Source organism: Mobula birostris, chromosome 2 (assembly GCF_030028105.1).
Source record: "Mobula birostris isolate sMobBir1 chromosome 2, sMobBir1.hap1, whole genome shotgun sequence".
NCBI lineage: Eukaryota > Metazoa > Chordata > Chondrichthyes > Myliobatiformes > Myliobatidae > Mobula > Mobula birostris.
Genome location: NC_092371.1, coordinates 16,325,649 through 16,432,664, shown reverse-complemented (window position 1 = coordinate 16,432,664; position 107,016 = coordinate 16,325,649). Strand labels below are relative to the sequence as shown.

Sequence of the window (107,016 nt, the reverse complement as noted above, 5' to 3'; positions counted from 1 at the left end):
ACTTCCCCTGCCCCTCCCTCCTCCCCTCCCTCCTCCCCTCCCTCCTCCCCTCCCTCCTCCCCTCCTCCATTCCTTCCTTCCTCCTCCTCCCTCCCCCTCTCCTACCCTACCCCTCCAACCTGTTCCTCCACTGCCAACACCCTCTCTCCACCCCCCTCCTCCATTTCTTCCCCTCTCCCTGCTCCCTCTTCCTCCATGCTTCCCTCCCCTTTCCTCCACTTCCCCTGCCTCTCCCTCCCACTCTCCCCTCTCCCCTCCTCTCCTTCCCCATGACCACCTACCCTCTCCTCCCTTGAAGTAGAACGTCTGTGGGGATGCTGTTCCTCACATTTCCAACCTGATGACTCTCATGAACATTTACCACCAGACCTGCCCCTCCGTGGCCCCCGGTTTGAGTGTGGGCCCTCAGGGCAGGGCACGGTGGGAGGAGAGGGACACGGGTCAGACAGTCGAGTGGCCAGATCACTTTCACTGTCTTGCACCCTTGCTCACCTCAATGTCTCATATCCTGGTCAATCAGCTTCCTCAGTCACTGTTCGCTCAGTAAAACCTCTCCTCTGCTTCCCTTGTTCTTCTGCCATAAAATACAAATCAGCGGCTTCTGTTACCCGTTGCTGGGAACTATTTCAAAGGAATTGCAGCATGGAAATCATTAATTTGTAAACTTTCCCTTCAGTTAAACACCTCAGGGTCTCTGCTTAGTGCATCGCCATCCCGAGCAGGCTAGACCCACCCTTGGGTGGTGATCAGATGCAGGAAGCTCCCCACCTGCAACCCACTCGTGGTGTGGTACGGAGGTCCCTTCAGTCATTCCAAAATAGTTTTGCTTTCAGGAGGTTGTTCTCACCGTTAATAACTCCTTCTCGGTAAGTGGCTGTCGTTGGTAAGATTGCCTTTTTGAGGTTGTTTCTGAGGGCAGGTGAGTCTCAGTTGGGGCCAGCTGCATATTTAACTACTGAAACTCTCCGGTCGCTGAGAGTGTCAGGTAGTGAGACTACCTCTGCCCCTCAGGAGTGTGTGAAGGCACAGTGCAGGCCAGGGGGTTCCCAGCCTTTTGTTTTAATACCATCGACTCCAGGTCGGGAACCCCTGCTATGCAGGGAGACTCGCTCCGTGTCTGATCCTGGGACCTTGTGATGGGACGGCGTGGAGGGAGCTTCGCCCTGACCTGTGCTGTACCTTCCCTGGGTCTGTGTGTGCGTGTGTGTGTGTGTGTGAGTGTGTGTGTGAGAGAGACAGCCTTTTCCTACCACTGGACACGTTAAACTGGTGCTCTGTGTTGACGGCCTTGCCTACTGATGATACTACACGGAATGGGGTTTGTCATTGAAGATACTGGTACTGGTATGGCAGCTGGTTCCCGGGGGTGTGGTGGAGATGAGGGTGGGGATGGCCCTTACCCCTGTGCCCTTTCCAAACGCTGAGCTCAAGTGGAAGGTGGGGGCTCTGGAGGTCTTAAACAAAGGAATATTTGAAGAGGAGGTTGTGTCAACACCACAAAATAATGAATGTTCCTGTCTCTGTGTGAACTGGTATAAGCAAGCGGTGTATGTAATCAGCTCTGGGCGTCTTTCACCTGTGGGTCTTGTTTATGTGAACGTATTTCAAACTTGTGAGTGGGACCTTCACTGCAGAAACGTTCCCCCCATAAGGCCCAAAGTTGACTGCCGGCCTGCACACATTATTAACCCTGTATTATTACTATTTCCCTCTGGTATAATTTATTTTTTACAAGAAGGAAAGCTGGCAAGCAATTTAAAAGATATATATTTTACACACAAGTCTCGTTTTACGAAAAATAAATTTGGTTGAAGTTACCCTGGCGTCTTTGTAGTGATCTTCCTGTGTAAAATGCCTGAGGGGAGCCGGGGGTGGTGGTGTGGGGAGCTGCAAATCTCCAGGTTGGACACACATTAAAAAGTAGGTTAGGTTTTTGGAAATTCTTTATTGAATACAATTAAAAGAGCAAAAAACAAAATTGCCTTTGTCGATTTTAAATAAAAGAGAATAAATTAACAATAAATTAAGACCTTAAAATCAGAACCCGATTCCAGATTTATTAAACCCTGAAATTTTTCTAAACCTGTTCCATTTGAAAAGGCATTGCACTTAGAGAGGTCTGGACACAACGCCTGAGTGACACACTCTGCTAACATAACAGAAGGTGTATACATCGTGGATACTGTGGGGTTTTGATTTGCCACCCCCATGTAAATACAAGCCTCTCGCTCATACATTCTTGGCGCCACCATCTGGCAACATGGAATTAGTTAGATTCAGGCTGGAATTAATTTAATCCATTTGATTATGTACAATAAATATTAAATAGGTTCCAGAAGAGGGTGAAGAGCAGACTGTTTTTTCCAGCAGATGCCGACGCCCCGTCGGTGAATGTGAAGCCGGGTTGTTGTATACTTGCCCAGTCTCCCTCCCACAACCTCTCCTTTACACCCACCCTGTCTGGTGGAAGGTGCGTGTCTGAGCGTGCAGGCGGTCCGCTCCCTGGGGTGGAAAGGGGAAACGCTCCGGCCTTGTATTCCCGACAGGGTCTCGATATCCCGTGACAGTGGTGATGAACTCCCCGGTCAGGTCCTGGGGAACCGGATCGGGGCAGTCGCTGTAGCCTCTCCCCGTCCACTTTGCTCTAGGAGGGAGAGGGAGTGTCTCCCCTCACCCCCAGCCCCCCCACCATCTCACAGACTGTTGATGTCTGAAGCAGTAGCAGGGTGGGGGGAGTGGGCAGCTGTTCCCCCACACACACGCACCGCACAAAGGGGCTACAGTGGGGAGGGAGGGAGCGAGATGCTAAGACCCCTTGGAGAGAGGGAGATTGTTGACCACGTCCTTAAGGTTAGAACCCTTTGCTGTGTCTGTCTGTCTGTCTCTCTCTCTCTCTCTCTCTCTCTCACTCTCTCTCACTCTCTCTCACTCTCTCTCACTCTCTCTCACTCTCTCTCACTCTCTCTCACTCTCTCTCTCTCACTCTCTCTCTCACTCTCCCTCTCTCACTCTCACTCTCACTCTCACTCTCTCTCCTGTGTGTGACCTCTCTGTCCCAGGCAGTGCATCGGACCCCAGGTCACAGGTACCACCCCCATGTGATAATGCCTGGGTGAGGGGGGTGGGGGGGGAGATGGTGGCTCATCTGCTCCGTTCTGGCACTGGGCGCTCGCCCATGGAATCCACTGGGCTCTCCAGCGAGGAGTCTCCGTTGATCTGTCATCATGCCAGGAACCGGTTCGGAGGGTGGGGGTGGCAGAACCTGCTATGGAAGGTGGGGTGGGGACAAAGTTGGCTTCTTCAGTCTGCAGTGAGGTCAGCCCTGGAGCGAAGGCGGGGAGAGAAAGGGAAGACGGAAGGAAGAGAGCCGGTGGGAGGGGGGGGGGGGTGGATGGACAAAGGGGTGAAGAGAGCAGTGGGGAGATGGAGAAAGAAGGGAGCAGTGAGTACGGATGGACAGCCAGACGCTCCCCATTCAGCTACAGGTAAAACATGCTGCCATCAGCTGCACCGCAATGGATTATGGGTAAGGCGCCCCTCCAACAACTGGCTGCAGATCCAATTCTGGGCGATATCCTGCTGGGAGCTTGGGAACAGTAAAGGAATGACCCCCCCCCCCCCCCACCCGTATCCTCTCCCCACAGATGGTAGAAGGTTTACAGCCTGCTCAGGATGGCGTGAAACCTGTGGCCAAGGTCTGGGTCACAGGGCAATTACCCATGGTCCATTGCTGTGCCGTCACCTAGCACGGCGCTCATGGCTGCTGCAAGCACTGGGCACACACACACAACACACTGCAAATACAGGCCATACGTGTGCAGAATACAGATGTGGATACCAATATATCAACTTAAAACACACAGGCACAAATAAAACACACTGGTTACTGGAAATGCCCTGTGAGCTTCGTCATTACCACACCCTCCCCATCCCACCACCTTTGGCTACTGAGCAGTGACCAAGGTGGATTTCCCAGCTCACAGAAGGACGAGGCTGGTGAGTGGGACAGAGTTCTCCGTCCTGGGCTTTACTGACCTTGCTGTTGGTGGAGGAATGGAGCAGTTGCACATGGGGGTTTATTCCCGGCTGGGGAACCTTGCCACATTCGCCCAATGAAAGGGGTAATTAATTGGCTCCAACCTCTCGCTCTGATGGTCCCACCTTGTTGTGAATCCTCAGCCCAACTTGGTGCCCCCCAGCCAACTCCCGGCCACGGATGTTGGGCTCTGCACCGAGCCCCGGCAGCCCACAGGAAGATGAGTTACTCTCACCTCTTCACCCTCCCTCGTGATTAGATCTCCATCAATACTGGGACATCACCCCTAGTCTGTCTGTTGTGATCTTGTTGACCAACCTCCCAGGTTCTGGAGCTCCATCTACTGGTCAACACCCCCACATATCCATAAGGTACAAGATCAGAATGAGGCCATTCAGCCCATCAAGTACACCCCACCATTCAATTATACTTTTCAAACCCATTCTCCGGCTTTCGCCCTATAAACCTCAACCCCCTTATCAATCAATCTCTGCCTTAAACCCACCCAGTGACCTAATCTCCAGGCAACAAATTCCACATATTCACCACAAAGAAATTCCCCCTTAGTTCTGAGACTGTGGCCTCAGATCCTACAGCCAGAGACAAGCCCTTCAGTAGAGTCAGAGGCATACAGCACGAGGCAAGACCCTTCACTGCATCTTGTCCATGGTGATTGTGTTGCCCAGTGAGTGAGTCCTCACTGCCCGTGGTTGGTCCATAGACCTCGATCCTTGTACTTATCTAGATGGTTGTTAATGCGCCCACTTCAATCTCTCGCCTGTAATCTTAAACCTGTGCCCTCTTGTGTTTTAGAACTTCCTCCTCAGGGGAAAAAAGGCTGTGTGCTTTTACCCTATCAATGCCCCTCATGATCTTGTATACCTCTATCAGGTCTCCCCTCAATCTCCTAAATTCCACTCTACACAGCCTCTCCTTGTAACTCAGGCCCATGAGTCTAGGCAACATCCCGGTAAATCTCTTCTGCACTCTTTCGAGTTTTATGACATTTTTCCTAATACAGGCTGACCAAGACTGTACCCTACAGGCTCACCTGCAACACCCCAACTCCTGTACTCAGTGCCCCGACTGCCGAAGGCAAGACTCAGCTACTAATGGAGACATCCCCTCCGCATCCACTCTATTCAGCTCTTTTCAGTATTCGGTGGGTCTCAATGAGTTCTCCCTGAATCAAACAGGAGTTGCTTTTGATAAATCCTCGCCGACTCTGCTCAGTGCTGTTCATCTCTTGGCTGCTCTGGAGAAGGAATTGGACCAGGTCACCACCCGGGCAATGCCTTGACCTGATGCCCAGTGTCTCGTTGCCCAGCTCTGACGTTAGAGCTGCTTGGAGTCAGTGGGCACTAGGTGAGTGGGCGGAGTAGAAATGGGGAGCAGATTGGGCACCACATAACATGACACTATTACAGAGTTCGGAGTTCAATTCCGGTGTCCTCTGTAAGGAGTCTGTACGCCCTCCACGTGGGGCGTGAGGGTTTTCCCCGGGTCTTCTGTTTCCCTCACACACTCCAAAGACCTACTGGGTAGGTTAAATGATATTGTAAATTAGGTGAGGGCTAAATTGGGGTTGTCAGAGGTTGCTGGTCTGTGCGGCTTGGTAGGCCAGAAGGCCCACTCTGTGCTGTACCTCTCAGAGTGGCAGACAGAGAGAGAGCAGGTCAAAGTTCAGTTACCACTGGCACTGAGGCAAGTAGGACGTGAACTACACTGTAACGAGAGAATTCGATTCTCCGAAAGGCAGCAGAAGGAGATGATTGAAAATAAAACCAACCAGAACATAAAATCCAATGAAACAACATCTATGCAACTGGAACCACGGTCAAAGAAAGAAAATACACGGCACAATTGCAATAAAATACTGGGCACACGTCATGCAATGCAGCGAGACTGTGACGTGACAGCTTTCAGATATCTTTACTGTTTGCGAAAAAAACACCACAGTTCCAGCAATGCAACTTACAAGGCGGGACCTACGAGCCTCCAGCGACACCCACGGGCCTGCTGGGCACCGGCCGAGAGGGGTGTTGAGTGCGCGTCCACTCTTGTCCCCAATACGCTTTTGTGTTTAAAGGAACAGATTGGTTTGTGTGGAGAGTGACTTTCCTCCCACCCCCCTCTCGGGCACCACCCTCGGGTTTGGGGGCTTTACCGGTGGGGTTACGTTTGTTTTTGTCCAAATGAAATTTAAACAAAGGAGGCCAGGGGCAGGAAGGAGGAAAAGAGGGAGAGAGGGAAGAAAGAAGGAGGGGCGGGGAGGAAGAGAGGGAGGGAAGGAGGAAGGGAAAGAAGGTGGGCAGGAAGAAAGGAGGGAGGGTAGGGAGGGATGGAGTGAGTAGGGGAGGGGAGAGGTGTTGGTGAAGAAGGGATAGATTCAAATAATAAAAAACAGAAAAAAGGAAAAGAAAAGTCAGCATCAGATTTTGTTTATAACACAATAGTTTTGTTTTCTAATAAAAGGGTCTATAAAGGAGAAAGTGAAAGGGGCGGGGTCCACACACAGGGTACGACACAAAGACGGAACAAGGGTAGGAGGGTGAAATCAGCTCAGCTGAAAGGTCAGGCACACAAACAACAACACAGATCCACACCAATCCCACACCGTTTGACCTCCTGGTTTCCTCACCGCCCAAAGGCTTAGCCCGCTCTACGCCAGGTGGCAAGGTCCTCTCTGTTCCACCCCGGCACGGTGTAAACCCTCCAGTGGTGAGGGTCTTCTCTGGGTGGCGGGGGGGGTGTGTGGGGTCAGAGTCCACCTTCCCCGCAGTTTGAACGTACCCTCCTCTGGGTGAGGGGCGCTGGTTTCTGATGCGAGTCACACCGGATGGATGGGAGAGCATGTGTGTGACTCTGCTCCTACTCTCACCGGGCCAGGCCTCAGCCGACAGGGGAGGTGCTGGGATGGAAGCGTTGGGCCTGAGTGGAAGGTATTGGAAGTGTAGCGGACAGTGAGGACAACCATCAGAGCTTACAGCAGGATCTGGGCCAACTTGAAAAATGGCAGATGGAATTTAATGTATAAAAGTGTGAAGTGTTGCACTTTGGAGGGATAGATGGTGATATGATTTCTTATAGTCACGTGTACCAATATACAGTGAGAAGCTTGTCTTGCGGTTTATTGCAGTAGGACACTGAGGACTGCGGTAGAACAGAGTGATCTGGGAATACAGATCCATAATTCCTTGAAAGTGGCACCACAGGTAGATAGGATCACAAAGAATTCACCCTGTAGTACGAGAAGGAGAAGATAAAATGGAGTGTATCGGTAATACAGTGGAGTAAAGGGAAATACAGGTGTGTGGAATGCACTGCCAGCCATGGTGGTAGAGGTGGATATAATAAGGTCTTTTAAGAGATCTTAAGTACATGGAGCTCAGAAAAATAGAGGGCTATGCGGTAAGGTAATTCCAGGCAGTTTCTAGAGTAGGTTACATGGTCAGCACAACGTTATGGGCCGAAGGGTCTGTAATGTGCTGTAGATTTTTAAAAAATGAGAGAAGAGATGGCAAAGTTAATTGGAAGGGAATACTGGTGGGGATGACGGCAGACAGCAATGGCTGGTAGTTATGGGGAGGTATTAATGGGGGATTAAAGAAACGGAGTATTTTGCATCAGTCTTCACTGTGGAAGACACTTTGCAGAATGCTGGAAATTCGAGAGGGTCAGGGGCAGAAGTGAGCATTCTGGCTGTTACTTGAGAGAAGGTGATTGGGAAGCTGAAAAGTGTGAATGTAGGTAAATCACCTGGATCAGATGGACCACACCCCAGGGTTCTGTAAGAGGTGGCTGAAGAAATTGTGGAGGCATCAGTAATGTTCTTTCAAAAATCATTAGATTCTCGAATAGTTCCTGAGGACTGTAAATGGCACTCCACTCTTTAAGAATGGAGGAAGGCAGAAGAAAGGAAATTATAGGCCAGTCAGCCTGTCCTTAGTAGTTGGAGAGTTGTTGGAGTCCATTATGAAGGATGAGGTTTCGAGATTCTTGGAGTACATGATAAAATAGGCCAAAGTCAGCATTGTTTTTTAAAGGGGAAATCTTGCCCCTTCTTATCAGGAAATTTTGAGGAAATAACAGGCAGAATAGACAAAGGAGAGTCGGTGGATGCTACTTACTTGGATTTTCAAAGTGCTGCACATGAGGCTGCTTAACAAAGAGCCCAAACTATTACAGGAAAGATGCTAGCATGAATAGACAATTGGCTGATGGCAGGATGCTAAGACTCAGAATATTCAGGTTGACTGACATTGACAAATGGTGTTCCACAGGGTCTGGCATTGGGACCGCTTCTTTTCACATTATGTGTCAATGACTTGGTTTTGTGGCCAAGTTTGCAGATGATCTAAAGATAGGTTGAGGGGCAGGCAATGTTGAGGAAACGGGTAGTCTGCAGAAGGATTTGGACAGGTTGGAAGATTGGGCAAAGAAGTGGCAAATGGCATATAGTGTAAGGACCTGTATGGTCATGCACTTTAGTAGAAGAAATAAATGTTTAGACTATTTTCTAAACCGGGAGAAAATTCAAAAATCTCAAGCGCTAAGGGATTCCCTAAAGGTTAATTTGCAGGTTGAGCTGGTGATAAGGAAGGCAAATGTCTTGGTTTGTCTTGTGTTTCTGTGATATCATATTGGAGGAACATTGTATCATTTCTTAATGCATGCATACTAAATGACAATAAAAGAGGACTGTGTGTCCTCATAATCTAATCTAAAATGCAATATTAGCATTCATTCTGAGGCGACTTATATATATAAGTGCAAGGACGTAATGCTGAGGCTTTATAAGGCAGTGATCAGACCGCACTTGGAGTATTGTGAGCAGTTTGGGGCTCCTTATCCACGAAAGTTTGTGCTAGCATTGGAGAAGGTCCAGAGGAGGTTTGTGAGAATGATATTGAGAATGAAAGAGTTAACATATGAGGAACATTTGATGGCTCTGGGATTTAGAAGAACGAGAGGGGAACTGATTGAAAGCTATGGAATAGTGAAAGGCCTAGACAAAGTGGATGTGGAGAGGGTGTTTCTTATAGTGGGGGAGTCTAGGACTAGAGGAAACAGCCTCAGAATAGAAGGATGTCCATTTAAAACAGAGATGAGAAGGAGTTTCCTTAGCCAGAGGGTGGTGAATCTGTGGAATTCATTACCATGGACGACCAAGTCACGGAATATATTTTAAAGCAGAGATTGGTTAGCCAGGGCATCAAAGGTTACTGGGAGGAGGTAGGAGAATGGGGTAGAGACGCATAGTAAATCAGCCATGATGGAATATAGGAGTAGACTCAATGGGCTGAGTGGCCTAATTCTGCTCCGATGTCTTATCAACTTTATTGTGTACAGTTCTGGTCACCTACCTAGGAAAGATGTAAATAAGACTGAAAGAATGCAAAGATAATCTATAAGGATGTTGCTGGAACTAGAGGATCTCAGTTATAGGGAAAGGCTGAAACTGTTAGGACTTTATTGCCTGGAGCATAGAAGAATGAGGGGAGACTTGGTAGAGATATACAGAATTATGAAGCATAGCTAGATAGAATGGAAGCAGACTTCTTCCACTGAGGTTGGGTGAGACTATAACCAGAGATCATGGGTTAAGGGTGAAAGGTGAAATGTTTAAGGGAACACGAGGGGTAACTTCTTCACCCGGAGGGTGGTGTGTGTGTGGAATGAACTGCCAGGGTGAAGGGTAGATGTGGGTTTGATTGCAACATTTAACCAAGTTTGGCTATTGTATGGACAGGAGGGGTATGGAGGGCTATGGTCCAGGTAAGGGTCAATGGGGTCTGGCAGAGAATCAGGTTGGCATGGACTGGACAGGCCAAAGGACATGTTTTTGTGTCGTAGTGCTCTGTGACTGTGTATCAAAAGAAGATTTCACAACTTGGCTTCCAAGTGAAATAGGAAAGCAGTATGGGCGGCCGGGGGGAGGGGAGGGGGGGAACGTTGGTGGAAGGAGGTGTAGACGTCACCATTGCTACTTTGGATGGTGGAAAGTGGGATTAAAATCCCGGCTTCTTTCGGGAATTCAGAACTACCTTGTGCTGGGAACTGAGCGAATGAGAGAGAAGCAGGAAATTGAAGGGTGGCAGTGTTTGGTATTTGTGCTCTGATTGTTTGAGGTAGACAAGTGATCATAGACCTGCAAAGTTGTTAAGCAGCTTTGTTGTACATTACTGAAGAAACTTGTATAAGTCTACAAATTGAACAAAGTACTTGTATACTCCTGATGAAACTGGAGTTCACTTAGAACTTGATTGTTCTACTACCAAAACAAAAAGCTTCGTGTGTCAGGTCGTTAATGGAATCTGTACCCCAATGTTAAACAATGTTTGGATAAGAGAAATAGAGGAACCCGGTCTCCATGGCAACAGCCATCACAGAGAGATTTGTTAAACCCTTTTTCATGGCGAGACTGAATGTTAATAACATTCTAATCACACCAAGCGGTTCTGAAAATATTATCTCAGAAGCTGGTGATGCCACTGAGACACAAAGAAGGCTGGGGAACTCGTCACTGGAGTGTTTGGTGAAGTTATTTCACATATTTCAAAAAAAAAAGCCTGAAGACTTTTCTTCTTCTTTGATTCGATCACAGGGCGGAAAGGGTTCTGTTACGTTAACCAGCTGGGACGAAGACCATTCTCCACCCACACCTCCTCCTTCACCACAACTTCCCACATCCTAGACCCCCTCTCCCTCACCCCCACACCCCCTATCGTCTTCCCAGTCCCACACATTTTAACATCCCACACTAGTACCCTTCAATATCCCACCCTCCTTCAAAGTCCCATCCAGTCTGACTCCACCGTTTAACATTGCTCTTTCTCTGGCTCAGCACCGGAACAAAAGGCAGAATGCCCAGTAAACTCAGTGGGTCAGGCAGCATTTGCAGAGGCTGAAGGCGCAAGTCAACATCTCAGGTCCAGACTGAGAGGGAATATTGCTGTTATATGTGGCAGAGGCAGAGAGGCTGGTAGGTGATGGGTGGAACGAGGTTGGGAGAGGTGAACAAAGAGCAAGGTAACCACGTGAACAGGTGAGTGTGGGGGCTCACCTGACACTGGAAAGTTCAATGGCAATACCATTGGGTTGCAAACCCCAAGTGAGAGATCAGGTTCCAATTTACTCTTGTCCTCACCCCGGCCATGGAGCAAGCCAAGGACAGAGAGCCCAGTGTCCCTGATCAACCAGAAGCTCAAGACGATCGCTGCAGGCAGCGGCGGGCAGAAGCTCCACAAAGCAGTTGCACATTCTGTGCCAGGTCTCGCCGAAGTAGAGGAGGCCACATCGTGAGCACTGAATGCAGTTGGCCAGGTTGGAAGAGCTGCCTCACGTGGAAGGGTTCTTTAGGTCCTTGGCTGGTGGCGAGGGAAGAGGTAGCGAGACAGGGAATACAACTCCTATGGTTGCAGGGCAAGGTGCCAAAGGTGGCGAGGGCAGGGCGAGGATGGATGAGATGAATGGGGAGGCACAAAGAGAGTGGTCCCTGCACAGAGCAGAAGGGAGGTGGCAGGGAGGAGGGGAAGATACGACTGTTGTTGTTCCACTTGCGGAAAGGGGCTGTTGGGGCCGGTGGGGATGGATAAGATGACCAAGGAATTGTGAAGACAGTGGTCCACAAAGCAGAAGTAGGGGGGGTGGGGAAGAGAGGTGTGACTGGTGGTGGGATCACATCAGAACTGGGAGGAGGGTGGAGGCAGAGGCCGTTGGGGTGAGGGGTTGAGAGGTGAGAAACAAGAGGCTCTGTTGCTGTCTCGTCTGGGGAGAAGGCTTGTTGGGGATGGTGGGAGCAGGTGTGTGGGAAATGGAGAGGAGCGTGAGTGTTCTGTCAGCGACGACAGGGGGATGCAAAGGGCAGTCATGTTTCCGGGACATTTTGGAAGCTCTGGAGCAGCAGGCTTCATCTTGAGAACAGATGTGAGTGAGCTGGAGAAATGGAGGAAAAGGGACAGTGTTCCTTTAGGAGGCGGAGGAGGGGGAGTGGGAGGAGGTGCAGTCGAGGTAGCTGTGGGAGTCAGTGGGTTTACAGGAGATACAGTTAATCCTGTAAACCCAAGTGCTGGCCAAGTGGTTAAGGCGTCAGTCTAGTGATGCGATGGTCGCTAGTTTGAGCCTCAGCTGAGGCAGCGTGTTGTGTCCTTGAGCAAGGCATTTAACCACACATTGCTCTGCGACGACACCAGTGCCAAGCTGTATGGGTCCTAATGCCCTTCCCTTGGACAATATTGGTGTCGTGGAGAAGGGAGACTTGAAGCATGGGCAACTGCTGGTCTTCCATATAACCTTGCCCAGGCCTGCGCCCTGGAAACCTTCCAAGGCGCAAATGCATGATCTCACGGGACTAACAGATGCCTAAATACATATATCCTGTCTTCTATGATGGAGAACGAGAGATCCAGAAAAGGAAGGGGCACATTCGAAGCTGTGCAGGAGAGCTGGAGCGAAGGGGTGTCTGGTGGCAAAGGTGATGAAAACAACGTGTTCCATACAGCTGCAGCAGCTGACGTACTGGCGTGGCGGGATGCCGGAATACGCTGGGAAGAAGAACTGTTCCATGTAGCTGGGGGCCAGAGATACCCCTTTCATCGGAAAGTGGGAAGAATAGGAAGGAGACGCTTGAGGGCCTGGACAAATTCTGCCCAGCCAATGGGTGTGCTGATGGAGGGGTTCCCACTGGATATTTGTTCAGGATGGAGAGAGGGCTTCCTGACTGGTGATGGACGAGTGTGGACACTGAACGTCCGTGTTACAGATGAGCCTGTCAGGGCCATGACGTTGGTATCAGGAGTTATTGAAATGGTGGAGATCCTGGATGTAGCTGGGAAGGGACTGGACCAAGGGATTCAGGGTGGCGTCTCGGTATGAAGGACCCAGCCCGCCAGGGATGAGCATGCAGAAGCATGGGTTAGTCCTGTTTACGGATCTTGGGTAAGAGACAGAGGTGGGCAGCACAGGACTGGGGCACTACCGGGCTGGGGCTGGGGATGGGAGATAGGCTGATGTGATGAGATGTGGAAGATGGTGGCCTGGTTTTGGACAGTGGGCACCAGAAAGTTGGTGTTGACCTCTGCCAGACAACAACAGCAGGCTTGACGACGAGGACAGGATCGGGGTGAGCCTACAGAGGGGGTGAGGTTGGACTGGGTGAGTGGAGTCAAGGCGGCCAAAGTCATCTCAGTCACCATTGCTCAAGAGATGCAACAGGGCCTGAGGGGAGGGGGGTGGAGACACAAGAATGGGGTTAATCAGTGGGGTTGAGGATTCTCAGCTAACGTCCTATGTGGTGTTGGGCCCTGTAACGCACTGCAGTGCGGGCGGGCGGTACATGGCTGAACGAGAATGCTCAGAGTAGGTGGCAGGGTTCCCGAGGATGTGGGGCTGACTGACAGTCAAACTGTTCGGAGGAGGACGGAGCAGGGGGTGTGATTTGGGATCAGCAGAGGGGGAGGGAAGGGAGGGGCCCATGAGGAAAGTGACAGCTGAACAATGGCTTTCATTTCAGCCCTGGTTTTAGACAACACGTGGCTTGGCCTTTAGTTGATTTGGGGAGTATTTAAAGCCTTCCTTCTCTCACACACAAGCTCAGTGCTGATCTGGTTATAACGGAGTGCAGAAACCTCACACCCCAGGTCACTCTTTAACCCTGCAGTCCTCTGGTCCGTTCCTGGAGATGCTCAGCCCTAAACTGAGTGAGCACCCGCGAACCCCTGCTGCCCGTTCCCCAACTTCAGAGTGACCTCAAAATCAACCCCCCTCCCCACCAGTGGCTTCACTGCGTCAACAGCCAATTCACTTGCAGCTCCCAGAAACAGGGCAGCACCCATGGGAAGGTATGAGTATAACACATCGCTGCCCTCAGGGACGCGGGGGTGGGGGGCGGAAATGTGTGGGGTGAGCAGATGTTCTGATCCAGTCCAGGGAACAGTCAACGCCAGAAGTTTTTTTTTCTTCACTAGAGGACGGTGAATCTGTGGAATTCATTGTTCAGTGTTCGTGTGGAGTACTGAAAGGTCTCGACAGAGTGGATGTGGATAGGGGTGGATTCTCGGACCAGAGGGCACAGCCTCATGTTAGAAGGACGAGGAGGGACCTCTTTATCCAGAGGATGGTGAATCTGTGGAATTCATCGCCACAGATGGCTGTTGAGGCCAAGTTGTTGGGTCTATTTAAAGCAGAGTTTGATCGTCAGTGTGTCAAAGGTTACGGGGAAAAGGCAGGAAAATAGGGTTGAGAGGGATAATAAATCAGCCACAATGGGCCAAGCAGACTCGATGGGCCAAATGGCCTAATTCTGCCCCTTTGTCCAGTGGAGCCTGAACACTCTGGCAGTTGGGGATGTTAATCTCAGGTCAGTGGAGGGTGGGTTTATTCTGTGCCTGGACACATGGAGCACGAAGCCACATACCTGCTGCTCTAGTACGGCCTGTTGGCGTCCTTCGGCCTCTTCAGCTGCACTTTTAACCTTTTCATGCCGATCTGGAAGCCGTTCATGGCCTGGATGGAGGTCTGAGCACTGGCTGGGTGGTCGAAGCTGACGAACCCTGCCCGGGGGTTGCAGGAGTAAACAGGGTAAAGAGACGTGGACTTACCCCACACCCCTCCCAGCCCAAACACTTCGCCGTCTGACTCCCCCCTCCCAGGCTCTCAGTGCTCTGTGAATAGCCAGCAACAGCTGGCCATTCAGTGTGCTGAATGGTTGGGGGTTGTGGTGGTCAGTTTATGCACAGTAAGATCCCATTACTGTAGCAATAACCACTTCCAGTGAAGTGTATTGATGGACGAAGAGAGGCTTCAGACTGGAGCTCCCTCACCATCCTTTCCTGCAGTGCAGAGCTCCCTCACTGCCCCTCCCCACAGTGTGGTGCTCCCTCACAGCCCCTCCCCACAGTGTGGTGCTCCCTCATAGCCCCCCCCACAGTGTGGTGCTCCCTCACAGTCCCTTCACAGTGCGGTGCTCCCTCACTGCCTCCCCACAGTGTGGCGATCCCTCACTGCCCCTCCCCACAGTGTGGTGCTCCCTCACTGCCTCCCCACAGTGTGGTGTTCCCTCACAGCCCCTCCTCACAGTGTGGTGCTCCCTCACAGTCCCTTCACAGTGCGGTGCTCCCTCACTGCCTCCCCACAGTGTGGTGCTCCCTCACTGCCCCTCCCCACAGTGTGGTGCTCCCTCACTGCCTCTCCACAGTGTGGTGTTCCCTCACAGCCCCTCCTCACAGTGTGGTGCTCCCTCACAGTCCCTTCACAGTGCGGTGCTCCCTCACTGCCTCCCCACAGTGTGGTGCTCCCTCACTGCCCCTCCCCACAGTGTGGTGCTCCCTCACTGCCTCCCCACAGTGTGGTGTTCCCTCACAGCCCCTTCACAGTGTGGTGCTCCCTCACAGCCCCTCGGTAATACAGAGTTTCTCTGTGACCCCAGTGCACACTATGCCAGTACTGTGTTGTGCTGAGGGACACCCTGATATACAGGTGTGTCCTTATATTCCACAATTTCACCGTCACTATGCACTGAGGGTCCGGTAACAACACGGGTTAAACCACAAGCTGTGGTACGACCCCCCCCCCCCCACTACCCCGGGCACCACTCACCGAAACATTTACTCTGATTGGTGGCGCGGTCGACAAACACCTTGGCGGAAATGACATTGCCGAACGGCAGGAACATCTGCAGCAACTCGAAGTCGGTGAATTCCTGGGGCAGATGGTAGATGAAGATGTTGCAGCCCTCTGGGCCTGGCGTCGGACAGGGACAGAGAGCAGATCACAAAGGGCAGTGGTGGGACCAACGCCCCCTCCCCGATTCCACACCGACCCAAATAAGACATCCCACCCAAATAAGACATTGTTTTATCGGTGCCACACTGTCACAGTGCAGGTCAGGACAGCAACACCTCTCATTCTGTCTGGGTAGCCTCCAACCTGATGGTACAAACATCGATTTCTCCAACTTCCAGTCATTTTTCCCCACTCCTTCCTTCCTTTCCCACTGTGGCCTCTTACTTTTCCTCACCTACCTATCTATCATCTCTCCCTCATTCTCCTCCTCCTCCCCTTTCTCTCATGGTCCACTCTCCTCTCCGATCAGATTCCCTCTTTTCCAGCCCTTTAGTTTTTCCACCTCTCACCTCCCAGCTTCTCACTTCATCCATCCCCCAACCATCTGGCTTCACCTATCACCTTTTAGCTTGTGTTCCTTCCCCACTCCCCCCATCCTCTTATTCTGTCTTCCACCCCCTCCATTTACAGTCCTAATGAAGGGTCTCGGCCCAAAACGTCAACTATTTACTCATTTCCGTAGATGCTGCCTGATCTCCTGAGTTCCTCCAGCATTTTGTGTGCACCAAGGAGCTTCATGAGGGTGTTACTGAGTCTCGAGGGTCTGAGTTATGGGGAGGGGTTTGGACTTCACCCATGGAGTGAAGGAGGGTGCGACGGTAGTGTAGCATGACTCTACTACGGCTCGGGGCACTGGAGTTCAGAGTTGAGTTCTGACATTATCCGTAAGGAGTCTGTATGTGGGGCTTTTCTCCGGGTGCCCCTGTTTCCTCCCACAGTCCAAAGACGTACCAGTTAGGAGGCTAATCGGTCGTTGTAAATTGTCCCGTGATTAGGTTGGGGTTAAATCGGGGGTTGCTGGGCAGCACGGTTTGCGAGTCAGAATGTCCTGCTCCACACTGTATCTCACTAGGTAAATAAGTAAATAAAAGAGGGTTGATTTTATAGTATACAATCAGGAGGGGCGGAGAAAGGGTGAGAACGCTCACTACGTTTCCCAGGGTTGGACAATGAGGAACTGGGGCACAGGTTTCACACAGGAGAGGAGAGAGATCTTTCTCACCCAGAGGCTGGCCGGTTTAAGAAATGAGCTGATGGAGAAAGTGGTTGGAACAGGTACAATAACAACATTTTACAAGGTACTTGGATAAGCAGGCTTGAGAGGGATATGGACCAAAAGTGCAAATGTGACGAGCTTGTACGGACGTCTTGGTCTGTTTAGACCAGATGAGTCCAAGGTCCTGCTTCCGTACTATATGACGCTGCACCAAGATACAGTGAAAAGCTTTTGTTTGCATGTTATGTTGAAGTTGTATAAGATGTTCCCATACCGTAAAAGGACTAGATAGGATTGAGTTTGTCAAGTGTGTTCAGGAAGGTTTCCTTCATCAGTACATCAAAGTCCCAAAGAGAAAGCATGCGATACTGAATTACCGGATTAAGGAAAAGGGCAGAACAGGTGACAGAAGTTTGCATCACTTTGCATCTAATGACCACAATGCCGTTAGTTACAAAGTAAATATGCAAAGAGATAGGTCTGGTTCTCGGGCTGAGATTCTAAATTGGAGGAAGGCCAATTTTGATGGTATCAGAAATGATCTGGCAAGTGCGGATTGTGACAGGCGGTTTTCTAGCAAAGGTGTACTTGTAAAGTGGGAAGCCTACAAAAACAAAATTTTGAGAGTACAAAGCTTGTATGTGCCTGTAGGAATAAAAGCTAGAGATATCAAGTGTAGGAAACCTTGGTTTTCAAGAGATATTGAGGCCCTGGTTAAGAGAAAAAAGGAGGTGCGTAATAGGTATAGGCACATACTTGAGGAGTACAAGAAATGCAAGAGAACGCTTAGGAAAGAAATCAGGAGGGCTAAATGAAGGCATGAAGTTGCTCTACCAGACAAGGTGAAGGAGAATCCTAAGGGATTCTACAGATATGTTAAGAGCAAAAGGATTGCAAGGGACAAAATTGGTCCTCTGGAAGACCAGAATGGTAACCCATGCATGAAGCCAAAAGAGATGGGTGAGATCGTAAATGATTTCTTTGCATCTGTATCTGCTCAGGAGACAAATATAGTGTCTATAGAGGTGAGGCAAAGTGGCATCATGGAACCTGTACAGACTACAGAGGAGGAGGTGTTTGCTACCCTAAGGCAAATCAGGGTGGATAAATCCACAGGACCTGACAAGCTGTTCCCTCAGACCCTACGGGAGGCAACTGTAGAAATTGCTGGGGCCCTAACAGAGATATTTAGAACATCTTTAGTGACAGGAGAGGTACCAGAGGATTGAAGGATAGCCAGCATTGTTCTGCTGTTTAAAACAGGCTCTAAACAGAAACCAGGAAATTATAAGCCGGTGAGTCTGACATCAGTTGTGAGAAAGTTATTGGAATGTATTCTAAAGAACCAGATATAACTATTTGGATAGACATGGACTGATTAAGAATAGTCAGCATGGCTTTGCGTGTGGGAGGTCTTACAGAGTTTTTCGAGGATGTTTCTAGGAAAGTTGATGAAGGTGAGGCAGTGGATGTTATCTACATGGACTTCAGTAGGCATTTGACAAGGTCCCACATGGCAGGTTGATCAAGAAGGTTCAGACGCTCAGCATTCAGGATGAGATAGTAATTTGGATTAGACATTGGCTTTGTGGAAGAAGCCAAAGACTCATAGTAAAAGGTTACCTCGCTGACTGGAGACCTGAGGAGTTCGGCAGAATACAGGGATCTGGGAATATCGATCCATAATCCCTTGAAAGTGGTGTCACAGGTCGATAGGACCGTGAAGAAAACCTTTGGCACATTGACCTTCATAAATCATGGGAGTGTAGTGGACAGTGAGGAAGGCTATCATGGCTTACAGAGGGATCTGCATTGGCTGGAAAATTGGGCTGAAAATAGCAGATGGAATTTAATGCAGACAAGGACAAGGTTTTGCACGTAGGTAGGACCAACCCGGGTAGCTCTTACGCAGTGAATGACAGGGCAATAAGGAGGGTGGTGGAACAAGGGGATCTGGGAATACAGGTACGTAATTTGTTGAAAGTGGCGTTACAGGTAGATAGGATCCTAAAGAAAGATTTATGAAAGGCCTTCATAAATCAATGTATTGAGTGCAGAAGAACGGATGTTATGTTGAAGTTGTATAAAACATTGGTGAGGCCAGGTCTGGTCACCCACCTACAGGAAAGATGTAAACGAGGGTTGAAAGGGAGCAGAGAAAATTTACAAGGATGTTGCCAGGTCTGGAAGACCTGAGTTATAAGGAAAGATTGAATAGATTTGGACTGTATTCTTTGGAACATAGAAGACTGAGAGAAGATTTGATAGAGGTTTTCAAAATTATGAGGGGTACAGATAGGGGAAATGCAAGCAAGCTTTTCCCACTGAGGTTGTTTGAGACTAGATCTACGGGTCATTGGTTAAGGGTAAGGGCTGAAATAGGGGGCACACGAGGGAGAACTTTTTTACTCAGTGTGTGGTGAGAGTGTGAACAAGTAGTGGATGTGGGTTCAATTTCAACATATAGAGAAATTCGGATAGGTATATGGATGTGAGGGGTCTGGAGGGCCATGGTCCAGGTGCAACTCAATGGGACTAGGCAGATTAATAGTTTGGCATGGATTAGATGGGCCGAAGAACGTGTTTTTGTGCTGTAGTGTTCCAGGACTCTACGCCATCCAGACAGCTTATTCTATACACCAGTCCATTGAGGCCACACAAAGGAAAATAATCAAAGCACAGCAGACTGTGTATCACCTACAGAGGAAGTTCAGTGCAATAGACAAAGCAAAAGGCCAAAGTAAACTCAGAGATCAAGGGTTCATCTGAATTGTATGAAGGTTTGTTTAATTCTGTCGTAACAGTGGCATGGAAGCTTTTTTGGGGCCTGGTAGCATGCACTTTCTGCCTGATTAGGGGTGGAGGGAGCACCGAGGATTGTCCAGGGTTGGTCGGCCCTACACTTCCAGAGGCAGCGGAAAGTGTAGACGGAGTCAATGGAGGTGAGGCTGGTTTTCCATCCCCAGGCCAAACCTTTCCCCGATTCCACCACCCCTCCTCTGTTCCTTTACTGTCTGTCTGTATGTGTGAGAGACTGTGTGACTGTGTCAGTGTGTCTGTATGGGTGTCTGCATGTGTGTGTGCATGTATGTGTGTGTGTGTGTGTGTGTGTGTGTGTGTCTGTGTCTATGTGTGATGTCTGTGCGTGTGAGACAGACTAGTGTTTAAGTTAGAATCACTGGGTCAGCACTGTATAACCAAAGGTGGCTGCTTAGTGCAGTGTTACTACCCGTGGATCTGAATCCCTGGGGACTCATCCCGAATCACTGCCACACAGCTGGGACGTTACCACTTACCCTCCCGCTGCTGCTGAGATACAAGAGCCGGCTGCGGAAACGATTGACTGACAACACCGTAGGTGGCTGGGTAGGCTGGGTAGGCTGCTGTAAATAGTTGGAGATGAACAAAGGGTTAAACAGTCTCTGATCCTCTCCCATGGAGGGGGCCTTCAGTCATTCAGGCAGGGACAGAACAGGTCAGACACAAAAGGGGAGTGAAGTTCCCTTTTAACGGTCCCATCGCACGCTCCCAGGGTCAGGCACAAGGTGAAGCTCTCTCCACACCGTCCCCATCCCATCACACACTCCCAGGGTCAGGCATAGGGTGAAGCTCTCTCCACACCGTTCTCATCCCATCACACACTCCCAGGGTTAGACACAGGGTGAAGCTCCCTCCACACCGTCCCATCACACACTCCCAGGGTTAGACACAGGGTGAAGCTCCCTCCACACCGTCCCATCACACACTCTCAGGGTCAGGCACAGGGTGAAGCTCTCTCCACACTGTTCCCATCCCATTACACACTCCCAGGGTTAGACACAGAGTGAAGTTCCATTTTAACCATTCTATCTCACACTCCTGGGATTAGACAAAGAGTGAAGTTCCCTCCACACCATCCCATTACACACTCCCGGGGTCATAATACCAAAAGGCACAGGAGCAGAGTTAGACCATTTGGCCTGTTGAGGCTACTCTGCCATCTCATCAAAACTGATCCATTTCCCTCTTAACCCCATTCTCTTGTCTCCTCCCTTTCACACCCTGATTTATCACCAGTGACCTGGCTTCCACGGACTCAGCATTACATCTTTGCTTTTATATTCTAGACCTCTCAAAATGAATGCTAACATCGCATTCACCTTCCTCACCACTGACTCAACCTGCAAACTAACCTTTAGAGAACCCTGCACAAAGACTTCCAAATCCCTTTACACCTCGGAGTTTTGAATTTTCTTCCTGTTTAGGAAATAGTCCATGCTTTCATGCCTCCTACCAAAGTACTTTGCGACATTGTATTCCGTCTGCCACTTATTTACCCATTCTCTTCATCTGCTTGCATCGTTCTGGAGGCTTTCTGCTTCCTCAACACTACCTGTCCCTTCACCTATCTTAGGATCATCCGCAAACCGGGCTACAGAACTATCAATTCTGTCATCCAAATCAGTGACCTATCATGTTAAAGGAATCGGTCCCAATACAGACCCCTGTGGAACACCACTAGTCACTGGCAGCCAACCAGAAAAGGCTCCCTTTATTCCCACTCTTTGTCTCCTGCCAATCAGCCACTGCTTTATCCATGCTAGGATCGGTCCTGCAATAGCCGAGGCTCTTTTCTTGTTTAGTGGCCTCACGTGCAGCACATTGTCAAAGGCCTTCTGAAAATCCAAATACACAACATCAGCTGATTCTCCTTTCTCTGTAATGAGTGTTTTTTTTTCAAAGAATTCCCTTCAGACAGCCATGCAGACTTTGGCCTCTTTATCATGTGCCTCCAAGTACACTGAAACTACATCGTTAACGGTCAACTCCAACATCTTTCCAACCAATGAGATCGGGCTAACTGACTGATAATTTCCTTCTTTCTGCCTCCCTCTGTTCTTAAGAATGACATTTGCAATTTCCCAGTCCTCCGGAACCATGCAGAAAAGATCATAACTAATGCTTCCAAGATCTCTTCAGCCACCTCCTTCAGAAACCACCTTGTCCAGGTGACTTCTCTACCTTCAGACCTTTCAGCTTCCCAAGCACCTTCTCCCTAGTAAAAGTAACTGCACTCGTTTCTACCTCTAGACTCTCTGAACTTCTGGTCTCCCCTTACAGTCTCTCCAGCATCATTTTCTAGCAGTCCAATATCTACTCTCATCTCTCTTTTACACTTTATATATCTGAAAAAGCTTTTGGATTCACTTTTATATTATTGGCTAGCTTACCTTCATATTTCATCTTCTTTTCCCCTTACGTTTTATTTTAGTTACCTTCTGTTTGTTTTTAAACGTTTCCCAATCCTTCATCTTCCCACTCATTTTGATCTATTATTTGCCCTCTCGTTTGCTTTGATGTTGGCTTTGACTTCTCTTGTCAACCACAGTTGTCTCAACCTGCTTTTAAAATACTTTCTCTTCTTTGGGATGTGTCTATCCTGCGCCTTCTGAATTGCCCAGACACAGAGTGAAGTTCCCTCTACACTGTCCCATCACACACTCCCAGGTCAGATACAGAGTGATACTCCCTCTACACTGTCCCATCAGACTCTCCTGGGTCAGACACAGAGTGAAGCTCCCACTACATTGTCCCATCAGATATTCTCAGGTTAGACACAGACTGAAGCTCTCATTACACCGTCCCATCACACACACCTGGGTCAGACACAGAATGAAGCTCCCTCTACATTGTCCCATCAGATATTCTTGGGTCAGACACAGAGTGAAGCTCCCTCTACCGTCCCATCACACACTCCTGGGTCAGACACAGAGTGAAGCTGTGTACCTCTGTACTGTTCCAGCTATCCAGGCAGTCTCCCACTCTGTTAGAATATAATCCAGCATGCTATTCCCACTGGGATCCCCCAGTTAGGATCCTTCATTACCTGTGTTTGTAGTCCAGTTAAGCAGAGCTGCCAAGTTTACCTCTGTCCCTGGAGAAGGCTCCAGGACGTATGACTTCTGTGATCCCTGCCTCAGGCAGTGGGTCCCGGGGGCCCAGGAAGCCACAAGGCTGACAGTTCCCACCCCCTGAATGGTCTCGAGCAGTGGCTCTGTTGGGCTGGGGAGCGCACAGTTACCTGTGTAGTGCTGCATGCCCGCGTACGCCTGTTGTAGGGGATCCATGGCAGTCGGGCCAGACGCTTGGCTTTGTGCTGTGGGAGGAAGTGCCCGCATGTAGTCAGTGCCACAGGGAACCACGGCGCCCACCTTCCCCAAACGACCCTCTGATAGCGTTACCGGCCTCGAGGGAGGCTGGAGAGGTGGCCCCTGTCTACAGTGAGAGCCCACAACTGGCGCGGAAGTGAAAAAAACACCGGATGGTCAGCAGCGAATGAATCGGAAAATCTCGGGGTCTCCCAGCAGTGTGCAGGGCTAATGGACGTCTCATTGCAATGACAATTTGTGCACTCCGCTTGGCACTGCCCTTCCTGTAGCATGACGCCCTTTCCCCACCAACCCTCCCACAGTGTGGCGCTCCCTCATCACCGCCCTTCCCATGGCATGGCGCTCCCTCATCACCACCCTTCCCATGGTATGGTGCATCCTCCTCACCGCCCCTCCCATGGTATGGTGCTCCCTCCTCACCGCCCCTCCCATGGTATGATGCTCCCTCCTCACCGCCCCCACCTGCTGCATGCCTGTCCCTTCGGTGCTCGTCATCGCCACCCCTGTTATTTGTAGAAAGGCTGAGTGAGCCAGGGCTTTTCTCTTGGGAGTGAAGGAGGATGTGAGGTGACTTGGTCGGGCTGTAAAAGATGTTAAGAAGCCTAGACAGAGACCTTTTCCCTGCGTGAAAATGACTGAAATGAGAGGGCACAATGTTAAGATGACTGGAGGAAAGTATGCGGGTGGGGGAAGATGTCAGATGTGGGTTTTTTTTTACGCAGAGAGTGGTGAGTGCATTGAATGTACTGCCGGGGTGGGGGTAGAAGCAGATACAAGAGGGACACTTTGGAGAATTTTAGATAGGCGCGTGGATAAAAGAAAAAATGCAGGACTATGTGGGAGGGAAGGGTGGGATTGATCTTAGGGTAGGTCAGCACAACATTGTGGGTCGAACAGCTTGTACTGTACAGCAATGTCCTGTGTTATGTGAAATCTCCCGGGCCTGACCCCAGGTTTATTCAGGATAAGAGGCGAGAGAAGAAATGACAGGAGCTATGGCTAAGATATTTGTATCATTATTAGCCACAGGAAAGGTGCTGGTAGACTGGAGGCTGGGGAATTTCATGCCTTTATTTCAGAAGGGAAGCTAAGAAAACATGGGAACTATAGTCTGGTAAGTATAACATCTGACGTAGGTCAGTTACGGCAGAGAATTCCAAGAGATATATGTATATATGTAAAGATGGGGGTTAATTGGGGTAGTCAGCACGGCTTTGTGAATGGGACATCATGTCTTATAAACTTGACTGAGTTTTTTTTTTGATAATGTAACCAAGTGTGTTGATGAGGGAAGGGCTGTTGGAGTGGCATAAGATATCCCATGGACAGCATTCTGACTGGTTGCATCACTGTCCGGCATGGAGGGACAACGGAACAGCACTGGGAAAAACGGCAGCAAGTTGTAAACTCAGCCAGCTCCTTCATGGGCGCTAACCTACCCAACATCCAGAACATCTTTAAAAGATGATGCCACGAGAAGGTGGCATCCGGCACTGAGGACCCCCATCACCCAGGACATGCCCTCTTCTCATTGCTACCATTAAAGAGGAGGTACAGGAGCCTGAAGATACACGCTCAACACAGCTCTTCCTCTCCACCATCAGATTTCTGAATGGACAATGAACCCATGAACACTATCTTGCTATTTTTTGCTCTCTTTTGGTACAATTTACTCAATTTCATTTTCTATATATATAAGACCATAAGACACAGGAATAGAATTAGACTCTTCTCCCCATCGACTCTACTCCACCATCTGATCATGTTAATCCATTACTCTCTCAACCCCATTCTCCTGCCTTCTCCCCGTAACTTGCAACACTGACTAATCAAGAACCTGTCAACCTCTGCTTTAATTAAACCCAGTGACCTGACCTCCACAGCTGCCTGTGGCAATGAATTCCACAGATTTACCACCCTCTGACTAAAGAAATTCCTCCTCATCTCCATTATAAATGAATGTCCTTCTGTTCTGAAACTGTTGCCTCTGGTCCTAGACTCCCCCACCATAGGAAACATCCTCTCCTCGTTCACTCTATCTCAGCCCTTTCGCCACTTGATAGGTTTCAATGAGATCACTGCTCTTTCTCTTAATTTCCTGTCAGTACAGGCCTAAAGCTATCAAATGATCCTTATTTCCAGAATCATACACATGAACCTCCTTTGAACCCTCCCCAATGTCAGTACATTCTTTCTTAAGGGGCCCAAAACTTCACACAATACTCCTTATGCAGTCTGCCAATGTTTTATAAAGCCTGAGCATTACATCCCTGCTTTTATATTCTAGTCTTTTCAAATGAATGCTAACATTGTATTTGCCTTCCTCACTATCAACTCAAACTAAAAATTAATAGACAATAGACAATAGGTGCAGGAGTTGGCCATTCGGCCCTTCTAGCCAGCACTGCCATTCACTGTGATCATGGCTGGTCATCCACAATCAGTACCCTGTTCCTGCCTTATCTCCATATCCCTTGACTCCGCTTTACAAAACCTTTACAAAATCTGGCACGAGGACTTCAATTCCCTCTGCAACTCAGATCTTTGTATTTTCTCCCTGTTTAGAAAATAGTCTACGCTTTTATTCCTTCTACCAAGGTGCATGGCCGTACTCTTCCCAGCAGTGTATTCCAGTGGCTGCTTCTTTGCCCATTCTTCTAACCTGCAGCCTCTCTGCTTCCTTAAAACTACCTGCCCCTCCATCTATCTTCATATCATCTGCAAAGTTCGTCACAAAGCCCTCAATTCTGCCATCCAAATGACTTACAAAGTCAAAAGAAATGGTTCAAACACAGACTCCTGTGGAATACTACTAGTCACAGGCAGTCAATCAGAAAAGGCTCCCTTTATTCTCGCTCTTTGCTTCCTGCCAATCAGCCAACGCTCCATCCATGCTAGTATCTCTCCTGTAATACCCTGGGCTTTAATCTTGTTAAGCAGCCTCATGTGAGGCACCTTATCAATGGCCTTCTGAAAATCCAAGTACCGTACACAACATCAATTGATTCTCCTTCGTTTATCCTAGTTGTTATTTCCTCAAAGAATTCCAACATAGTTGTCAGGCAGGATTTTCCCTTAAGGAAACAATGCTGACTTAGGCCCTATTTTAATATGTGCTTCCAAGTATCCTGAAATCACATCCTTAATAATTGACTCCACCATCTTCTCAACCACTGAGGTCAGGCTAAGTGACCTATAATTTCCTTTCTTCTGCCTCCCTCCCTTTTTGAATAGTAGAGTGACATTTACAATTTTCCAGTCCTCTGGAACTATGCTAGAGTCTATGGATTCTTGAAAGATCATTAATAATGCCTCTACAATATCTTTAGCCACCTCTTTCAGAACCCTGGGGTGTAGTCCATTGGTCCAGGTGACTTATCTACCTCCAAACCTTTCAGTTTCCCAAACACCTTCTCCCTAGGAGCTGCACTCACTCCAGCGCCCGGCACTCCCGAACTTCCAGCACATTTCTAGTGTCTTCCACGGTGAAGACTGATGAAAAATACTTGCAACACACATCAAAGTTGCTGGTGAACGCAGCAGGCCAGGCAGCATCTCTAGGAAGAGGTACAGTCGATGTTTCGGGCTGAGACCCTTCGTCAGGACTAACTGAAGGAAGAGCTAGTAAGAGATTTGAAAGGGGGAGGGGGAGTTCCAAAATGAGAGGAGAAGACAGGAGGGGGAGGGAGCCAAGAGCTGGACAGGTGATTGGCAAAAGGGATATGAGAGGATCATGGGACAGGAGGCCCAGGGAGAAAGAAAAGGGGGAGGGGGGAAAACCCAGAGGATGGACAAGGGGTATAGTGAGAGGGACAGAGGGAGAAAAAGGAGAGAGAGAGAAAGAATGTGTGTATATAAATAAATAACGGATGGGGTACGAGGGAGAGGTGGGGTATTAGCGAAAGTTTGATACGAGGGGGAGGTGGCAACTTTGATGTGTGTTGCTTGAATTTCCAGCATCTGCAGATTTCCTTGTGTCTGCATTGAAAAATACTTATTCAGTTGGTCCGCCATTTCCTTGCCCCCCCATTTCTTCACCCCCCCATTTCTTCCTCTCCAGCGTCATTTTTTTCAGCAGTCCAATATCTACTCTGGCCTCTCTTTATATACCTGAACAATATTTCTTGTTGTAATTTATATAGTTTTTATGATTATGTATTGTAATGTGCTGCTACTGCAGAACAACAAAGTTCATGGCATATGGTAGTGATACTAAACCTGATCCTGATCTGGAGTCTGTGGACTTTAGGAAAGCCTCTGATAAAGTTGTCCATGGAGGGCCGCTGTGGAAGTTGAGATCACACGGAATCTGGGAAGAGCTGTCTAATTGGACGTGCAGTTGTCTCAAGTAAGCAGAGGTGATGCTAGAAGGTTGTCTTAGGCCTGTGGCTAGTGGTGTGCCTCAGGGTCATCTAGTTCAACAATTTACATAAGGTTTAGTTTGACACTAAAATACGTTGTATAGTGGACAATGATGAAGGTTATCAGAAATTACAGGGGGGTTTTGATCAGCTGAGTCAGTGGGCCAAGGAATGGCAGAGGTTGGTTCAGATAAGCGTGAGGTGTTGCATTTTGGAAAGTCAAGCCCAGGTAGGACTTTCACAGTGAATGGCAGAGCCTTGCAGAGTGCTGTTGAACAGGGGGACTTAGGAGGACGAGTACATGGTTCCCTGAAAGTGGAGTGAGTGAAAAAGGCTTTTGGCAAGAAGGCCTTTTAAAGTCAGGGTATTGAGTATAAAAGTAGGGAGGTCACGTTGTGGCTGTGCAGGATACTGGCCTAAGCACTTGGAGTGTCATGTTCGGTTCTGATCGCCCTGGTAAGGGAAGCATGTTGTGAAACTGCAAAGAGTGCAGAAAACGTTTTACAAGGATTCTGCCAGGATTTGACGGTCCGAGTTTCAGGGAAGGCTTGACAGGCTAGGACTTGAGAGGTGACCTTAGGGAGGTGTGTAAAATTAACAGTGTGAATTCAGTCTTTTACGCAGAGTTGGCTTTCGGGAATTTGAGAGCAGAGGTTTAAGCTGAGAGGAAAAGTCTTAAGAGGAACTTTAGGGGCAACTTTTCTTTTTACACAGATGATGGTACCCCTGTGAAATCAGCTGTCCGAGGAAGTGGTTGCAGTAGGTACAGTAACAGCCTTGAAAGACAGTTGGACAGGTACGTGGATAGGAAAGGTTTAAGGGGATGTGGGTCAAACACTGGCAAACGAGACTATGCTTAAACGGGCATCTTGGTCAGCATCGGTGAGTAGGGCTGAAGGGCCTGTCCCCATGCCTTTGGCTCTTTGACTCTATGCTGGCTGGCGCTAGTACCTGTGGTTACCTGGATAAGAATGAACACCGTTGGTGTAGATGGCTTCGGAGGGTGTCTGACCATTAGTCTGCGCGGTGATCTGGCTGTAACCGTTGATGGCGAGGGGGGCGGCAATGGCAGGGACCTGGGCTGCTGGAATTCCTGGGGGAGTGCTGCTTCCTGGGGGGGCAGAAAGGCCACAACACGATGAATGCTGGTGCAGCTTCACCTCAGAGGTGAGGCTCCTGCCACATGAGAGATCTCCTTCCCTCTCAGACCCTCTTTACACCCTTCTCCAAAAGAGTGAGGCAGAGAGGTAGAGGGCAGGAGGAATGGGGGGATGGAGGGAGCGAGAAACGGTGGGGGGACGGTGGGAGAGGACAGGAGGAACAGGGAAATGGAGAGAGAGGGCAGGAGAATGGGGAGATGGACAGAGAGGCAAAGGAGAGAGGAAAGGTGGGGGAGAGGGCAGGTTACGGAGACGGGAGGGAGAGAGGAATAGTGGGGGATGGAAAAGGTGCAAGAGGAACAGAGGAGGAGGGAGGGAGGTGGGAGAGAGAGAGGCGGGGAGAGGGAGAGGAAGAAAGAAAGGCGAAGGGAGGAGGGGGAACAGAGTGGGAGGGTGAGAGAGGGGCACGGAGGTAGAAAGGCTACATATCAAACCAGCCGATGGCTTTCTGACAGATAGCTGACATGAAAACAGCTCAAAGGAACTTTAAAATATTAAGAATACTGGAAGAATACAATTTACTTAAAGCAGATTTAAATAATTCAATTAATAAAAAACAATAAAATAGAAAAATTGTGCCTTTACCTTTTGAATATATACTACGTGAGTGGTGGGGGAAAGGGGGAGATGGAGGGAGGGATGAGGAATGAGTGGTGGGGGAAAGGGGGAGATGGAGGGAGGGATGAGGAATGAGTGGTGGGGAAAGGGGGAGACGGAGGGAGGGAAGGAGCTGGGAGGGATGAGGACTGAGTGGGGGAGTTATGCTGGGGTCAGCCCTGAGCCCAGAATATCAGCCACTGGGAGAAGGAGTACGTTGTGAGCTGGTCCACCCTCTCTTACCCGAGGCTGGCGTCAGCGAGCTGGCGATCAGGCTGCTGGCGTTGATGGCTGCTACCTGCTGCATCTGGACGGCAGTGGCCATGGGGTTAAGGTAGGTGGACTGCGTGGCAGCCATCAGTGCTGCCTGCTGCTGCATCAGCTGCTGGCGGAGAGCAAGAGTTAGAGGGACTGACACACCCAGAGGTCCTCGGGCATCAAAGCGCATCACACCCCACCAGAAATCCACGCTTTCCACCAGAAATCCACGCCCCCCCCCCCCACCAGAAATCCACGCTCCCCACCGCCACACACTGGAGAGCAACTCCCTCCAACCCACCCACTCCCGGAATCCCACCCTCTCCAACCCCACACCTGCCTCCCCAGTGATAAAATGTCCCCAGCCGAAGGGGTGACTCATCCAGAAGACATGGGGTTGTTTTCTCTGGACTAGCAGACGTTGAGGGGAGCTCTGATAAAACCATAAGACCATAAGACATAGGAGCATATAGGCCATTTGGCCCATCGAGACAGATCTGCCATTCTATCACGGCTGATTCCTTATCCCTCTCAAACCTATTCCCCCGCCTTCTCTCTGTAACCTTTGACGTGCTGACTAATCAAGAGTTTATCAACCTCAGTCCGATTTCTAAATGGACATTGAACCCGTCAACACTACCTCAATATTTTTTCCATTTCTGTTTTTTTTGGCACTACTTATTTTTAACTTAACCATTTAATAGACATACATTATTGTTTCTCTAAATTTATTTATCACGTTTGGCTTTGTACTGCTGCCCTCAAGTTAAAGAATTTCACGACATCTGCTGGTGATATTAAACCTGATTCTGGAATGTAGTCAGCATAGCCTCCAAGCCGTCTGTGACAATGACTTCCATATATTCACCACCACGAATTCTAAACGGACATCCTCTATAGTGAGACAGTGCCCTGTGGCCCTAGACCCATACACTATACGAAACATTGTCTCCACATCCACTCTGTTTAGGCCTTTCTATATTTGACAGGTTTCAAAGAGATCCCCCTCCCATCCTTCTAACATCCAGCGAGTCCATCCTGAGACAGTGATATGGAAGGGAGATGCACCCAGAGTCCCTCACACAGACATCAGAATGTAACCCGCCCTACCATGAATCCACCCTCCCCAAAACCCTCCACCGTGACTGAATAATTCAGTGGGTTAGGGGGTCCATTCCCAGGGGTGGGCACCACACCGCTTCGCCCACTGACCGCTTGCGTGTAAGCTCCATATGCACCGAATTGTATGGCCATGGGGGCGAAGACCCCCAGCTGCCCGGCCAGCTGCTGCATCCGCCGGAGGCCGCGCTCCTTGTCCGTGTCCGCAAACTTGACCACTAGGCTCGATGACGCTCCCTGCCCATGAAACAAACACACACAGTCAAGAGGGAGGGCTGAAAGCTGGGCTGAAAGCTGGCCTGAAGATGCTGGCCAAGTTCACCACATCCTCCACCATCTCCCTATGCCGTGACCCAGGCAGGTCCAACCTCCTCAGTGATCCAAATGAAGGTTAGAGTTAGTGACACCAATCCCAATGGAACCACCCCTCCCCATTCACAATCCCAATGGAACCACGCCTCCCCATTCACAATCCCAATGGAACCACCCCTCCCCATTCACAATCCCAACGGAACCACGCCTCCCCATTCACAATCCCAACGGAACCACGCCTCCCCATTCACAATCCCAACGGAAACACGCCTCCCCATTCACAATCCCAATGGAACCACGCCTCCTCATTCACAATCCCAACGGAAACACGCCTCCCCATTCACAATCCCAACGGAAACACGCCTCCCCATTCACAATCCCAACGGAAACACCCCTCCCCATTCACAATCCCAACGGAACCACCCCTCCCCATTCACAATCCCAACGGAACCACGCCTCCCCATTCACAATCCCAACGGAACCACGCCTCCCCATTCACAATCCCAATGGACCCACCCCTCCCCATTCACAATCCCAATGGATCCACCCCTCCCCATTCACAATCCCAACGGAACCACGCCTCCCCATTCACAATTCCAACGGAACCACGCCTCCCCATTCGCAATCCCAATGGATCCACCCCTCCCCATTCGCAATCCCAATGGACCCACCCGTCCCCATTCACAATCCCAATGGATCCACCCCTCCCCATTCACAATCCCAACGGATCAACCCCTCCCCATTCACAATCCCAACAGATCCACCCCTCCCCATTCACAATCCCAATGGAACCACCCCTCCCCATTCACAATCCCAATGGAACCACCCCTCCCCATTCACAATCCCAATGGAACCACGCCTCCCCATTCACAAACCCAATGGAACCACGCCTCCCCATTCATAATCCCAATGGATCCACCCCCCCATTCACAATCCCAACAGATCCACCCCTCCCCATTCACAATCCCAATGGACCCACCCCCCCATTCACGATCTCAATGGAACCACCCCTCCCCAGTCACAAACCCAATGGATCCACCCTCCCCATTCACAATCCCTATGGACCCACCCTCCCCATTCACAATCCCTATGGACCCACCCTCCCCATTCACAATCCCAATAGACCCACCCTCCCCATTCACATTCCCAGTGGACCCACCCCTCCCCATTCACAACCTGAATGGATCCACTCCTCCGCATTCTCAAACCCAATGGATCCACCCCCTCCCCATTCACAATCCCTATGGACCCACCCTCCCCATTCACAATCCCAATAGACCCACCCTCCCCATTCACATTCCCAATGGACCCACGCCTCCCCATTCATAATCCCAATGGATCCACCCCTCCCCATTCATAATCCCAATGGATCCACCCCTCCCCATTCACAATCCCAATGGAACCACCCCTCCCCATTCACAATCCCAATGGATCCACCCCTCCCCATTCACAATCCCAACAGATCAACCCCTCCCCATTCACAATCCCAATGGATCCACCCCTCCCCATTCACAATCCCAATGGAACCACCCCTCCCCATTCACAATCCCAATGGAACCACGCCTCCCCATTTACAAAACCAATGGAACCACGCCTCCCCATTCATAATCCCAATGGATCCACCCCCCCATTCACAATCCCAACAGATCCACCCCTCCCCATTCACAATCCCTATGGACCCACCCTCCCCATTCACAACCTGAATGGATCCACTCCTCCGCATTCACAAACCCAATGGATCCAGCCCTCCCCATTCACAATCCAGGCAACATCCTGGTAAACCTCTTTTGCACCTCCTCCAAAGCCTCCACATCCTTCTTATAACAGAGTGACCAGAAGTGTATACAATTCTCCAGATGCTGCATAACCAGAGTTTTATAAAGCTGCGTAATTTCCTGACTATTGAACTCAGTGCCTTGACCAATAAGATTGAGCTAGCCACCATCATCATTATGTGCCATGTCAAATGACGTGGGTGATAATGGTCCTAGACCATGATTGTTCTTGGCAAATTTTTCTACAGAACTGGTTTGCCATTGCCTTCATCTGTGCGGTGTCTTTACAAGATGGGTGATCCCAGTCATTATCAATACTCTTCAAAGATTGTCTGCCTGGCGTCAGTGGTCGCATAGCCAGGACTTGTGATGTGCACTGGCTGCTCATACGACCATCCACCACCTGCTCCCATGGCTTCATGTGACCCTGATCGGGGGGGGGGGGGGCTAAGCAGGTGCTACACCTCCCCCAAGGGTGACCTACAGGCTAGCAGAGGGAAGGAGCACCTTGCACCTCCTTTTGTAGAGACGTATTTCCACTGAGTGACCCCGAAGCAAGCTATACACCTTCTTTACCACTCTGACAACCTGTGTAGCATGGACCTTGCCACAATGGCTAGTTGTGGTTAGTTGCCACAATTCCTTCAACAGCAATGCTGAACTGCCAGTTGCTAGGAAGGGTTTCACATGTCTTGAGACCAAGAAAAAGCAGCAAGTGTATCGGCACCTTCCCTCGAGGTCCAGCTTGCTTGACTAGGGCCTGTGGCACGTGAGACAGTGTGGCTGCCTTACCTGCAACATTCGGCTCCCATGCAGAGCAACGATTGCCGCCTGCGCTTCTGCATGTGTCTGGAACTTTACAAAGGCACAACCTGCAGCAACGGGAAGAGGATAATTCAATGATCCGAGGACAAAAATGGTGTTCCTATCAAAATAAGGCACAACTCTTCCCACTGCACACACTCAAGCTCCCATCACATGTCCAGGGTAGGGTCAGGAAAGGTCATGTATACAGCAAAGCTCCTTCCACTGTCCCATCACACACTGCCGGGGTCAGACACAGAGTGAAACTCCCTCCACATCATCCTATCACACACTCCTGGGGTCAGACACAGAGTGAAACTCCATCCACTCCGTCCCATCACACACTCCCAGGGTCAGACAGAGAGTGAAACTCCTTTACACTGTCCCATCACACACTGCCAGGGTCAGACACAGAGTGAAGCTCCCACTACACCGTCCCATCACACACTGCCAGGGTCAGACACAGAGTGAAACTCCCTCCACACCGTCCCATCACACACTCCCGGGGTCAGACACAGGGTGAATCTCCCTCCACTCCATCTGATCACACTCTTCACTGTCCTGTTATACTTCAGGGTCAGACACAGATAGAAGCTCTCTCTACTCTGTCCCATCACACACTCCTGGTACAGAAACAATTCTAAGCCGCAACATTATTTGCCTTGTACATATCAGCACTACTATAGAACAATGAATGTTTTTCAGAGGTCATCAAAATAAGAAATGAGTTATTCCGAACCAGTGACAGGCCTGAAATCCAAGAGTTGTAGACATCGGGTAGACAGCACTGAAACAGGCTGTTTGTCCACGGTGAACACACCCACCATTAGCAACCATTTACACTCACCTAGTTCTGCCACCTAACTGCATGGATACCAGTTATCCTACCAGCTGCATGCCTTTGGAATGTGGGAGGAAACCAGAGCCCACAGTGGAAACGTAATCACAGCTGAACGTGCGAACTCCACGCCGACAGCAAGGGAGACCGGCTTTGAACCTGGCCTCCGGTATCACTGTGCCACCTTAAAGCTGGCCAAAGAGATCGGCCCTGAGGGCGATCCTTCGAGAGGACAGAGCCGAGGGGAATCAAGGGGAGAACCGGCGTTCACACTGAGGCAGGTGCTGCAGATGGATGGGAAGTGAAGACCCTGGAGATTTGGATGAGATCTGGTAGGGAGTGAAGAGGCCAAAACTGGGGTGAAATACGGCTTCAGATAGTTGGTAAACACAAGAGATTCTGCAGATGTTGGAATCCTAGAGCAATACACACAAAATGCTGGAGGAACTCAGCAGGTCAGGTAGCGTCTGTGGAGGAAAATTAAGGTTTCAGGCTAAGAACCTTCCTCGGGACTCTCGATAAAGGGTCTTGGCCTGAAACATCAACTGCTTATTCATTTCCATAGATGCTGCCTGACCTGCCGAGTTCCTCCAGCATTTTGGTGCGTCTTGGTTCAGACTCTTGATCTAGGTTGGGCAGCCACTTACAAGAAAGTGAAGACTGATAGTGAGGGGGGCTTGGTTCACGGTGGGATTCGGTGGCTAAGAGAGTGGACTGATGTTCAGACAGATTGGGTGACGCAGCGAGCAGGTTGAACTCAACCAGTCTCATAACTTGTCTCCTCTGTACACACACACACACACACACACACACACAAACAAATCCTTTTCTACTTCCTAATCTGTAAGGGAGCCTCGGGCTTTTGTGTCCTTCCTGCAGAGAGTGGAATGGGATGAGATGTGCTGGGATGATGCGAGGGTGAGACAGCACAGAAAAGGTAAAGGAGATGCTGAAAGTCATGAGGAAGTTTGCAGAGAGTTGTGGACACACCTTATTCCATCATGAAGACTAAATGCTCCTCCACTCACTCAATCTACACTTCCTGCTCCCTGACATAATCAAAGACCCCAAATCTATCCCCTTCTTCCCCCTTCCGTCAGGCAGAAGGTATCACCAGGCTCGAGGAAAGTTCCTACCCCGCTATAAAACGACCCATATAATGGAGCCTCTGATACGGTAAAGTTGAGCTCTTGCCATCAACCTGCCGTGCCGTGGCCCTTATGCATTTCTGTCAACCTGCACTGCTCTTCCTCTGTAACTGCAAGCTGCGATTACCTTCTGCAGACCGACTGCCTTCGCCTTTGTACTGCCTCACAGTTTTGAAAAGTACTTTATGTATGGCATGCAAAACAATGATTTTCATCGTAGCTCAGTACGTGGTTTATTTATTGAGAGATTCAGTGTGGAATAGGCCCTGCTAGTCATGTCACCCAGCAACCCCCAATTTAGCCCCAACCATTTTACAACGACCTTTAACCCACTACCTTTGGACTGTGGAAGGGCCTGGAGAAAACCCACACGTTCCACAGGGGAGAAGTACAGAGGACGCTGAACTTGAACTCCACACTCCGATGCCCCGAGCTGTAATCGCGTCACACTAACCGCCGGCCGACCACGGCGCTCTTTGAGCTTTGCCGTGTAATCCCACCTCCCAGCACTGAGTCCTCTGCTGTTCTGGTATACATCAGGCACACACCTCATAAATCCCCTCTGCACCTCCCTGCCCAGAACAATCTGCACAGCCCTTCAGCCCGTCACTTCCAAACTGACCATTTACACTAATCTCATTTTATCCACCCCAGCGTTTCAACTCATTCCCCTCCAACAGATGCTGTTCGACCCACTGATTTCCTCCAGCTGATTGTGTTGCTCCAGATTCAAAGTTCAAAGAAACTTCATTATCAACGTATGTACATACTACCTTGAGATTCACTTTCTTGCAGGCATTTGCAGGAAAAATAAAGAAATACAATAGCAGTTATGAAAAACTATACATAAACAAAGTCAATCAATGTACAAAAGCCAAATTGTGCAAATAAAGCTAATACGAAGAACATGAGCGGAGAATCCTCGAATGTGAGTGGGTGGTTGTTGAATTAGTTTAGGGTTGCAAATTCCAGCACCTGCAGTCTCCTGTGTCTGCATAGCTAAGACTACTTCCTCCACAAGCCTCTCCAATACCATTCTAATCCAATACAATATCACTGATAGCATTGTGTACACACCATGACATCGTCAGTGATTCCCCAACACCCCTTCCATCCTACAATCACTTTGACCCCCTTTGACCCCCGTCAGGCAGGAGGTAACGTAGCATTAGGACAAGGACTGCTCGGATGGGAAACAGCTTTCTCCCCCAGGCCGTGAGACTGCTGAACTCTCTGCCACCATTCTGGTCTCATCACTTTCGAAGAGCCAGACGTGTTACACTGCTTAATCTTTAACTTAGTGTTGTGAATGCACCCCCCTACTAGTAGTAATATTACTTTATGTGTGTGAGTTATCTGGTCCAGAGGAATGGTGGTAAATATTTGTACGGCTGAAAATGGCAATACACTGAACTCGAACTTGATTCCTCTCACTAATCTTCCCCGAAACCCATTCTTTCCTTATTCTTGTCCCACCTGCACACTGCTAACAACCTACAGTGGTCAGTTACCTACTAACCCACGTGCCCTTGAGACCCGGGAAGAAACCGGAGTGCCTGAGGAAACACACACAGTCCCAGACTCCACACAGACAGCGCCGGAGGCCGAGATTGAACCTGTGTCGCTGGAGCTGGGAAGGAGCGGCTGTACTAGCTCACATGGCCATGGTCAGAAAGGCAAACAGAGGTCAACTAGTCACAGCCCCAATGAGCCTTGCTGGAAAATACACCATCTCCATCAAAACTGGTGCTTCTCAACGACCATATTCAGCAAAAGACCACAAGATATAGGAGCAGAGTGAGGTAATTCAACCCATCTGCGCCCCCATTCAATCAAGGATGCTTTTGTTTTCCTCCTCCCCATTCTCTTACTTCCTCGCCACTACCCTTAACCCCTCGTACCTATCAAGAACCAGTCAACCTCTGCCTTAAATGCACCTGATGACCTATCTTCCCCAGCCCGCTTGGCAACAACGGAACTTTGTCTCTTGTCTTCTTCTCATTGATACCATCAGGCAGCAGATACACACACTCAGAAACATGCCATCAGATTTCTCAACGGTCCATGAACCTTGTTTATTCTGTTTATTTAGAGAAACAGCATGGCAACTGGCTCTTTGGGCCCAATGAGTCCACGCCGCCCAGTTGTACCATGTGACCAACTACCTACTAACCTAAACACGAGGAATTCTGCAGATGCTGGAAATTCAAGCAACACACATCAAAGTTGCTGGTGAACGCAGCAGGCCAGGCAGCATCTCTAGGAAGAGTTCCAGACCCTTCAGGATGAAGGGTCTCGGCCCGAAACGTCGACTGTACCTCTTCCTAGAGATGCTGCCTGGCCTGCTGCGTTCACCAGCAACTTTGATGTGTGTCACCTACCAACCTGTGTGTTTGGAAGGCGCGAGGAAAGCAGAGCTCCTAAAGGAAATTTACGCAGTCACGGGGAGAACGAACAAACTCGTTACATACAGCAGCAGGATTTGAACCCGTGTCCCTGACGCTGTAATGGCATTACGCTACAGAGCCATTGTTACTCCTATTTCCGCACTTTAATTTGGTGCCACCGTAGCGTAGCAGTTCGGGTGACGCTAGTTCAGCTTGGGGCTTCGGAGTTTGGAGTTCAATTCTGATATCATCTGTAAGGAGTCTGAATGCCCTCTCTGTGGAATAAGTGGGTTTTCTCCAGGTGCTCCGGTTTCTTCCCATAGTCCAAAGGGGATAAATTGTCTCCTGATTAGGCTAGGGTTAAATTGTCTCCTGATTAGGCTAGGGTTTGCTGGGCAAGCTGTCTTGAAGTTTACAGTAATTTTAATGTCTGTGCTCTGTACTGCCGCTGCAAAAGAACACATTTCCCATCATTTAAGTCAGAGGTAAAAGATCTGATTCTGACCTGCTGAATACAATTTCACTCAGAGAATGAAGATTGCAACTTGGGAAGCACCCCCAATCTTCCATTGAGTTTAAAACACACAGTGGGGTTTTGTGCAGTGCGAGGGGATCAAGGGTTAATCTTGGTGCAGTGAGGGCAGAGGTTTGTGTCAAGAGGCCAATTACCCATCTGCCCCTTTTTCCAGGGTAGAACACAGAACTCAGACCAGTACATTGCAGGAACACGCCCTTCGGCACAACTAATTCGCCCAATGCAGCCCGTTACCTTTACTGACGCCGTCTGGTCCTCGCAGGATCGTGCACTCCTCAATGGTCCCAAAACCCTCAAACATTTTCCGGACGTCCTCGTCGGTCTGTTGCCTCCCCAGCATTCCCACAAAGAGCTTCCGGTCCTCTGGGGAACACAGACGAGAAGTTTGAGATCTGGGAAACGGGTTTGGGGTGGAGGGCACCTCCACAAGGCGAAGCCTCAAGAAGGTGGCACCCGTGGTTAAAGACCCTCACCCCCAGGACATGCTGTCTTCTCATTACTACCATTAGGGAGCAAGTATAGCAGCAGAGTAATTTTTTTGTCTTGTACCATACTGCTGACACAAAACAACAAATTTCACAACATATGTCAGTAATTACAAGCAACACACATAAAAGTTGCTGGTGAACGCAGCAGGCCAGGCAGCATCTCTAGGAATAGGTGCAGTCGACGTTTCAGGCTGAGACCCTTCGTCAAGACTAACTGAAGCAACATTATAAACCTGAATCTGAGTGGGCTATTCGGCCCCTCAAGCCTGCTCCTCCGTTCAATTCAATGAGTATCAGGCCTGCACAAGCAGGCACCTCCCACCCTCCACACAGCTAATGGGACTCAGCTGCCCCTTGTTTCCAAATCATCGCCGGCAGCCTATTTAAACCCACAGTCCTTGTTCACCCACTGAACCAGCCAGCCTCAACCGTTCCCTCCTAGCCTTCAGTTACCATGTTGCTTGTGGTGTTTAGTATCTGCTCTTTTTCATTTTGTGGCCCCTTGTGACTTGCTAGTTTTGCAGCCTGTTATTAAAATTATTGTTCATTGCTCAGTTGTCTCCTCAGCTCTGTGGTTTGAGTCAGGCCTCCTCTACATTCCCTAATATTTAGAGATGTCCTGCCTCAGACTTCGGCTCCTCCCCTGCACCAGGCCTTTCCACAGTCCTCAATCCCCCGATCTCTCCAAACAGTGTCTAACTCCACTTTAAATAGTAATGACGCAACCTCCGCAGTATTCTGTGGCAGAGAATTTCAGATTCACTGACTTTCCTCAGTTATGTGATTTGCAGGTGTTTATTTAAAACCTTGTCCCCTTGTCTGACTCTCCCACTAGTGAGAAAATCTCTCCTATCATGTCCCTTTAGAAGCTTATGTTTAAGCATATGGCAAAGACATGATTCCTGTCAGGCCACCTCGTCTGTGCTAACAATGACGCCCTGTCTAATGCCAGTCCCATTCTAGATAGTCAGCCCTCCAGCTCCCTCTATGTGTAATGCCAGTCACTGCACTGTAATGCACCTTAACTCACTTTTAATAATTTTGTTTACGTTGTAAATATATGCTGCTATTTATGTATTTGTGCATGTTTTATTTCACATTCGTAATTTACCTTTATATTTTATAAAGACATAAGACATAGGAACAGAATTAGGCCATTCAGCCCATCGAGTCACTGCTGCCATTCCATCGTGGCTGATTTACTATTCCTCTCAACCCCATTCTCCTGTCTTCTCCCTGTCACCTTTGGTAGCCCAACTAATCACAAACCTATCAACCTCCACTTTCAATATACTCAATAACTTGGCCTCCACTGCTGTCTGTGGCAAAGAAATCCACACATTCACTAAAGAAATTCCTCCTCATCTTTGTTCTAAATGGATAAAAAAATGGAACTTATTCCTTATAATTATTGAATGTCGTGCCAACACGCCACAACAAATTCCTAATACATGAATAAAGCTGATCCTTGATTTGCAATCATTGTGCTCATATCCCTCCACGCCTCCCACATCCAAGTAGCTGCCTCCACTACCTCCTTTGGCAGCTCCCTCCAGACATTCAACATTCTCTCAGCGAAAACGTCACCTCTTTGATCCCTTTTATATTTCTCTCCTCACACTTGAAGCCTGTGCCGGCCAGTTCCAGCAGTTTCACTCCGTCAGTGAGATCTGCTGGTGGCCAGCCGGTTGAATTCACTTCCCACTCCCACACTGAGCTGTCTGTCCACAGCCGCATCCAGGACAAGGCTGGACACAGATTAGAGAAACACCATCCCATATTTCACCTTGATAGTCTCCGACCTGGTGGCCTGAGCAGTGAATTTTCTAACTTCTGGTAACTGCTCCTCCTCTATCCCTTCCCCATTATTCCCATTCTGATCCTACTGGCCCCCTGTTGCCCTATTATCCCCCATCGGCCTATTGCCTACTTATTCCTCCTACTGTTCCCTTCCCGAACTCCTTCCGTTTATTCCACAGTCCACTGTCCTATCAGATTCAGGCCTTTGTTATTTCCACCTATCGCCTCACAGCTTCTGACATCATTCCCATTTTCCCTCCTCCCTCACCTCCTCTCCGGGATCTACCCACCATTCACCTAGCTCACTCACCCTTTTATATTGCTTATCGCCCCTCTTCCCTTCCTGTCCAGATGGCCTGTCTATTTCTCCTCCACAGATGCAGCCTGACCTGCTGAGTTCCTCCAGCTTCTCTGTGTAGGTTCAGCATCTGCAGTCTCTTATGTCTCCACTCTGGCCATCCTCTATACCAGATCACCCCTCAACCCAATCTCTCCTTATAACCACAGCCCTCCATTCCAGGCAACATCCTGCTGAATCTCTTCTGCACCCTCTCTACTGCTACCATACCCAGCCTTGTAGGTTGTTCTGCAGAAACGTGGTTCCAGAACGATATCCATGTACCATCCATCTACAGCCTTTGACGCTCAGGAACCTGGGCTATATTATTATTTGTTTTAATAATTGTTTTTGTGTTTTTCTCTACTATCATAATTCTACGTGCCATATGTGCTTTTACACCTTGCCCCAGGAGAACGCCGTTTTCTTTGGCTGTACTCAGGTGTCTGGTTGAATGACAATTAAACTTGAACTTCAACTAGATGTGATCCATTCAGAGCTTCGACGAGTCCACTCCAGGGAATGTAGACCCAACCTATTCCGTGGTCCTGGCACTGACTGCTGCTTCCTGCTGAAGTCAGTTGAATGAGTGGGCAGTCCAGTCCTGGGAATGGGAGTGGCACCTCCTCACTGATGTACTGCACCTCACCCAGAGGGTGGGTGGGTGAGGTTCCAGCACGCTGATGATTCACCAAGATGGAGCTGTCTGAGATAAAAGAAAACAATGATGGCTCTTACCTCCTCGACTTTCGCTGTCCGCTGGCTTCACCTGGATGGGCCGATTCATCTGCAAGAAGCCAAGGAGAGTTTGCAGTGACCACACTGTAAAACAGGGAGACCCAGGGCTACAGATACATAAACAAGAGGAAATCTGCGGATGCTGGAGAGCCGAACAACACACACAAGACACTGGAGGAACTCAGCAGGCCAGGCAGCATCTATGGAATAAAGTACAGTCGATGTCTCGGGCTGAAACCCTTCGACAGTCAACTGTACTTTTTTCCATAGATGCTGCCTGGCCTGCTGAGTTCCTCCAGCATTCTGTGTGTGTTTCTGCAGCTATATAGCTCCCTGTAGGTGGTAACGCAGGTAGGCAGGGTGGTAGAGAAGGCTGGCCTTCATTGGTCAGGACACTGATTACGAGAGTTGAGAAGCCATGTTACAGCTGTATAAGACACTGGTAAATACACATACAACAATACAGCACAATGCAGGCCCTTTGGATAACTTACTCCAAAGTCAGTCTAATGCTTCCCTCACGTAGAGCCCTCCTGTTTTTTTTTATCCGTGTGCCACTCTAAGAGTCCCTTCTCAAATGTCCCTAATGTATCTGTCTCTACCACCACCCTGACAGCACGTGTGGAAGCCACCACTCTCTGTGTAAAAAACTTATTTCTAATATCCCCTTACTTTCCTCCAATTACCTTAAGATTATTCCTCTTGTAATAGTCATTTCCTGCCTGGGAAAAATCTCCGGCTGTCCTCTCAATCTATGCCTCTTATAATCTTATACACCTCAAAAAGGCAGCGTCCATTATTAAAGGCCTCCAGCACCCAGGGCTTGCCCTTTCCTCACTGTTACCATCAGGTAGGAGATACAGAAGCCTGAAGACACACACTCAGCGATTCAGGAACAGCTTCTTCCCCTCTGCCATCCGATTCCGAAATGAACATTGAATCTTTGGACACTACCTCACTTTTTTTAATGTACAGTATTTTTGTTTTTGCATGTTTTTAAAAATCTATTTAATATATGCAATTGATTTACTTGTTTATTTATTATTATGTTTTATTTTATTTATTTATTTTTTCTCTCTCCCTGTTAGATTATGTATGGCATTGAACCGCTGCTGCTAAGTTAACAAATTTCACGTCACATGCTGGTGATAATAAACCTGATTCTGATTCTCTATCAAGTTACTTCTCACCTTCCTCTCTAAAGAAAAAAAGCCAGCGAACGATCTGCCCTCCACTCCCTCCGCACCAATCCTAACCTTACTATAAAACCCGCTGATGGGGGGGGGCACTGTTTTAGTCTGGCGTATTGACCTCTACCTTGCTGAAGCACAGCGACAACTCGCTGATACCTCCTCTTATTTACCCCTCGATCATGACCCCACTAAGGAGCACCAGGCCATTGTCTCCCACACCATCACCAGCTCTGAGGATCTCCCATCCACTGCCACCAACTTCATAGTTCCCACACCCCGTACTTCCCGTTTCTACCTCCTACCCAAGATCCACAAACCTGCCTGTCCAGGTAGACCCATTGTCTCAGCTTGCTCCATCCCCCACTGAACTCATTTCTGCATACCTCGACACTGTTTCATCACCCCTTGTTCAATCCCTTCTCACGCTTTGAATTTTTTCAATGATTTTAAGTTCCCCGGCCCCCACCGCTTCATTTTCACCATGGATGTCCGGTCCCTATATACTTCCATCTCCCACCAGGAAGGTCTCAAAGCTCTCTGCTTCTTTTTGGATTCCAGACCTAACCAGTTCCCCTCTACCACCACTCTGCTCCGCCTAGCGGAATTAGTCTTTACTCTTAATAATTTCTCCTTTGGTTCCTCCCACTTCCTCCAAACTAAAGGTGTAGCCATGGGCAACCGTATGGGTCCCAGCTATGCCTGCCTTTTTGTTGGCTTTGTGGAACAATCCATGTTCCAAACTTATAGTGGTATTCGTCCCCCACCTTTCCTTTGCTACATCGACGACTGCATTGGTACTGCTTTCTGCACGCATGCTGAACTCGTTGACTTTATTCACTTTGCCTCCAACTTTCACCCTGCTCTCAAATTTACCTGGTCCATTTCTGACACCTCCCTCCCCTTTCTTGATCTTTCTGTCTCTGTCTCTGGAGACAACTTATCTACTGATGTCTACTATAAGCCTACGGACTCACACAGCTACCTGGACTATTCCTCTTCCTACCTTGTCTCTTGCAAAAATGCCATCCCCTTCTCGCAATTCCTCCATCTCCGCCGCATCTGCTCTCAGGATGAGGCTTTTCATTCCAGGATGAAGGAAATGTCTTCCTTTTTTAAAGAAAGGGGCTTCCCTTCCTTCACCATCTACTCTGCTCTCAAACGCATCTCTTCCATTTCACACACATCTGCTCTCACCCCATCCTCCCGCCACCTCGCTAGGGATAGGGTTCCCCTTGTCCTCACCTACCACCCCACCAGCCTCCGGGTCCAACATATTATTCTCCGTAACTTCCGCCACCTCCAACGGGATCCCACCACTAAGCACATCTTTCCCTCCCCCTCCTGCTTTCCGCAGGGATCACTCCCTACGCGACTCCCTTGTCCATTCATCCCCCCCATCCCTCCCCACTGATCTCCCTCCTGGCACTTATCCTTTTAAGCGGAACAAGTGTTACAAATGCCCTTACACTTCCTCCCTCACTACCATGCAGGGCCCCAGACAGTCCTTCCAGGTGAGGTGACACTTCACCTGTGAGTCGGCTGGGGTGATGTACTGCGTCCCGTGCTCCCGGTGCGGCCTTCTATATATTGGCGAGACCCGACGCAGACTGGGAGACCATTTCGTTGAACACCTACGCTCTGTCTGCCAGAGAAAGCAGGATCTCCCAGTGGCCACACATTTTAATTCCATGTCCCACTCCCATTCTGATATGTGAATCCATGGCCTCCTCTACTGTCAAGATGAAGCCACACTCAGGTTGGAGGAACAACACCTTATATTCTGTCTAGGTAGCCTCTAACCTGATAGCATGAACATTGACTTCTCTAACTTCCGCTAATGCCCCACCTCCCCCTCGTACCCCATCCGTTATTTATTTATCAATTTATTTATTTATCTCTCTCTCTCTCCCCTCCCCCCTCTTTTTTCTCTCTCTGTCCCTCTGACAATAACTCCTTGTCTGCTCTCCATTTTCCTCTGGTGCTCCCCCCCGCCTTTCTTTCTCCCTAGGCCTCCTGTCCCATGATCTTCTCTCATCTCCAGCCTTGTATCCCTTTTGCCTATCACCTGTCCAGCTCTTGGCTCCATCCCTCCCCCTCCTGTCTTCTCCTATCATTTTGGATCTCCCCCTCCCCCTCCAACTTTCAAATCTCTTATTCGCTCTTCTTTCAGTTAGTCCTGACGAAGGGTCTCGGCCCGAAACGTCGACTGTACCTCTTCCTATAGATGCTGCCTGGCCTGCTGCGTTCCACCAGCATTTTGTGTGTGTTGTTTGAATTTCCAGCATCTTCAGATGTCCTCGTGTGTCCAAGCTCACTTTATCTATTCTCATAAGAGATGACCTCTAGTCCATGCAGCATCCTGGTAAATCTCCTCTGCAACCTCGCTAAAGCTTCCACATCCTTCCTATAATGAGGCGACCAGAACTGAACACCAGGGTATCTAACCAGCGCTTTATAGAGCTGCAATCTTACCTTGCAATTTTTGAACTCAGTCCCCCGACTAATGAAGGTCAATTTTTTCGGACTTCTGTGTGCAGTGTGGCCACCTAGCTATGAAGAGCAAGTGACTAAGCTGGGGAAGGTGCAGAAGATAAAATATGTTACTGGCACTGGAGGGCTTGAGTTTTAAGGACAGACTGGGGCACTTTTCTCTGGAGTGTACAAGGCTGAGGCATGACCTTATAGTGGTTTATAAAATCATGAGGGGTGTAGATACAGTCACAGTCTTTTTACCAAACTATGGGAATTGTTGGATTAGACTGTATCATTGTTATTTTCTGTGCAGTTTAACCAATTAGACCTCTTCGTATAATTACCCTTACACATGTAAGTGCTTAGTATGTTTTCAAGTGATCGCAGTAAGTATATGTAGTTGTTCAGCATGCCCCTAGTGCTTACAGTTCTTGGTATGATTCTGGAAGCTTCTTAGTTTCACATTATTCGAATAGGGGCTATCTGATTGGTTAACTCTTATCTACAAATTTTGAATTGAACGTTTTGTCTCTATGGTATAAAAACCAGCTGAACACATCAGCCCACCGGCTTTGATTCTTTTTTCCTTCCCCTGCTAGACTTCTGTCACTGTCTTTTTCCAATCCTCTTTGTTCTATTAACACTTAATAAAACAACTGTGAAGCAACACTTCTTGTGCCTCTTTCTTGTCTTCCGAAAGAACCCTGGATCAAAAACATCAGAATCTAGAAAACCTAGGTTTAGGGTAAGAGGGAATGATTTAAAAAGGGATCTGATGGGCAACTTTTACCACTCTAAGATTGGTAATAGAAGTGGTTATAACTACAACATTTGAAAGGCTCTTGGGCAGGTAACATGGACAGGAAAGGTTCAGAGCCAGGGTCCCCAACCTTTTTAATACTGGGGACCAATACCATTAAACCAGGGGTCCATGTACCCCAGGTTGGGAATCCCTAGTTTAGAGGGACATGGGCTATAACTCAGGCAGGTAACTTAGTCAGCATGAACAGCCCGAAGGTCAATGAGTCTAGGGGTTAAGGGCCAAAGGTTGAAGCCCCTGGGTTAGCATGTCCTGAGGTCGGAGGTCTGCAAGTCCAGGCCAGGAACTGGTGGTTGGAGGTCTGGAGATGGTGCATCCTGGGATTGGAGGCCTGTCTGTGTAGGTGGGACGGTGGGATGGGGGCTTGATTTGTTTTGTAGGTTGAATGCTACCCCGTTATAGGAAGAATGTGGAGGGTTTGGAGAGGGTCCTGGAATAGAGAGCACGTGCTCCCAGGAGAGGATGGACAACCTTTGCTTGTTTCCACAGGAGCCACAGAGTTATACAGCAAAGAAACAGGCCATTCGGCCCAACTGATCCATGCTGACCAAAATCCTATGTGCTAGTTTCATTTGCCAGCGTTCGGCCCGTAACCTTCTAACCATTTAGAACACAGTACAGGCCCCTTGGCCCACAAAGTTGTGCCGATGATTAATCTAACCCTTCCCTCCCACACGTCCGTTAACCCTCCATTTTTCTTACTTCCTCGTGCCCATCTTAGAATCTCTTATTAGAAAATAGAAGAGTACAGCACAGGTTCTAATCATGTACCTGTGACATTATTAAATGTCGTTATTGTACTTGACTCAAATACTCCTTCTATATATGGACTGCTCTTTGTGTAAAAAAAACTGCCCCTCAAGTTCCTATTAAATCACTTCCCTCTCACCTCAAACCCACACCTCTAGATTTGATTCCCCAACCCTGGGAAAAAGACTGTGCACACTCACCCTACCATTACCCCTCGTGATTTTATGCACATTTCAATGAATTCCCAGCCCATCCAACCTCTCCATATAACACAACCCCTCGAGACCAGGCAACATCCTTGTAAACATTTTCTGAACCCTCTCCAGTTTTTTTCTGGAGGTCCTGGCCAGTCCACGCCAGAACAACCAAACACAAAAATGTTACTTTTCCCAAGCAGTAAGGCTGAGCAACACCTCCACCCACTAATTCCACCACTACTTTATTATTTCCTATCAGTCACCATATGTACAGCCTAGGGTCACCTTATGGACATACAGTCAATCTATATACATTTGTTATCTTATATATTTATATTTATTGTGTTTTTATTATTATTGTGCCTTATCTTATTGTTTTTATTGTTTTATTATTATTTATCTAATTGTGCTTTTTTGAGCTGCATCAGATCCGGAGTAACAATTACTTAATTCTCCTTTACAGTTGTTTACAGGAAATGACATGAAGCAATCTTGAATCTTTAATGTAATTTTTCCTGTAGCGGGGTTGCCATTTCATCTACCAGCACATCTCGGCAATGTAGGAAGTTAGTGGGGAGCGAAATGCAGACAGGTAGAGGGCTGGGCATGAGCCGCGGCTGGATGTGAACTCAGAGTGTTTGGAGCTGTGAAACAGCAGCACCAAAGATCTCCTGGAAGTCTGACCCTTTCACAGCCAATTAGTGTGGAATTAGTGTCGGCCTAACCCTTGCAATTCCTTTTAAGCTGATCACAGGGCTGCAGAGGGAGATTAAAGAAGAAACGCACAAGAGTTTGTTCAAAGCCTTAAACTGGGAGATGAGTGAGTGAGCTTGGATTTTCTCCGGTCTCTGCACCTCTTGGCAGATTCTTCCTGAGCAGCAATGCATCCTACAAATAGGGATAGCAGCTGAGAAATGCCAGGAGACAATTCGGCCCGTTTTGCCGGTGCTGTTGCAAATAGTGGATCTGTAGCCCTGCAGGTCTCAGCTCTTCGCGTGTGGGGAGAGTGTCTGCCTTCCCATCCTCATCACCCTCTGACTGGAAATGTTTCCCTCTCATCACTGCCACCCGTTACTTTAATTCAGATGATAGCATGTACAGCTCTGGACAGGCCATTCGGCCCACAATACTGTACTGATCTTGATGCCAATTTATACAAAATGCCCTCCCTCTGTGTATCATATTCATGTGTCTCTAAAACCTTCTCAAACTCTGCCAGACTCTGATCTCACCTGTTCCAGTGTCTCAGTGAAAAGATTTGCCCCTCACATCAACTTTAAACATCCTCCCTCTAGCCTTAAAAGCAGGTCCTCCTTGGGTGTATCATCCATCTCCATTCCCTTCATGTTCACCTTCGACGTTTCTACCCTAAGGAAAAGATTCCGACCTCCTACCCTATCTCTGCCTCTCATAGTTTTAAACACATCCATCAATCACTCCCCAGACTCCAGTGGCCAAGGTGGAACAACCCAAAGCTTGTCTGGCCTCATACCCTCTAATCCAGGCAGCATCGAGGTGAAGCCTGTCTACACTCTCTCCTAAACCTCCACATCAATCTCTTCCTGTAATAATCTGTCATCATTTTAAGTGATGTTAGGGATATGTATTGGCCCCAGGACAGGAAGGAGTGTTCTCTGTTTCTCCTGGTCATCATGGCATGGGGAAGTTGCTGGGGCCTCATATTTTCTTATATAAGAGACCATTCAGCCCATCGATTCTACATGACTTCAAAGCAATCTAATTAGTCCCATCTGTGTATATTTCCCTGAAACCCATTCTCTCTCACAGGGTAATTAATAAGCTGCCACCCTCAACTCCCCTGCCACCCACCTCCACTCAGGGGTGGTGTGTTACAGCCAGTCAAGCTATGTGCCCTTCCAGCGGGACATGGGAGAACAGCAGAACATTTGGGGTGAGAGAGAATGTGTGCAATTGAGTAAGAGTTCGGCACGGACTCATCCATGCTGTTTCCGTGCTGTAATTGTTATATGGTTATATGGACCCAGACATGCTCACACATAAACACAGGAACACACACACACAGACACACTCATACACACACAGTCAGACACACTCATACACACACTGACACATACATACTCGCACCACACACTCTCTCACACACACACCACACACAGAACATCTGTGTGGTCATAAATGAGGCCCACTGCAGGTACTCAGTTATACAGAATGGAACCAGGCCCTTCGGCCCAACTTCTCCACGCTGCCCAATCGCCCACCTGAACTAGTCCGGTATGCCTGCATCTGGCCTGTATCAGCGTAAGATATAGGAGCAGAATTAACTATTCAGCCTATCAAGTCTGCTCCACCATTCAATTAAAGCTCCTTTTCTATATATCCATTGTCCCAGCTTCACCCCATAACCTTTAACCCCCTCTCCCAATGAAAAACCTGCCTTAATGACGGCCTACACAGCCGTCTGTGCTTACGAATTCTACAGATTCACCGGCCTCTGGCTACCGAAATTCCTCCTCACCTCCGGTCTAAAGGGATGTGCCTCTGAGACTGTGCCCTCTGGCCCTAGACTTCCCCACTACAGGAAACACTTTCGATATGTCCATCCATCCAGGGCTTTTAGTATTCAGTGGATTGCCACCCCCACAACTCCCCCCACTTCAGCGAGTTCAGGCTCGGAGACATCAAACTCGTCTCATACGTTAACCCTTTCATTCCAGGGATCGTTCCCCTGGAGGCCTCTCCAGGGTCAGCACATGCCTCTGACCCATGTACCATTGTGGAGGAGGCGATGTATCGGGGGGAATGAGAGCTGCTGCCACCATCCTCGGCAGTGACGTTTCGAGCACAGACACAGACTCTGAACCTGGGTTTAGTTGGGGAGTACCGACACGGCTCGAACGGGCGGCTGGCTTTCTGAGTCACCAATCCTCTTGCGGCTTCGCATCTCACTAAGCTGCTGTAGCTGGAAGCCCATTACACTTTACTGCAAATTCATCCACACTTAACCCGGCTGTACGCCAGAGACTTAATCCCTCCTGCCCCCGTGTGTGACAACGAAACGGGAGAGCTAAATCAGATGACTTCTCCCTTAATAGCAGCTGGCAGCAGCGCAGGAGGGGCAGAGCGGGTGCGAGGGGCACACAGACAGGCAAAGGGGAGGGGGGAGGGAGAGGAAGAGAAGGAGGGAGAGGGTCACAGAGAGAGTAAGAGGGCAAGAGAGAGAAACAGATCCATACACAGAGAGTGAAAAAGAGAGAGGGGTCACACTGAGAGAGAGATGCAAAGGAGTAAGATAAAGAGAGAGAGAGACATTTCGAGACACAGAGACAAAGCGAGACAGAGAGAGTATGGAGGTAAAGAGAAAGAGGGAGAGAAATACAGAGAGACAGAGACAGAGAGAGGGAGTATGGAGAGAGACAGAGAGAGAGTGAAGGAGAGGTTGAGAGGGTCACAGACAAAAAGGGAGTGAACGAGATACAGAGACATTTATGGCGAGAGTAAGAGAGAGAGAACGAATGGGGGAGAGGGACAGACAAAGAAACACATTCAGAGGAGGGAGTGGACTGAGAGATGAGACAACATGCTACAAAATAAAGTGGAGGCTCATGACCCCCAAGGTCCTGACAGCGACTGACCTCCTTTAAATGTAGTCACTTTGGTTAAAAGAAGAAATGTGAGGGGGAACGTGACAGGACGATAGCACAGTGGTCAGGCACAGACCATGCAAACATTTCTGTAATACCAGGAGAGTGACAAACGCGGGGAGTACTGGAAAGAGATGAGGTCGTTACTGGAGCGTCCCACAGCAGTTACAGCCAAAGAATGAGTTCAGACTTGTAAACATGCCTTTAATGTTGGACATCTAATCCCCAATGACCCTGTGGTGAGGACAGCTGTGTCTCACTGCTCCCTTTTAGTTAAGGAAAATATTTATTTAAATATTGACAATATTTTTATTCTTTTCAATCCAATATGTCAAGATTAAAACACTACCACCCCTCTCCTGGACACAGCCAACCCCTATGATACCCGCTAGCCTCAGAGAGACTCTGGCGAGCCAGTTGACACCACATGCTCCTGCTTCCGTGAGGCCTGAGCACTGACGTATCCAGGGTAGAGAGGTAGGCACTCAGCCCAGACAGCCTACTCATTTTACTAAGCTTATCACCCCTGCTGGGGAATAGGCCGCTGACAGCGGCTAGCCAGAGACCTCGGTCTTGGGCCGAATGAAGGTTGATTGTCCCCGTGGCCTCTGCTTTCATCACATGACTTGGTCCAGCTTCCAGGCGAAGATCTTTCTGCTCACAGGGATGAGGATTTCGGTGCTTCTGTGGCTGTGGGTTTTCACACGATGGGGTTGTTAGCTCCGTACCCAACCCTCCTGCTTTTGCAGTTGGACTGGAGGCATTCCATAGCAGAGATGGATGGCCTATTCCCCGGACGGGAATGCAGACTGATAGGGGTGGTCTCCCAGCAGGCTCTCTCCAAGTCCACACCAGGTGGCTGGAGATCAGGAGGGTGGGGTGGGTGGGTTCTGAAGGGCAGCCCCTACAAATACTCCAACAGGGGCTATAACGCCTCACACGGGGTCTCCTCCTGGCCACAGGAAGTCCAGATGGTGGGAAGTCTGCCAACCAGCTTAAACAACTGTGGCACAGCACCCTCCAGCCCGGTTCCTGATGTACAGGGGGACAACTCCCAAGCAGAGAGACCTGCCGTTTACTTATGGCAGAATGAGCCACCATGGCAAATGCAGAGCACAAGGGTGAGGAAGTGGTAAATGCACAGGGAATGCCTCCACTGTCTGTGCTTTTGTGGAAGGTCACGGGGGGCATTACTGTGAGATGGTGCTGCCCTTGAGGACGAGAAGATTATTTTGGCCAGACGGGGGTGCCCAGATGGGATCGCCCTGCACTCAGGAACCTGTAGCTGGGGGGCTTTGGTCACCCACCCCAGAGGCATGCAGCTCACTGCCCCACTGAATGGTCTACCCTCTGCATTAATTCTCCACACCCAGCTCATCGAGGGATCGGCAGCGGATAGGGCAAGCAGTTTCAAGTTGTTGGGTGTCAACATCTCTGAAGATCTATCGTGGTTCCAACATATTGATGCAATTACAAAGAAGGCACAACAGTGAGTATATTTCATTAGGAATTTGAGGGGACTTGGTATGTCACCAAAGACACTGCAAATTTCTACAGATGTACTATGGAGAGAAAGAGGTGACATGGATCAGAAGATGTAGAATCTATGTGGCTAGAGTTAAGAAACAGCAAAGGTTAAAAGACCCTGATGGGAGCTATGCACAAACCTCCAAATAGTACCCAGGACGTGGGATACAAATTATAATTGGAGATAGAAAAGGCATGTCAAAAGGGCAATGTTATGATAGTTTCAATATGAAGGTAGATTGGGAAAATCAGGCTGAATTTCAAGAAAGGGAATTTGAAGAATGCCAACAAGATAGCTTTTTAGAGCAGCCTGTGGTTGAGCCCACTAGGGGAAAGGCAATTCTGGTTTGGGTGTGTGTAATAAACTGGATTTGACTTAGGAGGAGGCAGTAATCATAATATGATAGAATTCACCCTGCAATTTGAGAGGGAGGAGCTAAAGTCAGATGGATCAGTATTACGGTGGAGTAAAGGGAATTACAGAGGCATAAGAGGGGGAGTTGGTCAAAGTTGATTGGAAGGGAACACTAGCAGGGATGATGGCAAGAGAGCAACGGCTGGAGTTTCTGGGAGCAATCTGGAAGGTGTAGAACAGATACATCCCAAAGGATATTTTACCTTTATTTTTCTAAAGGCAAAATAATGCAATCTTGACACCGAGGAAAGTCAAAGCCAACATAAATGTAAAATTGAGGGCATAGAATAAAGCAAAAATTTGTGGGAAATTCGGGGATTGAGAAGTTTTTAAAAACCAACAGAAGGCAACTAAAAAAACCATAAGGAGGGAAAAGATGAAATATGTAGCTAAGCTAGCCAGTAATATCAAAGAGGATACCAAAAGTTTATATATAGAGAGGCGAGAGTAGATAATGGAACACTGGAAAATGTCACTGGAGAGGTAGTAATGGGGGACAACAAAGTAAATAAGTATTTTGCATCAGTCTTCACTGTAGAAGACACTAGCAGTATGCTGGAAGTTCAAGACTGCCAGGGGCAGAAATGAATGCAGTTGCTATTACTAGGGAGAAGGCGCTTGGGAAGATGAAAGGTCTGAAGGTTGATACGTAAGTCAGTTGGACCAGATGGACTACATCCCAAGGTTGTGAAAGAGGTAGCTGAAGATATTATAAAGGCATTAGTAATGATCTTACATGAATCACTAGATTCCGGCTTGGTTCTGGAGGACTGGAAAATTGTAAATGTCACTCCACTCTTTAAGAAGGTAGGGAGGCAGAAGAAAGGAAATTTTAGTTGGTCTGACTTCAGCGGTTGGGAAACTGATGGAGTTGATCATTAAGGTTGTGGTTTTGGAGTACTGGGAGACACATAATAAAAAAGGCCAAAGTCAGCATGGTTTCCTTAAGAGAAAATCTTGACCGTCAAATCTGTTGGAATTCTTTGAGGAAATAGCAAGCAGGATAGACAAAGGAGAGTTGGTAGATATTGTGCACTTGGATTTTCAGAAGGTCTTTGAGAAGGTGTCATACATGAGGACGCTTAACAAGATAAGACCCCATGATATTACAGGAAAGATACCAGCATGAACAGAGCATTGGCAAATTGGCAAGAGAAAATAGTGGGAATAAAGGAAGCCTTTTCTGGTTGGCTGCCGGTGAATAATGGTGTTTCGTAAGGATCAGTGTTGGGACCGCTTTATTTTACGTAATACTTCAGTGATTTGGAAGACAGAGTTGATGGTTTTGTGGCCAAGTTTGCTGACAATACAAAGATAGGAGGAGAGCCAGGTAGGGTTGAGAAAGCAGGGAGGCTGCAGAAGGACTTAGGCAGATGAGGAGAATGGGTAAAGAAGTGGCAGATAGAATACAGTGTCGGGAAGCGTATTGTCATGCACTTTGGTAGAAGGAATAGAGGCGTAGACTAGATTCTAAACAGGGAGAAAATTGAGCGACCCAAGGCACAAAGGGTCTTGGGAGTCCTCCTGCAGGATTTGCCTCAGGTTAACCTGCAGGTTGAGTTGGTGGTGAGGAAGGCAAATGGAATGTTAGCATTCATTTCAAGAAGAGTAGAATATAAAAGCAAGGACTTAATGCTGGGGCTTTCTAAGTTTCAGAGGATGTCCATGAGAATGATTCTGGGAATGAAAGTGTTAACGTATGAGGAGTGTTTATACTCTGGAATTTATAAGGTTGGGAGGGGATCTCATTGAAACCTATCAAATATTGAAAGGTCCAGATAGAGCGGATGTGGAGAGGATGTTTCCTCTGTCAGGGAAGTCTAGGACCTGAGGGCACAGCCTCAGAATTGAGGGACATTAAATTAGGATGGAGATGAGGGAGAAGTTCTTTAGACAGAGGGTGGTGAATCTGTGGAACTGATTGCCACAGATGGTTGTGGAGACCAGATCATTTGATGTACTTAAGGTGTAGGTTGTCGGGTTATTGATTAGTCAGGGTGTGAAAGGTTACAGGGAAAAGGCGGGAGAATGGGGTTGATGGATCAGTCTTGATGAAATGGCAGAGTAGACTCAATGGGCTGAATGGCCCCATTCTGCTCCTATGTCTTTTGGTCTTATGTTTTATGAAAAAAGAGCAGGATTCATCCAGCGTCCTGGCGTATCAACTTTACTAAACCTGGTCATATTTACACAGCTGCCCTGAATGGGAGTTTTTCCTGTGAGAATTTCCTTTAGTGTTCCATATTGTTAGGTTAGTGTTTGAATGATCATTTTTCTTGCAGTTTAACTTGCTTTTTGTTTGCTTATGTATTCACCTGTTTGTCTGTAAATGTTCAGTATTTGGAGTATAGCTGGTTTGTGATTTTTTTGTAGTTTGTCAATGCCATAAATTGAACCGTCTCATCTGCTGTTGTTATCAAGGAATTTCTTTATCTATCTAGTTTGAGCTAGTTTTCAGTACAAGGTGATCACAAATTCTTTCCCTTTTCTTTGTCTCCTTCCTTCAGCTCACACTTACAGTTCAGGAAGTTGGTTACTGTTATTTCTTTGTAATGAACACTGTAACCACAAGATTTATGCCTCATCATTGACTTCTGAAGAACCTACTAGACTGTGCAGGCTCCCGTTCAGAGCAGATGTGTAAACATGACCAGATTTAGTCAGACATGGCAGCTGCATTGATCACTGTGTTTGTCTTGAGAGTTTCAGGAAGCGAGCTCTTACCAGCCAAAGAAGGGGCAGCTTTAAAGATACTGCTCTGATCACTTATCTTACGTGACCTGGGGACATTTGCTTTGCCTCCTGGTGAAAATCGTTATGTTTTATGACATTAAGGGTTGTGATGATTAATTTAATTTTAATCCCTTGAACTGGCCTTGGATCACAGACAGAAGTGAAACCAGCAGTCGATCTGCACTAATACTACGCTGTCTTTGAGGCAGGACAGATACCAATCTCAAGGCTCAATGAACTAGATACTCAAGATTCAAGATAGTTAAATGTTGTTTCCTGTACACAAGTGTAAACGAGAACATAATAATTGGTACTTTGGATCTGACGCAGAACAAAAAAACCCACAAAAGATAAATAAATAATAGAATAATAATAATAATAAACACAATAAACACAAAATACATAGCAACACACACAAAATGCTAGAGGAACTCAGCATGTCAGGCAGCATCTGTGGAAATGAACATTTGATGTCTTAGGCTGAGACCCTTCTTCAGGATTGAGAAGGAGGGGGGAAAAAGTTGAGGGGAGGGGAAGGAGGCGATTGGCAAAGCCAGGAGGGTGGAGAAGGTCAATGGCAGGAGAAGAAGGTACCTGATAGGAGAGGAGAGTGGACCATAGGAGAAAGAGTGGCTTCATCTTGGCACAAGAGGAGGCCATGGACTGACATGTCTGAATTGGAATGGGATTGGGAATTAAAATATTTGGCCATTGGGAAGTTTCGCTTGTGGTGGATGGAAGTGGAGGTGCTTGATGAAGCAGCCCCCTAATTTACGATGGCAGATGAATGCGTGCCTCTGGATGGAGGGGCAACACTTTATATTCCATCTGGGTCACCTTCAACCTGATGGCATGAATATCGATTTCTCCTTCCGGTAAAAAAAATTTCCTCCCCCTTCCCCTCTTCCCCTATTCTCCACTCTGACCTTTTACATCTTCTCAGTTGCCTATCACTTCTCCTGGCCCCTTCCTCCTTCCCCCAGTCCTGAATAAGGGTCTCGGCCTGAAATGTAGACTGCTTATTCATTTCCATAGATGCTGCCTGACCAGCTGAGTTCCTCCAGCATTTTCTATGCATTTCTTTGGATTTCAGCATTTGCAAACTTCCTTGTGTATATAAATACGTTAGATAGCTTATATATGTACATATGTAACCTTCTCACTGGAACTTGTATACCAAATTGGCTCATTAGCTAACTCTGCTAACAGCTACGTGACTCTGCGATGAGAAGGCCACATTTCATAAACAACATATGTCTAGGATCAGTATGATTTGGGGTTCAACCAAACAGGAAAGTTAAGATGTTCCAATTAAACAACATAGGACTGAGATTAGGAAAAACTTCTTCACACAGAGAGTGGTGAATCTGTGGAATTCTCTGCCACAGGAAACAGTTGAGGCCAGTTCATTGGCTATATTTAAGAGGGAGTTAGATATGGCCCTTGTGGCTACGGGGTCAGGGGGTATGGAGGGAAGGCTGGGGCGGTGTTCTGAGTTGGATGATCAGCCATGATCATAATAAATGGCGGTGCAGGCTCGAAGGGCCGAATGGCCTACTCCTGCACCTATTTTCTATGTTTCTATGTAAGGAATGCTGTATAAGTATTGCAGTATTGCTCATATGCAGTTATCAGTAGCCCAGAAATGACAGATCGTACGCCAATATAAAATTATAGAGAAAGTGTATTTAACAAACTTACAGCTTTAACAAACAGTTACAGAAAAAGAAAAGGAAAATAAATGGGCCCATTACAGTTAAACCAGTCCAAGATGCACATAAACGTTGGAGCTCATTCTGGAGTAGTCGGGGGTGTATCTCTTCACTCACGTGCAAGACCCACGGACTGTGTGAAAGCACCTGCCACATTCCAAACTTCCCTTAAAGACCATCTCAAATGAACTGGCTCTCTCTTTTGGGAGTATGGCCCTTCCTCCCTGGAGCCATTTGTCAGCACAAAGCACTTCTTGCAACGGGGACTCTCCTTCCAGCGGCATTCTGCAGCCAATTCCTTTGTCCTGCGCTCCGCAGCTCCCCCCAAAAGACCCGAAACGAGACCACTGTCCTTCAGAAAACTCTTCCCCACAGCTCTCTCGCACATCCCATAATCCTCATTCGCTGACGCACATTCCTAAGCTGGACAAGATGGCTGCTTTTCTTTAGCCAAAGTCAAAACACTCCTTCCAGCAGGTCACACTGCCTTTACAGAAACCTGCTAATGTAGATGACATCATAGCGTAGCAGTAGAAGTCTTAACTGGGGCATTACACATAGATAGATTGTATGTCTGTATGTCTATGTAATGGCATAGCGCTTTTACACCTCGGGGTCTTCTGGAGTGTGGGGTTCAATTCCGGCGCTGTCTGTACATCCTCCCTGTGGAATGTGTGGGCTTTCTCTGGCTGCTCCTGTATCCTTCCACAGTCCAAAGATGTACCGGGTAGGTTAACTGGTTATTGTAAACTGTCCCAAGATTAGGCACAATTAATCAGGTTTGCCAGGTCATCGTGGCTCGAAGGGCCGGAAGAACATAGAACATACATAGAACATAGAATAGAACAGCACGGTACAGGCCCTTCGGCCCACAATGTTGTGCCGACCCTCCAACCCTGCCTCCCATATAAGCCCCCACCTTAAATTCCTCCATATACCTGTCTAGTAGTCTCTTAAACTTCACTAGTGTATCTGCCTCCACCACTGACTCAGGCAGTGCATTCCACGCACCAACCACTCTCATGTCCTCTTGTACTGAGCAGTGGTGCCCTGGGGAAGAGGCGCTGGCTATCCACTCTGTCTATTCCTCTTATTATCTTGTACACCTCTATCATGTCTCCTCTCATCCTCCTTCTCTCCAAAGAGTAAAGCCCTAGCTCCCTTAATCTCTGATCACAATGCATACTCTCTAAACCAGGCAGTATCCCGGTAAATCTCCTCTGTACCCTTTCCAATGCTTCGACATCCTTCCTATAGTGAGGCGACCAGAACTGGACACAGTACTCCAAGTGTGGCCTAACCAGAGTTTTATAGAGCTGCATCATTACATCGCGACTCTTAAACTCTATCCCTCGACTTATGAAAACTAACATTCCGTAAGCTTTCTTAACTACCCTATCCACCTGTGGAAGGGTCTATTCTGTGCTGTATCGCTATATAAATAAAAATTAAGTGACAGTAAGCATAGTTGCTGAGGTGACTGACAGGAACTGAGAGTGATGGGGAGTGTGGTGGGGTGGGTTAGTGGCTGGAGATGTTCATCAGCTTTACTGCCTTACTGTTCTGAGCCTGCTGGTCTGGCATGGATGCTACATAGCCTCTTCTCCAATGGGAGTGAGACAAGCAGTGCGTGAGATACCCATCTCAAGGGTCAACAAACCAGATATGGAGTCTTTGTAATCTGACCCCTGTTCACACTTGAATTAAAGCTCATTTCTTTTTACCAGCGAGCTACACTGATTCCTGCTTCCGAGTGCAGCTGACAACCTTTGCAGCCGCTCCCACACAACTTGTTTGTTTGCTCTTCCGACCCTGCCATCTGTCTCCGAGAGGGAGTGAGAAACCAGTTACCATGCAAACTGGGGTTACTTAGAAACCAGAGCCAACATCATCATCATTCCCCATAGAAACAAGCAAACAATAGCAAGCAGCACAGGGCAAAGGTGGGGGAGGAAAACAGGGGAGGGGGGAAGGGAAGGTGGCGGAGTGGGAGAGGACAGAGCTGGGAGTGGGGAAAGGAGAAGGGGGGTTATAAAGGAGAGAGGCAAGATATAGCAGAGGTTTAGAGGGAGATAGTCCTGAGGTTTGTAAGCAGAATTGGTAAATTGTTTTTTTATTGTCACGTGAATCAAGTACAGTGAAAAACTGCTTTGCATGCCACCTTATTCTTGATTCCACCTTTTCCCATCCTGTCTCCTGTAAACATGCCATTCCCTTTTCTCAGTTGCTTTGTCTCCACTGCATCTGTTCAGAGGATGAAGCTTTCCTTTCCGGGACATCAGAGATGGTCTTCTTCCTCCATTAGTGATGCCCTCACCCGCATCTCCTCCATTTTCCGCACATCCATCCTCACCCCGTCTTACCGCCACCTTACAGGGATAGAATGCCTCTTGTCCCTATGCACCAGCCCATGACCCTCTGCATCTTGTACATTATATTTTATACTTTATTGTCGCCAAACAATTGATACTAGAACGTACAATCATCACAGCGATATCTGATTCTGCGCTTCGCCAGTCTCCACCATTTTCAATGGGACCCTATCATCAAACACATCCTTACCTCCCTCCCACTCTCCGCTTTCCGCAGGGATCGTTCCCTGTGTGATTCCTTTGTCCACATCTCTCCCCACTAATCTCCCTCCTCGCACTTACCCCTGCAGCAGAAATGCCGCACCTGCCAATTCACTTCCTCCCTCGCCTCCATTCAGGGCCCCAAACAGACGGTCCTGGTGAGGCGACACTGTTGATATTGTCTACTGTATCCGCTGCTCCCAATGTGGCCTCCTTTACATTGATCAGACCCAACGTTGTCTGGGGGACTGCATTGATGAGCATCTTTGATCCATCCACAAAATGTGGCCAACCATTTTAATTCCTATCCCCACTGCCATTCCGACATGACTGTCCACGACATCCTTTATTGCCACAATGAGTCTGCTCTCGGAGTGGAGAAGCAACACCTCATATTCTGTTAGTGTAGCCTCCACCCAGGTGACGCGAACATTGATTTCTCCAACGTCCAATAATTTTTCCCTCTCCTTCTTCCCTCTTCTCAGTTCCCTACTCTAGCCCCCCTCTTATTTTTTTAAAATCTTTTTTATTAATTATTATTGAAGATAAACAAAAAATACATTAAGGTAATCAAGTCAACATGTCAATATGTACAATGAAGAATTAAATTAGCAAATAACTGATTAACAAAGCTAAGCAATATATCAATAATAACAAGAAAAAATAGTGTTAAGAATATTTTTTTGAAAGAGAAAAAGAAAGGAAAAAAAAGAACCCCTACTAACTAAGAGAAAAAAGTCCTACTAACTAAAAAAAACAGGAAAAAAACCCCATTGGGAGCACGACCCTGGAGCTATACGTCATACAAGCTTCCACAAAAGAAAAACATCAATCCGCCAACTCAAATCCATTTAAACAAAAATCGGAAGGAAACCATATTAAGTAACTCAAATCAGATGATAGTAGCGGGCAAATGAACCCCACCTTATTCTCGAAATCAAATTGAGGATCAAAAGTTCGACTTCTGATTTTCTCCAAACTAAGACATAGCATCACCTGAGAGAACCATTGTATCAAAGTGGGAGCAGAAACATCTTTCCATTTCAACAAAATAGCCCTTCTGGCCAATAATGTAACGAATGCAATTACATGTTGGTCTGATCGAGAAATACCATGAATATATTGAGGGATTATACCAAACAGAACTGTCAATTTATTTCTTGTCTTCTCTTCACTTCCCCCTGGTGTCCCTCCTCCTTCCTTTTCTCCCATGGTCCACTCTCCTCTCCTATCAGATTCCTTCTTCTTCAGCTTTTGCCTTCCCACCTAACACCTTCCAGTTTCTTACTTCATCCCCATCCCTCACTGACCTGACCACCTCAGGTCTCAAGACTTGCATCATCAGGTACAAGAAAAGTTACTACCCTTCAGACATCAGGCTCCTGAACAAAAGAGGATAACTACACCCATCTATCGAGAGTTCCCACAACCAATGATCTCACTTTAAGGTCTCTTTATCTGGTTATTTCATGCTCTCGTTGTTTATTTATATTTGCATTTGCATAGTATGTTGTCCTCTATGCTCTTACTCTTTGATTGATCCTGTTTACAGTTACCACTCTATAGGTTTTCTAAGTATATCCCGCAGGAAAAAGCATCTCAGGGTAGTATGTGGTGACATGTATGTACTTTGATAATTAAATTTACTTTGAACTTTGAACCTATCACCTTCTAGCTTATTCTCCTCCCCCCACCCCCCACATCTTCTAATCCTGGCTTCTTTCCCCTTCCTTTCCAGCCCCGATGAAGGATCTTGGCCCGAAGTGTCAATTGTTCATTCATTTCTATAGATGCTGCCTGACCTGCTGAGTTCCTTCAGCATTTTGTGTGCATTACTCTGGATTTCCAGCATATAGGATATTGTATTTATGATTTGCATGTCACCTGCACATAATAGGCATCCGTTAGTCCCTTGAGACCACGGATTTGTGCCTTGGAAGGTTTCCAGGGTGCAGGCCTGGGCAAGGTTGTATGGAAGACCAGCAGTTGCCCATGCTGCAAGTCTCCCCCCTCCACGCCACTGATGTTGTCCAAGGGAAGGGCATTCGGACCCATACAGCTTGGCACCAAGGTCGTCACAGAGCAATGTGTGGTTAAGTGCCTTGCTCAAGGACACAACATGCTACTTCAGCCAAAGCTCGAACTAGAGACCTTCAAATCACTAGATGAACACCTTAACCACTTGGCCACGCGCCGACACTGTCACCTGTACAGATTATTTATTCACATTGATGCATTCAGGTATTACAAAGGGAAAAAGAATAATAAAAAACAATAAAGTGTTAGAGTTACAGAGAGAATAGAGTGCATGCAGACAGTAAGGTGCAAGGGTCATGACAAGGTCAATTTAATAGAATGATAACCATAAGACTATAAGACATAGGAGCAGAATTAGGCCATTCAGCCCATCAAGTTGGCTCTGCCATTGCATCATGGCTGACTTATTAACTCTCTAAATCCCACTCTCTTATTTTCTCCTTATAACCTTTGATACATTTACTAATCAGGAAACTATCAACCTCTGGATGAAATATACAGTGCCCAATGACTTGGCCTCTGCAGGCATCTGTGGTAATGAATTCCATACTTTCACAACCCTCTGGTTAAAGAAGTTCCTCCTCATCTCTGTTCTAAATGGACATCCTTCTATTCTGAGGCTGTGCCCTCTGGTCTTACTGTAGACTGTAATTATATAATTTATCCTTGATATTCCCCGGTATGAGATAACAGCAGGGTAGAAGCTGTCCTTCAGCCTGCTGGTATGTGCTCTCAGGCTTTGTATGGAGACTCGTTAAGGACCTGACAAGAGTTTACTTTTCCCCTAAAGGTGCCTTCACAGCTAAAGTCCCAATAAATCAAAGAAGTAATTTAGTGAATGAGAATCCTGCCCACTCAGGTGAGTCCATTTCCTGAAGCTCATCATTCTCCCAGCAGCCGTTCCTCCTCCCTAGGCCCTACACCTCTGAACTGCTCCACGCTATCCCTGATGGGCCCTGATGAAGCGCATAGGCCCAAACATCGACGTGTGATAAATAAATCTGAACTGACTCTGTTTATTCCCTCCATAGATGCTGCCTGACCTGCTGAGTTCCTCCAGCACTTTGTGTGTATTGTTCTGGATTTCCGTCATCTGCAGAACCTCTTGTTTGCCTGTACTACTTGTCTTTGGGACCCACAGGGCACAGTTGCTGCAGTACGACGAAGCCTCTTCAACAAGTATCTCCCACCTGTTGAGCCATGTGGACGCAGTGGAGGCTCTGTGCTCTACCACTGCTGGTGGCTCAGCTAGATCAGGAGAGATAAGATCACTGTAGCTTGTATACACTTCTTTGTCCAACCCTCCTCCCTCCTCCCTCCTCCCTGACACTGCCCTTCTTCAATCTCTCAAAAACCACAGCTATCACACCAGCCTGCACTGTCCAGTAGGAACGAGTTGCTGGAGTGTATATAGTGTCTGGGGGAGGGTTAGCACCTCTGGCGAAGGGACTTGTCGTGTTCCATTCCGGGGCCTCTCACTTACTTTTGGTCCCCCTGGACACTCAGCTATCACCTGTGTCTGCAGCTAGCTGTTTGCATGTGACACCAGTACACTGTTTCAAGAGGCGGACTAGAGCAGGCGAGGGTAGCTGGTGAGCCTCATACCCTGTTGAGATATGGACATGCCTGTCCTGGCAAGTCACGTCAACTCAAGCAGACTGGGCGGATGAGATCAACAGCCAGGAGGAATGTTCTGCATCACTACGAGAAGGGTGAAGAGTCAGAAGAAGTCATGATCAAGGAGAAAGGAGGACCCCAACAGTAACGACTACTCATACTACTGGACCTGGACCGAGGCTGAGAGAGTGAAACTACCCAAGTGCAGCAGCTTTTCCTCTTCAAAACAGGTTTTCTCAGTCATTGTGGGATGTGGCGGATAACCAATCTATCAATGACTTGCTAGCTAACTCCACCAACTCATCTCATCAGTTCATCTGCAACAAGGATGTACTTGTGGTCCACAGTCTTCCCCTCTTTCTGAGCAAGTTAGAATTTGTTCCCTCTATATCTCCAATTATCCATACTCCAAACCTTGTTATCTTAAGGAAAACCACACTTTTCACAGTCTGGAGGCTAACTCTGAACACGACCCTATTCTGGTCAGCAGTGACTTCTAATCTACGTCCACTGATATACCTTCTCTCCTCTCCCAATGTACTTGAGCAATACTGAGTAATGGAATTCACAGAATGATACGGCACAGCATTTGGCTCATCTGCCTGTTCTAGCTCTTACTGGTCTCAGGCCTCTCTCCTCTCTCTCCATAATTTTGCTAATTTTCTTTCACTTCAAGTATCTATCCATTCTTATGAAAACACCCTTGAGTATGCTCCAGTAGCCCTCTGGGCAGCGTGTCACAAGTCAGAACATCCAAGTTGAAAAGCAAAAAACTGGATCTGCTGAAAACCTGGAAACACTCAATGGGTCAGGTAACATCTGCAGAGAAACAGTTTGCATTACAGATCAACATCGTCAGTTTGAAACACAAACTCTGCTCCTTTCCCCTCAGTTGCTGCCTGGACAGGTGAGGATTGCCAGCATTTACTGATGTCATCCCATACAGATTTTCTCAAGGTTAACAACAGGGTTCCATTCTTGTGAGTCGTTCATAATCTGAGTAGAACATAAGAGTTGGAGCAGGAGATGGCCTCTGTCCCGTCAACCCTGCTCTGGCTTTCAATAAGATCATGACTGATTTCTCCATAGACTCAGCTCCACCTACCTCCTTCAATTCCCCTGCTATGAAAAATTGACCTAACTGCAGCTTTAAATATATTTATAAAGTAGTCTCTACTGCTTTCCTGGGCAGTATCTATCCCTAAATTCCTTTAACTCTTCTGAATTCTAGTGAGTACAGTCTCAGGTGACTCGATCTCTCCTCATAGGCTAACTCCCTGTATCAGACCTCAAAGTTCAAAGTAAATTTATTATTAAAGTACATATATGTCACCACGTACAGCTCTGAGATTCATTTCCTTGTGGGCATATTCAATAAATCTATAGAAAAATAACCATAACATAAGCATTGAAAGACCTCACCAACTTGTACAAAAGTCAACACATTGAGCAAATACAAAAAGAAAGAAAAAATAATAATAAATAAATGAACAATAGATATTGAGAACATGAGGTGAAAGAGTCCTCGAAAGTGGTCCATAGGTTGTGGGGCTAGTGAAGCTAAGTGAAGTTATGTCCTTTGGTTCAAGAACCTGATGGTCGAGGGGTAGTAATTGTTCCTGAACTTGGTGGTGTGAGTCCTAAGGCTCCTGTACCTTTGAAAAGAGATCGTGGCAGGGGTGGTGGGGGCCCCGATGATGAATGTTGCTCTCCTGCAGAAGCATTTCATGTAGAAATGCTCAATAGTGGGGAGGGCTTTACCCATCATGGACTGGACTGTATCTACCAATTTTTGTAGGATTTTTCATGCAAAAGGCATTGGTGTTTCCATTCCAGGATCAACATGGCTAGTATGTCTTTTATTTTCAGAAATGTGGCCATGAGATAAATTCCAAAACAGCATTGAATGCCTACAGCCCTGCACCAGCCAATAAATCCCACATCCCTTCCCCACCCATTAGTCTCACATTTAGTGGCCACTTTATTAGGTACCGCTGTACACCAGCTCGTTAAAGCAAACATCTAATCAACCAAACATGTGGCAGCAACTCAATTCATAAAAGCATGCAGAGGTGTTCAAAAAGTTCAATTTTTGTTCGAACCACACATCAGAATGGCGGAGCAATATACTCTCTGTGACTTTGTCTGTGGAATGATTGCTGGTGCCAGGCAGGGTGGTTTAACTCAGAATATGCTGTTCTCCTGGGATTTTCACGTACAACAATCTCAGAGTTTACAGAGAATGGAGCGATGAACAAAAAACATCCAGTGAGCGGCAGTTCTGTGGGCGGAGGTGTCTTGCTAATGAGAGAGGTCGGAGGAGGATGGCCGGACTGGTTCAAGCTGACAGAGGGGCGACGGTAACACAAGTAACAACTTGTTACAACAGCGTTGTGCAGAAGAGCGTCTCCGAACACGCATGTTGAACCTCGAAATCGATGGGCTACAGCAACAGAAGACCAGGGACATACAGGAGGTACTTAATAAAGTGTTTACTGAGCGTACATGGAATGGACTGCCAGAGGAAGAGGCAAGTACAATAACATTTAACAGTTACTTGGACAGATACATGGATAGGAAAGGTATATAGGCAATGGGAATCTTGGTCAGCAAGGATTAGTCAGTCCAAAGGTCCTGCTTCTGTACTGTGTGACTCTGACCTGTATGAAGGTCTTTCTCATTTCACCCTTTGGTTCTTGTCCTGATTAATTTAAGTGTATTTCCTCTGATCACTCCTGAAAGGAAATCTCTTGATTTGTGCTCCTCAATCCCTTGTGATTTCAAGCAACACTTTTAAGTCTCTACTTCACCTTTTCTGTTCTTCTTCAGCTGCTCCTTGTGAACCATGGGACTATTCCAAACCTCATCTACTTGCTCCCAAAGGCCATGATCTCTTCCCTGAAATGTGGGTCCCAAAACTTGTTATTATATTCTTGTCTACGCTTGTCCATTGGTAATATCTACAGGAGGCGCTGTCTCTAAACAGCATCATCAAAGATCCCCACCATCCAGGCAACACCATCATCTCAAAGCTCCCATCAGGCAGGAGGTACAGAAGCCTTAAGTCCCACACGACCAGGTTCAGGAACAGTTACTTCCCTTCAACCATTTGGTTCCTGAAACAACTGGCACAATGGTGGCAGAGACAGATGCATTAGGGACATTTAAGAGACTTTTAGATAGACACATGGATAATAGGGAAACAGAGGGAAGGATTAGATTGATCTTAGAGTAGGTTAACAGGTCGGCATAACATCGAGGGTCGAAGGGCCTTCACTGTGCTGTACTGTTCTATGTAATGCTAATTACTATAGTTTAGCAATACTATGACCACTTCGATCATTTTGCACTAAAACAGAATTTTCTATATTCTATATTCTATATGTATTTTTCATGTAAAATTGTATATAAATTATGCTTAAATTATGTTTTCCTTGTGAATACTGCTTATATGTTTTGTGCCTGTGATGGCTGTTGCAATTAAGATTTTCATTGTAACTGTGCATATTACAATGAACTCAACTTTGTCATAGCTGAACTTGGAGACAGGGTCCTTTATACATTGCTCACTGTAAGACTAGCATTAGACTCCCTACTCTGGGAAGAGCAATCCCAAATTTTCTGTTCTTTCCACACTGACAGTCCCGTTTATTTGATTAAGCATCTTTGTAAAGGCAACTCTCACTTACCCCAGGCAGTGTCTTCTGTTCATGTAGCGCCGTCTGTGCCTTCAACGCAGACTCCCTTGCACAATACGTCAGGAAGGCGCAACCTTTGTGGAGTAGAAATCACAACGTCACCATGGTAATCTCAGAACAGTCACTGGTGGGCATGGCAGGTAACCCCAGGGCTCAAGTTTAGCCTGCAGGACTTCCCTGGAGTTGTCAGGAACTTAAGATCAATTTGACACTGTTGCAGTACATCTACATTTTCTACAGGAGGCACTGCTTCATGTAGACAACATCCATTATAAGAGATCCCCAACTTCTCACAGCTGTCATCGGCAGGAGGTACAGAAACCTGAAGTCCCACAGCACCAGGTTCAGGAACAGCTACTTCCCTTCACCATTCAAGTCAAGTCAAGTCGCTTTTTATCGTCATTTCGACCATAAGCTGCTGGTACAATACACAGTAAAAATGAAACAACGTTCCTCCAGGACCATGGTGCTACATGAAACAACACAAAACTACACTAGACTAAGTGAGACCACACAAGGCTACACTAGACTACAAAAAACAACACAAAAACTACACTGGACTACAGACCTACACAGGACTACATAAAATGCACAAAACAGTGCAGGGCAGTACAATAAACCAAACAATAGGCACAGTAGAGGACAAATTACAATATAATAATAAATGATTTAGATGTCAGTCTAGTCTCTGGATATTAAGGAGTCTGATGGCTTGGGGGAAGAAACTGTTGCCCAGTCTGGTCATGAGATCCCGAATGCTTTGGTACCTTTTGCCAGGTGGCAGGAGGGAGAAGAGTTTGTGTGAGGGGTGCGTGGGGTCCTTCATAATGCTGTTTGCCTTGCGGATGCAGCGTGTAAATGTCTGTAATGGCCGGAAGCGAGACCCCGATGATCTTCTCAGCTGACCTCACTATCGGCTGCAGAGTCTTGCGATCCGAGATGGTGCAATTCCTGAACCAGGCAGTGATGCAGCTGCTCAGGATACTCTCGACATATCCTCTGTAGAATGTGGTGAGGATGGGGGGGGGTGGTGGGAGATGGACTTTTCTCAGCCTTTGCAGAAAGTAGAGACAGCGCTGGGCTTTCTTGGCTATGGAGCTGGTGTTGAGGGACCAGGTGAGATTCTCCACCAGGTGAACACCAAGAAATTTGGTGCTCTTAACGATCTCAAAGGAGGAGCCGTCAATGTTCAGCGGAGAGTGGTCGCTCCGTGTCCTCCTGAAGTCAACGACCATCTCTTTTGTTTTGTTCACATTCAGAGACAGGTTGTTGGCTCTGCACCAGTCTGTTAGCCCCTGCACCTCCTCTCTGTATGCTGACTCATTGTTCTTGTTGATGAGACCCACCACGGTCGTGTCATCGGTGAACTTGATGATGCGGTTCGAGCTGTGAGTTGCAGCACAGTCGTGGGTCAGCAGAGTGAACAGCAGTGGACCGAGCACACAGCCCTGGGGGGCCCCTGTGCTCAATGTGATGGTGTTGGAGATGCAGCTCCCGGTCTGAGCTGACTGAGGTCTCCCAGTCAGGAAGACTAGGATCCAGTTGCAGAGGGAGGTGTTCAGGCCTAGCAGTTTCAGCTTTCCAATCAGGTTCTGAGGAATGATTGTGTTGAATGCTGAACTGAAGTCTATGAACAGCATTCGAACATACGAGTCTCTTTTGTCCAGGTGGATGAGGGCCAGGTGGAGGGTGGTGGCGATGGCGTCGTCTGTTGAGCGGTTGGGACGATACGTGAACTGCAGGGGGTCCAGTGAAGGGGACAACAGGGTTTTGATGTGCCTCATGACGAGCCTCTCAAAACACTTCATGATGTTCTTGAATCTTGAATCAATCAATGCAACCTCAATCATTACAGTTTAGCACCACTATGACCACTTTGATCACTAAAACGGACACAATTTTGTTCTAATCGTGTTCTCTGTAAAAATCTGTTTAAATTGATCTTTTTCTTTTGGACGTTGCTTACATTTCGGGCAGATGGGGCTTGTCAGCTTGTGGTTAGCAGCTCATTTAGGAGAAGGAAATCTCTGATATCAAACCTCTGCTGCCTTGTGGCTACACCTACTAATGGGGGAGGCTTCGGGAGTAAACTCTGAGGAAAAATCCGGAATGGAGCTGGAGTCCCAAAGGCAGTCCTTCATTGAGTTCAACCCTGACTGGCAACTCCTGGTGCCAAACTCTATCAGTCTCTGCCATTGATTTGGATTCATCAGCTGCACGGACAACAGCTTGCTCTCTATTTCCTACCATCTTGGCTTGCGTACTGGCTGTGCATCACGTAGTCAGTTGGGGCGCGACATCTATAGTTGACTTCGACCAATGGAGGGGCTCGCTGCTTCTGTGATGCCACGTGCCGGTGGTACTGCCGCACCTGCGCACGGTCGTGTATACGTGACAATGAACTCGACTTCACCAGATTTACAGAGTATTGACGGGCGCAAGGTCAAGGAAGGAGCAGAGGGATATGGGCCTGATGCAGGTCAGTGGGACTAGCATAGATTGGCATCGCAGTCATATGGAGAAGTTGTGTGAGAGGCCCATTTCTCAGCTGTACAGCTCTATGACTCTATATTCACTATCAGGTTTATTATCAGAAATATTGATCGCTTATTAGTTTTCCAAAATAGATTTATCATCATTGAATCATATATCATGAAATGTGTTATTTTGTGGCAGCAGTACAGTGTAAAGACATAAAGTTACCGTAAAGAAAGAAAAAGAATTTCAGGATGTATATTGTATACGTTTCTTTGACAATAAATGTACCTATTGAAACTACAAAATGAATACGTAGTGCAAAAATATAATTAGTGTTCATGGGTTCATAACACAAAGAAGATAGTTCAAACCATAAGACATATACTGTATGTCTGAGCAATTTTGTTAATTATAAAAAACCAAGGGGAGAAAGGCGACCTCTCAAAGATCAGTGGGAACATTTATGAAACAATAAACTTTACACCATATGGGTCCCAGTAACTCTGGAAAATGATACAAACCAAGACTGAGGTATATAGAGCTGTTGGTTCCTTCTTTGTGATCGAATGAGGTACATTTTGATAAAAAGCACGAGAAGCCACAATATAAACCAATGGGCACAAAACCATGCAATGGAAAGGTCTGTGGCAGAAGTAGAAAACAGGGTGCAGAAGTTGTTGTGCTGGCAAGTGTACAGGATTTTCTGAATATTTATTAATGGACTTGGGTGAATAGGATACCCTTCCAAGTTGCAGACAAAAGCAGACTTAGAGGTTAAGGGAATTGTGAGGAGGGCGGCAACAGATTACAAGAAGATGTTGACACCTTTATCCTCTGGACCCCCACCCTGCTATTAATCCTTCTGGCAATGGAAACAGTTCTCTCTCTATAACCTATAAATACTGAATCAGATTTCCTTCATGACCATTTATTTTCCAAGAGAATAAACCCAACCCCTCTAGTCTTCCTTCACAATTCCTTCCAGTAAATCTGATCAAGACTTAAATCTGCGCAAAGTTGAATAGTTAGGGCAGCAACCTGAAGTCCAAGAGTGCAGGAAGATCAAGTAACAGGGAAGGCTGGGGTAACCTCTGGCTTGCAAGAGAAAACTGAATGACCCAGAGGAAACCCGCATGGGTCACAGAGAGCATACAAACACCACACAGAGAGCACCAAGGCCAGGACTGGAACATAGGACTCTAGTACTGTGAAGCAGCTTTTCCAGTGTGCTGAGCTAATCCTTTGAACCGGGAGGTAACATAGAGTGGTCATGGTGCCTCCTGCAACATTTGCTACCCCTTTAATCTACCCTTTCTGGGTTCTCCTGCCCTGAGTGAGCATAGTCCTGGCTAATTAGCCACATAACCTCTTCCATGATGCCTCGTTACAGTCTGGCACATTTTCATTTACCTGCATTGCACATTTAGAAACATAGAAACGTAGAAAGCCTACAGCACAATACAGGCCCTTCGGCCCACAAAATTGTGCTGAACACGTCCCTACCTTAGAAATTACTAGGGTTACCCATAGCCCTCTATTTTCCTAAGCTCCATGTACCTATCCAAAGGTCTCTTCCCCAGTCTCTTTCAGTTCGGTTCCCACCCCCCAACAATTCTAGTTTAAACTCTCCCCAGTAGCCTTAGCAAACCTCCCCGCCGGGATATTGGTCCCCCTGGGATTCAAGTGCAACCTGTCCTTTTTGTACAGGTCACACCTGCCCCAAAAGAGGTCCCAATGATCCAGAAAATTGAATCCCTACCCCCTGCTCCAATCCCTCAGCCACACATTTATCCTGCACCTCATTCTATTCCTATACTCACTGTCACATGGCACAGGCAGTAATCCAGAGATTACTACCTTTGAGGTCCTGTTTCTCAACTTCCTTCCTAACTCCCTGTAGTCTGTTTTCAGGACCTCTTCCCTTTTCCTACCTATGTCGTTGGTACCACTATGTACCACGACCTCTGGCTGTTCTCCCTCCCACTGCAGGATTTCTGGTAGCTTTTACACTGCACTTTTATTGTTTATCTTATTCTTGCTCAACACCTTGTGTAATGATTTGATCTGTATCGGGATTACGCAAGAAAAGCTTTTCACTGTATCCCGGTACACGTGACAATGATAAGCCAACGCCAAAGCTGAGAAAGAAAGGAGGATGAAAGCAACTGACAATTTTGTTTGAAACCCCCAAGGATTCTCCCTGCTGCTGCTGCTCACAGCTGTCCTGGAGATGGGAGATTAATCACTGGGGAGATCCCAGGAGAGCTGGCAAATGTCTACCTATCCCTGCCCCCTTGTCTCAGCCCTGGCAAGAGCTGCTACACCTCTGCGCACACTTACACGCCCTGCGGTGAGGGATTACAACGACAGCAGAGAGCATTTTCAATCCTGAAAAGCAACAAGCAAAACTGACTTAGTGATCATTTGAACCAGGTTTTGAGATATATTGAATAGCAGAATTAAAGTATTTTATTGAGGTTTAAGCACTGGATTGATGGCAGGAGGGGAGTTTCTACTCAGATGCCAGGGCAGAATCTGTCAGCTTCCAAGCTACATAGGATTTATGACCCAGCAATAGACTATTGAGCCCAGCAGATGCAAGCCTCACACCACCTTCCTCTCACCACTGACTAATCCTGTCAGCACAACCTTCCATTCTTCCCACTCCCATTGTTTATGGAGTTTCCCCTTAAAGCCAGCTCTGCTGTTCATATCTCTGCCTTTCCTGTGAGAAAAAAGCTTCAGCCTGTTCAGGCTTTTGAAGTACATGTAATCCCTCATCTAGCAATCATTTTCCTCACCTTTCTTTGTGTCCCAGTGTGCTTCCAGTTATGAGGCCAGAACTCTTAAATAACTTGATATGTCTGCCCTTGCACATTGCTCCAAGAGTAACCAAGGTATATAAGAGATCAGAAAAATCCATGGTGTTCGTGGTGTGGTCTAATGTAAGCATGTGGGAACTGTCTCTACATGAGTTTTGAGTGTAGTCAAATGCAGTGGAGTGTAGGAGACTGGGTGCGGTGTGGTCCAATGTAAGCACATGGGAACTGTCTCTGTATGTGTTCTGAGAGTAGACTAACCCAATGGAGTGTAGGAGATTGCGGTCTATCTAAATGACGACAGGCTCACTGGTAAGCTGATCCTACAATCATTCAGTCTCCCCCCAACCAGAAGCCCTAGGTGAACCATGAGAATCGCAGACTGCTGAGGACCAGATCTCTGGTCACCAAGGAAGTTACAAGAGGTCCAGGTATGATCTCCGGAAAGCCACCTCACGGGAAAAGTGGCAATTCTGGACTAAACTTGAATCAATGAAGGATCTTCGATAGTAGTGGCAGGGCCTGAATATTATCAACTCATAAAGTTAAATCAACTGACATAGATGACAACAGGGCTTTGCTTCCAGATTATTTCAATGCCTTCTGTGCTCGCTTTGCCCCTCAAAACATGGAGGAACCATCACAAACTCCTACAGCCCCTGAAGATCCTGTGATTTCATTCTCTGAGGTTGACATGTAAGCATCCTTCAGGAGGGTGAGCTCACGTGAAGCATTCGGCCCAGGTGGGGTACCTGGCCAAGCACTAAAAATCTGTGCTTATCAACTGGCTGCAGTGTTCACTGAGATATTTAACCCCTTGCTTCAGCAGTCTGAAGTACCCTCTGCTTCAAGCAGGCTTCAATTATACCGGTGCCTAAGCAGAATGTCACAAACTACCTCAATACCTCCAGTAGCACTTACATCCACCGTGATGAAGTGTTTTGAGAAGTTCGTAATGAAATATGTCAATTTCTGCTTGAGAAGCAGCTCTAATTTGCCTGCCAACACAGAAGTTCACAGCAGATACCATCTCATTGGCTCTTCATTCAACCTTGGAACATCTGGACTGTAAAGATATTCTTTAACAACTATAGCTCAGCATTCAGTATCATCAGTCCCGTAAAACTGATCAATAACCTCCAAGACCTTGGTCTCAACACTTCCTTCTGCAATTGGAATCTGAATTTCCTCATTTCCAGACTCTAGTCAGTTCGGATTGGCAACATCTCCCCCACGATCTCAATCAGTACAGGTGCACTGCAAGGGTGTGTGCTTAGCTCCTGCTCTACTCGGTTTATATTTATGACAGTGTGGTTAAGCACAGCTCCAATGCTATATTCAAGTTTGCTGATGATACCACTGTCTTAGGCTGAGTGAAGGGAGCTGATGAATCAGCATATAGGAGGGAGATTGAAAATCTGGATGAGTGGTGCCATAATAACAATCTCTTACTTAATTCCAGCAAGACCAAGGAGCTGATTGTTGACTTCAGGAGTTGGAAACCGGAGGTTCATGAGCCAGTCCTCGTCAGAGGATCAGAGGTGGAGAGGGTCAGCAACTTCAAATTCCTCCGTGTTATTATTTTGGAGGACCTGTCCTGGGCCCAGCAATTCATGCAATAATGAAGAAAGCTCAGCAGAACTTCTATTCCCCTAGTAGTTAGCGAAGATTCAGCATGATATCTAAAACTTTTGACAAACTTCTAGCGATATGTAGTGTAGTGTATATTGACTGGCTGCATCACAGCCGGGTAGGGAAATGCCAATGCCCTTGAATGGAAATTCCTAAGGTCCAGTCTATCATGGCCAAGCCCTTCCCACCCCCGAGCACATCTGAATGAAACTTTGTCACAGGAAAGCAACATTGGTCAAGAGGGACCACCACCATCCAGGATATGCTCTCTTCTCACTGCTGTCTTCAGGAAGAACATGAGCATCTGGACCCACACCACCAGGTTCAGGAATAATTATTACCCCTCAACCATCAGGCTCTTGAATCCAAGGGGATAAGCACTCAATTTCACTTACCCCATTACTGAAATGTTCCCGCTCACTTTCAAGGACTCTTCATAGAGTCATAGAAAAATACAGCATGGTACAAACTCCTCAGCCCATCTAGTCTGTGCTGAACAATTTAAACTGCCTACTCCCATCAACCTGCACCCGGACCATAGTCCTCCATAATCCTGCCATACATGGACCTATCCAAACGTCTCTTAAACGATGAGATAGAGCTCACACGCACCACTTGCATTGATAACTTGTTCCACACTCTCACGACCTTCTGAGTGAAGAAATTTTCCCTCACATTCTCCCTCAACTTATCACCTTTCACCCTTAAATCAAGACCTCCAGCTATGTTCCAAGGAATAAAGTCCTAACCTATTCAATCTTTCCTTATAAATTAGGACCTCCAATCCAGGCAACATTCTTGTAACTTTTCTCTGTGCTCTTTAAACCTTATTCACAGTACATCTTTCCTGCACACAACTGACCTCACCAATGTCTTCAGTGTAACATCCCATCTCCTGTAATCAATACTATGATTTAGGAAGGCTAATGTACTAAAAGTTTTCTTTATGACCCTACCTACCTTTGCCGCCACTTTCAACATAACATTGCGGAATCTCATTCACATCCACAAAAACTGCTTTTCTGTTCCCCTAACTAATGAATCTCCTACTACCACAGCTCAAATCTTCTCCCCACTTTTCTTCTGAGTCACAGAGCCAGACTCAGTGCCAAAAACCTGACTGTTGTGACTTTCCTCTGCTAGGTCATACTCCTGAACAGTATCCAAAGTGTTATATATGTTGTAGAGTGGGGCTTGGCCGCACTGAGTACTGGCTGTTTAACCCTTTCCCCTTCCTATCACCCAGTCTCTTGTGTCCTGCACCTTGGGTGTAACTACCTCTCCACTATCATCCCTCAGCCTCCTGAATAATCTGGAGTTCATCCAGTTCCAGCTCCAACTTCTTAATGCAGCATGTTAGAAGCTGGATGCACTTTTTACAGGAGAAGTCAACAGGGACACTGTAGGTCTCTCTGCCTTTCCAGATCCCGCGAGAGGAGCCTTCAACTATTCTGACTGGCACTCCTACTGGTTGATTTTATTGCTTATTTATTTATAACCATAAATAACCAATTGTTAACCAATTTATAACTAATTGTTATATAACCATATATAACAATGTATATAACCATATAACAATTACAGCACGGAAATAGGCCATTGCGGCCCTTCTAGTCCATGCCGAACTCTTACTCTCACCTAGTTCCACCGATCTGCACTCAGCCCATAACCCTCCATTCCTTTCCTGTCCATATAGCTATCCAATTTAACTTTAAATGACAACATCGAACCTGCCTCAACCACTTTCGCTGGAAGCTTGTTCCACACAGCCACGACTCTCTGAGTAAAGGAATTCCTCCTCATGTTACCCCTAAACTTTTGCCCTTTGACTCTCAACTCATGTCCTTCTGTTTGAATCTCCCCCACTCTCAATGGAAAAAGCCTATCCACGTCAACCCTATCTATCCCCCTCATAATTTTAAATACCTCTATCAAGTCCCCCCTCAACCTTCTACACTCCAAAGAATAAAGACCCAACTTGTTTAACCTTTCTCTGTAACTTAGGTGATGAAACCCAGGTAACATTCTAGTAAATCTTCTCTGTACTCTCTCTATTTTGTTGACATCTTTCCTATAATTCGGTGACTAGAACTGTACACAATACTCCAAATTTGGCCTTACCAATGCCTTGTACAATTTCAACATTACTTCCCAACTCCTATACTCAATGCTCTGATTTATAAAGGCCAGCATACCAAAAGCTTTCTTCACCACCCTATCCACATGAGTTCCACCTTCAGGGAACTAATGCACCATTATTCCTAGATCCCTCTGTTCTACTGCATTCTTCAATGCCCTACCATTTACCATGTATGTCATAACAAGAGTGTCTTGGACCTCCAGGTGGTCCACAGCAGGGGTGATTGATAAGTTCATGGCCTTAGGTAGAAGAAGATGCGTTATACAGCTCTCGTTACATGCACGCACAGTTCGACTCTTTGAGTGATTATGCAGGAAGTTTGAAGTTAATAACTCATCTCCTTCTACCTTAGGCCACAAACTTATCAATCACCCCTGCTGTGGACCACTTCTGGAGGTCCAAGACGTTGACTTCTACAAAGAAGGGATCCGTATGCTTCATGACCGCTGGACCAAGTGTGTAAATGTAGGAAAAATAAATGTGCTAGGATTTCTGAAATTGACTCCTTCTACCTTAGGCCACGAACTTATCAATCACCCCTTGTATATCTACTTTGATAATAAATTTACTTTGAACTTTTGAGGGTGGGAACCACCCAGCACTTTTGTAGGTCTATCTGAATGAAGGCAGTCTCGCTGGTAAGGAGGTTCCATATTGGAGGGCAGGATCATCAAACACTTTTTGATGAAGGCAGTCTCACTGGTAAGGTGACTTCAGTGAGACCATCCAACACTTGAATCTATTCTGACACTTAATGAGATGGTGACCTGATGCCATTTAGTTCACCTCACTCCATTCTTCTTCACTTCACTTGGGGGCAATTGGGTTGTCAACTCCAATTGGACACATTCCTGAAGATGATCACCTTGGAAAACTGCATTGAAAAACTCCAGATAGTGAAACAGCTTTTGTTACTAACTCCCACACCTCAATGTTCAACACTAGCTTCTTCCACACTGCCGTCGGGTTCTTCAACCCATCTGAAAACCCCAAATACTATCTCAGACTATGTACTTTCTCTCTCTCTCTCTCTCTCTCTCTCTCTCTCTCCCTCTCCCCCCCCTTTCCCTCCCTCTTGCTCTAGTATCACTGTCATTTACTGTGCACACATTTAAGTTACAGTATGTGTAATTTATGTTAACTTGTTGTGTAACGCACTGTGCTGCTGCTGTAGAAAGCTCATTCTCATGGCTTTTAGACCCTGTGTCTAGGATAACTATAAACCTGAACAACATCTTAAGAAAAACAAATGTTGAAATTAAATCAAAACAGCACCATGATCTCACTAGCTCTCCATCTACTTTGGAACACCTGGACAACAACAAAACATATGTCATTTATTGATTACAGCTCTGTGTTCAATACCATAATCCCCTCAGTACTAATCGCCAAGCTTCTAAACCAGGGCCTCTGTACGTTCCTCTGCAAATGGATCCTTGACTTCCTCATCAGGAGACCACAGTCAGCGCAGATCTGTGATAATGTCTCGACCTTGTTGACAGTTGCCTCCTGCACACATCACGGCTGTGTGCTTAGCACACTTCTCCTGCTCTTTATGCATTCAAGACTGTGCGGCTAAGCGCTGATCAAACACCATTTATAAATTCACAGATGTCACCGCTATTGTTGGTAAAATATCAGATGGTGATGTGGAGGTGTACAGGAGTGAGGTAGATTCGCTGGTTTCGTGGTGTCACGACAGCAATGTCACACTCAGCATCAGTAAAATCAAGGGATTGATAGTGGACTTCAGGAATGGGAAGTCTGAAAGACATGCCCCAGTCCTTATCAACGGATCAGCAGGGATAGGGTGAGCAACTTCACGTTCAGACCATAGGAGCATAAAACAGAGGGGCAGAATTAGGCCACTTGGCCCATCGAGTCTGCTCCACCATTTCATCATAGCTGATTTATAATCCCTCTCAATCCCTGATTAGTCAAGAACCTTTCAACCTCCACTTTAAATGTACCAAATGACTTGGTCTCAGCAGCCATCCGTAGCAATATATTCCAGATTCACTGCCCATTTGCTAAAGAAATTCTTCCGCATCACTGTTCTAAATGGATGTTCTTCTATTCTGAGGCTGTGTCATCTGGTTCTAGACTGAACTGTTATTAGAAACATCCTCTCCACATCCACTATATCTAGACAATTCAATATCTGATAGGCTTCAATGAAATCCGCCTTCATTCTTCTGAACTTCCAGGGAGTACAGGCCCAGAGCCATCAAGTGTTCCTTACATGTTAACCCTTTCATTCTCGGAATCATTCCTGTTAACCTCCTCTGGACCCTCTCCAATGCCAGCACGTCCTTTCTTAGATGGGGGGGCTCAAAGCAGCTCACACTACTTCAAGTGTGGTCTAACCAATGTCTTATAAAACCTCAGCATGATATCCTTGCTTTTATATTGTAGTCCTCTTGAAATGAATCCTAGCATTGCATTTGCCTTCCTTAATGCCAACTCAACCTGCAAGTTAACCTTTAGGGAATCCTGCACAAGGGACTCTGATTTTTGAATTATCTCCCCATTTAGAAAATAGTCTACACTTTTATTCCTTCTACTAAAGTGCATGACAATATATCTCCCTACACAATATTGCATCTGCCACTTCTTTGCTAATTCTCCCAGTCCATCTGAGTCCTTCTGCAGATTCTGTTTCCTTAACACTACCAGCCTCTCCACATACCTTCGTATCATCCACAAACTTGGCCACAAAGTCATCAATGCCATCATCCAAATCACTGACATATAACATGAAAATAAATGTTCCCACTATTGACTTTTTTAGTTGTATTCTGCTGGCTTTTAAAAGCTTCCAAATCTTCTTCCTGCCCAATAGTTTTGCAATATTATATGCCCTCTCTTTCGCTTTTATGCTGCCTTTGACTTCCATTGTTAGCTACAGTTGCTTCATCCTCCCTTTAGAATACTTCTTCATCATTGGGATGTATTTTTCCTGCACTTTACAAATTCCCCCAGGAACACCAGCCATCGCTCTTTTACCATCATCCTTGCTAATGTCCCCTTAAAATGAACTTTGGCCAGCTCCTCTCTCCAGCCTCTGCAATTTCCTTTATTCCACTGTAATACTGATACATTTCACTTTAGCTTCTCCTTCTCAAACTGCAGGGTCAATTCTATGATATTATGATCACTGCCTCCTAAAGGCTCCTTTACCTTAATTTCCCTAACCAAACCTGGTCATTAAACAACACCCAATCTAGAACTTCCGTTCCCCATGTGGGCTCAAACACAAGCTGTTCTAAAAAGCCATCTTATAGGCATTCTACAAATTTGCTCCCTTGAGGTCTAGCATCTACCTGATTTTCCCAAGCTACCTGCATTTTGAAATCCCCACCACTATTGTAACATTGCCCTTTTTATATGCTTTTTTCTATCTTCCATTGTAATTTGTAGCCCACATCCTGGTTAGTCTTTGGAGGCCTGAATATAACTCCCATCAGGGTCTTTCTACCCTTACAATTTCTTAACTCTACCCACAAGGATCCACATTTTCCGATCCTATGTCACTAATTTCTAAGGATCTGAATTCATTTTTGTCAGCGGAGCCACCCACTCCCTCCAGCTACCTACATGTCCTTTCGATTCAAGGTGTACCCTTGGATATTGAGCTCTCAAGTATGATTTATCAGCCATGACTCAGAGATTCTCACAACATCATACATGCCAAGCTGTAACTGTGCTATAAGCCCATCGACCTTATTTTTTATTCTGCGTGCATTCAAATATAACAACTTCAATCCAGTATTCATCACTCATTTTGATTTCGCCCCTATGTTACACTTCAACCTGTCCCACTAACTTAAATTTTGCCCTATCACCTGCCTATCCTTCCTCACAGTCTCACTATACACTGTATATAGTTGCATACCAATTGCTCCATCCTCAGCCCTATCATTTTGGTTCCCATTCCCTGCCAAATTATGTTAAGCCCTTCCCAAAAGCTCTGGAAAACATGCCTGCAAGGGATATTGGTCCCCCTTGGGTTCAGGTGTAACCCGTCCTGTTTCTATAGGCCTGCCTTCCCCAGAAAGGATCAGAGTGATCAACAAATCTGTAACCCAGCTCCCTGCTCCAGTTCATCTGCCAAATCATCCTATTCTTACCCTCACCGGCATGTGGCACAGGCAGCAAATCAAAGATTACTACAATGGAGGTTCTGCTTTTCAGCTTTCTGCTTAAATCCCGATAGTCTCTCTTCAGGACCTCCTCCCTTTTCCAATGTCGATGGCACCATTATGTAACACAACTTTGGGCTCTTCACCCTCACCCTTTAGAATGCTGTGAACCCAGTCTGAGATATTCCTGACCCTGGCACCTGCGAAGCACCATACCATCCGGGTGACTCTTTCACGTCCACAGAACCTGCACTCTGCTCCTATAGTTACGAAGTCCCCTATCAACACCGGACTTCTCTTCTCCCCCCTTCCCTTCTGAGCCACAGAGCCAGACTCAGTGCCAGAGACCCAGTCATTGTGGCTTCCACCAGTAGGCCATTCCCCCAAACAGTATCTAACGTAGTATGCTTATTACTGTCTTTTGTATATATGATTTCTGGGTATCAACATATCTAAGCATCTGTCCCAGGTGCAACACCTTGATGCAGACTCAAAGAAGGTGCATCAGAAGTTCTACTTCATTTATGAGGAGACTTGCTATGTCACAAAAGACTTACAAATTTCTCTCGTTTTAAGGTAGAGAGCATTCTGACTGATTGCATCATACTCTGGTCCGCACAGGGTCGGAAAAAGCTAAAGAAAGCTGCAAACTTAGCAGGCTCCACCATGGACACCAGCCTCCCCAGCACTGACCACATTTTCGAGAGATGACGCCTCGAGAAGGCGGCATCCATCATTAAGGACCCCCACCACCCAGGACATGCCCTCTTCTCATTGCCACCATTAAGGAAAAAGTACAGGAGCCTGAAGACACACACTCAACATGAGAGGAGCAGCTTGTTCCTTTATGCCATCAGATTTCTGAATGGTCAATGAACCCTTGTACACTACTTCATTAATTTTTTCTCATCTTTTATTTAATTTAGTCATAGACTCATAGAACAGGTTAGAATAAAAACAGATCTGTTGGCCCATCTAGTCCTTCTGAACCACTAATCTGCCTAATTCCATCAACCCGCACCTGAAACATAGCCCCCCGTACCCTTTTCATTCATGTACCGATTCAAATTTCTCTTAAATGCTGAAATTAACCCCACATCCACCTGGCAGTTTATTCCACACTCTCATCATCCTCTGAGTGAAGAACTTCTCCCTCATGTTCCCCTTAAAGATTTCACCTTTCACCCTTAACCCATGGCATCTAGTTGTAGTCTCACCCAAACTCAGTGGAAAAAGCCTACTTGCATTTACCCCCACATAATTTTGTATACCTCTATCAAATCTCCCCTCAATCTTCTACATCCTAGGGGATAAAGTCCCAACTTATTCAACTTATAACTCAGGTCCTCAAGTCCTGGCACGATCCTTGTAAATTTTGTCTGTACTCTTCCAATCTTATTTACATCTTTCCTGTAGGTTGGTGAAGAAAACTGCACACAGTACTCCAAGTTAGGCTTCACCAACGTCTTGTACAACTTCAACATAACGTCCCAGCTCCTTGTACTCAGTACATTGACTTATAAAGGTCAGGGTGCCAAAAGCCTTCCTTATGACCCTATTTACCTGTGATACCACTTTCAAGAAATTATGGATTTGTATTCCCAGATCTATCTGTTCTACTGCACTCTTTAGAGCTCTACTACTCATCATGTCCTGGGTGGTCCTCCTAAGGTGCAAAACCTCACACTTGATTGAATTAAATTCCATCTGCCATTTTCCAGCTGGTCCAGATGCTGCTGCAAGCTTTGATAGTCTTCTTCGCTGTCCACTGCATCCCCCAAACTTGGTGTCATGTGCAAATTTGCTGATCCAGTTTACCACATTATCATAGATCATTGATGACAAACAACAATAGACCCAGGGCCGATCCCTGTGGCACCCCACTAGTCACAATCCTCCAGGCAGAGGGGCAACCATCTAATACCACTCTCTGGCTTATCCTATAAAGCCAACGTCCCATCCAATTCGCTACCTCATTCTGAATGCCAAGTGATCGAACCTTCCTGACCAACCACCCATGTGGAACCTTGCCAGAGGCCTTACTAAAATCCCTGTAGACATCATCCACTGCCTTGCCTTCATCAATTTTCCTGGTAACTTCCTCAAAACGCTCTACAAGAATGATTATGTGTGACTTATCATGCATAAAGCCTTGCTGACTATACTTAATCAATTCCTGACTATCCAAATATCTAATTATCCAACCCCATAGAATACCTTCCAATAGCTTTCCTACTACTGATGTCAGGCTCACCAGTCTACAATTTCCTGGCTTATTCTTAAAACATTTCTTAAACAACGGAAATGAGTGCAGTGGATAGAGGGGAACAGGTGGATGTCGTATACTTGGACTTCCAGAAGGTGTTCAATAAGGTGCCGCACAAGAAACTTATAAATAAGATATGGATACATGGAGTCGGAGCAAGTGTATTGGCATGGATAGTGGATCGGTTAACCGATAGAAGGCAGAGAGCTGGTATAAATGGGTATTTCTCCAGTTGGCAGTCAGTGGTGAGTGGGGTGCCACAGGGGTCGGTGCTGGGCCCGCAGCTGTTTACCATTTACATTGATGATTTGGAAGAGAGGACTGAGTGTAGTGTAGCAAAATTTGCTGATGACACTAAACTGAGTGGAAAAGCAAATTGTACAGAGGATATGGAGAGTCTGCAGAGGGATATAGATAGGTTAAGTGAATGGGCCAAGGTCTGGCAGATGGAAGACAACATTGGTAAGTGCGAGATCATGCACTTTGGAAGGAATAATAGAAGAGCAGATTATTATTGGTGAAAGATTGCAGCACATTGTTGTGCAGGGGGACTTGGGAGTGCTTGTTCATGAATCGCAAAAAGTTGGCTTGCAGGTACAACAGGATATTAAGAAGGCAAACGGGATGTTGGCCTTCATTGCTAGAGGGATTGAATTCAAGAGCAGGGAGGTTGTGCTGCAACTATACTGGTGAGACTGCACCTGGAGTACTGTGTGCAGTTCTGGTCTCCATACTTGAGGAAGGATATACTGGCTTTGGAGGCAGTGCAGAGGAGGTTCACCAGGTTGATTCCAGAGATGAAGGGATTAACCTATGACGAGAGATTGAGTCGCCTGGGACTATACTCTCTGGAATTCAGAAGAATGAGAGGGGATCTTATAGAAACAATCAACATTTTGAAAGGGATAGATAAGATAGAAGTAGGAAAGTTGTTTCCATTGGTAGGTGAGACCAGAACTAGGGGACATTGCCTCAAGATTCAGGGAAGAAGATTTAGGAGAGAGATGAGGAGAAACTGTTTCTCCCAGAGAGTGGTGAATCTGTGGAATTCTCTGCCCAGGGAAGCAGTTGAGGCTTCTTCACGAAATATATTTAAGATACAGTTAGATAGGTTTTTACATAGGAGAGGAATTAAGGATAAGGCAGATAGATGGACCTGAGTGTACAGATCAGCCATGATCTTGTTGAATGGCTGGGCAGGCTCAATGGGCCGGATGGCCTACTCCTGCTCCTATTTCTTATGTTCTTATATTCTATTCTCCAATCATCTGGCTCCTCATCTGTGGCAAAGGATGTTTTAAACATCTCTGATAGGGCTCTTGCAGTTTCTTCACTAGCCTCTCACAGGGTCCGAGGGAAGACCTTGTCAGTCCCTGGGGATTTATCTACCCTAATTTGCCTCAAGACAACAAGCACCTGCTCCTCTATAATCTGTATAGGGTCCACCACCATGCTGTTGCACTGCCTCACATCTATAGACTCTGTGTCCATCTTTCAAGTAAATACAGGTGCAAAATGTCTATTTAAGGTCTCTCGCACCTCTTTTGGCTCCAGGCATACATTACCACTCTGATCTTCCAGAGGACCAATTTTGTCCCTTGCTATCCCTTTGCTCTTAATATATCTGTAGAAGTCCGTAGGATTCTCCTTCACCTTGTCTGCTAAAGCAACCTCATGACTTTTAGCTCTCTTGATTTCTAACTTAAGTACTCTCTTGTATTTCTTATATTCCTCAAGGACCTCATTATTTCCTACCTGCTTATACCCACTATGCACCTCTATTTTCTTCACCAGGGTCTCAATATCTCTCAAAAACCAAGGATTCCTGAACCTGTTATCTTTGCCTTTTTTTCTGACAGGAATATACAAACTCTGTACTCTCAAAATTTTACTCTTGAAGGCCTCCCACTTACCAAGTACACTTTAACCAGAAAACAATCTGTCCCAATCCACACTTACCAGATCCTTTCTGATACCATCAAAATTGGTCTTTCTCCAATTTGGAATCTCAACCCGAGGACCAGGCCTATCCTTTTCCATAATTGCCTTGAAACTGTTGGAATTATGATGACTAGACGCAAAATGTTCCCCTACATAAATGTCTGACACCTGCCGTATCTCATTCCGTAATAGGAGATCTAGTAGTACACTCTCTCTCTAGTTGGGACTTCTATCTGCTGATTAAAGAAACTTTTCTGAACACATTTGACAATCTCTTTCCCATCCAGCCCAGTACCAGTCAATGTGCAAAGTTAAAATAATCTACTACACAACCTTATCTTTCAACCTCTACAAATTTTCCCCTCAAATTCCCGCAGAACATTGGGTGATCTGTAATATAATCCCATTAACATGGTCGTACCTTTCCTTTTCCTCAGTTCTACCCATAAAGCCAAATGAGAAGAGCTCTCCAGTCTGTCCTGACAGAATACTGGTGTGACTTATTTATCGAGCTACTGCACAGAATAGACCCTCCAAGCCACACTGGCCAGCAGTACCCTGATTTAATCTTAGCCTAATCACAGGACAATTTACAATGACCAATTAACTCACCACGTGTATGTCTTTGGACTGTGGGAGGAAACTGGAGCACCTGGAGGAAACCCGAGCACCTGGAGGAAACCCATGTAGTCACGGGGGTAACATATAAAATCCTTACAGGCAGTGGTGGGAATTGAACCTTGGTTGCCGGTACCGTAAAGCGTTGGGCTAACCACTACACTACCGTGCTGCCCCTGCCTGTAATGCCCTCTCCCCACCTTTAACTCCTCCTGCTCTATCACTTCTAAAACAATGGAACCCCTGAACAGAGAGCTGTCAGTCCTGCCCCTCCTGCAACCAAGTCTCACTAATGGCTACAATGTCATAATTCCACCTGTTGATGCATGCTCTAAGCTTATCCATCTGTCCTACAATACTCCTTGTATTGAAATATACACAGCTTAGAACATTAGTCCCACTATGCTCGAACTTTTGATTCCTCACTTTGAACATAACCTTAACATTTTCTCCACAACCACTCCACAATCTGCTCTGGCATTCTGGTTCCCATCCCCCTGAAACTCTAATTTAATGCCTCCCCCCACCACCTAGCAAACCTTCCTACTAGGATTTTAGTCCCCTTCCAGTTCAGGGTCAGGTGCGACTTCTGTATAGGTCCCACTTGCCCTGGAACAGAGCTCAAAGGTACAAAAATCTGAAGCCCTCCCTCCTGCACCAACTCCTTAGCCACGTGTTAAGCTGTAAGCTCTTCCTGTGTTTTGCCTCAGTAGCACATGGCATGGGTAGCACTCCTGAGATCACAACCCTGGAGATTCTGTCCTTTAAGTTAACAACTATATCCCAAACTCACTTTGTAGGATCTCATCACCCCTCCGACCCAGGTCATTGGTACAGGTGTGAACCAATTTCATTTCATATTTATATTTATTGTTTTTTAAATTATGTACTGCAATGTACTGCTGCCGCAAAACAACATATTTCACGACATATGCCAGTGATATTAAACCTGATTCTCATTCTGATTCAAACACTTTGGGGAGTGGGATAAAACTGGTGCACCCAGAGGGAACCCACAGAGTCACAGGGGGAACTTGCAGACTCCACACAGACAGTGCCGGAGATCAGGATTAAACCCAGGTCACAGGTGTTTTTATCCAATGCCATTCCATACTGACAGCCACAACCAAAATAAGCAGCCCACGCGCTATGTGCAATACGTCTGATGGCAGCCAGGCGATTAAGCTTCGGCTCTAAGGGCAGCTCCCTTGGCTATGCCAGTAGCTTTTTGGTTCAAGCCATTTACCAGCAGACTGGGACTGAGGAAATGCTGTACTGTCCGAGGGACTGCCCTGGGATTGAGATCTTAAATCAAGGTCATACATGTCCTGTCTAGTAGACTTTAAGGACCTCATTAGGTTACTTGAAGAGCAGAATTGTTCCATTCTCCTGACACACAATGAAACCCATTCTTCTTTCACCCTAAGACCCAAACATCTCTCTCATCTCCTTTCCCCAAACAGCCTACAACCTTTCATTCCTCCTCCAAACCATACCCCAACTTCCAAATCACCTTCCTTTAACATTTTCCAAAGCTCCTCCTACTCATAATCCAACCTCCTATATTATTCCCTGAAGTTATTTCCTCAAGCCACTTCCTCATATCTTGTCCCAAAAATCCCTCCCTCATTCCCTAACTCTCAGAGCCCTTATGATATCCCAACTCCCACAATCTCCAATATTAGATTTCCCAGTCCTCTCTCTCATATCCTAAATCCAAAATCCATTCAGAAATATCCACGATATTGTTTGAAACCTCTCCATCCAATGCCCGTAGTATGCCCACACTCTTTAAAACCACCGGCCTGGATGTATAAGAGGGAGGGAAGGATTTTGAATGGGGTTGGAGATGGGTCACACTGATTAAGAGGTCTTCTGCAGCACAAGAGATCTGCAGATGCTGGAAATCCCGAGTAACACACACTAAATTCTGGAGGAACTGAGCAGGTGTGGAAGCATCTATGGAGAGGAATGTTGGATTAGACTGTTTATTTGTCATTAACTTGACAGTTTCACAATTTATGCCAGCTGGCATTTTTTATAACTACTTATACAAATGTAACTGTTTCCTCGTGGCCACTGTATAGAAATGCAATGTTTCAGTGTGTCCCCTATTTCTTTGTAACATTCTGGAAGCTTTTCTAATTTTATTTGAATTATTTGAATAGGGACTATCTGATTGGTTGACTCTTATCTACAAATTTGAATGGACTGTTTCTTATCTATGGAGTATAAAAAGAATTGACCATGAGGCCTTGCAATCTCTTTTGCTTCCACTCTCCCTTCACTTACTAGAGCTCTATCATTATCCACTTTCAATTCCCTTTGTTCTACAAACACTGAATAAAACAAAAACAACAGGAATTCTGCAGATGCTGGAAATTCAAGCAACACACATAAAAGTTGCTGGTGAACGCAGCAGGCCAGGTAGCATCTCTAGGAAGAGGTGCAGTCGACGTTTCAGGCCGAGACCCTTCGTCAGGACTAACTGAAGGAAGAGTGAGCAAGGGATTTGAAAGTTGGAGGGGGAGGGGGAGATCCGAAATGATAGGAGAAGACAGGAGGGGGAGGGATGGAGCCAAGAGCTGGACAGGTGATTGGCAAAAGGGATACGAGAGGATCATGGCCCCTCTTGTCTTTCTTCCCGGACCTCTTGTCCCATGATCCTCTCGTATCCCCTTTTGCCTATCACCTGTCCAGCTCTTGGCTCTATCCCTCCCCCTCCTGTCTTCTCCTATCATTTTGGATCTTCCCCTCCCCCTCCCACTTTCAAATCCCTTACTCACTCTTCCTTCAGTTAGTCCTGACGAAGGGTCTCGGCCTGAAACGTCGACTGTACCTCTTCCTAGAGATGCTGCCTGGCCTGCTGCGTTCACCAGCAACTTTTATGCGTGTTGACTGAATAAAACAATTGTGAAACAACATGTTTTATGCCTTCTTCCTGGCTTCTGAAAGAACCTGGATTAAAAACAGCAGATCCAACAGGAATAAAGAGTGAACTTTTCGGTCTGAAATCTTTCATCAGGACTGCAGAAGGGTCTTGGCTCGAAACATCGACTGCTTATTCCTCTTCATAGGTGCTGCCTGGCCTGCTGAGTTCCTCCAGCAGTTTATGTGTGTCAGGAGGTGTTGTGCCTTCTTTGTTTACAGCTGTGGATCTCTCCTCTTAGTTACTATGCCAGCAAACTCACAGTTCGATAAGCATGGAGACTCCTGAAACACTCCTGGAGACCTGGGCATTGCCAAAACTGGCATCAGCTGGGTTTTTTTTTAAATTGTTTGCTCTCTCTCTCTCACTCAACTCTAAATTCAATCACCTTTCAACTTGATTTCATTTTACTGATACACTCATACAGAGGAGAAGTCATGGAATGGATGCTCCTGACTGAAGTCCACAACTGGACAAAAATTCAGAGTCGGGGAAAGCGCGAGAGACTGCAAAAAAACGGGCATCAGTCCTCAATTCCCAGTGATGCCACAGAGGAGCCGAAGGCTGACAGAGTAAAGATGAAGCATGGCTCCAGGTGGCTTACTATTGATGTGTGTAAAATTATACAAAACACACGATATAATTCACAACGCAGTGTGAGACTGAGGCATGGTTTTGCAATTGAACTTTGATTCCCTTCCTCCATCACCTTCTACAGTCCAAACCCTCTGCCTATCCATTAATCCTCCCCCATTTCCTGTATCACGCCCTAAACCTGGCATTCAATGGCATGCACGAGGAAATCTGCAGATGCTGGAATTTCAAACAACACACATAAACGTTGCTGGTGAATGCAGCAGGCCTCAGGGTCTCGGCCTGAAACATCGACTGTACCTTCTTAGAGATGCTGCCTGGCCTGCTGTGTTCATCAGCAACTTTTATATTCAATGGCATTGCTATCTCTGCATCCCAACATCAGCACGGTAGTGTTCAATACTGTCCAGAAACTCGACTGGACCTCCTCTAAAAACTGGCTCCAAGATCAGGTCAAGATCCAGGGACAAATAACTCACCAACTAACTCCCCACAGCCTTTCCACTGTCAACAAGGGACAGGTCAGAGGTCATTGACAAGGTACAGGTCAGGGGTCATCGACAAGTTACAGGTCAGGGGCCATCGACAAGGTACAGATCAGCAGTGTTGCTGCACAGACAAGTGGTTGACTTCAGTCCATGAATACTCAAGGCAAAGCAGCCAAACTTATTAGCAATATGTAACAGTCCAGAGATGCATTCTCACCATACTGTCCATAAGGCTACAGCATGGTGGTGTAGGGGTGGTATGGTAGTTTAGAGGTGGCATGGTGGCCACCAGATACTACTAACTGCATTTGGCCTTGGACCAACATCTAAGTTATTGCCACATACCACAAACAGCTGCTAGCTTTGAACTGCTACAGAGAAATACAGCACAGAAGGAGGTCCTTTGATCCAACTTGTCAATGCCAATGAAGATGCACATCTAAGCTTTTGCCTGCATTTTGCCCATACCCGCCTAAACCTTTCCTGTTCATGTACTTACTCCAGCAACTGTGCCAGAGTTCACTGTGTACTAATATTCTTACTGGCCAATCTCCTTGCTCTTCTGTGTCAGTGTTTAATCCAGTTTGCCACTTCCCCTAGGATCCCATTCAAAGTTCAAAGTAAATTTTATGTCACCATATACAACCCTGAGATTCATTTTCTCGTGGGCTTTCACAATAAGTACAACGAAACCACAGCAAACAAACAAATTAATAATAGTAAATAAATAGAGATAAATATGGAGAACATGAGATGAAGAGTCCTTGAAAGTGAACCCATAGGCAATGAGAACTGCTCAGTGATGGAGGTGAGTGAAGTTATCCCCTCTGATTCAAGATCCTGGTGGTTGAGGGGTCACAACTGTTCCTGAGCTGGTGGTGTGGGTACCTCTTTCCTGATTCTGAGAGCAGTGAGAAGAGAGCATCGCCTGGATGGGATGATGGGTTCTCTGATGCAACAACACTCCTTGCAGATGTGCTCAGACGTGAGGACGGCTTTACCCGTGATGGACTGGACCCTACCACTAGTCTTCATAGGCTTTTCCATTCATTACACAGCATACCACACATACTGACTGCCCGAGAATAACTCAAGTCATTTTTGAATAATTACCTGTGTAACTAAGATTTTTACTGCTATGCTGCAGGTATTTCAGTTTAGCAGTTCTGTAAGAGCAGTCTGTTCTGCTTTCAGCGTGTTTGGGTTTGAACTGAGATAAGAGGCTTGTTATTCAACTTAGTGATGTGCTGTCAGCCGGTCAGGATAGTGGAATTGGTAGAAGGTTCTGGAGAACGCTGGGTTGAAGGTCTTTGTTGGCGTGAGCTGAGAGAAGGAGGGAAGATGGCTGAGGGTGCCGTCCCTGTTGATCAAGGTGCTTTGTGCAGCTGAATGACTTCAAGGAGGAAGGGCTAATACTCCCGTGGGAGACCTGTTTGTTTGAGATGGATTTGGAGTGACAGTCAGAAGGTGTTGTGCAGACTGAGGGCCAGTGCGAGAGTGACATACAAGTAGACAAGTTCAAGATGAGCTCCAACTTAAGTGCACATTGGACTGGTTATGCATAATGGGCCCTTTTGTTTCTTTTCCCTTTCTTTCATTTAATGACAGTTTGCTTAACTTAACATTCTTAAATATACTTCTTTATAATTGTATGCAGTGTATGATCTGTTATTTCTTACTGGGGCAGTAACTCACACAGCATTCATGCAAACCGGGGTCTGGGTGGATGAGACACCCAAATCACAGATTTGGCGGAGGCAATGTTGTGTGAAGCTGGGGAAAGGTGAGTTTATCGCCACGGAATCCAGTGGCTGTCCGAGAGGGGCTAACGAGCCGGTTTTCCAGAGACACCCAGTACAAGGGGGTCTCACTTACGCTGTCCCTCAAATTCTGCCAGTAAATTTTCTCTGCACCAAGGCTGGACTGACTGACCTGTAATTACGCAGTTTTTAAACCATGCCAGCACATTAGCAATTTTCCAGTCTTGTGGTACCACACCTGTAGTGGAAGATGATGCTGAAGACTTTTGAGGTTTCATCCCTCATTTCTTTCCCAGAGCTTGGGATATATTTTCTTGAAGTCTACTTTTAGAGATGCCAGCCCTGTTTTATTTTCACGCTGTGTCAATCATATTTAATTTCATACTCTTTCTCTTTGCCATCATAGACTTCAAAGCATGGAAATTCAACCATTTGGCCCAACTCTTCCATACTGACCTAGTCCTACTTACTTTAATTTGGCCCATAGCTCTCTAAATGTTTCCAGTCCATATACCTGTCCAAATGTTTTTTAAACATTACCCAAACTCCACCATGTTTGCTCCCAAGCCTGACTGCAAAGGGAGGAGGGCTGGGCATAGGGCTACCAATACCTTCTCATCAAAACCCAGCGCTGCAGAAATAGCAACAGACCCTCCAAAGGCATCACCCTTGGGACAGAAAGGATCTTCAATGGGCTGCACCTTGAAAACCTGAAAAACTGCCCTGTGCCCTTTATGCTTAGATTCTCCTACAATACGGAACATGACTCACAGTATCCCTTCCATCGTTGTTTGATCTTCTCAGATTCATTGAGCATGGCACCTTGTGCATCTTTCAGCATTCCCATGTGAGGCTGGAATTTTCTCTTTCGTTCTCGTTGGTTTAAGAAGACTGATCCTGTCCTTCCTTTCTTATTTTCCATTTCTGCTTCTTCACACATTATTGTGGTAGTTTTCTTTGTCTCACCTCGCGGAAAATTGGAAAACTCGAACAAGGAATATGACTGCTACCCTTTTCCCCTTAGCTTCGGCTTCTTTTCTTTCCTGTGTGATTTTCAGAGTTCCTTCACCCATCCATTTCAGTCTCTTCTGTGTTTTTGCCTTAGGCTGAGTCTTTTTACACACCATGTACAATGTTCTTGATACTTCCCCACAATCCCTCTGGTGTCTTATTGGTTGTGTTTAGAGCAGCAAAACAATTGTTCAGGCCATCTTTGAGTTCCGGTGGAATGGTTTGAAGATCATATTTTGGTGCTTTGGTGAAAGACTTGCGCTTCCTCAACTTTACTTTGAGCTTGCATTTAGTAGTTGGTGGTCTGAGCCACAGTCAGCTCCAGATTTTGTTTTTGTCAACATCATAAAACTTTTCCATTGCTGATTTCTGCAGATATAATCTATCTGGTTTCTGTGTGATCCATTGGGAGAGGTCCAAGTGTACCATCTTCACTTGTGTCATTGGAAAAACGTGTTTGAGATGAACAAGTTGTTGGTTTTTCAGAAGTTGACTAAACTTGTCTAGCCTCATTTCTGATACCCAGTCTATACTTCCCAACTTCTTGACCATCCTTTCCACTTCCAACTTTTGCATTCCAATCTCCCATAATTATCAATATATTTGCATGTTCCATCAAGTCCAGCCTGCACTTGCTGAAGTAGAAGTGATCTACTTCATCTTCCTCTGCATCTGTTGTCTGTGCATATATTTGCAGGATGATAACATTGATAGGTCTTCCTTGTAGATGAATTGAGATGAGGTGATTGCTGACTGCATTGCATTTTAATACAGCTCCAGCCAGTTTATTCGTGACTATGAATGTGACCCTGTTTCTCCTGTATTTGTCATTTTTGACATAGTATATCCAGTGTAGATCAGATTGAGACTGTCCCATACAAGTCCACTTCAGCTCACTGATTCCAAGTAGGTCAATTTGCAAGCATTTCACTTCATCTTTCACTGCCTCCAGCTTTCCTTGAGTCATACTGCGTACATTCCATGTCGCTAAAATCAACATATTTTTGCAGCTTCATTTTATGCCCAAGAACACCAGCAATGGAAGGTCCTGAAGGCTTCACTTCAACCTCAGCGTTACTCTCAAGGGTCATCAGCTTGTTGAGAGTCTTCCAACCTGGGGGGTCTCACCTTCCAGCACGACATAAGATTTTATTTTTGTTTTACTGTAGTTATCCATAGTGTTTCCGTGGCAGGATATGGGAGCAGAGTGCCAGGCCTTTCTTCTGCACAGATACTGCTGCTGCCCAGGTGGGTGGTGTGTCATAGTCTGACACCTCACCTCACCTCTCCATCATGGGAGATTCTGCCAGTAGATGAACTACCGATGGCTTAGCTAACAGCATTATTGATGCGCTCAGGCCCTCATGGCACGACAAGCCAAAAACCATGCACAAGGTGCCATGCTCAACGAATCTGAGAAGAGCAAACAATGGAGGGAATACTGTGAGTCATTATACCAGAAAGATCAACTGGATCAGGAGTATCATCCAATATCTTACAATCAGGAGCCGACAGTGATGAAGGAAGAAGTTGAAGCAGCTTTAAAAGCTCTAGCAAAGAACAAAGCACCTGGCATTGATGGAATTCCAAATGAAATACTACAGCAATCAGACGCGGCTGTTGTGGTACTGACGGCACCTTGCCAGCTGATCTGGAAAACAACTGCATGGCCAAGTGAATGGAGGAAATCAGTGTTTTTACCAATATTGAAGAAAGGTGATCCAACAGAGTGTGAAAATTATCGTACAATTGCCTTCATTCCTCATGTCAGCAAGAAGACTTATTTACAGCGGGAGCTTTGTAAGATGCAAGCAGGTTTCAGGAAAGGAAGGGGAACAAGAGACATTGTTGCACCTGTTAGATGTATTCTTGAGAAGACAAAAGAATACCAGAAGGACATCTATATGTGCTTTATTGACTACAGCTCGGCCTTCGTCTGCGTTGATCATGACAAGCTATGGATCACATTAAGACACATGGCTGAACCAGAACATTCCATTGTCCTTATGTGCAATCTTTACATCCATCAAGAAGCAGCAATTTGAACAAAACAAGGAGGAACAGAATGGTTCAGCATCCGTAAAAGGGTACAACGAGGCTGCATTCTCTCCCCCTGCCCGTTTAATTTGGACGCTGAACAAATCTTCAGAGAAGCAGGAGTATACGAGGAGATTCAAGGGCTGAGAATGGTGGCAGAATCATCAATAACCTTCGTTATACTGATGACATGACAATACTGGCTGAAAACGAAGAAGACCTGAAGCAACTGCTAACCAGCATCAAGGAGCAGAGCCTCAAGATGGGTCAGCACCTCATCCTGAAGAAGACTAGCAGCACAATCAAGTTCAATCTCCATGGAGAGGAAATTGAAGTGCTTGACACTTGCAACTAACTTGGGTCAATGATTAACACCAAAGTGGTAGTCAGTCAAGAAATCCAATGAAGAATCGCCCTTGGCAGAGCAGCCATGAAGGACTTAGAGAAGGTTCTTGGGAACAGGGATCGATCTCCATATACAAAGATTCGACTTGTGCAGGCGATGGTGTTCTCAACAATATTATATGGATGCAAAAGCTGGACGGCAAAGACGAAGCGTATCAATGCCTCTGAACTGTGGTGCTGGAGAAAAATACTACGCATCGCATGGACCTTTCACAGAACAAATGAATCAGTCCTCAACGAGATCAAACCAAGTCTCTCTTGACAAGGCTCTGCCTATTGTGCTTTGGGCATATCATGGGAAGAAGCAGCTTTCTGGAAAAAGATACCACTCTTGGCAAGGTGGAAGGACGGCGGAAGAGAGAATCAGATGGATGGACACAACAAGGACAGCTATGAACACAACGTTATCAACAATGAGCCACCTTTGTGAGGATTGAAACTCATTTAGGGGAACCATCCATAGAGTCACCATGAGTCAACATTGACTCGATGGTATTTAACAACGCTGGGGAAAAAGACTGTGACCATTCATATAACCGAAGTCCCTTGTGATTTTGTAAACTTCCATAAGGTCATCCCTCCGCTTCCTTTGCTCCAGGGAAAACAGTCCCAGCCTATCCAGAGCAACACAACCAAAATGCTGGAGGAACTCAGCAGGTCAGGCAGCATCTATGGAAAGGAATAAACAGTTAACATTTCAGGCCGAACCCCATCATCAGAACTAGAAAGGAAGGGGGAAGGTGCCAGAATAAGAAGATGGAGGTGGGTGAGGAAGGAGGACAAGCTGAAAGGTGATAGTTCAAACCAGGAAGGTGGAAAAGCTAAGGGGATGGAGATGAAGGAATCTGATAAGAGAGGAGAGTGGACCATGGGAGAAAAGGAAGGAGGAGGGGCATCAGGGGGAAGTGATAGGAAAGTGAGGAGAAGAGGCCAAAGTGGGGAATTGAAGAAGAGAGGAGTGGGGAAAGATGACCATAAGTTGGGAGAAATTGATGCTCATGCCATCAGGTTGGAGGATGCCTAGCTTATCCAGTCCGCAAGTATGGTTTCACCAGTGTCTTGTCCATCTGTAACACGATATCCCAATTTTTGTACTCATTGCTGCATCCATTGAAGGCAAGCATACCAAAAACACCTTCTTCAGCACCTTGTCTACCTGCATCACCACTGTCAGCAATCAATGTACTCGTACCCCAGGTCTCCATTCCACAACACTTCCCAGAACCACGAGAAGTGTCACTAACTGATTTAGTTCCCCAAAATGCATCACTTCACACTTATCCGAGTTAAATTCCATCTGCCATTCCTTGTCCACTTTCCAATTTACCTAGATCCCGCTTCAATCTTAAACAACCTTCTTCACAGTCCACCACACCATCAATTGGCAAACATTAATTATGCCATCTAATAAAAGCATTATCAAAGGGAAAGGGTGGGTTACTGGCACCTAAAAATCAGTGGCATTGGGCTGATGTGGCTCATCAGCTGTGGTTGGCAGCTCATCTAGAAGGAAAACTCTGATCTCAAACCTCCACTGCCTTGCAGTTATACCCACTCATGGGGAAGGCTTAAGGAGTAAAGCCCAAGGAAACATCTGGAGTTTGAGTCCCTGTGATGAGTTCAGCAGTGACTGGCAACTCCTGCAATGCCACTGGTGCCAAACTGCATTGATTTCCGCTGTTCCTTTGGATTCATCAGCTGTGTGGAGAGGAGGAGACTGTTGCATGGGCAACAGCTTACTATCTACATCATACTGCCCTGGCTTTTGTATATGTAGACAGCTAGGATGCAACATTAATTCTGCCACCTATATTCTCATTGAAACTGCTTACCTTTATGACAAATGACAGGGAAGGCAGCCCAAATCCCTTTGGTACATCACTTGCCAGAGGCCTCCAATTTAACAAACCCCCTACTAGAAGCTTCTGCCTCCTTCCACCATGGCAACTCCAGTCAACAATCTCACCCCAGATCTCACAGCCCTCTGTCCCTTCCACCATGGCAACTCCAGTCAACAATCTCACCCCAGATCTCACCCCAGATCTCACATCCCTCTGTCCCCATCCACCACAGCAACTCCAGTCAACAAACTCACCCCGGATTCCAGAACCCTCTGTCCCTTCCACCACAGCAATTCAAATCAACAAACTCACCCCAGATCCCACATCCCTCTGTCCCTTCCACCATAGCAACTCCAGTCAACAAACTCACCGCAGATCCCACATAATCTCACCTTTCACACTGGTCTGCCAACAAGTGAACTCATCAAGCCCTTGCGAAAGTACATGTGGACAATGCCTACCACCCTGTCCTTAGTTCTTCATAAAACTCAATTAGACGTGAAATGTTTTTCTCATGCACAATCTACCCCCCTCCCTTATTGGTCAGACTGTACTTGGTGTATTGTGAACAGTTTTGGGCCCCTTGTCTAAGAAAGGTGATGCTGGCATTGGAGATAGGCCAGAAGAGGTTCACGCAAATGATCCCAGGAATGAAAGGGTTAACATAGAAGACACCTGCTGGAATTTAGAAGACTTAGGGGGCATCACATTGAAACATATTGCATATTGAAAGGCCTAGACAGAGTGGATGTGCAGAGGATGTTTTGAATAGTGGGGCAGTCTAGGACCAGAGGCACAGCCTTAGAATACAAGGATGTCCGTTGAGAACAGAGATGAGGAGAAATTGCTTTAGTAGGAGGATGTTGGGTCTGTGGAATTCATTGCCACAGACGGCTGTGGCGATTGATAGGTTCTTGATTAGTGAGAGTGTCAAAGGTTAGGGAGAGAAGACAGGAGAAGGAGGTTGAGAGGGATCATTCATCAGCCATGATGGAGTGGTGGAGAAAACTCAATGGGCTGAATGGGGTAATTATGTTCGTACGTTTTATGGTCTTTAGTGAAGGCAGGTACAAAGTATACACTTGATCCCATGTTCTCCACGCTGGGTCTGCCACTTGCCTTATTGACAGTACTGCGTGTACGATGGTGTTGACTGCTGCTCTGTAGTCAATAAACAGCAGCCTGACGTAGGTATGGGTATAGCTATTGTCCAGGTGACCCAAGACACGATGAAGAGGCACTGAGACTGCATCTGCCTTTAGACCTACTGTGGCAATGGGGAAGTTTCTGTGGGCCCAAGTCCTTGCTTAGGCAAGACTTCATTCTGGCCACGACCAACCTCTCAAAGCATTTCACCACAGAAGATGATACATCACTGTCTGGTGTCACAGCACAGGGTTGCAAAAAGCTGCAGAAAGTTGCAAAACTCAGCCAGCTCCATCATGGGCACTCGTCCCCCCAGCATCCAGACCACCAGTCTCTCCCGCATCCAGATCACCTTCAAAAGGCAATGTATCATGAAGGCAGCATCCATCATATAGAACCCTATCACCCAGGACATGCCCTCTTCTCATTGCTACCATTAAGGAGGACATAGGAAGAGAAAATTCTTTAGCCAGAGAGTGGTGAATTTGTGGAATTCATTGCCACAGGCAGCTGTGGAGGCCGAGTCTTCATGCATATTCAAGGTTGATAGATTCTTGATTGGTCAGGACATGAAGGGATACGGGGAGAAGACAGGAGACTGGGGCTGAGATGAAAATTGGATCAACCATGATGAAATGCCAGAGCAGACTTGATGGGCCTACTTCTGCTCCTATATTTTATGATCTTATGGTCTTATGGTATTGGAGCCTGAAGACACACACTCAATGATTCAGGAAGAGCTCCTCCTCTCTGCCGTCAGAATTTTGAATGGACAATGAACCCCATGTATACTACCTCATTATATTTTTCTCTGTTTTTGCATTACTTACTTAACTTAATTATTTTATATATTTCTTTTTGCAACGTTTAATTATTTATCATTATGTTTTGCAATGTACTGTTGCTGCAACACAACAAGTTTCATGACATTTTTTGTATATTAAACCTGATTCTCATTCTCTAATGCCACTTCTGTTAGTGCCTTCTTCAGAGACCTACAAATCATGTCAATGTTTACCTGCATCTTACCAGCCAGAGCGATTCCTATCAACTCTCTTCCTAATTTCCTTCAGAATTTCACTCCTGCACTTTGCAACTCCACTGTGTTTTCTGTGATGTCCAAGAGCTGGGGAGAGAAGTGGACTCTGGGGAATGGAGGTGTAGATTCTTAGGGAGGGGGGAGATAGGGATATGAATTTGCATCATGGGGTTGGGGCAGACAAGCATGGCTTTGAGGGGGAAGGAGGTGAAGATTTGTGATGGTGGGGGATGGATGTGTGGATTCAGGAAGTGAGGTGGCTGTGAATTCAAATGGCAGAGGAAAGAAGACATGAATTCAGAGGGAGAGAGTGAATTGAGAATTCAGAGGGATGGGGGGATGAGGATTCAGAGAGAGAGAGAGTGAAATGAGGATTCAAAGGGAGAGCGTGTGAATGAGGATTCAGAGGGAGAAAGGAAGGGGTGGATTCAGAAGGAAAGAAAAAGGTGAGGATTCAAAGGAAGGGAGGGAAGCAAGGATTCAGAGGGAGAGAGGGAGGTGAAGATTTAGAGGGAGATGAGGATTCAGTGGGAGAGAGGGGAAACAAGAATTCAGAAGGGGACAGAGGGGGAATTCAGAGGGAGAGAGGGAGATGAGGATTCAGTGGGAGAGTGAAATGAGGATCTGGGGAGAGAGTGAAGGGAAGATCAGAGGGAGAGAGTGAAGTGAGGATTTAGAGAGGGCAAATAAGGATTCAGACGGAGAGAGAGTAGTGGATTCAGAAGGAAAGACGGAGGTGAAGATTCAGAAGAAAGAAGTGAGGATTCAGAGGAAGAGAAGATGAGGATTCAGTGGGAGAGAGGGAGGCAAGGATTCAGAGGGAGAGAAGAAAGAGGGAGAAAAGCAAGGATTCAGAGGGAGAGATGGAGGTGAGGATACAGAGGGAGAGAGGGATAATGGTTTCAGAAGGAGGAGATGAATATTCATACAAATGGAGAGAAGAAAGCAGAGATTCAGTGCAGAGGGGGCGCCTGGATCCAGAGGTGAAGTTGAGGGTAGGGAAGGGAGGAGGAATGCAATGTGATAGATGGACTTGCTGGGGCAGAAGTTATGAATCTGAGGGCAGGTGATGGATTCGTATTAATGGGTAACGGAGATTTTGGATTGTGAGAAGATGGACTGAGGGGAGGATAGGCCAAAGTGACCTGGCCTAAGTGTGGTTGCAGACCATCAAACTGTCTGTCATCATTGGGTCAGTGTGCGGACCATGGGAGGTCATTGTGTGACTGGGTCAATCTGCAGACCACAGGAGGTCCCTGTGTGACTGGGTCAATCTACAGACTGGAGGCTGTCCCTGTGTGACTGGGTCAATCTGCAGACCACAGGAGGTCCCGGTGTGACTAGGTCAATCTGCAGACTGGAGGTTGTCCCTGTGTGACTGAGTCAGTGTGCAGACCACAGGAAGTCATTGTGTGACTGGGTCAATGTGCAGACCACAGGAGGTCTCTGTGTGACTGGGTCAATCTGCAGAACACCAGAGGTCCCTACAGGCACTGGGTTCATGTCCAGACCACAGGAGGTCCCTGTGTGACTAGAAAAGTGTATGGGAACATGGGAGGCCCCGTCACCACTGGGTCAGTGTGCAGACCACGGAAAGTCTCTGTTGCCACTCAGACCACAAGAGATCCCTATATGACTGGGTCAGGATGCTGAACACAGGAGGTTTTGTAGGTACTGGGTCTGCATGTGGACCACAGGAGGTCCTTGTGTCACTCGTAAGGTGTACAGACTATAGGAGACCCTTATCACCACTGTGTCAGTATGCAGACCACGGGAGGTTCCTGTGTGACCAGGTAAACAGGCAGACCACAGGAGGTCTCTGTCACCACTGGGTCAGTGTGTGGACCACCGGAGGTCCCTACAGGCACTGGGTTCACTTGCAGACCACAGGAAGTCCCTGTGTCACTAGTAAAGTGTACGGAACATAGGAGGCCCCTGTGACCACCAGGTCTGTGTACAGACTGTGGGAGGTTCCTACAAGCACTGGGTCAGTGTGCAGATCATGGGAGGCTCCTACAGGCACTGGGTCAGTGTGCGGATCATAGGAGGTTCCTCTGTGACCAGGTAAACATGCGGATCGCAGGAGGTCTCTGTTGCCACTAGGTCAGTGCGCAGACCACAAGAGGTCCCCATGTCACTAGTAAAGTGTACGGACCATGGGAGGCCCCTATCACTACTAGGTCCGTGTACAGATCATAGAAGGTTCCTATGTTACTAAATCAGTGTACGGACCACGGGAGGTCTCTGTAGCCACTGTGTCAGTGTGTGGACCACAGAAAGTTTTTGTCCGCACTGGGTCAGTCTGCAGAGCACCGGGAGGTCCATGTCACATTCAGTCAGGGTGCCCGTGGGAGGTCCTTGTGTAACTGGGTGGGTGTGCAGACCACGGGAGGTCCCTGTAGGACTGGATTGATCTGCAGACCATGAGAGATCCCTGTTACTGCTGGGGCAGTGTGTGGAGCATGGGTCGTCCCTTTCACCATTGGGTCAGTGCACAGACCATGGGAGGTCCCCGTACCACTTTATCAGCGAGCAGACCATGGGAGGTTCCTGTAGCCACTGGTTCAGTGTGAAGACCACAGGAGGTCTCTTTCACCACTGGGTCAGTGTGCAGACCACGAGAGCTCTCCGTATGACTGGGTCAGTGCATGGTCTACGGGAAGCCCCTGTGTGACGGTCAGTGTGTGGACCACAGGAGGACTCTGTGCCACTAGATGAGTGTACGGGCCATGGTTGGTCCCTGTTGTCACTGGTTTGGTGTGCAGAGCATGAGAGATCTCCACATGATTCGGTCAGTGTGCGGACCACAGGAGGTCATTGTGTGACTCGGTCAGTGTGTGGACCACGGGAGGTCATTGTGTGACTCAGTCAGTGTGTGGACCACGGGAGGTCCCCGTATGACTGGGTCAGTGTGCGGGCTACGGAAGGTCATTGTGTGGCCAGGTCAGTGTGTGGGCCATGGGAGATCATTGTGTGACCCGGTCAGAGTGTGGACCACCAATGGTCCCTGAAGTCATTGGTTCAGTGTACAGACCACGAGAGGTCCCCGTATGACTGGGTCAGAGTGTGGACCACGGGAGGTTTCTGTCACCATTGGGTCAGAGTGCAGATTATGGGAGGCTCATGCCACCATTGGGTGAGTGTACAGACCATGGGAGGTCCCGGTGAGACTTGATCAGTGTACAGACCACAAGAGGTCCCTGTCACCACTTCTTTTTAGTCACATTTGTCTTATTAGAGATTATTTTTATTCTAACTTCATTTTAAACTCAGCAACAACCAAATGTAAAGTTCAATTATTTTCAAAGCTTTCTTTGTGGTCATAAAGAGGAGATAGATAGTGACTCTGTTCTAAATGACTCCATCTCAATGATAATGCTTTTGTTCAAACTGAAGTCCATAATAACCACATGTTCCAACTTTTGTCTGTTTATCCAAAATTATGTACACCTTAGGATGCCCTCGAACTCCACCACCACCATCACATGAAACCACTCTGTCTGTTACTTCAGTTATTGGTTCCTCAGCAACTAAGTCAATAGCAAAAATTTCATTTACTTCTTTTTGTAAACCAATAAATCTGACTCTTCTATAATCATCCTTTTCATAAACCTGTCCTGTGTGTTACTTGCTCCACCGCCTGCAAGACTGTGGCTGGGGAGCTGCCAACATGAGCGGTCAGTGTGCGGACCATGGTAAGGTCTCTATCAGTACTGGGTCAGTGGGAAGAGCACAGGCTGTCCCTGTCACATTAGATCAGTGTGCAGACCATGTGGGAGGTCCCTGAGTGATGGGATCAGTGTGCAGACCACAGGGGTCCCTGTCACCACTGGGACAGTGTGCGGACACGGGAGGCCCCTGTGTCACTGGGTCAGTATGCAGACCAGAGGAGGTCCCTGTCCCCAGTGTGTCAGTGTGCGGACCATGGGAGGTTTCCTGTTCGACCTGGTCGATGTGCAGACCTGACAGACCCCTGTCGACACTGGGTCAGAGTGCAGACCACAGAATGTCCCTGTGTGACTGGTCAGTGTGTGGGCCATGGGAGGTCTCTGTCACCATTATGTCAGTGTGTGGATCATGGGAGGTTCCTATCACCACTGGGTCAGTATGCAACCGATAGGATTTCCCTGTAGGCACTGGGCCAGTGTGCGGTCTACGGGAAGTTCCTGTCACCACTGTATCAGTGTGTGGACCTCAGGAAGCCTCTGTATTACTATATCAATGTGCAGACCACGGGAGGTTCCTGTAGGCACTGGGCCAGTATGAGGATCACAGGAGGTTCCTGGGTAATCAGGTCAACATTCAGACCATGGGAGCTCCCTGCATGACTGGGTTAATGTGAGCATCATGGGTGTTCCCTGTCACCACTGGGTTAGTGTGAGGCCCGCAGGAGCTTCCTGTGTGACTGGGTCAACGTACGGACCATGGGAAGCCTCAGTCCCCATGTTGTCTAGGTTACACAGGAACCTCCCATAGTCCTCACATTGATCTAGTGGTAACATGGATCTCCTGTGGTCCACACATCGATCTGGTTACAAAGGAACCTGCTATGGTCTGCACACTGACCTACTGGTGACAGGGACCTCTCGTGGTCTGCACACTGACCCAGTGACTACAGGGATTCCCGTGGTCCATGCGTTGCCCTGGTCACACAAGAACCTCCAATGGTCCACACACTGATCTGGTGGTGATAGGGACCTCTCATGGTCTGCACACTGCCCCGGTGGTGGCAGGGACCTCTCATGGTCTGCACACTGCCCCGGTGCTGACAGGGGCTCCGGTGGTCTGCACATTGACACCTGAGGCCTCTGCCACCACTGGGTCAGTGTGGGGACTATGGGAGGTTCTTGTTTCCACTGGGACAGTGTATGGACTATGGGAGAGCCTTGTGCAACTGGGTCAGTGTGCGGACACGGGAAGCCCTTGTCTCTGCTGGAGCAGTGTATGGACTGTGGGAGGTTCCTGTCACCAGTGGGCCAGTGTACAGACCATTGAAGGTCCCCGTGTAGCCATGTCAGTGTGCAGACCGTAGAAGATCCCTGTTGCCACTGGGTAAGTGTATGGACCAAGGGATGACTATACACTGTATAACTGGGTCAGTGTATGGACAACGGGAGGTCTCTGTATGACTGGGGCAGTGTACGACCATGAGAGGTTCCTATGTGACTGGGTCAATGTGCCCACCATGGGAGATCCCTTGTATGACTGGGTCAGTGTCCAGACCACGGGAGAACCTTGTTGTCATTGGGTCGGTGTGTGGACAACTGGAGTTCACTGCCGTCCCTGGGTTAGTGTACGGACCACGGAAAGTCCCTGTGTGACTGGGTCAGTGTGCAGACCACGGGAGGTCCCCGTGTGACTGGGTCAGTGTGCAGACCATGGGAGTTCCCTATGTGCCTGGCGTGGTCCGAAGTTGATTTTTGATCATTTCAGTTATGTGTCAGGTTTGACAAAGTCCAATCAGCGACTTTGTACTCTTTGCAGCTTTAGTGACACAAGGCATTTATTAGGTCAAGGAGGGAAGGGTGGGGATTGGGGGAGGGGAATGGTCGTGCTCCTCGAAACCTTGTAAATCCAGAGTAACCCAATCCTCCTCACACATTAGTCTAATACACTCCCTTTGAAGGCTTGTGAATGTCACTGTTATATCGTCCAATTAATATCTGAAAGCACTGCATGTATTGTCTAATTTATGTGCGGTAAAAGGAACCTTCCTCTGTTTCAACCCGCTTAACTGTTGGCCCATCCCGCTCTCTTTCGCTCTGCTGAAACACGGTTCCCCCAGCTGGGCCTAAGCTGACCCTGGATACCCTGCCTCTTCCCCTCGCCTCCTGTTTAATCTGCCTCTCAATATCCTCCCCACCCCGTAGAGGCTGTAAATGCGTGATCCTCTGAAGCTGATTACACCCAGTGGACTCAGAAAGGAAAACCATTCCTCTCAGGAATATGAAGCATATAATGGGGAAGTGTCCTGGCCGTGTCCTTCTCTCTCATTGTGCTGTCTATTGTCTTGATATAATTTACCAACGTTGCAGATTTTTAACTCAGCAGCGGTGTAACCCAATATTTGATCAAACTCGCTCGTTCTTCACCCCCTACCCCCCCCACTATGTGTACTCTTGCGATTTCAGAGTACAGGGGAGATAGAGGAGCCAACGACACGACTGTCACAAATATAATGGTTCCAGTTCTCGCTTGTTTTAAAGTCTCATCTATTGTGTTCTCGTGTTTTGATTTAATAAGGATATTTTGTGCCCATGCATTAAATATTTGTTCCTGCTCTTGCTTTTATTTTTTTTTAAAAGCCTAATCCATTGCGTTTATTGTTTCATAAAGATATTTTATGCCAATGCACTAGCAGCGTGCCTGATGTGTTGGCTTTAGTTGATTAACCATACACATTTGGGGGAGTCTTGTTCCCAGCCAGCCGAATCACCCACAGGCGTCCCATCCCTTTGTTCCCAGTCTCCTTCCTCCAGCCCTCTCTCCCAACCCTGAACCACATTCTCTCAGCTCCCCCAACACTGGATCATTTGTTCTCTTTGTCTATTTCTTGCTTTTAAAATATAAAGTGATTGCTCTCTTTAGTGTCGGCTTCTCTTTGTAAGGGAAAACATTACCCCTCTCCACCAGATCTGCAGTTTAAAAATAGGGTTACATGGCAATAATAAGCAATTGCACCTGCTCTCTCTGTGTGGACATTGTTGTTGATGCTCTCCGCTCACCTTTGTGCATCCCGGTGTATCTGTCTTTCAGCACCGTAAGCTCATAAATTTTCCCAAACTCCTCGAATAAAGGCTTCAGGTCTTTCTCTTCGAGGTTCCTGGGAATCTGCCCGATGAAGAGTTTAATCGCGTCCTGGTCCTTCATTCGGATGAAAGGAGTGCTGGCCAGTGGGAAGGTGGATTTGGCAACGGCGCTGGGAGCGTGGCTATTGATCGGGTTACTGGCCGCGCCGGCGGTGCAGTTATTGGTGGCTTTGATGGGCTGGTCTTTGCTGATCGTGGCAGAGCTCGGAGTCTGGATGAAGTCCCTTCTCTCGTCTGCGGCCATTTCAACATTAGACCCGGATACCGGCGTGCGAGGGAGGGGAGAGAAAGAGAGAAAAAAACACTGACATCACCCGTAACCCTTTCATCACCAAGAGCGACAGCTAGAAACAGAACACTCCCACCTTCTCATACTCACCATGTTTATTTCTAAAGCGACTTTAGGGCAAGTCAATTTCCGGGAACGTCAATTAAAATGTTTCAATCTTAACACAGCGTTTCAGAGTGCATTAACTCCAATCCCCCCCAATACAAACGGGACAACGTCAAAGGAAAGCATTGAAATCTAATGGAACATGTTCAAAAGTTTTACAGAATGCAATATCTAGCAATTTTGATTTGTACTTTGGCTGGGTATCTAGCAGGATGAGACATAAAGGCAGGGGGTAGTGTCGCTCAAAGCTCCAGCGACCCCGGGTGCTGGCTGTGTGGAGTTTGCACGCTCTCCCAGTGACTTCCGCATCCCGAAAGATACTGAGCTTGTAAATTGACTGGACCGGGGTGTGTGGAGTTGGATTGTTCTGAGGACTTGCATGGATTAGATGGGCCGGATCGATAGGAGAAGGTCTGCGCGCAATTGAGGGAGGAGATTCGGGCACAGAAGGGGTTAAGCGGGGTCGGAAGAGCGGTGGAGCGGAAGATCAGAATCTAAGCCTTCAGAGCGTTGACACCTGAGGCACACTGCCGCCCGGCTCCGAGCCAGCTGCACGGATTTCGCTCTGAGGCGGCATCTGGCATTTAAAAAAAATTCTAATTGTATTTTACCGTTAATTCTTTCCGCACGCAATCATTGTCAAAACAGTACGCCACTCCGCTGTAATAAATGCATTATTACAATTTACAGGACCTGGTTGCTTTGTTACATTACACACGTGCCCGAAACATTATCAAACTCTGTTAATAAGTACCCATTTAACCAATGCACCATAATGAAGAGGGACCACCAGACTCAAAAACAGTTCCTTCCCCCAAGCCGCTAGGCTGATCAACACCTCCACCCATTAATTTATCATTTCCTGCCAGTCACCTTATGTACAGTCACTTTATGTACGTGTAATCAACGTATGTATATGACCATAAGACAAAGGAGCAGAATTAGGCCATTCGGCCCATCGAGGCTGCTCCTTCATTCCATCATGGCTGTTTTATTATCCCTCTCAACCCCATTCTCTTGCCTTCTCTCCGAAACATTTTGCGCCCTGAATAGCCAAGAACCCATCAACCTCCGTTTTAAATATACCAAATGACCTGGCCTCCACAGCCGTGTGTGACCATGAATTCCACAGATTCACTTCCTTCTGGCTAAAGAAATTCCTCCTCACCGCTGTTCTAAACGGGCGTCCCTCGACAATAGGGTCCTTACAGACTCTTAGCTAGGTAGATGGAGCTTAGCAAAATAGGGGGCTATGCGATTGGGAAATTCTAGGCAGCTGCTAAAGTTGGTTACATGGTTGGCACAACAGTGTGGAAGAAGGGCCTGTAATGCGTGCTTAGATTTCTATGTTTCTATATTTCTTCTAAGGCTTTGCCCTCTGGCCCTAGACGATCTCACTAAAGCCACCGTTAGTCGGGGTAGACCACAAATGTTGCGTCCTAGCTGTTTTGATACGCAAACCAGGGCAGTACGATAT

General features: G+C 47.1%; 1 protein-coding gene across 1 annotated transcript; it reads right to left on the bottom strand.

Annotated features, from left to right (window-relative positions):
• Window positions 1-3,077: 3,077 nt before the first annotated feature.
• LOC140184956 (CUGBP Elav-like family member 3-A) lies at window positions 3,078-105,328 on the bottom strand. The gene is made up of 13 exons (XM_072238200.1): window positions 105,062-105,328; window positions 67,042-67,124; window positions 41,684-41,732; window positions 38,555-38,683; window positions 33,401-33,480; window positions 30,615-30,758; window positions 29,388-29,526; window positions 28,349-28,498; window positions 22,939-23,013; window positions 20,174-20,260; window positions 15,635-15,778; window positions 14,454-14,589; window positions 3,078-3,322 (listed from the first exon to the last, which is right to left on the bottom strand). The coding sequence occupies exons 1-12, from the start codon at window positions 105,204-105,206 to the stop codon at window positions 14,462-14,464; spliced, it is 1,353 nt and encodes a 450-aa protein (XP_072094301.1). The 5' UTR covers window positions 105,207-105,328; the 3' UTR covers window positions 3,078-3,322; window positions 14,454-14,461.
• Between the last annotated feature and the right edge of the window lie 1,688 nt (window positions 105,329-107,016).

What these genes read in the sequence shown, in the direction of transcription:
- LOC140184956 (XM_072238200.1), bottom strand. Translation starts at nt 105,206, where the DNA reads ATGAAGGACCAGGACGCGATTAAACTCTTCATCGGGCAGATTCCCAGG. An exon ending in GGACAGCGAAAGTCGAGGAG is followed by an intron (nt 38,684 to 41,683) that starts GTAAGAGCCATC and finishes TGTGTTCCCCAG; the next exon opens with AGGACCGGAAGCTCTTTGTG. An exon ending in ATGGGAGCCGAATGTTGCAG is followed by an intron (nt 30,759 to 33,400) that starts GTAAGGCAGCCA and finishes TTTCATGGGCAG; the next exon opens with GGAGCGTCATCGAGCCTAGT.